The sequence below is a fragment of the Crocodylus siamensis genome, chromosome 8 (assembly GCF_052110815.1).
Source record: "Crocodylus siamensis isolate JL-2025a chromosome 8, ASM5211081v1, whole genome shotgun sequence".
Lineage (NCBI taxonomy): Eukaryota > Metazoa > Chordata > Crocodylia > Crocodylidae > Crocodylus > Crocodylus siamensis.
The window spans coordinates 23,126,093-23,247,988 of record NC_143402.1 but is presented as its reverse complement, the minus strand read 5'-3'; the positions used below and the strand labels follow the sequence as shown (position 1 = coordinate 23,247,988).

General features: G+C 45.9%; 1 protein-coding gene across 1 annotated transcript; it reads right to left on the bottom strand.

Moving 5' to 3' along the window:
- Positions 1–22,201: 22,201 nt before the first annotated feature.
- Positions 22,202–99,054, bottom strand: NALF2 (NALCN channel auxiliary factor 2). The gene is made up of 3 exons (XM_090060176.1): positions 98,284–99,054; positions 34,721–34,892; positions 22,202–33,138 (listed from the first exon to the last, which is right to left on the bottom strand). Exons 1-3 carry the CDS (start codon positions 99,052–99,054, stop codon positions 32,726–32,728), a joined length of 1,356 nt encoding a protein of 451 aa, XP_089916302.1. The 3' UTR covers positions 22,202–32,725.
- Positions 99,055–121,896: the final 22,842 nt, after the last annotated feature.

The window sequence follows — 121,896 nt, the reverse complement described above, 5'->3', positions numbered from 1 at the left end:
ATTGTGCTTCAGGAAAGGCCTTTGAAGGATGGGTGAGTAAGCTTCCCACACTGAAAAAGAAGGAAAGAGGAAGAACGAAAGCAACATATTTTAATTCCCCTGATTCCAGCTGACAGTTCCTTTGATTCCTGTGCTTGTTATTGCCACCAATATAATGGTAGCAATGTCAGAAGCTCATTGAGCTGAAAGCTTACTGAGTTGAAAGATGGGGAGCTGCTGTAATTGTTTAAGATGGAGGATATCTGACCCGAATTCTTTTGGAGTCAGTAAAAAATCTCTCAACATAACACAATCCACATTAGGAACATACCCAGCGTAAGTTGTTTTGAAAGTTTCTTGACAGATTAACAAGTCTCTTAGAAGGATGTTGTAAATTAGATATGAGGCTTTCCATTCTTCATTTATACTGGCAACAGCTGTATGACTTGTCAGTGCATTTTTAGATTTTTTAATTGTAATTTAAAAGCTTTTAGAATTCACTTATTTACTTATATATAGGTTGCATGGACCATGGCCTCAGATATGTTTATACAGCACTTAGAACAGTGTTCCCCACATTTTTGATACTAGGGACACACTTTTTTGGACTAAAATTGGTAGTACCCTTGGAAAAAACAAACCTTTTCAGGTATAAAACACAACATATTCTATACCCCTACCAGTGCTGAGATGTACTGCTAAAAAGCGATGCCAAGTATATCTTTCTTTAAACAAAATATTAGTCTCTATATCAGTGGTTCTCAACCTTTTTAGCCACAAGCCATAACTTTTTAAAAAATTTTGTAGCTTCCCAATTGAAAAATCACTTGAGATGAATCTAAATTCAGAGGAGACGTGGAGGGAGCCTTGAGAGTTAAAAAAATAAATAAATTGAAAATCCCTGGCTTAGTTTGTGTCGCTTAAGGGCAGGAAGGCAGGACCTCATCCTTCTCTACCCTGATCTTTCCGCTGTCTGACCCTTCCATACTCCTGGTCTGTACCTCATGGCCCAAAGGCAGCCCCCGCTGCTGAGGCTGTTCCTGTAGGGTCCCACACATCAGCTAGCACCCCTGTGACTGCTCCTGCCAGGCCCAGGAGCATGGGAGGAATACAGGGGACAAGCCAAGCTGCAAAGCATGGCTCTGTGCATCCACTCGCTTGCAGCAAAGTGCACTGTTGGGAGCTAGGGGAGAGGGCAGCACAGGAGCTGCCGGTCATGGGGAAGGCAGCAAGAGCAGCCAACTATAGGCACCACTAAGTAGCTGGAGCAGGCCCAGAGTGCTGGATAGGGGAATAGCATTTACCTCCTCCCACAGGTACAGGAGTGTGCTGCAGCACACCCTTTGGGAATCACTGTCTTAGAACAATGGGGCCTTGATTTTGATGGGGTGCTCTGGCACTGCCATAGTATGAATATTTACACATATAGTTTGACTTCTTTGTTGAAGTTGAGATGTATCATAATGCAGACGAATGAGGGAATTGAATTAAATTTTCACAGGCAGTTGTTAACAGATCCATCTATAAAAAAAAGTAGTTCCTTGATTTAGTTGTAGCCACAGTTTCCATGGGTGCACAAATAACATATAAGCATGTTACAAAAACTGTGTGTACTGAAACAGCCATATACTTTCATATTCACATATGTTGTTTCTTTCACTCTGGTTTCATCTAGGATCTTTCTACTGAAGCGTGGAATAACCTGGGATTCTTCTTGTGTACCTGAGATCATCAGGTCTCATTTTTGATCACTTTTTAATTTTGTTTCATCTTTGTGGATTCTCAATACAATTGTTCACTGTAAGACATCTCATTCACCCTCTCAAACATGTTTTCTTTCACCGCCCATTTCATTTTCCTCATCTGACTGACACCCTGGGTCACAAGACTTCCAAGTCATATATCCTTTCCTTGTAAAATTCTTACATGAGAGTCATTATGAATTATTATTCTCATTTATTAAAGGGTCAGCTGTAGGGCCCTTGGGAATATTTTACAGCTTGGGGAAAATCATTTCCATATAAAAGTTCCCCGGATAGGGCAGGTACAATGTCAGCCAAGGGTCTCACGCCCTAGAACTTAATTTCTTATTGTATCTAGGAATATGCTTAAAGAAATATGACAGAAAATGGCCATTAAAACAGAAGTCATGAAAAATAAACCAGCAGAAAAAACTATAGTACATTTATAGGCATAAACTTTTAAAATATTTTTCTTCCAAAGGAATGAGAAAGGAAAATAAAAAGCCAAAGGAATATTTCAGTACAGGGATTGCATGCCCTTCTCCAGAAAGAAATCAGGATTTGATGAATCTTCAGTTGGTTATTTCTACATGTGACTTCTGCTCACAAGCTGGGATTTAGCTTTTTTTGTATGGACAGGGTGTTGTTGTTGGTTTTCCTTTTTTTAAAAACAAACAAACAAACAAACAAACAAAAAGAAATGGAGGGCTGTAATTGGTTAGCCCAATTTGCTGTACTTTTTAATTAGAAAATATCTAGCAACAGACTTAGCCAAAGAATGTTAAGCCAAAACACAGCTTTTTCTAAAAAGGGTGAATGGGATATTGCTCTTAATACCATTTCACTTTTATTTTTATGTTATTTGGCAATAATTAAAAGCTAACATTAGGAATCTATTTAGTTCCTAAACTTTTATAGACTTATTGTCTTTATTTTCAACTGGATGACTCTTTCATTCCTCCCTCACTCAGAGACATGAGACTATGGTTAGAGGAGCTAGAGCCAACTGTTCTGTTAGTCATCATGGCTGAAATCCTGGTATTCTCCAACCATGTTACACAACTACTTCAGCACTAGTAGCATTGCAGCTGCTAACCCATTTACTCCTCACCCAAGGTCACACAGTGCAGGGTGTACAACTATGTGGAGGACAGTGGTGATCTGTGAGTTACTGCCAAGTGCCAGGAGTGTGGTCAGTGCTGTATCTAACAGAAAAAGATGTTAACACCTGCCTCCCAAGAGCTTACAGACTGAGAGATGTAAAGTTCAGCATGGATCTTGATTCCCCCTCCTTCCACTTGTATTACTAACTAAACTACTGCAGCTTTATAGCATTAGTAACCCACATATGGATAGAGACATGGTGAGAAGGGCTAAGTTAAATAAACAGATTGCATTTGTATGGAAGAAAAGTTGCAGGGTAGAGATACTTCTCTACTATGCTAATTGTCGATTTCTAAGGACTCAAGGGAATTTTACTCATATCCCATCTCCTTTCCAGATTAATTCCTGGCTGAAAGCTGAAAAGTCATAGAATGGACAGGACAGTCTTCTTTCCATGCCAGTTACTTAGCAGGAAAAAGCTTTCATACAGATCTACACAATAACTCCCAAACTACCAAGAGAGTTATTCTTTTCCCTTACGTTGACCTGCAGCATCTCAAAGGCCGTGTGCTAAAACCAACTGGCAGGTCTGCTATAGTGAAGGTTTAACTGTACTTTCTTTTTAAAGATTAACTATTCCAAGTGCTCTAAAATGTGTGTACTTACTCAGATTGCCTTGAAATTTTCTGTCTCTCAAGGGGCTTGGGTATGATTATTGATCCAATTTGAAATAATTTTTGAGTTAGGGATTCCAGAGTTACAGCTGGCTCTTATAATAATGGTTTTTTGCATGCACCTGGAACTCAAGCCATGTCTGTAATCATCCCCCAGCTGATTTAAGTCCTTTGTCATTTATCTCAGCTAATGCAGAACAGCCACTTGCTTTTTGGAAAAGCAACATGTTACTGACCTTACAATTTACATCTCTAGAATAGCACATACCAAAAACCATGAGCCAAACAGACTGAAATATACATGTGCAACAACACCGAGGCAAAAAGGTTTTTTGTTTTTGTTTTTTTAAACCTGCTGTGACAGTAATAGGGATGTATCCACATTATGTTTGACAGTGCTCAGAAACCCAGGCAAGAATGTAAGCCTCACCCACTCATCCCCACTCCAAGAACATCATATGTGAAAAAATGTTACATTCAGCACTACTGTCATGGAAGCAGCCACAAGCCATTTTTACGGAGTAGGAGCAAGTGGGCAGAGCTTGTTTTCCTGGCAGTGATCCCAAGTACTGTCCAACAGTGTAGTCACGTCCTGAATATCTTGAGGAAACATGTTGCGATGACCGCCGAATCTGTGCTACTCCTTTTCCCTATTAGTATGTCTACCAGCACAATGCAATCAGTAATGGACAGTGGCACCCAAGCTAGTTTGGGCAGAATAAGCAATATGACTGTGTCAGCCAGCTCACAATAATAATTAGCCTTTACAGAACACCATACTAATACAACTCTACTGCTTCCAGTACCTGGGAGCCTTGAATGATCGAGATCAGATATCTCTACAGATCCTTATTCTTGCCTGAAATCTGTGAATGATTAGCAGGCATATTGCTACCAAACACTCCCATCAGCTACTTTTATATTTTTGACAAATGTTTCCTGAACAGTATGCTAATTTAAAAGAGGTCTATTTTCTGAAGGGTAATATATTACATGTGCCTTACACAAATTGAAAATTATTGCTGAGCACGTTGTTATGTTTCCACCTGAGGAAGTATTATTGCAGGGCAGTGGTGCTGATCAATTGATTGACTACAGGACACATAAAGGAAAATTAGGATAATTAAATCATGTTTCCTGAAGAATAAGACCACATTTGCTTAAAGGGCAAGGATATCTGAAACACCTCCCCCAAAACAAGGAGTTCATACATTTTAGCTTCTGAGTTCTTTTCTCTCTTCTCTCAGATTCTAGTTAAACTTCCCACCTAACCTATTTGCTGAAAGCTCCCTACTACTGTCATTGCATTTTCCTCTTCTCCTTTTCAACTACCGCAGACCTTTCTGCACTAACATTGTCTCCTTTTTGCCAAAAATAGTTGCTGGGAGGAAGTCTTCCTCTTCAAATGGACTGTAACATACGCCCCTCCTCCATCCCCCCAACTTTGCTCAGCTACAACTTGCTGGTTCAGACGCACACAACATGTGGTTAGATGGCCTGAAAACAACTATACCGGTAGCTCTTACTTCATCCCAAATCCCTTTGTCACCTGAATACCACAGTAACAACAGCAACTCTCTTTGCAGGTCTGTTCTGAATCAGTCTGTACTTATGTCTGAAAACTGACGTTTTGATTCCTACCCGATAAAAATAGATCAAGCTTCAAATTGAATTTCTTTCCCTCCTTGTTTAGCCTTTCTTTTTGCAATTAGGTCTTACTGCCCTCCCTCTACCCACACTCAGGATTACTAGAGGCTGCTGGTTTGTCTTTTTGGGTATTTTCTCACTCAGCATCTCCTTCTCTAGCTCTTTGCCTGGCCTGCTCACTCCTTTCCATTTCCTCTGCTATTCTTACTCTCTCTCCTGGTTGTTCTTTTCACATGCTTTACCTGATTCCCTAATTAGTCCTCCCTCTACCAACCATCTCACAAGTTCCAGTTACTGCCATAGCACTTTGCCTAGAGCTCTCCAGCTCTCCCCAGCTGCCATGGACCATACTGGCAGAGCCACCCCACAAAGACCTCTCATTGTGCAAGGAAAATTCTTTCCACAGAGCCTGTTACACAAATCCCAGTCTCACTCACACACCCCAAACTACCCACCATCCAGTAAAGATACTAAGATATTGATATAATGAAGCCCATGTCTGGTCTCTGTCTCTAAGTATCAGACTTTGCAAGTGATTTTCATAGACATTTTCCTCCTCTAGACTCCATCTTGTCTCATCACAGGCCTTGATTTACAGTAATGTCAGGCAGCTGTACCTCTGCCAGTGCAACACCATTTGTTACACAAAATGTATTGAAATGATAGTAATTTGAAATGTATTGTATTTGTCAGATACCAAGTTACTTGAGGCAGATTCCCCCTCCTTGCCCCCATCACTGGCACCACTAATATGGATCTCCAGTCCAGCACCATATCAAGTGAAACCACAGCAAGTTCTTCAGCCCTTATTTAATTAAATGTGAAGCACTTGGCCAGAACCCTCTCACTTGCATATTAGAACACGAACACAGAATATGCAGGCAGGGGAGGCTCTGGAGCACAAACAATATAACCAGATCAAAGTTTGAGAAATTGGATGAGGGACTGGAATAAGAGGAACAGCCAAAACAGATTAGCATAAAGGAAGGAAGGGGAGTAGGACAAAAGTTAGTAGACAAAGTAGACACTGAAAAGGTTTGGTAAGAAGCAACAATGAAACCATGAAGTGGGCATAAACTAAAAAGAAAAGTTTAATAATGTTCAAGAGAATATGAAGAAAGAATTCAGTGATACGTGAGCTAGGCTGCAATGTTTCTGTAACACAGGGCCCAGAATATATAATATATTCTCTGCAACTGATTCACAGAGAACTTAAGTATGTTATGCCTTTCTGGTTAGATCTATGTTTGAAGACGTACGCCATTAGCTGTGGGAAAAGTAAAAAGATTGAATTGGGAGAGCCAAGTGAAAGTAGTAAAAACCTCCACGCTCTTGAGATGGAGTCCCATTTATCTGCAACTCAAAAGCTAAGCATCAATGCTCAGCAGTTCCATTTTTATTTATTTATTTTTTTTACACATCTTTTACTATGGGTAAAGGAAATAAATATTGATTGGGACCCAAAAATACCCCCCACCCCTCAATTACAACCTGCTTCTGCACAAAATAGTTTGAGGGTCTTACATCAAAGCACAAGTAACTGAAAAGAGGCTGGATTTCTCTCTTCATAATACTGGTATTTCTGAAGTTTAACTGACTGAGGCCTGAGTTGGCTGCACTTGGGGAATTTCCACATGGGGATCTTTTGTATCTGTATAAGCACAACTTTGGAGATCTGTATGCCCAAGGTCCAAGTGGCTATATGGAGATTATATAATGAGGGGAGGAAAATCTCATGGTTAGCTCCTAGGAACATCCTAGGAGCTGAGTGACAATTTTGCTTCTCACAAGGTTCAGAAGGTAATATCCCTCAGGGAATACATTTGTAAAACAGCAATTTCCTTTTTGGACCTTATGGAGGGTCAAAGTTAAATACGGATTTGATAAAACAAACCATTTGGGATATTGGCGAAGGGCTTTGGAAAGACACAGCAGCCCCTAGGCCTTGTGAGGAATGCTAAAAATTAAGCAAGCCATAACAGAGACTTTTTTCAAACAGCTAATGGATACAGAGCTAAGAGGACCTAGCTCATATATTTGTTTTCCTTCACCTATTCCAATACAGTTCTTCCAGCAAATGCTCTGTCGGCTCTGGATTTCTGGACCTGTGGAAAGCTCAATTTCTAGACTTGAGAAGCCAATGTAAACACCTGTGCTCTATCTTAAAAATGATTTAAAAACAGCAAACCACATTACTTTTGAAACAAGCGTTTCATTTATGAGTCTAAAACCCATACTTTTGGATGTGCTAACCAGATTCTCAGGATCATTTTGATAAAGTCAATGCTTTACTTTACAAAGATTTGAACATATTAAAACCTGACACTATTTTGGAGGACTGCTCATTCTCTGTTTTGTTGATCTACATTTTTTTTAGCACATGATGCTGATTTTTAATACTTCTAACATTCAGAACCTTTTGTTTCAAATGTGCACCCTTTCCCCACTTCAACTATTACTCTTACAACACCCATGGGTATGCTAATCCCTTTACAGTAGAAACTAAGTTTTTGTTTTGTTTTGGTTTTTTTTAACTAGGGTCTTTCTATAGTCTGGATGAAGAAGGCTCTTTCTTAGACTCCCTTCTCCTACCACAGCTAATATTAGTAGTAGTAACGGTCCTGGTATAGACAAAGTTTTGGTTTTTTAATTTCCATGCTGTCTAAATCTGCATAGAGCAGGTGTGCATGACAGCAGTAAAAAAATCAGATGATACTTCTGTCTTTTCCACACCAGACTCAAGTGGCTCTCCAAGGGAGGTAGCAACAGGAAATTTTACAGGAGAAAAAAACCTCCTGTTGATAGGCTTTTGGCCATCTACCTTACTAATATAGACAAGTAAGAGGATCTGCTTCTTCCTAAGCCTACTTAAAGTCTACTTGCAGTTTATACTGTAAGCTGAACCTTAAGCAGCTTTCAACATGAAATGGATTTTGGAAGGGAGCAGAGCTAACTGATCTTTGAGAGGGGCAAACACCAGGTGAAAGGTACAAATGGATTAATTAATTTTATATCCATCGCACCTATGTAAAGTTGTGTTCATGCTCAGAGGAACTGCAGATTACAAAATGGTCTGGTGGAATTTGTGGCACTTTATCCATGGGTCCAAAAGAGAGGGAGGGACTAAGTGACTTACTCAAGTGTACAGCATATCAATAGCAGTGCTGGGAACCTGGATGTTCCAAGTGAGCAACTTTACCACTGGACCAGCCTTCCTTCCTGCAGAGAGGTGACCCAGGGATTTGAGAGGCAGTAGTTGCAGTAATTGCTGGTGAGTGGAGAGCAGCAGGAGTAGGACTGACTGATTTTGGAGGAGAGAATAAATTGGGAAGAGAAATATTGAGTGAGGCAGAAGGAAAAGAGGAGAGTTTGCAACTGAGGGGGTAAGAGGGACTAAATGCAGAGGAACAATGAGTCAGGAGAGGGCGAACTGGTGTGAGTGGGAGCAGAAGAGAGAACAAGGCAAGGCAGAATGCAGGAAGATGCTGGACTGAATTTAGGAGAGTGACAGATTGACTAAAGAAAGTAAATAGGGCTTGGGATGATGCAGCTGTCCATTCATCTTGTCATTCTGCACAAAGAAAAAAATACAAGGGACCACGTAAGTGACGAGGGGAGTAGGGGGCAGGCAAGATGACTTGTCATTGCAGCATAATAAAATACAGCCTCCTTACTGCTAACTGAAATATAGCACTCTCTCTTACTGGTTTGAGGCTCTTCCTCCTTTTTTTTTTTGCAGACCAAGTTTACAGAACTGTGACAGCAAGATGAGAAAACATGATGTTGTTTACTAGGCAAGGCATTCCCTGGAAATAACAGGTGTGGGATGAGCTTTACAACCTTTGGTGGCCTTTTAACATTCCTTTCAAAGTGAGTTGTGTCTCTGGTGATACTTCATGCATTCTCTACACTCCTCTTAAAGGAAAGCTGCCCAAGGGGAGCTGATGGGGAGCTGCAGAATGAATCTTGGATGACAGTGAATGAGCGCACAGGATCCTGGGCTGAAACTGGAACATCTCCATATCATTTCCCTGATGCAACACCACCAAATACTCCTGCTGGTGAAGGACAGTAGGCCTCGCAGAGGGTGCAAGTTGTCACTTACCATACAATGGTCTCCTTAATGAGGATCGGATGTTTGCGGAGGATAGGAACAGGAAACTGGTCAGAAAGAGTTCATAGACAGGCTATGCTGCAAAAAAAGGAAAGCATTTGGAAGGCACAAGAAGAGCAGGAAGTTAGAAAGGAAGGGAGCAAGGAGCAGTGGGCTGGCTATAAATAGAGGTTTGTTGTTAAGCTATACAGCTGGGATGAAAATGAATAAGCTCTAGAGTACATCCAAATTTCCAGGCATGACTCCTCACTAAGGAGACAGGAAAAAAGCACTGCTATGATCCTTCCCACCTCACTGAGCAGTATTAGAACTTCCACTTCCTCTGTGATTAATTTAGTCTAGTCTCCCCTTCCCTATTTTAACATCAGGCCTCCACACTGGGACCACAGCACTGCTACTGCCCTTCTATTTATCTACGACCAGCTGTAAACATGTCATGATGTCATGGACATCATATCAACTGCAGTGACATGGTCATGAAGATCACACTCACCCTGTCAGGTACTGTTGAAAGGTTTGGGTGCTAGTACAGAATCATTTGTCCAAAAGCCTGGGAATCACAGCTCCAGTGCATACTACATTTGATCTAATTGGCAAAAGCTGCTTGTGCCTGCTAGCATGTCATTGGCTGTCATAATTAAAAACAGAATGAGTTTCAAGGTTTCAGATCATCTCATATCTTGCGGCTGAGTGACTGGCTGACCAGGTATGTTCATTTGATGCCCAACTGATGTAAACAATGCCTCCCCAGCTGCCTCTGCTGAGACTTTCCAGGGAACTCCTGAAGTCTTCACTTTTCATTAAGCTTGGCAGTATTTGGGAGGAATGATGGCTTTTTTATTGTTGTATATGACCTTCATTTTTATTTTTAAGCCAAAGAATAAAAGAAGTTCCACCTGCAAACAGATTTCCCTTCACAAGGTCTTTGCTACAGGTTTACAACACTGTAATTTTTTCAAGTCGATTAGAAGAGATTTTGGAAAGCTTTCAATAAAAAAAACACAGACAACTTTGAACTTCCTCAGTTACCAAAATGACCCCCCCCACACACAAACTAGCTGTCATGCAGCATCAAGTTCTTTTAAAGTGGAGGGCCCCCCAAAGTATGTCCTACAAATTGGAAAAGCCATGTAATTCAGACAGCTAAAGTCACTTAAGAGTGATCAAACACAGTTGTCCATATACACCAATGTTTGCTCTTATAAAGCAAGGGCTCTGTAAATGACACACAATACTTCATGATCTCTTAAATAAGGAAACTTAGGAGTCAAAACGGGAAAAGAGGACACTTCCAAGTTAGAACTGTGGCAAATAATGGCCCTTAATAATTTTTCCGTCTGAGTCCACTAAACCTTTGTCCATTTTCTGAGAGGACTTCACACTAAAATGTATGGTTTTGTACTAATCATAAAATCCTTGAAAGGCAACCAACACTTTTACTAGATGAAACAAACAGTGTCAGCCTTTTCACTAATATTTATAAATTCCTTTTTGAACATATGCACATAGCTTGGAAACATCAGGAAACATCCCTACTTGTCTCTCTGAATAGAAATTATGGTTTAAAATTGTATTTTGATAAAGATAAAGATGAGCGATGAGACCTATGAGCACTTGCCATCTCTTCTTAGAAAGCTTGAGTCAACATTTTCAAACTCAGATGCCAAGTTTAGACCCTTGATTTCATTTTTAGGTAGCTAATAATGATGTCCTGATGTTTCAGAGGCTCTGAATACTTACAACCATCAGTGGTAAGAAGGCTGCAGAGGCTCAGCATCTCTGAAAATCAGGTCATCACCTTGGGGGAGTAGGGAGGGACATGGGTAGGGGAGTGTGCATGCACACGTTTAGTTCCTAAACTTTAGGTAGATGACTTTGAAAATGATGGCTTTCTGTTCTCCAAAAACACAAGGAGAATTTAAAACTTTGTCTGTGACCTGTTACTCTTTTTAAAAAAAATGTTAGAGAATGTTAGAGTTCATATCCATATTGATTCAGATCTCCAACCTCATTCATCATCTCATCTTCCACAGAACCCTTCCATTTCTCTTCTAATGTTTTCAAAATTTCAGTTTTGGCTTGGTTAGTTTTATTGTTTTTTTCTAGCAACCCATTTACATTGATCTTTATGGCCAAAATATTTTGAGACTCTATTTCCGTTTTTATGAATTCACAAAATTAATTTACAGTTTAGAGTAGTAGCAAATTTAGAGCTATTCCAGTTTTTTCCCCCTTGTCTTCCAGCTGTGACAGCTATGGACCCACCTGCATACAGAAGTTGCATGAATATAATGTGGATCGTCTTTAAAATTAATTTCACAATTCACACTGAGATGCAATGAATCCAGTATATTCATTAATGATCTGGAAGATGGAATGTATTGCACCCTCAGCAAGTTCATGGATGACACTAAGATGGGAGCTGTGACAGATACACTGGAGGGTAGAGCTAGGATTCAGAGTGACTTAGACAAATTGGAAGATTGGGCCAAAATAAATCTCATGAGGTTCAACAAGGACATGTGCAAAGTCCTGCACTTAGAACAGAACAATCCCATGCACTGGTACAGGCTGGGGGCTGACTAGCTAAGCAGCAGCTCTGCAGAAAAGGACCTGCAGGTTACAGTGGGCAGTAAAATGGATATGAGTCAGCCTTGTGCTGTTGTTGCCAAGAAGGCTAACAGCATACTGGGCTGCATTAGTAGGAGTGTTGCCAGCAGATGAAGGGAAGTAATTATTCCACTATATTCTGCACTGGTGAGGCCACATCTGGAGTACTATGTCCAGTTTTGGGCCTCCCACTATAGAAAGGATGTGGACAGCGCCATACCTAGACTCCTGGTGGCCCTGGGTGAACTTTTAGTATCGGGCCCCCCTTTGCCAGAGATAATGATGATAATAATTTTAAAAATACTATTTTTGGGCCCCCTTTCTATCTGGGCCCCAGGCGTCTGCCTGGCTCACCCATGCCTGTGTCCAGCCCTGGATGTGGACAAGATAGAAGGAGTCCAGCAGAGAGCAATGAAAATGGTTAGGGGCCTGGAGTGCATGACTTATGACAAGAGGCTGAGAGAACTGGGTTTATGTAGTCTGCGGAAGAGAAGACTGAGGGGAGGATTTGATAGCAGCCTTCAACTATCTGAAGGGAGGTTCCAGAGGATGGAGCCGGACTGTTCTCAGCAGTGTGGCAGATCTCAGAACAAGGAGCAATGGTCTCAAGTTGCAGCAAGGGAGGTTTAGGTTGGATATTAGGACAAACGTTCTTGCTAGGAGGGTGGTGGAACATGTTACGTAGAGAGGTGGTAGAATCTCCATGCTTGTGGGGTTTCAACTCCTTACTGTTAGAATACCAGGACAGTGAAACAAGCTACCTGGGAAAGTTGTGGAATCTCCTTCTGCAGAGGTTTGCAAGAAGAGGCTGGATTGGCATTTGTCTAGGATTGTAAAGGAATTAGACTACTGGGTGTTAGACTACATGCCTCGAGGTCCCCTTTCAACTCTGCACTTCTCTATATGTCTAACTGCTTCAGTCAGTGCTGGCTGCTGCTGGGTCTCCAGCATTTTTTTTTTTTTTGCTTAGGCTGCACATCACTCACTTCTGGTACAATTGTCTTTAAAAAAAACCCAGCACACAGGTGGGAACTGGCAGAAGGTGAGGTCTGAAAACCTGAGACTGTTAACATTTTGCACCTGCACTGAGTGGGACATTAGCAGGCTTAGACAAAGTTAAGAAAACATCTTGATGCACAGGTACTTAATTGACAGAGGCTGGTGTTTCATAAGATGAGGATAATGTACATATATAACAGGGTTTTTATTGTTACAGCATGCAATCACAAGCAATTTATAGCCCATGAAAATACAAGTCCCAGCAAATATTTTGAGATTTGTGGGTCAAACTACATGGACAAGTTAATAAACTGCATGAACAAGTTAGATGCATACAGATAGGCTCCTGACAGTCTGTCAGCAAAATTCAGGGGTACAGAAAGTCACCTCAGGGCACTGAAGCCCAGCTCCTAACATTTTCCAGAGGTTCACTATTTCCCTGAGCAGCTGCTTTGAAAACTTTTGTGAGGAACACTACTGACACCCCATGGTCACTTGCAAGAATGGCAAATAGATGAACCTTAAATAAACGATCGGTTAAGTGTTGTCTTGGGAGTCATGTCCCAGCCAGGGTTCCTTGCTTTTATGTGTTCCTTCTGAATGACGGTCAACATTTATGACAGGACCAGCTCCTGCTTGTTCGTAGGATTCCTGATCTGGCAGAGATTTTGTAAACCAGGATGTCCAATAAATGAGATGACCGAGTTCTGAATTGACAAAGCAGAGCAATATAAAATGTGAGAGGGAAGCAAAACAATCAGATAACAGCGAGACATTCACTAATGATGTGTGTGCAGTGGGGGGGGAGGGAGAAAGGGGAAGTATCACCAAATAAAATCTTGCAATTTTATTTAGGGGCCTATTCATTCTGGTTTTGTTTGTTTGCTTTAAAGCCTCATATCCTGGATGCCCACGAGAATCTCAACTTCCATTAGAAAGAGTAAGTTTTTAATCCCCTGTGCATATATAGGAAAGCTTGAAAATGAGACTCAAGTTGACCCTAAGGACTCAGAAGTTCAGACAGTATATGAACACCACCACAAAATAGTATGGTTAAAAAAAAGGAGGGGGGAGGGGGAAAAAAAAGATCTTCTGGTTTTAATCCAATCTCTTTCAGGGCTCTCCTAGCAAGATGAATGGGCCCCTTTAGACTTGGATTTCAACCTTGATGGGTCATGTGAAAGGAGCTGGGTAGCTTTTAGTTGTATATTCAGCTCTTGCTCAGAATATGTCTGGAGAACTGACTCTCACTGCCTAACATGCAAGGTGGCTTACAGCTGCAATAGTACAAAATGGTATTGGCATTCCTTGAAGTACACTGGAACAGCTGCATAAGAAGGGCTCAGCGGGAGCAGATTCGGGTCAGCACTGGGAGAAAGAGAGCCAAGCGGCAAGCTAGCACAGACTCTGCTAGTGCTTGAGCCTGGTTCTTTTCAAGGCTATTAATTCCTCACCTCCTTGGACACCCAAATTCATCCTAAAACATAAACAGGCGTGTTTAACATTAAGAAGCTTTTTTCTTCAGCACAGCTATTTTTTATTATTTGAATTTTGAAAATGCGCAATAGCTCTAGCCATGATATGCAAGACAAAAACAGAACAAATAGACAGTCCCTGCCTGAAAGAACTTATCCTCTGAAGTACAGACAAAATGGTGCGGTGCTTATGCCACAGACCCTTTTCCTTCTGCGTGACCCTGCAATGGGGGGGACTGACTTTCTTCAGATTACTGATGTGTTCCCAGCTCCACAGGCTCAGTGCTCTTTTTAATCATCCAGCACTTCCAGCCTCTGCTGATCCAAGGAACAAAAGATCTAAGAGTCACTTGGATATTTAATTTGAGTGAATGTACTCAACAGAATCAATTTAGGCCTAGGGGTAATCTTCTTGGTAGCACTGATAGCAGCCTCTGAATCAAACGTAGAATGGAAGAGAGCTTAAGCGAAGATGGACAAGTTGTAAGAAACCTGTCATCTGGGTTTTGTACCTCTGTAGCAGTGGTAAAAAAACTCAGCATACTCCAGACCTGGAAGTTCTTCAACGAGAGCTTCCAACTCATCCCCAGCATCTACTCACTGAGGACTAAGGGTGCCAGAAAGAGGTGATGTCTGAGGCATAACTGTTAGACTACTTCCCTAGGAAGTGGGAGAGTCAGCTTCAGTTCTCTCCTCAGGCTGACAACAGCCCCCACTTCCTAGGCTAGGGTCAGGCATGGGCACTCTCCAGCCCCCTTGTTGAAGCTGTACTGCTGTTCAGAAAATAATTCAAGAGTTAGTGGGCCACAAAGGCCCAAGACTTATTGAGCTAGCCTGACTCTATAACCTAGCGGTTAGAGCACATAGTCCAGTCTTTGCAGCTAGGACTATTTCTATTTTTTACATTAGGTAGTCATTGGATAGAATACAGAAACTGTCCTGGAAGCAACGCCCCTTTCCTAAATGAGTGCCCTAACCACAAGCCTACAGACCCATATGTCCTCTTTCTGGCCCAGTGAATCCTGAATTCTTTATAAAACCCAACTTCAACAGAAGGAGGGAAGGAGTGGGGAGAGGTGAAGTACTTTCCAACTCCAAATAGTATATAACCTGTGGTTAGAGCACTTTCCTGGGAGGCAGAGATGGGTTTGAACCCCCTGTTACTAGATTTGCCCATCACTTTGGGGTGTGCTCATTTATTAGGGATACGTTTCTAGGGTCTTGGTAATTCTATCAAATTTGCTGCTTGTGTTATTTGTGTTTCTACACGGAGCTGTATGTCCCCCTTCTGAAAGCCCTCACCCCCAATGGAGCTATCTTGCAGGATGCAGTTTCAATGGGGCTGGGTTCCTCCAGTCACCAAATCAGTCAGACACACAAACACACACAGATTAATGTGACACACCTGACCTGGCTGGGTTGATCAGCATGGACAGGCTGACACCCTCATATGCCAAGAATCAGTTCATCAGAGCAACAATAAACTACAGTCAGACACAAGCACACAGTTAAACAGAATACCTCTGAATCCAGCTGGGTGTCCAGATGACACCCTCATGGGCCAGCATTCAGTTCATTAGGGCATGTCTGAGTCAAACTACGTCAATCAGCCTGTACAAGCTGATCCCCTTATTTGTTTCAAACTCAGCACATCCCAATCTTTAGCCTCTTGATGAGCAGACCCCACAGTATTTTTGGGCTTCACAGGGATCTTTAGCTTAGGTAAAAGAAGTGTTGCTGCAGAGCAAGTGGGGAAGGAGAAGTAGAGAAGGAAAAATATACCTGGTTACTACCAGTTTGACTATAAAAGTTATTTATTGCTAAGTATAAATATATAAGTATATAATGGTACTAGTAGGCATAGACATGCAAAGGAAAACAAACACAAACAATTACAATACTACCCTGGTTTCACTAAGTATTTGGGGAAACTTAGCTCAAGCTTAACTAATACAGTTCAGGTTCAGAAATCTATGCCTAGAGAGAAAAGTGAGCAAGCGAGAAGGCGCTGGGATCTCACCAGTCCAAGGCACTTGGGTTGCAATGCTGATAGGTAAAGTATTTAGCACAGTCCTTGAAGGGAGATGATCTATTTCTTCCAGCTTCTCGAGAACAACAGCGGATGGGGTCAGAGAGATTTCCCCTCTTGAAGTGCACACACACTTTGCTGGGGGTTTTTTGTTTGTTTTTGTTTGTTTGTTTGTTTGTTTTTTTAACAGATTTTTATACCCTCAGTTCAGCTTCTTCAAAGCACTCTCAATAGTGTAAATCATTGTCTTTTCTCTTGACAAGGGGTTATCTGGTTTGGAACATCTCAAAAAAACTGATTAATAATCAGGAAAACATAAGGTTAAGGAGTAACCAGACACTTAGGAGCCAGCTTGAAATTCCTAGCAGATATACTGATGGGATATCTCATGGTTTCTTTAGAAACAATAGATAGCTTGCAGCATCAGGGTTTTGGATTTTTTCTTGTTGTGAACAAGCCTTAGCTTAGCATGACTTTTCCAGATCTTACTATAGTCTTTTAACAGACTTAAGGCAATTATTGGAGTGTTCATAACCTTTGGTGGGGAGGACTTCCACCAGTCGTCCCGGGAAAAGTATGACAACACTTGTGGTCAGGGCTCCAGTGGGCTCGATGCTGTGATGAACCCCTTACCATTGTTCAAATGTTGTCCATACCTCCTCTGACTCAGTCTCTTTGCCTCAGCATCCCCTAACCTGGCAACCGAGTTTTAGCCAATCAGGTTTAAATAGGCCTCCCATAGCAGGACCAGGGAAGGTACGGCCCAAGATACCTATTAAACATTCCTTCTGCTTAGAGGGGTGTGTGTGTGTGTGTGGGGGGGGTCCTTTGTAAATCCAGATTAGAACTGGTCTGATAAATGCTGGGCTGGGTGTGTGTAAATGTGGGTTGATTAGCATTTGGAGCACAGATTCCCCATCATGCAATACTCCCTTGCTTCTCTGATCCCAGAATTCACCGCAGTCTTTGCTTCGGGCTTTCTGTTCTCCATCTTCCATGTAAATAAATGGTCATCTGGTTCCATCTTGGATTCAAATGAGACCTAAGGCAGTTGCTCCCTTATCTGGAGGGTGTTAGGTATGTCCCCCGCTGCATCTTAATCAGTTTTGTTTGTGGGGGCAGGAATTCTGTGCGAGTCAGACAGTCTGCACCCCATTTCAGGGTTCCCCAAGAACACGGAGCTGAGAGGTAACACCCCTTAGGTTGAGAAGAGAATTAAACTCAGGTCTTCCACTTTCTGAATGGATGCACTTTCCACTAGACTATGATGTGGTAGGTGGGTGCTAGCAGCCTCCTGGAAAACATCCTGACAAAAGGGAGTAGCTATAGGTGCAATGTGTGAGGTGCCTAATCCTTTCACTGTGCTTAGGTATACTTCAAAAACATCTCCCCTATCAAGCCACTCAGGGAACTCAGGTGGAGGAACTCCTGGATTCTGAATCTCAGCTGTGCTTAGGTGAGAGATAGGTGCCAATTTGCTTGCTCTAGAGCAGTTCTGGCATGCACAGAAGCAGAAGTGTAGATGCCTAAAAGACTTCAGATTCAATTAGGAGCTCCCTAATGAGTCTAGGTAGCAGCTGGAGGAAGGGGAGGGCAGAGGCATTAGATACCAGTGAGACAGATCTCAATTTTTTCTGCCTAAACCCTTCTTTGGGCACCCAAGTCCTTTACTTGATCTAGCCTTTCACACGCATTTATGTTAGTCTGTACGGCTAAGAATTCTCTCACTGAACAAAACAGGAGACCGAGAAGAAGCTCCTCTTTTCGGCTCACTGCTGATCTCACAGAAGAAGCTCAAGCTCAGATTGCCTTTATTGGAAACCATCTGGACCTTCCCTCTGCTCATATGCTTGGGTAACCTTTGATGGACTGGCCTGCAGGAAGACAGTTGTGATAATCTGTAGTAGGTCAAAAGTTCTTCTGGGGAAATGAGGCTTTTCAAGATGAAGTAAGAAACCTGTTCTGCGTGGACCCACATCTAATCCAGTAACACCTGGGCAAAATCTCACACATGCAAAAAGTAAAAGATTGGTTCTTTTCCTAAATCACTGAGTTATTTGAAACAGCTGGTGGCATCTCAAATGCAGAAATTGGTTTTTCTTTTTAAAAAACAGGCTCTCAAGCCCTACAATCAATTGCAAGTCATCCTAATTAATCCAAAATAAGAAGTTTGCCTTTACCAATGATTACCTTGCTGTTTAATTGGAAAGGAGAGTTGGCTGTATCTGGCTTCTGTGCTCCTGCTCAGCCCCAGCACTATAGAGGCTGAGCACCTAAGCTGAACATCTTCCCAGCAGGTTAGGTCAACTCCCAATCAAATTTCCCTCACAAATGAGCTCTGCCAAGAGCAGAGCAATTTCAGCTCCAGCTGGATCGGGTGGAGCTCCTTATATCATCTTGCCAAATTAACTGCTAATTACAATTTTTCATTTATGTCAATAGGATTTTCCAGGCTTGTTATAAAAATCAAAACCAAAGACATCAAGTAAGGCAAGACAAATTGATCTTAGAGGGGCAGGTCCCTCTGAGACCTCCTTATCTTCAGCAGGTCCCTCTCTCCTAGACATATTTTCAATACTAGCACCCACAGAAGAGTGTGCGCCCATTTCCAGACTCCTCTCTCCACAGAGGTGTAAAGAGCACCTCTCTTTATATTTATTTTCTACTATAGCCCTGATTCATTTACAACTGTTGTCTCTGGGGCAGAGAAAAGCTGCAGAAAAGCAAAACTGGGCTCTAGGGAAAGCTGAGCTTTGCATTGGAGATCTGTATAATTATTGCTATCAGGACCCATACATAGTGTGTGCCTGGGAGGATTTTATATTCAAGTGAGGCACTAAGCAGCGGAGCCATAACAATGCAGCTGAGTGCCCGGGGCAGCTGCAACAAGGGGCCAGTGGCAATTTCTGCTGCTACAGCAGCTGCACAATCATGCCGGTGGCACAGTAGCAGCTAGTTTTTTTCCATCCCCCAAGTTGGTGCCCAGAATGGCTGCCCTGGTCGTCCTGCCCTGCTTACACTATTACACAGGTATTGTAATTGGGTTAGGCAGGCTTACCTGACAAGATGAGCTTCCTGTCATGACAAGCAGCCCATTGCACAGAGCGATCTTGGTCCTTCTTACTGTCTTCTCTGCTTCTGACTGGATGACTCCAGGCTTAGAAGAAGCAGTTTTAGTTACGGTAGGGGCCGGGCTACAGCCTCAATGTTCTAAGCCTTGAGGTAGAGACCTAGGACCTCCAGTACTCTCTTGAGTCCCCACAGAGCTTTTTTGGATGTCCCAGCTGAGCTCCCATGACATTCATGGCCCTTTTTTGCAGATGTCTTGTTTTTCAGCTCTCTTCCTGCAGCAGGAAAGCCAGCTGTGCTTAAACTTTTCCAGTTAGACTAGCAGCAAAAGCAAGATGTCAGGAATCCTAATGTAAGCAGCTAGGGAAGGGAGAGTCATAACTTAGGTGAACTTGGAGAGGCAGACCTGCTATCTGGGCTCTCTCTCAAGGGGTGAGGGCTGCATCTTCCTTTCCCACACCCCTGGGCTTAGCTAGCCAGGAAGCATGTAAAATAAAGCCTTGACAATGCATACCAGTTTTCAGGGGGAAAAGAGTTCAGCTGCTGCAGGTGGGACAAGAGAGTGGAGTTGTTGGTGTGCCACAGAATTAGACCCAAGGGTCTAACAACCTTAGGATAATCCTTAGAGAACACTACTGCATGTCTCTTGTTCCCCGTTCTGCTAGTGCATTGCCTGAGCTTTCTGTCTCTAAGCAGCTTCTGAACTCTGCTCGATGCAAAGCCAATAACTTAACAAATGAACCGGTTGAGCTGTTCCAGTCTCAGACTCACTGGGACACCTTGCTCTTGAGTTACCGGCAGAGGGAAACCACAGACATCTTACCTGCGTGATGGTTTAGGATTCTACGTAGATCCCTTTGCACCCCTAGCCTCTGCATCTTGGAGAGGTGCACAGAAAGGCAACCAAACTGTTAATTTTAAACAAACCAGCTTCTTTCAAGGGACTGGTCATGTGATTTGCACAGCTGGTGGCTCCCTGGGGCCAAATAAAGATGCAAGTCAGATGCCAGCTCCTTGAGTAGGGAACCAGGCTGAACAACACTACCAGACTGGGAGTCCAGGGGAAGAACATGTGTGTGTAAGAAAACAGTTGGCAAGAATCCTGCAACAGCCCTGTAAATGGTTCAGAGTCACATTGTGACTGCAGAGCAGAATAGAGACTGGCTGAAGGACTGAATGTAGGACAGACAGGAAGAGGTGAAAGTGTCTGTTCAGGTTGGATGAGTGGGTGTTACTGTCTAACATGAGAGTCTGGGCGGGTGCTAACCAGCTTAGCATTAGCTGCAAGTGGATCTTCTGTTGTCACAGGAGACTGGGACATTAAAAATAAAAATTCACTTTCTCATTTAAAATATAAAAGGCTCAGTTTGCCAATGACATAAACAGTGTGTATGTTGATTAGAAAAATGGGTGAGCAGTATGTAGTGAGCCAGCTATTAATTTATCACTCACTGGAGGCGCAAATACATAATTGCGGCTGGATTAGTAGGTACAAGCAGCTTGGGCAACATCAGTTGACCCCCTCATCAAACATCTGGGACTAACTCTGGCCTTCCTTCAGTGAGCACTTTGCTTATGGGATTTCGGCCTTAGTAATTTCTTGCAAGAAATGTAAACCTTATAGGGGAAGGATTCCAGGGATCCCCTTGCCTGTGTGCAGTTTTGTAAAATCTTTGCTATTTGGTGAACTCTGATGCTTCGCACATAATTATGTATTTACATTTCTGAAGCATCCTCCTGGGCCAGGGACAAAAATCACCTTGGCAGGAATGATTTAGCTTTAATCATGGGGGGTGCGTGGGAGTTGAATATCATGAAAGGCCAAGAAATCCTTCACTTCTAACCATGGTAAACTCTTTCTATTGCCTACAGAATCAAGCCACATAAGCAGGTACTTGACATCTCAACACTGAACTCTCCTTTCATACATTTTACAGAATAAGCTGTACTCCATCTCCCTTGGCATTGCTTATGGTGTATCTGCATGCATCTTCATTCCACCAACTCCTTCCTCTCTTTCCTTCTTTCATCTGCACTATTTGTAGTTACTTCTTTCCTTTTTTTCTGCCCTTCTCTCCTTTTCATTCCCCTTCTACTTTCTTTTTCTGCTTTTTTCTCTCAAAACTGTTAACTTCAGCTCAGTGCGGGCATGGCCAAAGTGTGACCTTCGGAACTTTAATATTGGCCTCTACGTCCCAGCATGTAGCCCAAGCCTCATTGCAGGGACTTTTTGACCATTTGCAAATAATTGTATATTATATGCATCTGCCAGGCTCCTGACAGGTTACTTACCATGGTGGACCTACATTCCCTAGTGAAAGATGGATAACTTGTGTTTGCCCACAGTGGTCCTGAGGTAAAACCCACAGCAAAAAATATGAAGGAAAAAACATAAAAAGGAAGTAAAGTAAAAGGCTGTGAAAATAAACTTAATAGGAAGGGATTACTGAGCCTTCATACTTCCTGCTCCTTTTCTTCCTTTGATTTTAAATTCTGTAGGAAACCAAAAAAGGACAGATACAGCAAGTCCACAGGATCTAACAGGCAGGATGCATCACTTTCCCAAACCAATTATCTGAAGGACACTTGCCGTTCTCTGCTTTGGCTGGCAGGAAAGCTTCTACTACACATGCAGGGGTATGAAGCAGTGGGACACTTTAACAGGGTGAGGTACAATTCCAGCTGGTTGCTCTAGAATACAAGACACAAGGTGTAACCTAATAGTGCCAAAGAAAACAACAGAGAAAGGGAGAGGAAAGTTATCATCAATCTTAACATTTTATTTCTTTACTGGGTTAAACAAGGAGCGGAGAAAACCTCTGCCCCAAAATACAACAGAACTGAAAGCATTACAGGTACAGAGACTATTGAACACAGAGAGTAGTAGGATAATATTTTTAATACAACTGAATTATAGCATGGTTTTGTGGGGTTTTTTGTTTTTTTTTGTCAAACCATCTTGGAAAATAAATGTAATAGGAACTAGTGCAAAAAAGTTCTAAACATGAAGCACAGTGTATAAAATGGCATAAGAAAACTGTTCCTTCAAAGGACACAGTCACTTTCTTATGACAGAGGAGAGAAGAGAGAAACAGAGGTGGGGAGAGAGAAAGGAGGGGAAGGCAGAGGGAGAAGAAAGCTGGAAAGAAAGAGAAACTGGGCAGGGGGAATAGAAAGAATATTTTGATTTCAGCAGGATGGTTTTTTCACCTCGCCACCATGTACTGTAAAAGGACCTTTTGCAGGTCTGAGCTCAGTAACCACCAATACTTCACAAGCACTTGAGAAGGGTTCGGTCACAAACAGCCCTTTTCAAATACACACAACCCATCTCACCAGGGTTCACACAGTCCCCAGTGAGGCTCCCCTGCACCTCTACATACAGAGCTGTATTCTCTTCTCTGACAGATGTTTATCTGATATTTGTCCCTAGTCAACAGCAAAGGGTTGGCAGGAACACGTATGGTCTGTCACTGGCAGAAGCAGCATCTCCGTGCTTTGGATGGAAGAGTCAGGAGGACTGAAGAAGAAATACCTTTTTCCACCCCACCTCCTTGAAAACTTCTACTGAAAAGCATGGTTCCTGCACTTCCCATTTCTAAGGACCTAGCCTTGTGGTTTCCCCATTGGCACAATCTATTTGGCTTCTTCCCTGTTTAAACTCCCCTTAATATATGAAGGAATCTCTGGTTTTTAAAAGTCTGCTCATCAGTGTGCTATTTGAATGCATGGGGTGGCAAGGATGAGATTCATTTTACTTTGTAAAACAAAAGTAAGTTTCTTTACTAGAGTTTGTAGCCGCATTCAGCACAGGGTGAGGTTCTGGGGGACTGGCATCTTCTTGACAATGACAGCATTTTGCCTAGTTTCTCCAGTCAAGAACATGCAAAAACAATTCCCCAAGTGTGTTAATTTGGATTAAGTGACTGTAAAACAAGGGGGATCCGATAAGAGTCCTGAAATACAAAAAGGATTGTTACTAAGAAGATGGTGCTCAGTTGTTGTCTTTGTCTACCATGGACAGGACAAGCAATGGGAATAAACTGCAAGAAGGAAGATTTAGGTTAGCTATTAGGAAGAATGTTCCAACTCTGAAGATGGTTAAGTATTGGAACAGAGGACCTAGAGAGGTTGTGGAGTCCCCTTTGCTGGAAGTTTTTAAATGCAGGTTAGACAAATATTTGTTTGGGGTGCTGAAGCAGAGATATTCCTACCCTGAGCAGGGGTAGGACTAGAGCAGGGCTGTTCAACTAGTGGTTCATGGGCCACATGTGGCTGGCAAGGGATTAAGTTGTGGTCCTTGGACTCTTGCTCACCTGCTGCTCCCCCTATTGCTCTGGCTGCAACAGCAGCTGAGGACTCCAAACTCCTGCTTCCTCCTCTGGCTGCTGCTTCTTGCCCCTGCCCTGCCCCAGGTGGCAGGACAACGCAGCATGGTGTAGGGGGTGGAAGTGAGTCTAGGGCTATGTGGGCATGCAGTACAGTGGTTGGGGGTGGAAAATTGTGCACGAGTGGGATGGAGTGCTGTGCAGCAGCGAGGGTTTCCATATGGCCTGGGGGACTGTGGCTTGAACTATTGTAATCTGCAGGACATGCAGCCCCTGACCCCTTGGAAGCTGAACAGCCCTGGATGAGATGGACTCTTGAGGTTTTTTTTAGCTCTATGTTTTCTGATTCTATAATCACTGCAAAACCAGGAAACTTTCTAACTCAGTGTCAGCAAGAACCCCAGTAACTTGGATAGATGATTTTTTCTGTTAGAGCTGGGAGAAATTGCTCCTTGAACAGGCTGCCATTGCTCCTAAAGTTTGAAAAAACAAAATTTGTTAGAAGGAACACTTCCCATGAAAAATGTTCATTCCAACAAATCTCTCAAGTTGAAATGATATTTGAAAGGAATTTCAAAATGAGGATTTCAGTTTTCCGGTTGCAAACAACTTTCTGTTTTGTAATTTAGAATAATTATAATATTACTATCAAAAAAAAAATCAGTCAAAACAAAACATTCTGATCGACTGAAACCAAGATTGGATTTTCAGTTCATAACAAATTTTCAAGACTTTTATTTTTCCTCCTAAATCCAGATAGGAAAAAAAAACTCCAAAGCCTTACATTTTCAAAGACAAGAAAACCACTTGTTCCCCAGCTCTAGTTTTAATTAAATATTTAATATTTCAGATGTACATGAACGTTAACAGGCAAAAATCCTATGCAGACATTCAGCTCATCCTATGCCCAGGACTTGGGAGCAGTGCCACTATTGCACTGTGTTGAGATTTGAAGGGAGATCACTAGAAGATCTGTAGCTACATGTTCAGTTAGACAAAGAAGCTCTTTACAGGCTGTATTTAGTCAGGTGTCTGGGGAGGTCACTGAATTAAATGCGTCTTATGTCCTAAGGGAGCAACTGAAAGATCAACAGGTATTTGGCTCCTTAACTCAGGATGTACAGGATGAAGTTAGTTGGCATACCTAGGAAAAAGGCAGCAATGGGAATTTATAATGTGGCAGAAAAAGGGTCTTGGAGAAATACCATAATCTGAGTTTTTCCATGTGCAGCCCCTGCTGCCTTGTTTACTGAAAGCTGAGGAGAGACTTGTGCTTATTTGCAATTGTTTGGCTGACCCGCTGGGTTCCCTGCTCAGGAAGAGTAAGGATCATTTCCTTTGTTTCACATACAAAGAACCTTCAAAAATCCCAATGACATGCACACCCAGGTATTTTTGCTCTCCTCTAGGAGGGCCTTAGTGGCAACTGCCCTCAGTCAGTAAATTCTAAGGATGGTTTATAAAACATGTCCATGATCCCAGGAGGTGTGAGATGGAACAGGTTAGAAATCTAAACAAACTACAATTCAAAACATGTTTTAAAGGAATCAAGATGATTTACATTGCCCAAGGCCACCAGTTGTTTCCTTTTACTGCAGAGGGGAACCCTTTAAGTCTGGAGGAGGCCTTTTCCCTTAATCATTGCACCAGCATTTGTTTGACAACAGAGAGCTGCACTGTGTACTACTATGGGCAGATTCTGCACTATGCAAATCAGCATGTGGTTAGAAGGATAAATGTCTAGAAGTGACATGTGACATAGGGCCTACCCAAGGGAAAATCTAGCTAGAGATCCTGCAGGATTCCTCTCTAAAATGCAAAAGGAAATGTAGTATAATAAGCCTGAGACTCACCCACATCAAACCCTCAGGTTACAAAAGTTCAGTTCTTTTTCTTCAGTTGGCTCTGGGGTAAAAGGGTCAGTGATGGGCTTCCTCAGCTGTACACATCAGACTTCGGCTACTGCTTTCTGGCAGGAGCTGGCAGGACTTGGGTTGGAGCTGTAGGAATGGTGTAAAGCTTCTAAGATGTTTTTGTGAGAAATGAGAGTCAGCCTCAAGCCCATGGTCTTGCTCCTTCACCCACTCACAGCACTGTAAGTTCAGGTTACTGCACTGCAGTCAGTGCAGATGTATCAGAATAAAAGCAGTGTGAATGAATGGAGAATCAGGCCTGAAATGGGCAGCAACCACTCCTGTCTTACATCCTAGATCAGGCTCTTCCTCTGAAAGACTTGAGTAAGATCAGAATGATGATGCAGAGAATCATCCATGTAAGGTGAGGAGGTGCCATTTATCCACTTTCCATTTGTCAACTAGTGTCTCCTTTCACATTCAGATCCTCCCTTAGCATGGTAAAGACCCTCAGTAATTATCAAGATGTACCAAACAGGGGCAATGTCCAGGGAGCAAAAAGGACTTAATCATTAAGAGCTGCTAAGAACCTGCACCTCTGAAATACACAGTCAGGCAACACTCACCTGGAAGGAGTGGGACCCTAACATTCCTCCCATGAGATGCCAGTAATTGAAGGCTGTAAATCAGAACCATTTGAAAGGAAAATAATAATTTTAGCTTGTGTTAATTAGCTAGTGTTATCTTCCTACTGATATGCATTAGATTCCTTTTGGTAGGCTAAAAGATTGTAACGTTTTGGCCATGTGAAGGAGGTTGTCTTTCATAACCCCTATGGAATACAAATTCAATAGAGATTTATATTCTTGTTTTTAGATTACAGCAGAATGGCTCAGAAAGTCTACAAAAGGATCTTATTTCCTTTTATTTATTGCATAGATTTCCATACAATCCTTTTAAATTTCTGTAGAACTCTGTTGGTTTTACCCCTAATAAATTCTAATAAAGCTTTCCTTCCAGATACATATAGAGGGGTGGCAGCTAGGTGTCAGATTGTAATTTGTTACCATTCACTAAATTCTTCTGTGTCTTTGTAGAAATGTGTTAGAAAGCAAAACAAAAAAAGTCAGAAAACCTCCGAGTGACTGTTCTTGACAGAAATCATAATAGAATGTTCCCCAGTCAGTAAAAACAGCCACAATAATTTGACCTAAAATCACTAATCTCTAGTTCAACTGCAGCACAAGAAGACCAGGATGAGGAAAAGAAATGAGGGGTATTTCAAAATGAAAGGTGTCACTGTTGTGCCAGCAAGCAGTGGTGTAACTAGGGCTGGGTGACTGGGGAAACTGTCCCAGGTGCCAACTGGGGGGAGGGGGGTGGGCAGTGGGGTAGAGAGCAAAAAACCCTGCGTTGCTGGTGATCACACTCTGTCTGGAGAGCCCAGCTGTGTCACTAAGTTGCTGCCAATGAGGCACCATATTTATTAACTAGAAGCTCTGGAAAGTGATCAGTCCCATTAGCGAAGGGCTTTTTGAGGGTGCAGGGGACAAAGGGAGATGTTTTCTGGGTGTTGAGTGGCGATGACAGAGTTGTCGTGACATCTCCCACTGAAGCAGAGCAAAGACGCATTCAACAAAAACCACTTCAAGATGCTTTCCAAATGTTGCCAAGTTATTCAACATGGTCTGCTGTAGTTGTCAGACTTCAGACTCCTTCAGAATGATTTACCCAGAGCAGAGCCTGGACAGAGAGAAGTCTCCATGGGAACTTTCTGCTGGGGGCTGCAGTAGATTTGTATTTTCAGAGGAAAGAGGTTCAACTAGTGATTAATTCCCACTGGAGGACACAGCCTTTTTTGGGAAAGTGGAAGGAGAAGTTCCTTTCCTTATTTTTAGAGAAATTATGCAATTTGTACTTACTTTAAAGTACACACCACAAAAGAAATACCCATGTCAGGGAGAAAATAAGTAGCTTTCACCTCACACCTCTCTCAGCACCTTTCTCCCCATCCAGTCTGACCTACCATGCTCTTCTGCTGTTTCAGGCCTGAGTGTCTCCTAAGTAGAGCCTGGCAACCATGTCAAATTATGTGGTGGAGGCCATGCAGTATGAACAACTGTCCACTAAGCACTGTATATTCTTTAGCAAGGTAAAAACATCCTAGCTAAGAGCTCCTCACATTGACCCGGACAGACACTGCAGGGAAGAGAAAGCTCTTGGTACCAGGAGGTCAGCAAGATATTACTGCTGCGGAAACAGGTTCTCTCTCAGTGGAGAAGAGATTGTTTTGGTCACTGAAGGGGGAAAGTTGATTTTACACATAGATACCAGTGTTTGAAGTCTCTTTCTGGGGTAGAGAGTCCAAGACACTGGATCAAAACAGCCCCTTGGTTCTGCACTCATAGCAAAGGAAGTCCACTCCAGTGGACTTAGCAGTGTTGTAATCTGCTTACGGAAGTGACCCTGCCCTTGAAGTCCATGTTCAGTCCTACTGCGGGAGGATGTATATGAATGCATTCTGTAGAGTTCCATATGCTTGTCTTACAGACTCAATTCCAGGGCTATAGACAGCATTGTTATAATGAAAATGATGTAGGTAGGCTTTACTAGAGTAAGATTACAGTCTCCTCTCTAGACTTCTACTGAGAGGATGCCTCCATTCCCATTAGAGAGAAAATTAGCACAGACAAAGGTTTCTGATGATGGTAATACCAAAACAAAGAGAAAATGTTATCAGCCTGTTTTATAATGATGGAGTGTAATAAACATACCTTCCAGCTGCTCAATTCTGTCCTGAAAACAGCTCACACTGGTTTCATTTAACTAGACTGGCAAAGTTTTGAATACAGCATATATTGCCCTTACACCGCAGAATTTACTGATGACAAGCTAGACTTGTTAGATAGAAGAATGCATTCCAAAGTCTGTTCTCCCAATCACACTAAGTACAACGGACAGTCCTGACTCGTTATGCCAATAACGATTCTGCACCAGGCTTAAATCACACCATCCTTTATGCCAGGCACATGGGATGGCCTGGCCTGCATGTTGACTTAATAATAGGCTCTGACTTATGAATCTTACAGAAGGCTGTAAATTGGACAAATATTTGGAACCTATTATAATTCCACACCAGAACTATCCTATAAAGCGTCTTTATTTATCATGTAGTTACCTAGCATTCAGCTCACTAAAACTGCTCACCTACACATGGTAGTTTCATGTTCCTGCAATTTTGTCTTTCACTATAGTTAGGCCCGGATTTTCAAAAGAGCTTCACCCCAATCTGCTCCCACTGCTCTCAAATAACTTGCTGGGATGTAGTTAGTGACCCATCCACTCCAGACAAGCAGTTTACTACCACCTACCAAATAAGGAAGGAGTGTTTGTACATCCTGAAACCAAAAGAATGAGAAGGCTGACCACTCACATTGCAGTGTGCCCCCTGCCCCACTTCTCTGAAAAAGTGGGTTTCTCTGCAGGACTAGGCTCTGATTTAGACTGGGACAGAAATCAAAGCAGGAATCCTGGAGAATAGCATCCCATTCTGTTCTCACATGGGATGGCACTTCTCACCACAGCTTTGCCACCTTGAAGCTAGAAAGCACTCTCGTGTCAGGTATAGTGATATGTGGAAGGAATAGAGCAAATGACAAAAGGACAATGGTTAGGTTATGGGCATCCTGAAACAGGTACCTTTTTTGTCTTTGGGGAAGGGGTAAAGCTTATCCTCTGATACTTCATGAGGCAACTACATGTCCTGAAGTACAGAATCTATTCCAGCAAAGTCCTCCACAGCTTCCTTGTGCCCATCCCATGGCCACAAAACACTCCCTACTCTATTCTCAGTTGTAGAGCACTGAGCTTGGATCTAATAAAGGCCTGTCCCAAAAAATGCCGGCAGCCTCTATCAAGTTCTCTCTCTCCTCAACTTCAGGTTGGACCTTCAGGCTGTGATGGGCCATGTACCCCAAATAGGGGGGTCTGCAACTGGATCACATAATATACAGGACTGCACAAAAACTCACCTTGTGTCATTACATGGAATCCTGTTATCATATGGCATGTCTAAGATTCCCGAGTCTCATTTATCCTTATACCCTTTTCCACTGTTCTGGTAGGGCTGTGAGTGCTTCAGGTAGGCATAATTACTTCAACATGTATTCAGGTTCCTTTACCCTGCCTTTATGTAAAAAAGATTCAAGAAGATTGCTGTTTGCTTCTTCTTGCATGAAGAGACCCCTCATGCATAAAAAATATAATAAAAAAAAGAGGTCACTATGCTAAGTTACCAGTAACTGAACCATAGCCAGAATGCTGCTCTGTCTGCCCTGACAGAACTCAGAACAAACAAAGAGCAAGTTTGGTGGCTCAGAGCCAGGGCTGATATGCTGTACTGAACTACTCTGCCCTGTCCCATTTTATCATTAAAAAACTGCACTCATCCCATCCCTGCAGCAGGCACTGGGAATCTGGTAACTATCTGGTAAGAAAAGCCTACTTTCCTTAGACATGAATTAGAGTCTTTTGTCCTGAGACAGCAGTGTGCCTCTACTGCTTCCTGTGGCTGATCTGTCTGCCCTAGTTATTCATCACAGCAGCCATATAGCCTGGTTTCAAATACCAAAGCAAACAAAGATGTCCAGTGCAGACTTGCCAACTTGCTGCACATACTAATTCTCAGATCAGAGTACACCAATGTGCAAATACTTATATGTCATTGCAGATATCTAATCTAAGCCTGTCCTACCTACTGTGGATTCCAATGACAATCAAATCTGTTCTTCAGCCCCCTTCACCTGCCCAGAAAAGTAGTTATGTTAGCTTTATGACATAGTGCCTGATAACCACTGGGGAAACTGCGTTCACAGGTTGGATACTTTCAGGATTGGTAACATGTGAAAACTTATAATATTTGAAATCATGCAAGAAATCTGAGATTCAAGTCAAATAAGAGTCCAAATATTCAGCTGCTTTTTAGAGCCTCCTTGGTCTAGAAATGGGCTGGAAATGTCAGAAAAAATCAGGCCTTTCCATGCAATTTCTAGTATTTCCTTCTTCTAGCCAGATACGAAGTAGCTTTTCTCTCAGCATTTTGTTTATTTCTGCTTCAATCCAGCAGAACCCAGGACATACAAAAAGATTAGAAATCCTGAGTGTTAAGCATTTCTCTGACCCTCACAGAAGTCTGGGCTTGGCAGAAGATTCAATCTGATTCTGATTTTAGTTGGGTTGCTTCATCTGAAGGTTAAAATCCATTGGGCCACTAAACATGGTAAACTGTAGTATGGTACATGGTAGCTGAGTGGGATCTAGAACCAGTTGAAAGGCTTTAAACTTTTGCTTCTGCTGTAAATGAACCATTTTAGATATGTACTAAAACCTTCCAGGTCACTGCGACCTAGAGAGAAAGACAGCATGTAACTGAATACAGAATGATTTTCTGCTTCACATTGCCAGTGTTAAGTGGTGAGCTCCCCTTTCAGAGGGAGATTTGGTCTCATTCATGTTGGGCCCTGACCTTCTTTCAACCCTGATTCATTTATCTTTCTGTTTCCACCCAGGCCCCCACATATTCCTTCCTAATGTTATTCACTCTTGCATCAGCTTGTTACAGGAACACCACCATATAGCATGAAAAGAACCACTCTGGAGATGGGCCTTACTCTACTCTAGTTCAGGTCTAGGGCAAAACCCAGCAAATCTAAAGCAAACCTAGAGGAACTCCCAGCTAGGAAGGGACAAAGAATGGGGCTGCCCAATATCCCAAATCGCAACCCAGACTGAGTTGTGCTGACTGAGCAGGACTCCCAGAATTAGCTGCTCTAGGGTTATCTGTGGGTAGGAAGTGCTGGGCGCAGTCTCCCATACCTGTGCTTTTTTAGCAGATGATGCTCTGTGTGAGAGACCTATTCTCTACGGACTGGATTTCTCCAATCCCTGCCCCATATCATGTAGGAGTTTGTAAGAGGGAAACTTGTAAGAAAGCTGCTTCTGGACTTTTATCTAGTCATTACTAGCCTTGACCCCACTACAAATGAATGCAATCGCAGTGCCACCCACTGTGAACAGCTGCCCACTGGGACCTGACACAAGTCTCCATCAGCTTATGCACCAAACAGGTGGCCTGCGCTGCCCTCTTCAGGGTCAAACAAGAGAAAAAAAGCAGCAAAGTGCAACACTAGGAAGCCTGAGGATACTGTGTCCTGTTCCATACCATGCCCCATCCCTCCCCACCACCTCTGGCAACATCCACAGGGGACTTTCTTCATGCTCAGAATATTAGGGCAAGAGGGGGACAGGGTCAGGCACAGAAGGAGGGTTGACTGAGGTAAGAAAGCTAATTAGGTGAATCACGAATGGTGCACACAGTGCAGCGTAATCCACCTACAGCCCAGGAACTGAGCTTTAGCAATGGATCCTATCTGTAGGCAACAGAGTGAGCCTTACACACCAGGGCTGCCCAGACAGAGGAATGGCACATTAAGGACCCAAAACTGTCCCACAGAAAAAAGGTGGTCAGGAGGGGGGTGGTTGAGAATTAACTTGTATTTGTTTTGGGGTGAGATGCAAGTGTTTGGGGAGCTGTTACTGCATACATCACCCTAGAAGCTTTGGGAACAGAGGATAATGAACCTTAAAAGCTGAGGAGAAAAAGGAATCCTAGAGAAACCAGTTTCTTCTTTGCTTTGCACCAAAGTATCCAGTGGGTGGCTAAAGCCTGGGTGCCTCATGAAACACCTCTCAGGTGGCAGGGAGACTGCCAGCATTCCAAAGGGACTCTTCTCCCTTCCCTGTCCCTTTCCCCTTGCCATACCTCCTTTGCGCTAGCTCCCGGTGCCTCTACGAGGCAGGATGCACATCACTGACAGGCTGCTGCTAACCGAACCCTTCTCAAAGCTGAGTCCCGCAGCCCTGTGCGCATTAGAGCCTCTTCATCACGGGGATGCCCCGCGGCGTTCAGCTCTTGGGGGGTGGATGAGGGTGTGTGTGCGCATGTCACCCCCAATCCTGTGCCTCCCATTGGAGGAATAGCATGTGCCCCCCTTAGTGGGAAAAGATCCGGCATTCTTCTTGGAGGTCTCCTTTTCCCTCTGGGTCACTCATCTCTTGTTATGCTCTCATCCATGGCAGGCAGGGCCTCCAAACTCAGCCCCCTGCTGGCAGCCCCCCCACTGCTGTGCACGCTTGAGAAGGACACCATGGTGTGGAGAAGCATAAGGACCAGGACGCATAGTCTGATTTTGCTGTTGCTGAGGCGAGACCCTGCAGACACTGGCAGCAAAGATGGTGGGTGGGGTTGGTGGTACTGATGGTGGTGATGGTGGTAGAGGTGATAGTGATGCTGCTGCTGGTGATGAAGGTGGGGGTTGTGGCGGTGGTAATGGAGCGACTCTGACTCCGTGGATTTGGGGGATGTGTTGTAGTTGCTGTCTGGTGGGTGGTCACAGGAGTCCCATTGCACATCGCAGCACTTTGCTTCCTCATTGGATAATTGGTTCTCTAGCAACCCTGGCAAGACATAACAGCAAATGATGGGAATCAGTGAGGGTGTAGGGCAAATTAAAAGGTATATAGAAAGCAAAGCCCCAGGGTCTGCTAGAAAGTCCACCCAGAACAGTTCTGCTTTCACCCTAAGTAGGACCCTGTGCAACCTTCCTGTAGATTGGTTTCTCCTGGGACCAAGACCACAGACCATGTTCCCACACAGAAAAAAGCAGAGACCCAGGGCTGCTTCACCCCAGGACAAACAACCAAGTGTAGTGAAACTCTGGGGGACAACTGTGGGTACCCCAGGCTGCATATCAGGTCAGTCAGGCATGGAAAAACTGTCAGGAAAACTTAGTGCTGTTGGCAGGTTGTGGAATGGTGGACGAAAGATTTGCTCTACCCTACCGTTGCTCTTCCCTGTTGCATGGATGGATGAATAGAAGATTCCAGTCTCTGAGCACCTTCCACCAGGACTAAACAAATGTTAAAAAAGGAAATCCCATGACATCCTTTAATGTCAGTTAGCATCAATAACTCCATCAAACTTTAATCCCATTGCCTGACCAAATTACCCCTTGATGTACAGGAGGAGGTAGGATTTTTTTTTCATTTTTTGTCCTAAACTGCCATGCAGTATGGATGGATGGAGTATCTGAAGTGCAGAGTGAGGGGAGTGGGGCTGGCTGTCGACAAGCGCTCTCTGCCCCTGCTCTGCGCTGGAGCCAGCTGTTAGTGAGTGAACAGTCCTGTGTACTCTGCCTCTGCTCTCCCAGAGTGCCATCCCTGGAAGTGGGACAGTGAGACCTCCAGTCTCCCACTTCCATTGGGGGTGTGTGGAGACCCTCAGTCTCCCAGCTGTGGGGCTCCTGGTTCTCTGATGGGGGACATGAAGTCTCCTGGTTCTAGAAAGGGGCACTCCTGAAGAGTGGAGGTGGAGTACACAAAAAAGCACTTGTTGACAGTCTGCTCTGCTCTCCTTCTGACCTCTGCAGAAGGCGAGAGAGCAAGAATCTCCACCTTAGGATGCTGGAGGACTAAGCCCTCCCCTGACACACTCCACAGTACATGTGTATGCAACAGGAACTACTTCATTTTGAAGCACTTCCAAATAGTAGCTGTTTTCCCAGGCTTATTTTTGGAACACTTCTGCCATTTTCAGAGCACTTCAAAGGGGGTGTATGCCTATCTGCTTGTCCCCTGAAGTGTTTCAAAGGCATCTGAAGTGTATTAAATGTTACATCTGTCCACACCCATGTAAGACTAAAGTGTGGCTGCTAAACAGCAATATTTCATTCCAGAGATGGTTATATTTCAGTAGTGGGCAAAGTGCTTCCTATCTCCATATACTGGATCAAATCCTCAACTATTTATAAACATGTGAAGACTTCCAGATTTGGTTCATGGCTTGTAAAATACTATAGGATCCTTCTGGGCAGAACACTCTAGAAAAACTGAATGCACTATTCCAACATGAATTCAAAAGCTTCCCTTGTACCCCACATGGTTGCCTACCCATTTGTCTGTATTTTCTTTGTTTCCTATGAAGTATAGGTAAGAAGACACTATTTTGGGGATGCCTGTCCTGCTCCCATGTCCTTCTTACCCGTACAGATGAAGCCAGGCAACCCTCCATAGATCAGCTCATCATTGTCAGGTAACACAAAGGGGCACCTGGTCTGCACCTCCAGGCAGTATTGCTTGCATGGAATCCGGTGTTGGCACTGCTGTTGTGTCACATTGAAAAACTCGGAGCAGAGCCAGGCCTTGTAGACAGCCTAAGGGAAGACACCAGAAGAGGCAACATCACATCAGCAAAACATCTGAGCAGTCACTTGATAATCTTGTTGTTTTGTTTTTTTCAGTGAGGTGATAGAGAGATAAGACTATCTCTTAGCTTACTATTAAACCTCAAAAATGTTTCGTCAGTACTTCATGCTTATTTACTGAATTAACTGGTTCATTGAAAGCAAATTTGAAGGTGTTAGGGATTGTAGAATTCAACTGAGAACCTAAAAAAAAAAAAAAAAATCACAAAAGTAAAACAAATTACCATATACACAACTGTCCTCTACTGATGGATCCCAAGCCAACATAACAGGCCATAGTGACCCTGAAAAGGTTGGTGGGTGCAGAATTACACTTGCTACAGCCTGCAAAATGTATTACATTGTTCACATGTCCATTTTATGAACAAGGATTTGAAAGAATGGAGGACTGCAAAGTAGGCTGGAGTAGCTGTTGGAGATAATCCTACAATAAAACACTATGTTAACTTGGTACCCAGCTCTACAATAATGAACATGTAGCCTAGTGGTGGGCAGTACAACTAACCAGCATGGAAGGTGAGCTGTAATAAAACCAGGGTATGCAATCTAGCACTTATGAGCAACCTCACAACAAAGCAATACTTGATAATGTAATTGAAAGGCACATGTATTTGTGTAGATCTGAATACCTTCCCCAGTTCCAGATAAAGTTATCAGGAATTTTGATCCTCATACTTCATGGTAAAAAATAATCACTAACTGGATCAGGATTAAAACCCCTTGGTGGGGTTTTATACCTTTCTGTAAAGCATGTGAGTTTAGCTGCTGTCAGAGACTTGACACCAAGCTTTTTGGATATTTGGGGTCATTTACTTTGAGAATACCAATATATAGACAACTACTGGAAAAGCTGCACTAGCTCCACCCAGTTGGGAGATGTGGATACTACCAATCTTGCCTTATATTTTACTTTGAACTTTGTTAATGAGAGCTCCTGCACTGTTAGACCTGCCTCTGATTTCTCCTTTTCTGTCTCGGTATTAAATCTGCTTCAACTTCTGCAGCAGGGTTTGGCAACCTTTTCAGAGCACAGGCTGAAATAATTCAGCTTGGGTCAAGGTGGGACAATGCTTTCAACCTGGCCATGTTTGCTTCTCTCTGGCACCAAATTCCTGCCAACGTGGTTGCAATCCGACTACTGTTAAATGCCTCAAAATCCCCCAAATACCAAAACACTATTTAATTGCCCCACCACCAAAATGGTGCCAGTATCAGTAGTCACAAGAACAGTGCTATTTCGTGTGGTTCAAATGGACAGCTTTCATGCACAACACTGCATTCCACAAACATTTTCCTGGCAAGTAAGTAAACAGTGCTTTGCCTGTAAGTGTTCATGTTTTTTGCGCTCACCTGTAGTTGGTTACAGCTGTACTTTGCAAAATTCCCTGATTCAAAGGCTAGCTTGTAACTTAGATTGCGCTTGTGCCTGCCTCAAATGGTGTGTCATAAGCTCTGGCTTTAAAAATTTTTTCCAGGAGGAGTTGTTGCTGTCAACAAGCCTGAGAAGTATAACCAGGGCTTGCTTGCTCCAAGGAAGACTAAGCCATTCAGCAGTGAGGGAAAAGGAACAAAATCTTAAAAACTGGCCACGGGGGTGACCCTACCCACTATGAGAAAACAGAAAGATTTGTTAATATAGCTTTCCTCTTTGTGGAATGGAGGGAGGGCTGGTCTCCTTTCATCTGAACATCACTCTGTTTTCCCTTGCCCAGAGCTGTCAGTGATTTGGGCAGTCAGACACAGCCAGAGAGCAGCCTCCGGCAGGCCTTTCGGTTTCAGTTAAGGCTCCATTTCTGCCTGCCTCCTCACTCACTCTGCCCCATCCCTCTCTCTCAGGCATAAGCACCACAAGCAGAAAATTAGCAGAGTTTGTTCCTCACATTTTTGGAAACAGGCATCCTATGTTTTTCACAACGAACAGTTAATCTCCTATTTTAAAGAAATTCATAACAAGAAGAGAGCAAGAATACAGCATCTCTGAGACACTTCCAACGTACATTGTGGTACTGAGGCACCAGTTAAAAAATTAAGACTCAAGTGAGGGACCACATTCAACTTATTTGATGATGTCAAATCAAAAGGTTCTTATGGAGTTGGAGGGGAGCATAAATTCCTCTTTGTGGGTCCTTGGCCCCATAGCCCTGGCAGCTGGGGGGGTAGGGGGCTATGGGTGAGGGGCAAGGGGCACCAGCAAGGCTGGGGGCAGGGGGAAGAGGCATGAGCAGGTCCAGGGGGCTGTGAGGGAGGAGTAAGTATCTGTGTTCTTAAAAAAAACGCTCTTCTTTAATGGAATCAGCCAGTTAACAGAATCAAATCACCATTTCCCAAAGTGATTCCAAGAAGAGGAATCCACTGTATTTATACTAAGTGGAACAAGTACCTTAAGTGAGATTGAGAGCGGAGAACCAACTCTATGGGGTAGTCATTTGGACGGCACAAGAAGGTCAAGTCCATGTTGGTTTTACCACACAAACCAAAGCAACTCTGAGTTAGAGATGTCTGGAGATGGGCAGGCCAGGGAGTACCCCATTTTTGTGGAGTCCACCCCATTCTATAGTCCTGCTTTCTGGTTCTTAATGTCCTGTTGTCTAGGCAGAGCCTCAAAGAGATGGTCTAATTAATTTTAGTACAAAGCAGAAGCGTCTGCAGAAGGCACAAATGTCTTCAGTGGCAACCCAACATAGCTATATCCGAGTGAAATTCCTTGTCTTATCCTGTAGCGTGGGGAACATCTGCCTTATCATTTCTCCACAGCTTTCAGAGCCTGCGTGAGTGAGGCTTTGCAGAGCAGAGTGGAACAGTTACCGGCAGGCAAGCAGGCAGGCATGGTTAAACCTGGCCAAGAGCCATGGTAAGAAATCATGGCCCTGACAAGCTAGCTCAGAGGGACATTTCCTGCCTCTGCTAGTAGAAAGTGCTTCAATGACTGGCTGTTGAGTGACCCCAGGGTCAGCATTTACAATGTGTTGGAGGTTTCCCTGAGGAAAGATTGAGACTAGGCTCCTACCAACCTTCCACATTAGCACAGGCTGCAGCAGCAATAAGAGCTCCCACAGCAGCACACAAACTCTATTAGTTTGGAGCTCTGGGCTGTGCCAGAGGCTGCATTATCCCTTTTGTTGTGAATGAGCAAGAAGCAGCAACAGATATGTAATACAAAAGGGCACAAAAGTCCTACACATCCCAAACACAAAAGTTTTCCACATTATTGGGGCTGTTGAACTTGGTAGTTGAAGTGACTAATGATAGCCTAAATGCTTCACTATGGCAGAACAGACAGAATCACCGGCAGAAGTATACCCTTGAGTTTGTCTGAAAGTAACCATAAGTCCAGTCTATGTTGGACTTTACCTGCACCACTGCTACTGACAACACCCAAAAGGTCTGCTAAACTCATATGCCTGGTTTTACCTTTGTTCCCAAGCCCTGGTAGGATGTAATTTGGTATTTTAATTGATTTTCCTTTGGATAGGGAAAATTTGTACTGCAGGTGAGGATGAAGCACTAGCTGGGCAGCTCTGGAAGCAGTGTCTTTCCTTACAAACACAACATGAGTGGCAGCAAAGTGAGCATTAACACAAACATTTCCCTGATAATGTCTATTCCCTAAAGGGGACAGCTTGAGGACTGACAGGGAAACAATAGGGTGTTGCAGCTTGAGGAAGGACCGTTCACATGAATGGATGTACAGGAAGGCAGTCAGCAGGAGACACTATAGTAAGTGTGATTAGTTTTTCTATTGAGATAATCTCAATTTCCACCACTGGCAGCATGGATTAGCCATTTCTAGGGAAAATGAAAACATACACCATTCTGTTAGGTATGATATGAGGGGTTGGGTGAGAGAGACAGAGAGAACACGATTTTAAGTGCCACCTACTGCACTGTAGGGGTAAGAAGAAACTTTCCCTAGTTGCATTTTATCCTGTAATAATCTATTATGCAGACATTTATGCCTTCTTTTGCTTCATCTAGTTCTATCTCATCAAAGACGGAGTGCCAGGTTTGATCCACTGCTGCTCTGTTCAAGTTTGGCAATTCCTTTGGTCCTACATTATCCCTAAAGTGCTCTAAGGGTGCATGATGCTTTATAGAATGATTAAGTGGCAGGTCTCTGTCCCAAGGAGGCTGTTGTCTCAATTATAAAATATATATTAATAACAACTGAAAGACGGGACCGAACAAAAGGGTTCCAGTGCTGAAAAGCCAACAGTGAGATACACTGATAGTCACATAGACATGTTACCACCTCTCTCCTTAAAAATGGAGTGTAATTAAGTTTAGGGACAGTATCCAAAATGATGTCAACCAAAGAATACATGGAAAAACTGGGCATCTTGGGCATATGAGATAGCAACAGACTCTGGAGATGGATCATAAACTAAATCCTCAGACAATAAAAGAGCTTTCTCAGTGGAGCTTTTAAAAAATAAAATATCGTGTGCTGCTAAGAATCTAAATGCAATTTCACTACTCTGATGCTAAGGAAAAATGTTTTCCCCATTTTCTCCAGTAGAGGGCGCATTCATCCCACTGCATCTTGCTCCAGCAAGACTCTACTCGACTCTTTCAATTCTATTATTAAAGCAGGAGAAGAAGAAACAAACCCCAAAACATACAGATCAAAGTAGACAAGGAGGATGAAGGGCCATTAGTGTACACTATTGCTCAGCGGTCAGGGTTCAAATCCTGACTAGGTCGCAGGAAAAAAAAATCTGTCCCTGCCTTAGAGGAATTGTTTTCTATTACATTCCTACAGCATTTTTCAGCCATCCCAGAGTCTTTAATAATCAAGGAATGGAGCCTTAAGCATTACACACTGGGTGTCTTTCTAAAAATATCCTCTAATTCAACCCAAAGTTACTGAGTTAAATGCAGGAGTCATTGGATAGTCCCTATTTTGATGGAGGTCAGACTAAAATATCAAAGAAGTGCCTTTTGGTGTTAAATTAAATGATTTAAGATTTATATTTCTGGTATGTGACTCCAAAAATTAAAAAAAATATATAGGGAGACTTTCTCTCTCAGTTCTGTTCTTTATGTTTTTCCACTAACTACTATAAGGTATGATGGGTTTTATCCCTACTAAATGATATGGGTTTTTTTTTTTGTTAAGTGTGATAGTCTCATCTTAATCTTGTAAACTCTCTCTTGTGCAAGCTGACATGGGAAACCAGTAGTGTTCTTGCTTCATTAATCCATTTATTGCCATTAGAAGCTGCGTTACACCTACTGAAGAGGTGGGAGAGAAATTACGAGAGAGAGCCCATGGCTAGTAAAGGCTGCTTGATCTGATAGTGGAAGCAGATTTAACCTTTTTGCCTTGAACATGTCTTGAAGCAACAACTGGAAATAACAGACAGGTCTAGATGTTGATAAAAGCTCCAACTATATGACTCTAGCATTGTTGTTGCTTAGAAAGCTTTCTGTTTGTGTCTTCCTCAGCCTGTACTGTGTGTGTGCACGCGCATGTGTGAGTGTGTGCATGTGTGTGTGTGATACGCATGCGGCATCCATGAGCATGCATACTCATTAGAACCCAGCTGTTCCCTGTGCACAGAGCAGCACGTGACTCAAGAATATAGGAAATGTTTTGGTGGCTCAAAGTTGGGGGTGCAGGAAGTAGTGAATAGGTGAACAGTCATAGTATTACATTTGCTCACGTGAACTCTATCTAATAGTGCACCCACTGGCAAAAATCAGGATCTGCTTATGAATGATTCATGACCGGGAAAAAGGGGTTAAATTTGCAATGAATATCATTCACTGTGTTCACTATGACTAATCTGACTAGCTCTAGTACAAGGTGTCTCTCCCAACATAAGCAGAAACAGCTGCTGCAGGGCCTGAGAGTCACAGGCAGAAGGCCTATAATGCTAACCTCTGAGAGAGAGTACGGAGGCAGTAAACAGCTCAACAGTAAACAGCTCAACAGCAAGTCGAGGCTTTGTTGCATTGTTTCCCTTTGGGGCTCTACCATGCCCTCGTGCTGAAGACAGACAGACAGAAAAGCTGCATGCGGATTCTTAGGCAAATGAAACAACTGCTGCAACATAAATATTCCATCCACAAGGACCTAAGCAACCCAGTGGGCACCACCTGCAGCCCCAGAAACAGCAGCAAGGCCTTCTCATACACCTTTAAGAGAAGCACAGACCCTGTGGTGGCGAAACAACCCAGACAGGACATAGAGCCCTTCAAATCTCGATGGCCTACCCTATCATGGAGTCATAGAAAAGGTGGGCTGGAAGGGACCTCCAGAGGTCATCTAGTCCAACCCCCTGTCTGAAGCAGGATCATCTCTTTCCAAACGATTCTATACAATTGTCTAACCCAGTAGTGGCTGACCTTTTCAGTCTGCAGGCCAGATGAGAGGTCCCAGGTCCATCCGTGAATCAGAACTCATCCATGGCCCTGATCTGGTGGCTGGTGCTGGGCCAGCCTGGCTCTGATGCAACAGTTTAGGTATGGCCCATCCAGGAAAAATGCAATCCGATGAGAAGGACCTGGCTGGGGCCTGATGAAGCCACATGGGAATGGGGTCCTATCCCTCCATGCAGGGCACAGCCAGGGCTGATCCAGTCCCATGGAGCTTGGAAATTTGGCAGTGGGGGAGCAATGGCAGTGTTAATTGCCATTACTCCCACATTGCCAAATTTCCAGATCAGTGTGGAGACCCACAGACCAGATTATGTGGCTCTGCAGGCTGGATCAGGCCCAGCATTGAGCACCCCCCGGACTAACCTATTAGCAAAACTACAGAGTGAACCCAGATGCAACCACAAGACATAACACCCTAATCTGCCACGGGTAAAGCAGAGGGACCATGCTGGCCAACATCCTGCTGCTGCAAAAGTTAAAATAGTCTTGTGAGATTCAAGGATCCAAGATCCTAGGCATACACAGCCCTGAGCTAGGCCTGCTTCTGCCTATCATGCTGAAGGGTTTGACTGAGAAGGGAGAGATGAACAGGGCCATTTAGGCCATATCCAATTCAGCCCTCACAATCCGTGCAGGATTGTTCCCGACAAGTCTGTTTTCTAGGATTTTGTTTAGCCTAGTATTAAATGTCCTAAGCAATAAAACTTTCTCACCTTCCCCTGAGACTATTTCATAGCTGAGAACAGTATATCTTACTGTCTGGAGTCTCTCCCTGATATTTAACATATGTTTTCCTGTCCATAAGTTCATCTCCATAAATTACCACAAATCATTCTTCCTCTCGATGTTTACACATATCTAATATTTGTTGATGCTTTGTATGCCCCATTTAGTCATAACTTGGCAAAGTTATATTGATTTACTCCTTTCACCTTTCCCAGCCCTTTAATCATTCACGACTCTTTTCTGAACTTCCTTCAGTTGGTCACTTTCTATTATTAAAGCACCCTAACCACTGGCAGGAGCTGACAGGATGTAGAGACGGATGTATGCTAGCAAGGGCATAACACAGGTGAAGTCTATTTCCTCTGCACTACAGCTGAACTGGCCAGTTTTTGGTCACTTTGCTGTCACATCCAGGTTCTTTGCCAGACTTTGTCTCCCACTCTCCATTAGTGCTTGCTGTGTAAGTCCATATGAAATTGTCATCAGAATTGTGGCACCCAGTAACTTCCTACAAAGCAACCTTTTCTTTAACAGACGTTAATACCACAGAAATACACTAGACCCTGCTGGAGTTTTCTTCTGGGGTCAGCCGTATTGGTCTATGGCTATTTGATAGAAGGAGTCTTTCGGTTTGAGTTGATATCTTTTATTAGACCAATTTGGAGGTGGGTTGATGTTTCTAGAACCTCCAAGTTGGTCTAATAAAAGATATCAACTAGACCCTGCTGGGACAGGAATATTTATGGAAGCCCATCTGGTGCTGGTGGCTATAGAGTCTCCATATCCCACTTGTGTACAAAGACAGGAAAAAGCAGGATCTTAAAACTAAGTTCACCCTTACAAAACTCCAAGGGAGAAATCTATGGGAATCGGCACCCAAAGTAACCTTCCTCTATGAATCTTCTGGTTAGACTTCCTATCTGAAATGCAACTGAAGCCTCTTGATGACTAACACCTGTTCCTGTGACTCACAGAAACACAGCACCTGCAGTTTCAGAGTTTGGGGATAACAATACATCTAGAGCTTCCAGTAGGAACCAGAATCATTTCCTGGTTGTGGTAGCAGGTGAAGCAACCTGAATCTCATAGGAAGGAGACATTTCCTCTCAGAGAGAGCTGAGGCTCCTCTGGGCATTAGCTACTGGAGACATCTATTTGCTTTCTCCCCCTCTACTTTGGAGGTACAAAGAAGAGCTCTTTTCTTTCTTCAAAAGGCTTGTCTCGTGTGGAATGCTCCACACTCACAAATACAAATCAAATCTTAGCCAAATCATAACCTGCTAATGAATGGGTGCTTCTAGGGCTAACATCATAGGATACTTAATGCCGATGATCCCCCTGATGATGGAGAATCATAGCTCTCCTTTCTGTCTTTCAGTTCCCTGTGGCTATGAAGTACGTACTGTATAAACGCCATCACATTCCAAGGGCACTCCTCTCCCCTATGCTCTCTGAGTCTGATACTTTCTCACCTGCACGTATTTGAAGGAGGAGAACCCAGCTGTGACTTCTGTGGGTGTTTAGTTGGACATGCCTGGTGCAACATGTGATGAACATCTCCTGTTATTGGTCAAAAAATAAAGATGGCAAAGGGCCACTGGCTAAATACAGCTTGTGGCTTCCCCTCTCCTGAGCCAACATGACTGTCAGGCAGCCAGCTTTCTAGGACTAAAACACACAGGGAAACACCAGTGTTTTCCTACCAAACACTATATAGTCTGAAAAATATATCCCTACACCACAACATTATGTACAAGAAAAAAAAGCTGCAAAGATTATTTAAAGTAATGACTCTTGTGACTTCAGCTTTTCTATTGCTCTGGTTATCTCTGAACTTATATACTCCATAGAGACTGCCATCCTTTCACTATCAGGCAAGATGGGAAAGAAATTGGGACAGAAAGAAACTAATTCTCCAATGAAATCAGTGAGAAAGACACAGTTATGTATACTGATTTAACATTGTTGTTTTACATTTTCTTCAGGTAAGTGAAGCCAGGTTTTAACTAATATTTCTTTATTGTCATTGTCAGATAGTTTTCAAGAATACCAGGTACAGAGAAATAGCCTTCAACCCTGAGTAGTTGTGCACCTAAGATCTCTGCCCCCATTCCTTGCTTTAACAGCTCAGAAGTCTGCTTAGACTAGACAACTCCCTCAGAGCGTACACTGTCTTACTGCTGGGAAGAGGGAAAGACCACAAAGATGCATCATTTATTTGGGAGGAGGCAGGGTCAGGTTATCTATTTGCACTTGAATTTTCCAGACACTGTCTGGCAATAATATAAATTATGTTAAAATGAAACTAAGTTTCTCAGATTATCAATATCCATCTAGCTGTCTGCCTACTGGTTCAACAACACCTAAATCTGCATTCAGAGTCCAGGCCTACCTCGTCCTATTTGAATTTCTCTCATGACCTGCCTGTTAACAAAGAAATGGCAGCCCCCAGGAGATATGTTATAACTTTTATTTAGAGTAAATATCATACTAATGTCTTTTTAAAGCAATTTGATAATTTTTGATACAGCCCCAGTTGATGCTGATGCTTTGGAAATATTGGTGTTTTCCTTTAAACTACTCCAGTCAGATTCAGAGAGCACCGATCATGGGTTGGGATGGAAATACATCTTTGGGATTCATCCCAGCAAGCCCCTTTAGTACCTTAAAGAGGATGCAGAGCCTGGGATAAACTAGATGCCCACAGGGAGGATCATCTGTAATTAAGTTAACAAGCTGCTGTTTTCCCATTAAAACAGGAAGTGAGGCCTGGGAAATTTCCTCTGGGAAATCCTGATTGTGGCTAATCATCCGGGGGGGGAGGGGGGATGTTGGCCCAGCTGGAACAAAACCCTTCTCTTTAATTACAGATGGGGGCTCTGGTAATGGCTGCCATGGCAACCATGGGCCTCTCATCTGCTTATTGGGGAAATAGGATTTGCAAATTGAATCGGGAAGATACAAGGATTGGGCATATAATAGAAGGGACAGGTAGCCAGGGACATGGTAAAAGCTAATGGTGGGGTGGGAAATGAAGAAGCTTTCAATTAATCCCATTCAGTTCAGAAAAGTAAGATGCTGCTGCTTCCTCTTCCAATAACATAGTATGTAAATGGAAGCATTTATTTCACCAGTTTGAACTTCAGAATAAGAAGAACTGAGTTGCAAGTGACCCAAATCCACCAGCCAGCCATCAGGCGCTCCTCCAAAGTGTGGTCTATGCACTACAAATGCAAGCCATGGGGCGCATCTATAAGAGATGCCTTAGGCTAGGGGGAGACATTACACATAAACCCGTTTAAATGTTCAAAACTGGTTTAAACCTGTAACAGAATAGACGTTCAGTGCACATAAAGCAGTTTGAAAATGGCTGAAACCAGTTTAGGATAAACCTGGTTGAATGTAGAATCAGACTTAACTGATTTGTGTCAAACCAGTTTATGCAATATCTGTCCCAGACCCATGTTTTAAGATAAACCAGATTCCCCCAGCATCCCAGCATGCTCTCTGGGCTGGGAGGGGCTTTCCGCTCCACAGCAGGGCTGGCCCCTCCCCCCTGCTCCCTGGCTGGAGTTCCAGCAGAGACTGCAGGTACAGAGCATCTGCCTGGCTTCCCCCTGCTAAGCAGGAATTATTCCTTCCACCCCTCTGTTTTATGCAGACATTCAGCATTAGCTAGCAAACCACATGCTGACTATGGTCCCTGCTGTGGGAAAGGATAAAGGCAGACAGGCTTGTTGGAGCTAATCAACAGGTAGCTTAATGTCCTTTCTTGGTAAAGCTGTTTAAGAGCTCCATTAGTTAATGAAGAAAGGCTTTGTTTTCTTAATGGGTTGATAAACACTCAGTTAGGGGTAATAAACATTCCCTGCTGGGCTGCTTAGGAGGGGGAATAATAAGAACATCCTGCCAGGGCCTGGTCACGTCCCCTCAGCTCAGCCCTGTGGAAGAAGGGAGGGCTGCTCTAGTGCCCTCTGGCTTCTAGGTTGAGCCACTACAGGCATATGCCTGCATGTCTGGAATGAAAAGAGAATGTCTATCCACCTCCAAATTGATTCAGACTTTGCAGTTTACACTAACCTGCAAAGACTGAATCAGTTCAGTCCCAGGCTTTTTGAATGTCTGTCCCTAGCCCAAATGTGTTCTACTACGCATTAGTGATTAAGGGCACCATCATGGCAAAAAACGTGTTAATGTGCTAATGCACAGTAGAATTAGCACATGTACTATGTACTATGCAGCTACTGCACCTTTATCTAGTACTTTATTTAGAGGTACTAAACATAATGTGCAGTAGCAAAGGCACATTAATGATTGTGTAGACACACCCATAGTGTATTTACGATGATACAAATGGTGTTTTGAAACTTCCTGTTAGCAACATCCTATGGTGGGCTCCATGTCAGAGGCCATAAACTAGATACCAGTTGGCTGCCATTGGAATTATCAGACAGTGGGTGCATCTACACAAGATGTTTACCGTGGAATTGCTTAATTAGCTGTACAGTAAAATCTCAGTGTCTACACGTGTGACTCTACAAGGCTGCAGTAAACTAATTAACTCTGCCATAGGTTAGTACTTGTAAACACAAGTACTACCCTACAGCAGTGTAATTTAGTGTGCTGCAATACCCAAGGGTCCTTCAGCTCAGGGGCTGCCTGCTGGCTAGCCTTGCACTGGAGCACCCTCATGCCCTAGCCAGGTCCTCCACAGCGTGTCGGAGGAGTCCCGGTTGGCAGGCTGACCCTCTGGGCCACTCCGACCCAGCTCAACATGCTGTGGTGCTGGGCACACTGTGCCAGAGTTTATTGCATTGTCCTAATTGCACGTGTAGATGCACACTGTATGAGCTTCATCACAGGATATTGAAATAATGATGTCTTAATGATCAGCCCAGTATATTTACCAGTGTTGTATTATGTCTACTTTTATATATTCCCTTCTATGACTCAAAGGAAAAGCCACTGTTAGTGGAACATCACATCCCACAATACATCCTGGAGGGTCTCCTGCCTTGGCCTAGCTTTGCTTTACCATGACACAACACTAGGTATCATGGCTGGAGCCTCTGGTTTTGTATTCCATCCCTCAGCGTGTCTTTGTTTTTTTTTCCCCCTTCAGCTGTGCTCTCAACTGATTTCCTCACAAGCTCCAGCACTTGTTCCTGATCAATGTGCTGGGCAACTGCTGTACTTTGCACCCAAATTCCACTGTTGAGATTTTTGTTCCCATACTAATTTTCCATTTGCTGTCTTTTCCAAACACCTCCGTGTACTTGGGAATCTGGATGAATTCTTCCTTATGAATCCTTCTTGGCCCTGCATTCAGGCTTAGTTTCCTCTGTATTGTTAGAGATCTTGTTTACAGTGAATGTAAGTTTTCATGTGTACAGGTTTTCCTTGCCAACCACGGGGGTTAGGTTCCAGAAAGTTCCTGTAGCTGGCAAAACTGCAGTTAGTAAAACTAAAGGCTTATGGGAAAAATGCAGTTAGAGACTTGAATACTGTATAGTATAGTGTATAAAAATCATTTTTACTCACCTTTAATAGACGGGGTGGTCAATCGGGCATAGGCATACCCCTAAGGGTACTCAGACAGGTTATAGGGGGTACGCACCAGCGGGCAGGGATGGAGCACACCTAGGGCGCAGTGGCAGTGTCTCCCCTGCACATTCGCCTCTTACTTGGAGGAGGAGAGGCAGAGGGGGAAGGGAAGGGGAGAGGAAGGACGTGTTGGCTGGCTCCATGCAGCAGACCGCAGCACTTCCCTGCCCCCACCCATCTGAATGGCAGGGTGCAGATGTTTTGTGCCCCCCTCCGGTGATGCGCGATTGGCTGGTCAGCAGGCCATGGATGGGGCCCTGGCCAGGCTGGGTCATGGGACAATCCAAGCCCAGGGATAATGGGAGCTGTTCGCCCACACCCCTGGATGAGCTGCTGGGCTCAGACTGTCCCACGACTCAGCCTGGCCAGGGCTGCTTTTCCTTGCCACCCTGCTTCCCTCCCCTGTGATGGCAGGGAGCAGAGAAGCCATGTGGGGATCTCCTCACCCACCACTGCTCACCCCATGTTGCCCTGGCAATGTGCCTCCTGCACGCGGGGCTGCACTGAGGCCAGCAGCGTGGCGCTGTGTCCCTCAAACCAGCAGCAGGCACAGGAAGCATGTGGCCAGGGCAGCACAGGGTGCACAGTGGCAGGCGAGGAGATCGCTGTGTGGCTTCTCAGTTCCCTGCCATGCTGGGTCGTGGGGGAGGGAAGCAGGGTATCAGGGAACAGCGGCAAGTGGGCCTGCTATTCCCTGCCACTGAGGGTAGGGCAGCTCCCTGCCACCACCCGCAACTCTGGCAGGGCTGGGGGAGCAGGGACTGTGGCCAGGAGGAGAGGCACAAGCAGGGCCAGAGGGTTGCGTGGACTGATGCATGGCCATGAAAAACCATGGTTGGCAAAACTGTGGCTGGTGAGGGAAACCTGTACTGTATAAGAAATGGGGAAGAGAGCTCTTAACCTGTTCCTAAAGACTTCACAGGTAGCTCTTGTATAGCATCGCTCTTCCCCACAACTGCCCCTAGTTCCTCCTTCGGTTCTTTGAAGGCATAGTTCCTGGGACTTGCTCTTCCATCATGGCCTGAGATGAGCATCTGGAGTGGCTGCGCCTCATTAATCTCGGACGTAGGGAAATGAGCGCTGCTAATGAGATGCTTGGGCATCTCTCCAAGCCCTGGCACATCAGGATGCAGTGCAAGAGGAAACAGGATTACTAAGAGAGGAAGAAGAGTCCCCCTCCCCCCTTAATGGTGGAGAATTCAAGGGAATGGATAACATTATGTTGCTGTCCAGAAGGAATCACAAACACAAGCTACAAAGTCCAATTAGCACTGTATACAATTACAGCCGCCTGGAATTTTGACATTAACAACATTGAACTTTTTCACAGGGTTTGTTGATTGGCCTTGCTGTTTTAGCATCAATCTGTAACAGCTGCTTTTTTGGTGGCTCCTTTGATATTCTAGAGTTGCATCTTGGCTGTGTTATTCTGATCTTGGCTGTGTATTTGCCACATTCAGATTCTTTGGCTTAGAAAAATATATTGGGGGGGGGTTAATTTAGTTTTGTCAGATGCTGACAGTGCTGGAGACTATTGTGAAATGGAGAATTCCAGAGTGAGGGCAAGGGAGTGAACAACAGCAGCTTAAGTTTCCTCACACTGCCTCAGCAATGTGTCTTGAGCCTAAGGTTAAGGGGCTACCTCCAGAACAGAGAAGAGGTGTGGGGGTCTTTCAATCCTAGGCAGTCGACAATAAACTCTGCGCGTCACTGGGCTATGTGATGTGGACACTTGGACACTAACCATGGGGCTGACAAGCACTAGGCTTATCTCATACACACTACCAAATGACTTGGGGGAACGGATTTAATTCTGAACTTGCCTGGGCTGGATTCAGACAGGTGACCTAGCAGTTAAGGGCATCCTAATGTATCAGGCCTCCTGAGGCATTCAGACTTATCTGAATTTCCTAAAGTACACTTTCTTAAAGAGAAAATGTTTGGCGATAGCAGCACATTTGAAGGGGCATGGGAATGCCACATGCTATCCTTGTGCCTTGTCTGTCAGTGGGTGGTACCACAGTGAGACGTCGTCACCAGTGAATCCCTCCTTTCTGGAGCTCTTGTGCGTGAAAGTCCATGGTCTCAGTTGTGTGCTCAGGCAGAAGGGAAGTCCTCTGGCCCTTACTCCCACCTGGGCTTTCTGTTTTTTCAGTAACTTTATTTGTTCTCTGTGTGAGGGCAGAACGTATGTACCCAATGTGTATGCAGAGGAGGGGAGGCCCTTGAGCTTGTGTAGGAAGGGGAACTGTCAACCACACAGGGCAGAAACAATGCAGTGAAAGGACAGAGTCTTGCTCTGTGAGCATCCAGCAAAGAAACCCTGTTTTTCCCATGAGGGCAAAATGATGTCTGTGAGAGGGATTTGGGAAAATTTCCCAACTGGGAAGAGCATCTAAATTATGATCAATCTGTTTCCTCAGATTTGTCACACAGGGACTCGGATCTCTGTTAGGCTGATGTAATTCTAGTGACTTCAGTGACATCACTCTGGGTTTACCCTGGTGAACTACAATAGAGCTCAGACTCTAGCCCAAAGAGCAGTAGCCGCAGCCACAGTCTCTGTGATTTAATTCAGAATTTTGTGATAAACCTATTTCTTAACCCCCCAGCTGCCAGGATCAAGTGCTTACTTGAAAAATCTCAGTGTTCATAGCAATAGTAAGTTTCTGTCCCTCATGGTTATGGAATGAAGCTTGAAAAACGCAACCCAAGTGAACTCCAAAGGCTCAAAAATGACATGGGAGATGATACCAACCTAAGGCCAGATTATTTTTTACTGACTGGGGATCTAAGTGGACTTAGATGCCTAAGTGCAATTCTGTTCCATCCTGAGAATCCATTAAATGCATCTAGGTTTGTAAGACACCATCATCAGACCCTTAAGACTGAGTCAAAAAGAGCAGCATAGAGGAAGATAACCCACTTGTCTTTTGTATTAACTGGTTTTCAGGGACTAGATTGCATCTAGGTGCCTAAGTCCACTTATATACTTAACAGGTAGAATAGAATCTGGCCCCTGGTGCTCAGAACCAGACATTTGGCACAAGCACGATCAATCTGTGAGGATGCATCAAAGGCATAGAAAGTGAGCAGCAGCTATGGGAGGGCCCAGAACAGGACATTATGGTTATATCTCGGATCTACATCAGACACTGACTGAGTGAAGGTCTGCCACAGGGATGAGGCACTGTTGAACAGCCTGCAATAATCATTAATTCAATTATGTTTCAGTGGAAAAGCAAAGAACATTTTTAAACTATATATTCTGTAAATCTGTCAGATAGTTCAAAGGCTGAGGCACCAGACTGGCTGTACTGCACCCAATACAGCTCTGGAGGCAGGGACACAGAGACAGCTGTACATTTCCTTTGCCTTGGCCTGATTGTGGAGCTGCTGAGCACTACTCCAACACCTCGAAGCAAAACAGAACAGTCAGAGCTGCTGTCTCTTACTTTTGACTGCTAATGGCTCCACTCAGGTTTTCTTCACCCTGCCCTCCGCAGAGCTCTGTGCAGCGCTCCCTAAGTGCACTCACCCCACTCATCTTCTACTGCAGGAGACTCCTCAGGTCGCCAGCCAAGCTGGCTTTGAAGCTTCTGTATACTCTGAAAGCAGCATGCAGCAGCACTGGTAGGGATCCAAGTCCCTCTACTCTATCATGGGGCTACCCAGACTCTTATTTAAACGTTGATAGTTCTCAGTGGTGAGTTTCTGATGATGCCCAAGGATCAAGAAATGAGTGAAACCAAATCTTATACAACAGTTTTGTCTCCTCACTCACTCATTCAGTGTGATCCAGAGCTGCTCTGGGCTTGCATTAGCGGAAAGGCAAGACCAAGTCTGGTCTCCTCTTCAGAACAAATTCATCTTCCTACCCAGAATGTGCCTGAAAGACAACTCAAAAGCACAACTGGCTAGGAACAGCAGCTGGAGGTTTGGTGCTGCAGGGTGATGTCACTTTTTATTTTTGCAGCCAACATACATGTCAAGTAGCCATTTAAACACTTATTTCTGGTAGCAAAAAAAGGAGAGGACATCTCCCCCATCCCTCTCCTTCCTGCATCAGGGAACTCCTGCTCCTATACTGTGCCCTGGTACTGCTACTGGAGCCAAAGCCACTGTAGGGAAAGTTCAGGGTGGCATATATGTGTTTGTGTGGGGTGGGTGGGTGGGAAGGAACAGGCAGGTGAGCCCCTTCTCCCCTTAAGCAGCACCTAGGACCTGTACCCCATTTGCCCACCCACAGTGACACTACTGACGCATCTACAAGAGAGATGGCAGGACCCTAACTGTAGTTTATAGGGAATTGAAAGTATCCTCTTAGAAATAGCAAGAAGGACCCCTTAGTGGACCTCACTGTCTTTTGTTTCAGAAGCTCCCAGAACCCTTCCAGGACAGCAGCGTAGAGGCCTCCCATACTGCATACAGTTAGTTGTATAAACCCCACCAACAGTCCAGCTCCTTTCTTTTGCTCTTGTTCCTGAAGAGCAAACAGTGCAACCCCAATAACATCCACAACTGGACAAACAGAATTGCTGACAGCTCCCTGGGAAGCTCTGGTGCATCCTCAACCTGCACTGGCATGCATGTTTATGGGACCTCCACAGTGCCCTGTGCAAACAGTGCCTCTTCCAGCCAGTGTGAGCAACATACACTTCAGAGCCCAAGTGCGACTCCCATGGAGGTGAAGAAGGCAAACAGCCCATCTCTCAGTTCTCCTACAGGGTACAAGCAGGTGCCTCGGGAGAGGAGAGATGTGTGAGAACCCAGCAGCCTCTACCCAGAAGAGCAGAGACAGCTGCCAGCAAGAGCTGAGGTGCATTGGCGAATATGCAGGATGCCAAGGGCAGGGCAGGTGGGAATGCTGCAGGGCTGGCAGGTGGGGCACTGCCCATGAGCATACATAATGTCTGCCCCACTATATTTGTCTCTAACCAGTGCTAACTTCTGCCTGTGCTGCAGTGCGCAGAACTCACCCTCGCTCTTCGACCCACACAGAGCAGAGTCTCATCCTGGAGTGAGAGCTGTGTGCACAAGCACAGATTGGGGGCGGGGGGGGGCTGCTCTGCTCAGACCTTGTGCTCTATGCTGGGGGGTGAGGGGAGAGCTGCAGCTCCAGTGATCCATCAGTCTTATTCTATCTGATTATATTCTAGCCCACAGAGCCTGTTGGGCTCCTGGAGGCCCCTTTATCTCCCCCCTCCCCATTGTCACTCACACCACACATAATCTCCCACTTAGTCCAATGCAACATTTGCCATTGCAGCCTGGTTGCCATGGGAACCTGTGGATGTTGGTTTCCAGTGGTGAAGAGAGGGGGGCGGGGAGCAGAGAGGAAGAAGGAAGCAACAATTAGACCAGAAATCAACAAGGCAGAGCTTTGAGTGTTTTACCCAGGCAGGCAGTGTGCTGCGAAAAGAGGGACCTTTAAGAGGCAGCCCAAAGGCCTCTGTGTTGCTGCAGCTGCCGCGCTCCCTGCGCACCGTGGCTTTGCTAGGAGCTGCCTGGTTGAACAAACAAACAGCTTCCCACCCTCCCCTCAACTGCACAACACCCCGAAAGCAAAGAAACAGAAAAGCCCAATAACCTTGATGAGATTTGTTAACATGCCAGGCAGCGTGCGGGGGAAGGCTAGTCATGGACATTCCCACAGGACTTTCTTTGGGAATGAACAAGGCAAGAGGGAAGAGGAACACAAAACTCTCGGCCCTGGGGACAGTGACTGAGCTGCAGTGTGGGAGATATTTCTAGGGAATTATCCAGATGCCTTCCTACCTCAGCAAGTAGGACAGAGGCAGCGTGGGAGTGCAACCAGGCTGGATGGTAAATGGGAAACAGGGATTTGCCCAAGTAAATCAGTATTGCTGTTCCACCAGTTTCAGCCTCCTGTTGTTGGTACCAGACACTTCACCGGAAGGCGCAAGACACAAATCCCTACTACGCCTAGCTGACTGTATGGTGCTAAGTGAGGGCAGGGTCCAGACTTATTTCCAGACGCCTCTGGTGCTTCCTTTGCTAATCCTTCTCCTATGACTTCTTCTGCAGATCTGGGCCAGTTGCATTATGTGCAGTGGACCAGCTACAGCAGTTTTTGATGCCATATCAATGTTTCAGAATATGCTTTCTAGCTTGCAGGGAATATACTAAGTTTAATTATTAAACATTGTCTTGGGGCAGGCAGACTGTTCCTGCAACTGAGAATTACTTGCTCACTTAAATGCAGAAAAGCCTGTTTCTCTCTCATACATTTTGGAAAGCAAGGCACACACCTTGAAGCACAGCAATTCCACGGCTGTGGTCGCAACAGGCAGAAGGGCTCCTGCTCATAGAAGTAGCCAGCCTTTATCAAACCCAGCCCTGGCATTTTGCTTGATGACTTCTTGCAGCTGGAAATTCTACATAATCGACAGCAGGCGATGCTGGGGAATGCAGAATTTCAGGGTGTTTGTTCTACATTTCCTAGCTATTAATATCTTTGAATGACCACTTCTTTTTTTTGTGGGATAGCTGCTTAATATAAAACTCTTCTATCTTGCTGGGTGAACTTTGTGAAGAACCCAACGTTCATATCTGTGCAGTGATGTCAGAAACAGTTGAAACTGTGTGCGTTATGTTGTATCCCTTATCCCAACCCTGGATCATCTCTAACTAATTTCCTCTGGCCAGGGATACTTACTCTGTGCCTTTATAGTACCCAACACAATGCAGTCCTAATCCTGGTGAGGACCTCTGGGCATTATTATAGAACACATTAATAATTAGTGCCACATTGTTAGTGTTATTTATTTTTATTGTTATGGTTTGCACTGGGACTAACCAAGAATGAGGCTCCAATATGCAAGGTACTGTACAGATAAACCGAGTAAGAGACAGTCTTTTCCTCAAACAGCTCACAGTCTAAAAAGATCAGACAAGCTCAGGGTATGCAGAAGGAAGAGGATGCACAGGCAGTATGAATGGACTGAGGGGGGCAAACATTCTTTCCCTTCTTTTCTACATGTAGGTTTTTGTGAGGAGTATACTGTATTAGCTAAATAAAGGCATGATGAGACAGGGAAGAGGGGAAGAGAAGACAGAGGGGAGAAAAATACAGGAGCAGTGGGGGAGGCATGAAGCTGAGGTGAATAGACTGTGAGAGAGTGGCCTACAGCAAAATAGCCAACCAGTGCAGGGCACAGAATATCCATTCAGAAATGCAAAACACTTTCCAGGCATCCCTTTTGTCCTATGCTCCGTACTTAAGCGGTTGTTGTGTCAGCTTCACTGTCTAGAGGGTTCCTTTCTGCAGCCTCTTCTGCATGTGTGTGGGTATGAGGAAGTGGGTGTCACAGGGATGCTAGTGCTGCATATAAGAAGAACTTGTGGCGTAAACATCTTTGCCCAAGTGAAACAACAAATCCTAGCAATAACAACTGTAGTGATCTCCTGTAGGACTAAAACATAAGGGATGCTCACCTTGCTGCCTGTGTGGGACTTCCTTTGTGGATACCTGCAAGTTATCTATTCATCAATGCTAAATGTTAGCAGGTAGCTTGCAGTTTGGATTGAAGGACAAAGTACACAAATCTGGACATATGGACCTGCTGATTCTTGATGCCCACAAAATACAAACATTGGATTTAAAAAAAAAAAAAAAAAGCATCCTTATTGCTACCTCAGAACCCAACAGAAAACAATGGGCAAGCACCTATAGCAAAGTTACTTCAATCAGAACATCTATATAAAACCAGACTGCCCCCAGCACCTCCCCCAAAGGGGGAAAAACAGCACCATAGAATGGAAGGGGAGCAGGGAGCAGTTGTGGCCAGGCCCCTTTGTCTCAAACCCTAGCCAGGTTTGAGGGGATGATTACTGGTTGCCTTCACTTTTGTCTAAGGAAATGGGAAGTTATGAATTTTCCCCTCTGAAAAGAAACATCCTGAGAAATGCAGCTTGGGCATCACAAAGTTGTGGATTTGTTTTGACTAGAAAGAAGTGTGGGTGCAGCTCCTTGAGCTCTCACCTCTGGTGCCATCAACCAAGCAGACCTTGCAGTGGGACGTGTGTGGCTCTGGGCAGACCTGAGAGAAAAAAAGTTCTCTGCTGTTGAACACTCAGCACCCCATCATGCACACACATGCACCCACCCATTCCCACCACTCTGGTACTTCCCAGAGCTTTCTCTAGTCCTGGCCTCTTTGGCACTGCCACTTGCCCTCACCATCATGAAGGAGACCTCCCACCCTGGCTGTCATATCCAGTGAATACCAAAGCTAGACCTCCTTGTTCAGTTAGCAGAGCTTTGATCTGCTCTGTGCTGTGCCCAAGTTGCACCCCAGGCTCTGATATCCCTATTTGTAGTTTACCTCATGTTCTGCGCAAGTCAGAGTGCAGCGTGCACTGTTCTGAGCTAATGCAAGGCTCTGCCAGTCCCTGCCTCCTGTCCACAGGGGAAAAGCAGCCCTGCCAATTCCCAAAGCAAGGAAGAGATGTCACTATTACAAGTGCATTCATCTTGATAAATGTTTTGACCAATCAGCTGATATTTTAGGTAACACACAATAAGCGTCTGATTGAAATTAATTCACAAAGTGTATGTGGGAGCCTTTGTTTAACGTGTGCTGGGATTGTCTGTCACTCACTCCATTCTGGACTGAATTTCAGCACAGTTCCTGATTCCTGCTCTTCGCCCGTCATGAGCAATCTCTTTAATCCACTGTATTTCCCTGTCTCCCTCAGGATGGCTTACCACTTGCCATTAGGGGGCAGGATTCAGACACAGAGGGCTCCCCGGAGGCTGTGCACCTTCCCGTATCTTCACTCCAGGCCTTAGACCTGTAAACTGTGTGCGGGCCACATTCATCCCATTTAGTACTGCTTGGCCGCCTGCTCGTACAGACACAATACCTCTACTGAGACTTATCTTCCTTCAGCAATAAGTTCTGTTCTCCTTATTTCCACTTTCCCTGCACCTAGCATCTTTCACCCAGTTTAGGCTCAGTGCCTTCCAAGTCCCCTTTCCTCATTCTTCCTGGAACCAGCATCTCCCTCTTCTTTGCTTCTGGACCACCTGCAGGCTCTTTCAATAAATCACAGCAGCAGGTAAGAACTTGCAGGCCCTTCATCTGCACTGAAGGGGCTGCAAGACTGCACACTGCTGACCACACTGAAGGATTTTGCACCTAATCTTTCCCCTGGCTCATGGATTGATTGCTTTCTTTTCAAATCAGAATTTAACACCACAGTCAGAAACAGTCAGAAATGGGGAAACCCCTTGGAAAATAGTGGTAATTTTCCTGCAGCCTGAATGAATTCATATACTGGTTCTGAGTCTGCATTAAAACAACAACATTAATAATGAATAACCTGCTTGTGTATTTGAAATAAATTTAATTTTCTTTGATATCTACAGCAGAACACCAGGGACCGAGCTAAAGCTGTTTCATTTCTAAGGAAGGAGAAAGAGATCCTAGGTTTGTCAAAGCCACAATAATCTTCCCAAATTCTTACTCCTGTTCTAATGCCCAGCATAGTGGCCACTATTCTTCCAGGTGAGATGCATGGAAAAAAAACCCTCTTTTAGGAGAGGGACAGTTCAAACTGGAGTTACAAAATGACATAGTAGCAATACTTGAGTTGGTGAAGTTAGCTATTGCAATCATCACCAATCACCCCAATCTTTGGGCAACACAGGCTTGGCCAATTTTTAGGAAGCGAGGTAGGAAGGGCTAGTGCAAAGCAAAACAAAGCTTCCTTTGGCACAAGTCACCAGCAGGCAGGAAGGAAAGGTTAGGCTGCAGAGGTGGAAATAAACCAAAACCATTTCGAAGAATCCACTGAAACTGTTTTTGAGTGGGGAGGACTCCACAGAGGAGTCTGTAAAGATACAAATCCTAAGCAATAAGAATAGAAATCTACAAGGAGGGTTACACTGCCAGCCTCTGAGCAGGAAGAGATATTAAGTGCACAATGTTGAAAGAGATGAAAGAGGCAACAAAATCTAATAAACAATAATAATGGATGAAAGACCTCAACTACCCACATATAAACTGGTCAAATGTCTAATCAGGACAAGGTTCAGAGATTAAATTTTCCAACACTGTACACAACTGATTCTCAGAACAGCCAGTTCTAGAGCACAAAATGGTCCAGGCTTGATTCAGGTCCACATAACATACGGTTGGTTCAAGAAGTAACTCCAGTTAATCATTCAGCAACAACAACGCTTAAAACTAAACATCTTTGGGGAAGGAATAATACTAAAAACTAACTATCATGATGCTAAATTTTAGGAGAAGGGAATTCTCAGAAATTACAGAGCTAGGAAAAAAAGTCAGAGCTAAAGACTATTAGTCCTAGTATGGAGGCTACGTAAGCAATCAAACATATGAAGACACCTGAATGGACCATAGCAATGGAAAAGCCAGTATTGTTAGAGGGCAGATCCAAACGAGCATCCTTCAGAAACTATAAATCTGCCTCATTGGAAGTGATAGACTAATGCAAAACTGTGAGAGGTCAAATGTAAATGAAGATTACAAGGAATCTGAAGAGCAGTTAGCTAACGTGGACACACAACAATTTATTTGCTTTTAAGAATATCATTTGCATGAAGCCAGAAGACAATCAGTTGGTCTGCTGGAGCCAGGGGGCAATTAAGGAGGATAAGAATGTTGCTGAGAACCAAGTGATCATTTTTGCTTTAGTTGCACCAAGTAACAGCTGTTGAGAAAACAAAGTGATCCCTGATATTGTTCCAAGATTCTGCAGAGCTGCAAATGTTTCCCCATCATTAAAAAAAGTACCAGAGTGATCTTGGGAATTGCCAACCACTGAAACAAGTAAAACTGTTTACACAATAACTGAAGTGTTATAAACTATCCAGATGGACCTGACAGAGTCAAGACAGACCTTTTGTGCAGGAAAGTCAGGTCTCTCCAATCTGTTAGGATTGCTTGAAGTCCCCATTCTCATTAGCTATCACCAAGGCCAAAAGCTAAACAGGATTCAAAAGTGGATTAAAAATGTATAAGGATAATGAGGCTATCCAGTTATATTAGATAGGATTAAAAAAGGATATGAACTCTTGTGCCACAAGGCATAAATCAGCCATTAGCTGCCGGGACTTAGGAAGATGCTTTTTCTATGGTTACAGTGTCTTCCATCTTCCTCTCAAGGAGGTGGTCTTGGCCATGGCCAGATAGAGGACAGTGGTCTAGAAGGACCACTAGTTTAGTATGGCAATACCTGTGTTGCATAGAGTTTAAAGCAAAGCAATGAGAGGAGCAAGCTTTGGCATGCTCACGACCCAGGTGACATGTAAAGTTAGGGGTTGATCCCACAAATCCAGGAATACCTGCTGTGTACTCCTGAGGACTTCTCTTCCTTTCACCTCCCCCCTGACTCATAAGAACACTCTTGAGTGGTGAAGGTGCACCATGCCTCCCAGAATCAGGTCTCATGAATGGCAGGACCAATGCAATGCTGCTGGAGAGTTGCCACTGCTGGGTCCCCTCTGATCAGACATGAGCCCTCAGCATGTTTGCAAGTGGGAAATGACTACAGGTGTAGGCGAGTACTGAATGAATCACTGCTAGTAAGGACATGGGACTTGAGCTCAGCAATTTTTTTTTTTGTTTAATAAATTGGCTTAATAAAGAATTGTGCAAGCCCTCTAGGATTGCCCTGGCAGACTTCACGTTGTGCATCCCTGTGCTAGGCATTATTTACTGATATTTAAAAACTCAGCTTCACGGCCTCAAAGAGTAGATTCTGAGCAGACTTTTGTCCTGTGGCAGATCCTGGATTTTAGCTGAATGCAAACGAGCGAGGCAGCTTTTGAAATCCTTCCTCTTAACACACCGTATCATGGAGGAGGAGAGTGTCCCATCCTGACAGCACAGTCACTGGTCCTATACAATTACAGTTGACAGACAGATGGGACACTCTCTGTCACTTCGGTGTAGGGGCAGAGACAGCTGGGCACAGAGGGGTCTAGCAATGCTTGTTGCCATGCATGACTTATGTGTGGAAACACTGGAAACCAGAACTGTGAGGAGAACTGGTAACTTCCTAAACATTTGTGACACATGCAGATGTCGTAGCTCCTGGCAGCTTCAGCTGATGGAAACAACTGGTTCAGATCTGGCCCAGGTCAGAGCCAGAGCTGATTTGGAATATCTTTTTTTTTATTCTTTGAGGCACACAGCTTGGGAACATCCTATTCTCTGCCATGTACGTGGGGCTTCAACCCCCACCAATACTGCAGGCTGTGTGAGAATGAAAGGTCGGGAGGAATCCAGGATCCCTCTTCGTTGCCATGGTGACCAGCAGGAAGTGAGAGACATCCAGACCAGCATCTCCCTACTGAAGGCTGCAGACAAGTGCAGAGAAATGAGCTTCTCTGCAGAGTCTGAAGGGGGAAGCCCTGTTTGCGCTAGGAGAGCTCAGTGAGGAGCTGTTGCTGTTCCCTGTCCCCAGGCAGAGGGAGAAACTAGCTCAACAGAACCAGCAAAAGAGAATAGGAACAAATCAGATCTTTCCAGCTGCAGCGAGTGCAGCCCTCCCATCCCAATATGCTATGGTAGGGCCAAAGCACCCTACGGAGTTCCTCTAAATACACTATGAAGGGGGCAGGACATCCCAAGAGACACCCCCAGACCCTCTGCAACAGGTAAGGGTATCTACAAAGACATCCCTATCTGTGGCATGAACAGCACCATACAAGCATGTGGCTGGCAAGGGCAGAACATGCCCCCTAGCATCTAAGAGAGAGTGTAGGCAGGGCACCCACAGCCCTCAGACCTTGGCACGTCAGTCCACAAAGTCACCTCTGTGGAGTTGGGTCAAGGGTCTTGCTAACCTACTACTTTCACTCCACACCACCCAGTGACACTGCACATATTACAGGTTTCACTGGGTGCCAAGCTCACAAAGTTATTAGGCAAATCCAGACAGGCAAGTGAGAAATAGTTATGCACGAGAAAAATAACCAGCAACAGCCCAATTATTAGTGTGACTGAGGACAACAGGTTGTCTACATGGGAAAACAAGCATGCAGTAAACCAGAATTTAAATTTGCAGCAGTTTAACTTCATCCCCATATGGATACCTTCAGTGCTTCTGTGTAAATCAGCATACTCCAGGAAAGTAAGTTACTTCATATGCAGTTCTCACTATGCATCTACATAAGGAGTTAAGACTCCAAAGCCCTGCGTACACAGGTATGACTAAATAATGGGTGCACCTTTGCAAATGGATGGCCAAATTAAGGCCAAATTAAAGCCATGCAAAGAATAGATTTCTCGTGTTTCTTTGTGGGTGAACTAGGAAAAAAAAAAGGGTGCAAATCAAATTCTGCCCCCTCCCTCTTCCCCCAGTGAAATGAAAATACTGAAAATTTCCACACAGGCAGCCCAAACCAAAAATGTTTGGCAACAAAAGGAAATTTAATTTTAAATTTATTTAACCTATGTTATAATCGCAGGTTTAAAGAATATAGGACAATTTCAAAATAAAATCACCTTTTCAAAATAAAAAAAAAATAATCAAAATAGCTGATTTAAAAAACATTGCAAGATAAATATTTTGACATTTCCTTATTTCCCTGACACCCATTTTTAGACAGAAAAATACCTACAAGCATTAAATTACAAATGACTATATGACAAAGGAGCAAATTAAAGTATGGGTACATACAAAGCAGGAATGTCTTATTATTTTTACTGCAAATTTTTTTTGGATCCTAACAGCTATGAAGGGGGAAAAATGCAAGCTGCAAGTAAAATGCAAGTTCATACTAAGGCCTATTGTTTTATATAGATGCAAAATGTAGACATTTCCTGAGAAGGAAGAAAAATAAAAATACCTTGAAAAGTAAAGGATTGTGTCAAATGTCAAGCATAAGGGAAAACAACTACTAGGGTATTGTGGGAGGTCTATGAAGAGCAAAATATAGTAAGTGCAAGGATTCCCAATGACTTCAGGGAGAGGGATGTGGTTAGGAACATAGAAACCAGACTAGCTAAGCATCTTTTGGAAGGCCCAATATGGTACCTGTCTTTATAGGTGTCCTAAGGAGATGATGGAGAGATAACAGTGAACAGGATGCAACAGCTCTTAAATATGAGTTACCATCAATGCAGGAAATATGCCATGGGGAGAAAGAGAATGGTGAGAGTCAGCAAGGAAGTACATGGATCTAGAGGGCTGGGGATTAGGGAGCTTTTTGCACATGAAACTATCTGCCAAATTTGATCTGAGTTCATGGCCAGTTACCTTCCCTTTGAAACTACATTTTCAGCAAATTTACTGTTTGCCACAAGATTTTCACCCATCTTACATTTAAATAGATTTTCACAAAGAGCTACACTGGGATGCCTTACACTTGCTGCAGATCCGTGCACCAATTTAAGTGCCATATAAAAATAACCAAAGCAACAGGCCAACCAGCAGGCTGCAGACATAATACGTCTGCTTTTCTTTTCCTAAAACAGCTTGGTGTGTTCAGTGAGCACTTGGACTCAAAGGTGCTTGCAAGAGCTCTGCTTTATTTTGCATCCCATTTAAACAAGCTGGGCACAGTAAAAGGATGCTCACAATGCCCCATGTCAGGTTTGCCTGCATGGCCAAGCTGATTAGCCCAGACAGGATGCCTCGCTAATGCAGCCGCAGTGTTTCCAGTATCTGAGCCAGCTCATTCAGGCAGATCTCAGGACCTGCATGAAGCTACACTATGCTATGTAGCCACACTTCTAGATTCTCTCTCTGGGATGTTCAGCCATTAAAGGCACAGTCCTCAACACCACACTACCCAACCACCAGAAAAAAAAAAGAAACAGAAATAATAGTGGATTAATCTGTAACAAGCACCATATATGTAGGTGTAAATTAATTCACACACACCTTTAGTCAGTCCTCTTCACCGCCAAAAATGAAAAAAAGGTTTGGAACCCCTGAAAGATGAGGGCACCACCTCACAGAAGTAGGTGCACATATCAGTGTCTTCTGGACCTCACAGGAATAAGGATTCTACTTCCTGGCTCTCATTCAAACAAAAAAGTTCCCAAGGGAGCTCAGCACTAAAGAATTCAGCCTGGCTAGATGCCCACATCAGAGAGCAGCACTAGGGTGGGAGGAAGACATATGATGGTCCCAAAGACCAGTCCAGGCAGTTTAACGTGCTTAGAGAAGATGTGAGAGAATTTGACTAAATAATTCAAAATGGACACAAGTACTGTGCCACCACACAGCAGAGGACACAATCACTACTGTGGAAAACTGGCTAAGGAGCCTAACTGGAAAGTGCTAACAATATTACTACTCTTCAGTCCCAGAATCGGGAGTTAAAAGGTTATTACAGGGAAAGGGTAGAAACTCCAGTGCTCAGGATGATTCAATTAAACTGGACACATGAGTAAATACACAAGTGGGAACAATCTTGGCAGGCCTGTGGGCACTAACAAGTGTTTTCTATGTGCTAGGATTTACACAGAGATTTACATTTCCAGAGCACTGAGCAAACATTACTCAATTATTCTGATTAATGATAAATGGTAATCTATCCCATCCAAGGGGGGCATGATGTCCAGTGAGATGCCAGGGATGGATATCAGGTCGTTTTAACGACTTCGTTAATTATTTAGAAGAGAAGGTAAACAGCATGTTATTTGGTATTATCCGCAGATGTAATTAGCAAGGTGTTGTGAACATCAGGATGGACTAAGAAATAATATAAAAGGAACCCAGGGAGGTTAAACATATGGGCAAGAAATAAATGAGATTAGTCCTGAAGAAAACACAGCTAATGTGCCTGGTCAAAATTTACTGGACTAATCAGTATGTCTAAAATGTGTGCCATTTCCATGAGAATGAGACCAAAACCAGCACTTGGAACTTCACCTGGAAATTAACTGGCAGACAGTAAAACTCATAGACCAGGGGGATCATGTCTGTTCTGTGCTAGGTGGTGTCTAATAAGCAGCAATTTCCAAAGCTCTTAAGGTCCAGCTTCCTGCAGAGTGCAGTACAGTTTTCTAGCCTTAAGTTAACAATGGCCTGGCTAGCGGGGGTAAGGTACAAACTGGAAAGTGTGTGGTGTCTTTCCTCAGCGTAAATGACACACAGGATTTGTGTTAACTGCGGCTACCTGGAGATCCTGAAGTAGCTGCGGATCAAATAGGATCTTCAAACTGTGTTTATGAATTAAAAACCAAAAACTAAACTAAACAAACAAAAAACAAAACAAAACAAAACGCTCCCCAGCAAGAACAAGGACTCAATCAGGACACCAATCTAACACCTGCTCCTTTTTCCAGCTGCTTCCCTAGTTATACCTTTTATCCAGACTGAAGGCCAGATCCTATGTCATATATTGGACCTCTAAATCTCTACATACAATCCTACTCCATCCTGCTTAGGTCCCTGGAAAGCTGTTAGTGTTAACGTTTGTAACAGGCCCTCACTTCAGCTAGAAGTGTAGCAGAAAGCCCCTCTGTACATTTCCCTTCTGGACATGGATATAACAGATGCTCCTTCTTGCCTGCACTGCTTCTCCCCCCCCAAATTTTGTGCATTTCTTTTCCTTCTAAGTATTGGCAGAGACCTAGCACACTCATTGCATGGGTGTGGCATGACTCAGAGCCAGCCAGAAAGCTGAAGTGGCTTTCTGTAGGAGAAACCTAGAAATTACATCTACATATCAGTTAAGCTCAGTGTCACTAAAGAAAACAAAAGAACTATAATATCTACTGCAAAGACTGTAAATATATCCTGTGATAACCTAACTCACTGTCCCCAGTAGCTTTTGATCGTCACTACCTCACATTGCATTTTTATATATTTCTCACTATGCATTTTCATATTTCATCTGTTTCATCTTTACCATAGCATCTTGTATTTTATATTTTATACTTTTAAATTCTTAAGGAATGTACTCCCTGTAGAATGAAGTTACACCCTGGACCTTCATTAAAACTGCATTGAAGTTGTAATTGTAAAGTGATAAAATCTGTTGAGTGAATGCCAGTGAATGATGATCATCAGTAGACAATACCCTAAGCCAAGGGAATTCCATTTTAAGCTAATCAAGCTAAAGAACTGATTCCTGGAACTTGAGCACTCACCACATGGACTATTCCTGTAACCCATGACAATACAGACATTAAATCAGTAAGTGAACTCTGGAAACTTCAGGTACCAAGCAGGCAGAGACCCCCATCACTAACAGCTGTCAGGTACTACTCAAGACCCACGTGGGACAAGCAACCCCTGGACTAAGTAGCCAAGAAGATGTTGGGGGATTACAGAAAAGTCTGCCAGAAAGGGATAAAAGGGAGTAAAGCATGACCCTCAGTGGCGCCCTCTCATCCAGCACCTGACCTACACAAAGACAGAAGGACAAGCAGGCAACCAACCCCCTTCTGGAGAAGACATCACCTTGAAGGAAGCTGACCATCAACAGCAGACTCCAGGCACTTGGACAGGTAGATATACTGACACCAGTGCTCACAATCACTATAGCAGCCACTACACACTATACGACATGGTTTTGAATGAGTGAGTGCATGTGTGTGTGTGTGTGTGCGCGCGCGCGCGCTAAAGTGACCAGTACCACCCATAACTCAAAGTTTGCATTTATGATTTTATTGGTAACTTCATATCCCGTCCAATAAACTAGAATTTATTATAATCCCATGAGTTGGTCCTTTGTAACCAACAGAAGACAGTCATGAGAAGTGGTAAGGAGAAGGAGGCCTCACCTAGCTTTGGCATTAATAGCTTTTCAGGGACTGGAGTGAGGTGGAATAGCACGCGCTTGGCGCATTTACACATTCACATTTACTGCACAGTAGCCAAAATTACTGCACAGTAACCAGAAAGTATTGCTCAGTACGGGTGCACGTCTACATGTGTACACCCATATTGCACAGTAAATATGGTGACTTAGGCCAAATTTATGCCCAATTAGTTTTCACTCAGTACAGCACATGTAGATGCCTTACTGCACTGTAACCCTGTGTGTATGGAGTGAGTTGGGACTAACTTCAGTCCCAAGTTGGTCCACACACAGCATTAGGGGGTCAGTGGGCACAACCGTTGGAGGCCTCAAATGCCTCTACACGAATGCTCGAAGTATGGGGAAGAAGCAGGAGGAACTCGCCCTCCTCCTAGCTGTCACCAGCCCTGACATAGTAGGGATCACAGAAACGTGGTGGGACTCATCGCATGACTGGGCGGTGAGTGTCAAGGGCTACAGGCTATACAGGAAGGACAGGATAGGAAGGAAAGGTGGAGGAGTAGCACTCTACATCAAGGAGGAATATACTTCCTCGTTAATTAGCAAGGGGGTAGAGGGGGGGCACTCTGAGGTGCTCTGGGTTAGAGTAAAAGGCAGTCCAGGGGAGAGAGACTTAACGGTGGGAGTCTACTATAGACCTCCCAACCAGGGAGAAGAGCTCGACCAGGAATTCTTAGGTCAGCTTACAGAGGCAGTGAGAGCTAAGGATGTGGTCATCATGGGGGACCTGAACTTCCCAGACATCTGCTGGGAGGAGCAGTCAGCCAAGTCTGATCGCTCACGTCGGTTCTTAGCCAGAGTGCAGGACCTCCATCTAACCCAGGAGGTGCACAGTCCCACCAGGGGAGACGCCTTGTTGGACCTGGTGCTGGCCACGGGTGATGACCTGGTGAGGGGGCTGCGGGTGATGGGCCACCTGGGAGACAGTGATCATCGCTTGCTGGAATTCACCATCCAGCGTAAGGTGGCAAAGGGCTGCAGCAAGGCAACAGCCCTAGACTTTAGGGGGGCTGACTTCAACAAGCTAAGGAGGATCGTTGGGGAAGCGCTGAGGACCCAGAGGGGAAGGGAATCAGATGTCGAAGGTGAGTGGTTGCTCCTTAAGGAGATGATCCTCCATGCCCAAAGGGAGGTAATCCCAACAAGGGTCAAAGGGAGCAGGAGGGCACATAAACCCCCATGGCTCACTAAGAGCATCCGGGAATGCCTCCTTGCTAAAAGGGAGGCATATACCCAATGGAGAGATGGGGTCATCACCAAGAAGGACTATGTTACAGTCGCCCGAGGATGTAGGGGGGCAGTCAGGAGGGCCAAGGCAGAGTTGGAGATAGGACTAGCTTCCCGGATTAAGGACAATAAGAAGTCCTTCTTCAAATACATAGGGGGTAAAAAGAGGGTCCCGGGTAATGTGGGGCCCCTGCAGGACACGATGGGCAACTTAGTCATCACGCCAGATGACAAAGCTAACATATTTAACGATTTCTTTGCCTCTGTCTTCCTAAGTAGGGACCAGTTCAGCCACCTCCCTGCTGGGCCCCCCTCGGGCCCCGAGAGAGACACGCCTGGGCCAGGGGTTAGCGAGGAGTTAGTTAGGGTACTTCTGGAGAGGCTGGACGTGTTCAAGTCCGCTGGTCCGGATGATCTTCACCCTAGGGTTCTACAAGAACTGGCCGAGGTCATTGCGGGACCCCTGGCGCGGTTCTATGAGCACTCGTGGTGCTCTGGCGAGGTGCCGGAGGACTGGAAGAGGGCCAATGTGGTCCCTATCTTCAAAAAGGGAAAAAAACAGGACCCGGGAAATTACAGGCCAGTTAGTCTTACCTCAATCCCGGGTAAGCTCTTTGAAAAAATTATCCTGGCACACATCCAGGAGGGCCTTGCGGGGGAATGCATGCTCAGGGGCAACCAACATGGGTTCATCAGTGGCAGGTCTTGTCAGACCAACCTGGTGGCCTTTTACGATCAGGTCACCAAATCATTAGATGCAGGGGTTGCTGTGGATGTAGTCTTTTTGGACTTCCGGAAGGCTTTCGACACTGTCTCTCACCCTGTCCTCATCAAAAAGCTGGGAGACTGTGGTGTCGATGCCCACACGGTCAAATGGGTCGCCAACTGGTTGGAGGGCCGCACCCAGAGGGTGGTAGTGGATGGGTTCTTCTCGACCTGGAAGGACGTGGGCAGTGGGGTTCCGCAGGGCTCGGTCCTCGGGCCCGCACTGTTCAACATCTTCATCAGTGACTTGGATGACGGGGTAGAAAGCACCCTGTTCAAGTTCGCTGATGACACTAAGATGTGGGGGGATGTGGGTGCACTAGAAGGGTGCAATAGGCTACAAGCTGACCGTGACAGGTTGCAACGGTGGGCGGATGAGAATAGGATGGGGTTTAACACTGATAAGTGCAAGGTGTTGCACATGGGGAGGAAGAACCGGCACCACACTTACAGGTTGGGGAACTCCCCTCTTGCCAGCACGGAGACGGAAAAGGATCTTGGAGTCGTCATTGACTCCACGATGAACATGGGCCGGCAGTGTGGGGAGGCAGTCAAGAAGGCCAACCGTACCCTGTCATGCATCCACAGATGCATCTCGAGCAGGTCCAGGGAGGTGATCCTCCCCCTCTATGCGGCACTGGTCAGGCCGCAGCTGGAGTACTGCGTCCAGTTCTGGGCGCCACACTTCAAGAGGGACGTGGACGATATGGAAAGAGTTCAGAGGAGGGCCACTCGTATGATCAGGGGTCAGCAGGGCAGGCCTTATGAGGAGAGGCTACGGGACCTGAACCTGTTTAGCCTCCACAAGAGAAGGTTAAGGGGGGACCTTGTGGCCTGCTACAAACTGGTCAGGGGGGATCAGCAGGTATTGGGGGAGTCCCTGTTCCCCCGTGCGCTGCCAGGAGTGACCAGGAATAATGGTCACAAACTGGCGGAGGGTAAGTTTAGATTAGATATTAGGAGGCGCTACTTCACAGTCAGGGCGGCTAGGGCCTGGAACCAGCTTCCAGGGGAAGTGGTGCAGGCTCCTAGCCTGGGGATTTTTAAAAGGAAGTTAGATAAGCACCTTGCCGGGGTCATCTGACCCCGGTGCTCTTTCCTGCTAAGGCAGGGGGTCGGACTAGATGATCTACCTAGGTCCCTTCCGACTCTAGCTACTATGAAACTATGAAACTATTACTGTGCTGTAATGCCTGCATGTGTAGATGCCAGCCTAATCCCTGCTTACTGTGCAGTAAGTTACTGCACAGTAAATTTAGTGTGATGTAAATGCACGTGTAGATGCATGCACTTGGGTGTCCATTAGCTAGCTCTTCTCCAAGCTTCAGTCTCTACCAAACCAAACACTTGGTTAGTCACTCATTTGCACCGTCTGAGTTAGAAGTAATGGAAATAAAGTGGTGGACGCCTTTGGCATACTCAGACACCATAGAACATGATACCTAACTTGTCCAAGAGCCCAAGATACTGGAGCCTCGTGGAATTGTTTAGAAATACCTTCAGGGATTCCTCAGAAAAGACCAGAGACATTTAAGCTCAACTCATTCATGCTAGTGGCTGCAGACGTGTCAGTAACAGCTCATGCTCAATACGGAATGGAAAATAGCTGACATCTAAAATAATCAACACAGACACCTAAACCTACATTCACTGCCAGGGGGAGAAGATCAATGGAAGCTGCCAATGCAGTCTCTGTATTGTACCTATTGCCCAAAACTAAATTGACAAGGGTTAAAGAGGCTGGAGCAACTGCTGAAGATGCCTCAAACCACATCTCCCTGATAGCAGTCCCCTTAAAAGGAAGTTCTGAAACATTTCAATAGTTTATACAAAGTGGAATGGCTCCAACAAGAGGACCTATGACACCTCAATGCAGAACAGCTAATAGGCTGGTGACTGGGACCTCATGTGCGATGATGAGGGAGAGACTGAGGTTTAAGTTCCTGATGTGAATCAAGTACAGATGGACTTGGACATGCTTGGACTATAGGAGACCCAGGCTCAAGTCACCAGCCTACTGACAACTATGGAGATGGGTGAATCTCTTTTCTCAGAGGTCTCTGTCTGTCCCAGAACAAAGCAATTCTTTGAGAATTACAAATTGTCTGAAAACCTTGCAGTTACTGAAATCTTGAAAATGTTATGGGGCAGGAAAGAATTTTTAAGGGTGATATCTTTCATTGAACAACTGCATGGTTAGGATCCTTTCACACATTTCTTGGACCAATGCACCTATGACATCATGTCTATAACACCAAAACATGGAGCAGAAAAATAATTTCCTATCCAGCCCCATGCTATAATTTAGGGTGCAAGTTATAGTCATGTGCTCCAAAATCCTGCCATCTAAAGCAACCGAGCTTGTTTGTTCACCTAGGAATTGACTGACACCATGGAGGCAGACTGCTCAGCTTGTATTTTCACTGCCAAGTCATGTGAGAACTCCTTAGAGTGGGAAATTTGACTGACATCAGATACTGACACCCTGGATTAATGGTGATGCTCCTCCCCTACCCCCTTGTTTCTCACAGACACGCTGGAGCAGTTCCAGAAGCTCCTGATCAAGCTGGTTATAAGAAAGCAGCTTAGGAAGATGTTTGTTATCTATAAGATACCACAGTACCCCAATAGGATCAACACTGATGCAGAAAGGAAATTGCCCTCCTAAGGAACAAAACACCTGCCACCCTGGATCAGAGCAGTGCTCCATCCTTCTGCTCCAATACCCCTGCTCCAACAGTGGCTGGAGTCACATGCTTCAGAGGATCATGCAAGAAATCCCTTAATCAAAAATAATGGAACAATCTGACTAGAGAAAAAGTTTCTGCCTAATCTCACGGCGTTAGTGTCTGATTTATGCCATGAAGCACAAGTGTTTATCTCCTTTTAAAATGCATGTCCTAGCTAAAGATTATTTCTTCAAACAGCTCGTATTTTCTTAATCCTACCAACTTCTGAAGACTCTGATATTCAGAAGTTCTGAGGACCCCCATCCCATTGACCTCAGAATCATAGAATCAGTGAGTGGGAAGGGACCTAGACAGATCATCTAGTCCGACCCCCTGCCATGGGCAGGAAGGAGCACTGGGGGTGGCAGGGGTCATAAGACCCCAGCCAGGTGCCTATCCAGTCTCCTCTTGAAGATTTCCAGGGAATGAGAGCACCACCTCTCTGGGAAGCGTATTCCAGGCTCTGGCCACCCTTACCATGAAGTAGTTCTTCCTAATATCTAACCTAAACCTATCCTCCCTCAGCTTGTGGCCATTGTTCCTGGTGACTCCAAGGGGGGTCCTGGTGAACAGACTTTCCCCGAGTCCCTGCTGCTGGCCCCTGATAAGGTTGTAGGCAGCCACAAGATCCCCCCTCAGTCTCCTCTTGCGGAGACCGAAGAGATTCAGGTCCCTCAGCCTCTCTCTCCTCCTAGGGCTGGCCACGGAGGCCCTCAACCATACGAGTGGCCCTCCTTGTACAACGGGATGCTGTACAGCTGTTCATTTCCTTTGAAAAATCAGGACACTGGCCTCTGTGAAATCTTCCCCGAAGAAAATAACAATCCTTTCACTTTAAGTCCATGTCCAGAAATTGAATAGATAGAAGAAACACCAATAAGGTTATAGGAAAGTAGGCTGGAAGGGACAGCAGTGTAGGAACACAGCTGGACACCCAGGGCAACGTGAAAGCTACAACCTCCAGTTGCTGCAGCTATTGCAAACACATGGCTGCTGGCAGCAGCTATTTTTTTTGCCTCTAGACCCTCCTCAAGGCAGCAACCAGGGCAGTTTCCCCTATCATGCCCCTCCCCTCCCAGTTACACCACTAGGAAGGGACCTCATAAAGCCATCTAGTTCAGCCCCCTGCTCAATATAGGATCATCTCTGACTAAACCATCCCAGACAAGTGTCTGTCCCGACTACTCTTGAACATTTCCAGGGATGGAGATTCCACAACTTCTTTAGTAGCTAGTTCCAATGCTTGACCATCCTCATAGTCAGAGAGTTTCCCCAAATCTCCAATCTAAATTTCTTCTGCAGCAGTCTGAGGAAGTTGCTTCTAGTTCTGGTCCCCTATAACCACAGAGAAAAGCTTCTCTCTATCCTCTCTATAATTGCCCTTCAGGTATTTGAAGGCTGTTATCAATCCCTGCCTCAGTCTCCAGCCTCAACAATACTAAACAAAACAATTCTTTCACCCTTTCCTTATAAGTCACGTTTCCCAGGCCTCTAATCTTTAGCATATGATGAAAATGTACACTGCTGTAAAGTTTAATCAGTATGATCTGCTAGACGAATGTCTATGGTAGGGGTGTCAAAAAGCCCACAGAGCCCTATCATTATCTTGCCCTTAGTGCTGCCCCTGGGTTTTGTACTGGACCCACATGTGGCTGGTCTGGGGCATACGCTGCACTGAATGGGACAGCTTTGCCAGCAGTACTTTTGCAGCCGGTAGAGTCTGCCAAGCCAGACTGAAGGCCAGACAATGGTCCTTCAGACTGCATGATGATCAACACCCTTATCCCATTGAAAAAAAAAAAAAAGACGTACAGTCATTATAAAATTCTCAAATAAGCCTTTACACTCCCTTTTTCTCCCCCAAATGATAACACAGATAACAACTACCTCAGCTGTGAAAAAAGGACTGAAAATTGGCAACACATTTTGAGCTCCTCTGTAGCAGGAAACCTCAAAAATCTGGTGGAACAATAGAGAAGAATCATGTGTAGGTCACAACCCTGAAAGAAATATAATGGCTGGGAAACAAGTATCTGAAAGTCAACAAATCCACATGGTTTTGCCGGGGAGAAAAGACTAAGGCATAAATGGAAACAGATTTTATGAGAAGTGACACTATGCTATCAGCAACCATTGGCCTGGAAGCTGTCACTGAACTAATCTATCCAAGAATAAAAGGGGATGACACAACACCCGTCTTACCAGTATATTAGATGTCACTGAAGAAGGACTAATAAAAAAGAGATGTATTTTATGAATGAACATACAACAATCTTCCGAAGTATGATATCAACATTGTCCTGGTTGACTGCAATGCCAAGGAAAGGAAGATGTTTGGAAACCAATGACGGAGAATGAGAATCTCCATAAGGTAACAACAGAATGAGATTAATTGGCTTTACACATTTAAAGATGCAGTTGTGAAGAATACTACTTCCTCACAAGAACAGTCATGATATCTGGGTACTGGATTAACCATACAGCTGCTGATCCAGGTATAAGACAGACTGCAACCCAGATGTTATCTTGTAATAGCAATAGTAAGAGGGTGGGGGGGAGGGAGAATGGGAGGATGGGTGAGGGGGGAGGACTTGCCATGATACAGAAATAAATGGAACAGATGAGCTGCAGACCTAGCACAGAATCTTTGAGGAATCCAGAATATAAAGGCAGAAATATTACTTAGTATTTAAAAACAAGTTTGGGGGGGGGTGAAGTATACAAGATGCTAATACTAAGTGAGAGACCTTCAGAGCAAAGAGAGCTACAGAAAAGACTATAGAAACAACTCCAAATATAGAAAAAAAAGGGATGCTTTGATGGAAATTGTAGAAAGGTAACTGAGGATGGATGTGTTTGATGTGCAGCAAGCAGCATTTGCCTTCAGAATCAGTCTCACAGAGGAATATGAGAAAACCAAAAAAGGCCAAAAAACTGGTAAGCAACACAGAAGAAAATATTTACATGGCTTAAGGGAGAAGATGGGATAGAATAGGAGGACTAATAATGTGACAGTATTATACCAGGGTATCAACACATGGAGGAAAGGATATCAACCGTGAAAAAGTCTGATTGAAAACAAAAATGGAAAACTCTTAGATACAAAGAGTGTAATTATGGAAGGGTGGAGGGAGTAGTTTAATAAGCTCCTTAATGATGAGCTGGATAAAAGTGAACCACAAACAGCCATTTTCCAGACACCTGAACTGTTTGTGGAAGAACCAATTTTTGAAGAAATTCAAGAGGCAATTAGAACACTCAGAAACAACAAAGTGCCAGGTGTTGATAATGCTCCTGCTGAATTATTAAAAACAAGAAGGGAGAAGCTAACTCAAAAACTTTATAAACTAGTTTTGCTGGTTTGGTGGTTTGAAAAATATCCAGAGAAATGGAACGAGGGAGATGGTCAAATGCCCAGTTTTGAAAAAGTGACAAAATGCAATGCAAGAGATACTGTGGTGTCTCCCTACAACCTTTGACATCCTATTTTGCATATTTTCCATGGGTTTATTCCTTTCACAGAGTGTAAGTCTGAGTTCCAGAAAGACAAGTTCATTGGATCAAATATTTTCCATTTACCAACTCTTGGAGAAAAAAATGGGGATATGATAAAATCTATGCAAACTATACATACTTAGAAAGGTTACAATAATATATCAGAAGATAGCCACTGGCCTGCAATGACAGAATTTGGAATCCCTGAAAAAGTCACAAGTTTCTTGCAAAAAATCTCACAGTGGAATGAATGTAAATGGGTCATACCACCTCCACCTTTGGGGCTATACTGATGATTTGGCTACTGTAGGAGACGGTGTAAAAGATGGCCGGAGATTTGAAGGAAGCCACAAGAAAAATGGGATTGAAAAATCAATGAGGACAAAATCTTAGGTTTAAGATTGTCCAAGATCTTGCCATCAGCTTATGTAGCAGTTGATAACCACAGATGTCAATATATTGAACAGCTTAACTAGGTGGAACAATTAATTACTTATTATAATTTGATGAAGTAGGAAAATAAAATGTGCGTGCGGAGCCGAAATATTCATTCTCTCTGCAGAGAATTTTTAGCTCCACACAACTACTGAGAAAGATCAAGTTCCAGAAAGACCAAGGTACAGCCTATTGTTTTATATCTATGTTTGCTAAGAAGGCAGAAATACTTCTAAACACTTTTTTAAAGTACTGTGATTAATCAGGGAGTTAGTAAGGCAGAGTGATGGGCAGGAGAAGAATTAATAGGGAACTGGAGGAGGTTTATGAACCGGCAGTGTGACCAAGGCAGCAGCCTTGGCAAGAAAAGGGGAGGGTAATGGTAGCTGCTAGTGCAGCTACCTGGTTGTGCCAGTGGCACAGTGGTAGCCGAAAGTGACTGCTGCCCTGGGCATCCAGCTGTCTTGTTACACCTCTGCTATGAAAATATAAGAATAGCGCATGTAGTTACAGCCCCAGTGACTTCAAAGTACAGGACATGTAGTTAGGATGATAGAAAATAGGCCGGCTAAGCATCTTGTGGAAGACTCTAGCTACAATGTTTGGCCTTCTGGCTGACCAAGGAGAAGATGGAGCATATCAGTGTGCAAGACCCAAGAGCCCTTACTATGAAGAACAGCACTGAGAAAAATCTGTGCGTGTCAGAAAGAGGAGGGATAAATAGTAAGAGTGGCCAAGGACCTCTAGAGAGCCGGGAGAATGGCCAGAAAGGATATTTATTTCCAGCCTCACAGGGAGAAGCTACCAATATTGGTTCTCTATCCTTTTTTCCCTTTTGGCTTCTCACAATAAATCCCCTGCTCATTACTGAACACTTTCCAAGAGCATATGAAATTTAGCTGGTTAAGATACTACCACCTCTGAGCCAACTTCAGCAAAATAATCCTCTACAGAAGCAAGCCTTTGTCTTCTGAGCTGCAGAGAACAAGAAACACCTGGAAATGTGCATTCTCCAACCAAGAAAAAATAAACAACTCAAAACAAAAAAAACCCCAGTACTGTACTGCTTTTCTGGTTTACACTCTTGTTTACATTTATGTCGAAGAAAGTTCATTATAAACATACAGTGCTTCTCCATTATGAACATACAGTGCTTCAGACTATCTGACTTTCTAGGGGTAGCTGGCCACTAGGGAATGTGTCTGAAAGTCCTGTAAAACTTCCCCACCTAAAGAGGCAGGCCACGTTTGATATCTAGCATGAGCTGGGAAATGGAGACTTCCAGTCAATAGCATGCATACCCATTGTTCTCCCATCCCTAACCTCCTGAGATCTCAAAACATTGGGCTAAATCTCTGCTTGTGTAAAATGACACCATTCCATTCACTTCAATGGAACTGCACCAATGAATACCAGCGGATAACCTGGCTTTAAAAGTGGCTTTTCCAAGACTTCCCACTTCTTGACAGTATGACTTTTTCCTTAATAGCCATGGTGGAAACAACTTTAATGGCTGCTACATCCGTTTCTAACTCATTATGTGCATTACTCACCATGTCCGCTGGATTAAAGTGCCAGAACCTTCCAATTTAGTAATTTGTGGAGCAAAATAGTCTATTTCTGACTGCAGTTGCTGTGCCAGAGCTGCCATGGTAGACAGTATCATTGCTTTAAAAGTAAAGTTTTGGTGTGACTGACAGCCCAGGAAGCAGGACTGTCTTGCAGAGCGCATATGTGTGGCCATCACAGCCCAGGTTACAGTTCTGCCTCTTGTTCCACAAGAGTGTGGTCCTAACCAGCACCCTTGGAAGCCCTCCCCCACCACTGATATCTGAGCCCTGCAGAGCCATGCACAGAAAGGTGCTGCTCGTTGAGAAAAAGTCCATCTTTTCCCTCTGTCACTTGATAATCTAGCATGGTTAAGACCATCTCCAAGGTGTTGGCTTTGCCATCCCAACTACAAAGGGCTGCCCTTTTGCCCTGTGCAAGGCCAGCTGGACCAGCAGTTTCCTCATCATTAGAATTCAGGACAGAGGTGCAGCATTCTCCCCACAGGTAGGTCTTGCACCTCCATATCATGGAGCATATGTGATTATTTGGAGGCAACAGGTCTGTGCACAGACATGCAGAAAAGTATGTTTAATAAGCAGATATGAGGCAACATTCACATTATTTAAATGCTCCATACACATTCCATGTTTCTTTCATCTCTTCCTACTGTATAGGTCTGTACTGCCAATTTGTTTCCCTCCCAACCCATTTGCTACTGTAATGGTGCACTTCAGAAAGCACCGAGTGCTCCAGTGGTAACTGCAGGTTGGATTCATCCCCAGCATGAACTGGATCCTTTGCATGGGCCAGTTTGAGAGGAACTAATCCCTCGTGTCCCCACTACAAGCACACTGGCAAAGGGGGAACTTGTGCTGTTCCTGCTTTCCCATTCTCCCTCCCCTTACCAGAAGCTTTGCAGATGCTGTTACGCAGGAATGTGATGTCAGCTAAGATGCCAGATATCTGAGTCTCTTACTCTTTTAGGACTTAACACAGCAGGGAACATTTCAGTGACTCCATTTTTCCTTCCCTGTGCAGCCTTCCTGCTAGAGGAGGCAGGGGGATATGTATCTCGTTCATACAGTGATCTTTTTACTATAAAAATGGTCAGATGATAACATATCCCAGCTGCTTTTTCAATAGTAACACTTGTCACTTGAAGATCTTTGAGCCATGGGATGGAGTATTACCCCCTACAGCGTTTCCCACGCTTCTTTCCGATACATCTCCTGCATGTTGGTTTAGAGCCAGGCACACGTGAATGATGACACCCACACAGGAGGAATAGGAAGGAAAAGCAGAACAGAGGAGAAAGTGGCAGAGCAGGGGAATGCTACCAGATTCCTTCTACAGTGACTTCATTGTAGGTTAACATATGCCTGTTGGGTTGGCTGAGCATAGCATGGAACAACTCGCTGCATCTAGCCTGTCAAGCATGTGTGGGCCTTTCACTGGCTGAGCTCTGTTGCTGGCATGTCAGTCACGCTTTGGACTATGCATATTCCTGGCAGCTGGACAGGGGTCTAGGGCTATAGCCAGTGTAGATGAGGAAATATTTCTTGCCCAACCAGCCTGTGTCTCATTCACAGATTTGCTGTCCCTGAGTCACTGCCCTTCAAATGACAGCTGAGTTTAGCTCTCTCTGTGCAGCACTGGGCATGAGTTGCATTTTAATGGCCTCTGAGTGACAGCAAGGATAGCCAGTGGCAGACTGAGCTAGATCCTCACCCACCTGCCTCTCTGGGCCTAGCTGCACATCCCTGATGCCACAGCCAATCAACAAAGTCCAAATGGTGAGGAACACTATGTAGAAAGCCATGTACTGAGATAAGCCAACTGTTTCAGGAGAGAAAAAGCTTGTGGACCATTTCTAGAGCCAGGCCTGAGCATCTGAATAAGTGATTTCCCTCTTCTGCTTCTGGGCAAGACCTGAAAATAGATGTGCTGAAATGCTGGAGGTTGCTCTTGTGCCACTTCTCTCCAAGAGCAAGAGTGGAGCTAGGTTGGGGGAGTCTCAGCAGCAACATTTTCTTTCAAGTCTCTTGTGTTGACATCCATGCCCAAAAGACTGAGATAATTCTGTAAACTTCAGTAAACTAAACCAAATGGAACCTTTTGAGGTTCAGCCCTTGTTAACAGGAAACCCCGCACAGATGCAGGATCTAACAGTTTTTGATGAGATTAGAATGCAGTGGCAGTAAACATGAGGGACCTTTGCTAGGCCAAGACTGGAAATGGATCTTGACAGCTAATCTGGGAAACACTGGGCTAAATCCTCTTTAACAGCTAAGAATTTCCTTGTGCTGGAGGGAAATTTATTGCCCCACCACACCCAGCTGCAGCAAGCAGCTGGGAGGTGAAGCAGTGAATAGCATTGTCAAGGAACAAGCGGGGCACAAAGAGGACCCTCAGCCCCCACCAGTTGCACTGGGTGTAACTTTAGGGAAGCTGACATCCCAGCCCCACACCTCAGCAATCACTTTATCTTGTTGCATATGGATTCATTGCAGCTCCCATGGGTACATGCAAACTCAGACGTGTTCAGTCTCCTGAAAGAATGTAAAACCATCCTTCTGTACCCTTTAGGCCAGCGATTCTCAAACTGTGTGTCATAACTCCAAATGGGATCACAACATCAGTGGATGGGGTTGTGGGGGTAGGGGGCTGTGGGTTAGGAGTGAGGGACCACGCTGAGGAAATGAGGCCATAAATGGGGTCATGTTGAGGAACAGTTTGGGAAGCACTGCTTTAGGTCGTGTAAGACCTCCTGCCCACCACTATACCCCCCCACAGGTCTCCTCTTCCCTTCTGAAGGGGCAGAAAACTGTTTCCTGTACTGACAGGCCAAGCAACTCCACCTGGTCATTTATGGGCCCTGTAGGAGGCTCCCACATACTAGTGGAGATGGCCCCTCCGTTGTAGGCAGTTATGGACTCTGCAAGGCCACTCACTCTGGGAGCAATTAATGTTAACAGGATTATCTTTTGTCCATGCGGACAGCATATACTACCAGCTGCTATGCACAGAATTTATACCCAGACTTCATACCCAGACTTCCTTACTCTGCCACTTTGAAAAAACCAGGCATGCAGGCCCCTCACCACTATCTGAGCACATCTGTCTTATCACACTGCCATGCACCAAGCCCCCGGTCTCTGCTGTGTGTTCTGTCCCTACTACTGCATTTGCCCACAAGTCCAACAACTCTTACATGCAGACCCCCTCACAAACTCCTCCTCTGCTTTTACACTCTGCTATGCCAGTAAGGTTAATTATTCATCAGCCCCCCCCTCCCCCCATCTGCTAAGAAGCTCCCATAGCCATAGATCAGGTTATAGACAGGTGGCTTCTTCTCCAAAGGGTTTGGAACAGTTATGAAGCAGACCCAGAGGGCTGCAGCAGGAGTGACTCTGTTCAGGGTCAGGCTGGCCAATTGTTGCTGCTTGAGGCAGGGGCATTCCATGCAGATGCTATAACTACGACAGTGAACCCCATCCTGCTGGCTTCATCACTCCCACCCTGGCTTAGAAAAAAGGGAAAGGAATACAAACAGGCCAAATCCCTGTCCAGTCAAAATGTTCTGTGTGTGAAAGGTTATACTTCCTCTGCTACCTCTGCTATATTAGGCTGGCTTCCCACATTTAAGTCTTTGCCAAGTGGAGAGGGACCTAGAAGGACAAGTGGCCTAGATAATTCAGTGATGGGCATGTGAGAAATAAGGATGCTCTGAAACACTCAATTTCGGGACTCTGATGAGATTAACACTACACACCTAAATGATAAAGTCTGCATGGGTCTCAGACTGTGGTGGCTGTACACTAATGCAAAATATATAGCTGATAGCACTGTATCACCCCAGTGAGGGGGAATGTGGCACGTGAGCTAGCAAGATGCAGAGGCAACAGGGACAGGAAAGGAGGAAGACCAAGTTCTGGAGGTGGTGAGCTGAGGGCAGCCATGGATGTTTCTGGCAGCAGGGTAGCCAGCATGGGAGTCACTTTGCTATATCACTGTAAACTCAGCATAATGTGTCACAGTGTTGACGAACTGAGTTTATTGACTCCTCCAAGCTGCCTATAACCCGACAGGACCATTGCACATTGGATGCTTTCCAAAATAACTCATTATCCACTAAAATAATGCACCGTGACTCTTACGCTGGAGCTGTGCCTGCTTCTCCAGGGAATCTGTTCCATCCCTCACTGGTGAATTCAGTTCAGCAGTAGCTCCGGTCTTACCTTTAAATGTAGCTGCAGGTTGTAAACACTGATGCAATAAATAAGAGATTCCCTTCCAAATAACTAACAGTCTCTGATTTGAACCCCATTAAAATTTCACTGGGAGGGGTCTTAGAGGTCCAATGTTATCCACAAATAAACTTCTCTACCTTATGCACATGTAACATACCCATGTGTACGTACCATGGTGATGGACATGCATAGACAGATCAGAGACAGAAACCTGTATTAAAGGTTGAGAGTTCACTGTAGCAGGGGCAACTCCTCTACTTCACTTCTATTGGAGAAACTGGGGTCCAGAGAATTCAGAAAAACCTGCTGCACAGTACTGGGGGACTCAACAGAGCACTACTGTCACATCAGTTTAAGCACATTTTACTTGACAGCACTGGCCCAAAGAGCTGCACGTTGTGGTGCCTGCCACCCTCATCAGAATGGAAGGGTGGAACATGGGCAAATCACACTGGGCCTGGTGACTCTGCAGGCTGACATGGTAAATATGGAGGCAACTGTAGTTCACTCATTTTATGTAACCTTGAGCTGGCTCTAGGATTGTTGGCCTGTTTTTAATGGACTCACCTTAGCTGAAAAGTCTGAAGTTCCCTTTGTTTAAAATAAAATGTAAAGACATTCAAATTCTACCCTGGCATTCCCCAAGAGCACAGATCAGGATGAAGCCTTGCTTTGCCAAGCAGTGTAAATGGAAATTGTCCCAAAAATATAGATTTATTTTTTTAAACAAGTCTTCAATGTCCACCTCATGGATCAGCAACAATTATCCAATGAGTAAAAGTGCTATTTAACTAAAGGTCAAACTCTCTGGAGATTAACCCCTGTTTGGAAGCCTTACACTATGCGAATTTCATCATTTTAATTTCAGTGAGAGCATGGCAGTTGGGGAATTTGAAGCCTTCCCTCTGAGGCATCGTGAGCCTAGATAAAGCATCTTTAGACAGGTGTTAGAGACCTGAGGTCTGGCCAGGGTGGAGTGGTGTCACTGCCCCAGCTGAGGAAAAGGCAAAAAGCAAATGCTTGGAGACCAAGTTTCTCCTGGTACAAACTGGCTTTGCTTCACTGAAGTCAGGCCTACATCAATTTAGGTGCCACCAATGACCCTGGTTTAAGGCGGTTCAGGTCTCTGTTACTGAATATAGGTGGCTCAGGTACCCTGGTACAGATGGACTCTTTATATTACAGGAAGAACAGAGATGGGACTGTTACAGTTTTAAGCCTTAATGATCCAAGGTGCGAGTAGCACAAGGAAGGAATTAAAGAAAATATCTAAGTTTTTTCTGTGGACAGCATCCCTCCCTTTAATCCTTGATTGCACCAGCAAGCAGACAACAATACTGAGCCACCACAGCTCATCAGTTGTGTATGACTGCTGTCTAAACTCTCAGTGGTTAAATGCTTGACAGGATAGTCATGCAGCATAGAGGATGTTTTCCTTAGTACATGGACCTGAGTGAGACCCTATCCTTTTCCACAGATTTATGTAGCCACCAGGAGAACCGCAGCAGCAGTTCATTTCTATCCAGAAAGCATCAACATAAACTTGGTCTTAGAGAGTTAGCTGAGAGCTTCCCCAAAGGCACTGCCCACCAGACAGTCCACTGCTGGGATGAGTAAGTCATCACACCAGAGCAGAGACCCACTAAGCTCAAATACCATGTAGGACCAGAGCCCCCACACATGGATTTCCATTCTGTTTTGTAATTTAAATCACCAGGCTTTGTGTTTACTGGAGACAAATAACCTACTCTTATTTACAAGTAGACAAATGGGACCCGATTACCTGCCAATTTAGGTTGTGTTGCAGCCCAACAATAACATATACATGGGTGAGAAACCCTAGACTTTTATTAGTGTAATCCAACTCCTACTGGAAATCATGAAAGATCCCCACTATCTTCCATGGGTTTTAGTTTAGGCCCTTGGTTTGAGTCCTTGGGGATTCATGCCCTGGGCTGGCAGAAGCTGCAAGCATTGCTCAGGGTAACATGTCCAGCACCTCTGGAAATGTGAGCATGTAGCACTTACAGGGGGAAGGAAAGGAGACAGGGCCTCATGTCCCTCTCTAGTTTCCCTCCCCGGTTGGCATGCACCGGAGAACTGAGATAAACAGGGAGCCATCAATAGCAAGAGACACTACAATGCAGGAAGCAGAGAGACAAGCCTGCAGATATTTCCCATGCACTGTCTAACAAGCTGCCATGTCAAATGAAACTACCAACTTGCCCAGCTAATTCATGCAGCAGAAACAGCTGGAATTGTCACTAGAAACCATTTAATTCTAAAGCTAGGAGGATGGCTTGCCACTTTGAACAACAGGTCTGCAGCACATCCCCTCTCTAGAACCACAGATGGGACTTTCATCAGGCTACAGTGCGGCCCTTCGTATCGGATATGTTGGATCATTTGAACAAGGCCTTACAAACCAAGGGCCTGCCTACTTTGCATTAGCTAGTAAGGGTTCAGATGCACTTTTCAGCAGAGAAGTGGAGGTGTTGCTGTCTGCTGTATTCATGGATGCTACCATCCACCTCAGAAGAGACTGCATGTTGGCAGTACTAACAAGCCTAACTATTCAAATATCTTCAGTCAGGCCCCAAACATTGAGAAGACTGTACAAAAGACCATGAGATAGTAAAAGAAAAAGACTGTCATTTTTGAGCTCCCCTTACCGCCCCCCCTTTTAATAGCTGGGTAACAATTATAGAACTGGCACCTCCCATAAGTGCCTCATGCTTTAGAGGATGTAGGTCTCTTCAGGAGCTCTCAATGGAGAACACAACTGAGACCAAGGCCTTGCTGTGCTAGGCCCCATACAACCTTATATTATCCCTGCTCAAAGAATTTACGGTTTGTTGCAAAGCACAGTGGCAAGTTTGTACAGTAGTAGAAGCATGACTAGCAATCCATCGAATCGCCTTCAGGTACTTCCACACTTCCCTGAGATAGGCACAACTTTTGATCTCCAGATTGCATTCAAACAACTGACTGATCACCTTGGGCACATGAAACTGAAAGGGTCAAATGCTCTGTCAGGCATCATCCACCCAACCCCTTTTAAGATGGATCTTGATCATTTATAAAAATAAGTGGGATTTTTACCCCCAATTAAATCTCTGTGGCTTATTAGCAACTCCCTGAGGCATCCTGTCCCCCAGTAGTTACTTAGGTTACAGCTCTGAGGATAAGGCAGGCTCCTGGGAAGATGAGTTTGTATCAATCAAGTTCTGACCTTTTTGGAGATTTCAGAGGCAGGGTCTCCCACTCTCTGGGCACACAGGCAAAATACACTGCTTTCAGCCTCTGCTCCTGTTTTAAAAAGGACAGCTCCCAGTAGCCAAGCACAAAAATGCAGCAGCAAAACAGGATTTCCAAACTTCTTTCTAACTATCCTCATCTAAAGCCTCAAACAATTTCAGCAATTACTCCAGGTCCTGACATTAACAAACACATATGCTTCACCCCACAGAGGCCGTAGGCAGAGCTGGTCAGGGTATCTCAACAGAAAATGCTTATCCAACAGAACAGAATGAACTTACGGGAGTGTGCTGATTCCATCAGAATATTTTCCTGGTTTCCCATCAGCTCAGCCATATGCTTTCCTGCTTCCCTCGACTCCCTAGCAACCCCCTGCTGAGAAGCCGGGGGGCTTGGTTTTCTTGGCCTTCCAAGCCCCTTGGAAACCTGCTAGGCAGGCTTCCAAGTGCCCTGCCTAGCAGGTTCCCATGGCTAGCAGGTTCCCAGGGCTACCTGCTTCACAAACTTCCAGAACCATGGATAAACAAGGAATTTGGACCAGAAACTTTTCAGTTCTTCTGATGTAGAAAATTTTTAGAAGACGTAAATGCCTTTCCTATCTAAGGTAGAATGAGAAATATGTAGAAATGCAAAATTATCCGTGGGATGGAAATTCTAGGCATTTTAGGCATAAATCCATTTAAGCCTTCAAGCCCATAGCACAGAGCCCTCTGATATCAGTGACAGGAATGACTGGAGGCAGAAGGAAAGAAAACAAGCTGTGATCTTCACTGTGGTCCAGCTTATACTTCACCAGTACAAGTCTTTGAGACAGCAATGGAAAGTCAGGCAGCAGGATCTCTAGTTTCTTTTCTTGGCTCTGGGGGGGCACAGTGTGGGCTGGTTGCTAAAGCCAAATCTAATAAAAGCTTCTGTTCACATAATCTGTGCGGACTGAACTGCTGCCCTCTGGATTCAAGAAGCATGATCCCCTAGCACTTACGTTACAGAAACTGGCATGCTAGTATATGGAGCATAGCAGCCTCACAACCCTATGCAAGTGGTCCACTCTCTCAAGGATGACACAGAGCCAAACTGTGTTAGCATGAGTTGTCAGAGTAAGCAATCTGGGTTATTCCTTCCCAAAGACTGCGAATGTGTGGCTCTGTAGATTGATGACCCGGGTTTTATTCCCAGCTCTGCCTGAAGTGGCACAGTGGAGGCTCTCAACAGTCTGATCTATAAAATGAATGATTGATGGTTACCTCTAAGGTAGGTGAAGGTTCGATTAAAACTGTGCACTGGGAGGGGCCTGGCAATGTTAGCACCACTCAGCTGAGCTGCCAGGATAGAATGGCTGGCTGCCTTGCTCAGGCTCAGTACATCACCCTGTAAGCTACCAGGCACATGTGGGCGTCTGCTTTCCCTCCCTTCTTTCTCCATGACAAGCGTCAAGGCAGACGCTTACTGAATAGTCACAACAGCTTCTCCAGAAGAAGCCAAAAATCACAGTGCTCAGGATAAAAAGCTCACCAGAGTCAGCAGCACTGTTTCAGCCTACTTTATGTATGCAGCTGCAAAGCACTTTCAAGTTCTCCAGGATGGGAAGCAGAAGTAAATCATCTGACAGGGCTCAAGCAGTAACCATGCCCACCTAGTAAGGGCCTGCTAGCCCTCCCAATCCACCCCAGGGCAATGTTAGAAATAAAATAGGTTTTATTGTGAAAATAACAGTTTTTTGCATCCATTTTGTTATTATAAAGCAAAACTACATGATTCATTTCTAGCTTTGAGGTTTTTCGAATATAGCAAATGACCTTTACTCTTTGCTTTAAAGGTCTGAAGATGAGTTTCACACAAGGCACACAACTATCACTGCATTAGAGGATATGATTTCAGTACAGCACAAACATAACTGCAGATTTCTTTTGCTCAAGTTCTTTATGTGACTTAATCGCATCACTGCAGAGTGATGACCTCTGTCTATATAGAAATTGTGTTTGATGCATTTTTGTGTTCAGTGAGGTTTACACATATGGTTCTGGTCAAGCTTGGCAATTTACGTATTTAGTCCATTGTTTACTCTGGAATTTTTTCTTACCTCATGAAATGCAAGTAAAATGTCATGTTGCCACCAACAAAAAAAGTAACGGTTTTGTTTTTTAAAATACAGTCTTTCAGGGCAACTTTTGGGACTACTTTATATGGAGGGTTCGTAATCTCAGTGATATATTACAAGACAGAATGTTAAAGTCTGAAATAACTTTAGACAGTGGCTGATCAATAAACTACTCTTGGTGATGGGCAGGTTGTGACAAACTGACAGAAGGCACGAAATCTAAAGGCAACACAGATGCACTTTTGATTGCTGGTGCCAGAAAGGCCTGGCCTTTCAACACAAATATTGATGAGAACAACAAATTGTTATTTATGGAAGCCTAAACAAAATGAACTAAAAATATAACGTGATTTAAGCAAGCACCAGGGACCAGCAGGATGAACTGAGGTCAGTGCATAGACCTAACCTTTGGGTTTCTTGCCTTGTATTTGCCTCACGCTGTTAGCCTTGAACACTGCATTAGTAGCTTTTTTTTTTGGATAGCACTTAAAGAAAACTCTCCCCGACTAGCAGCAAAAGCTGGCAGGATAGACTATGACACACAAGAATGTCATGTTCAGATGTAGGCGATCTGAAGCGGGTATTTACTTGCTAGACTGCGGCAGCTCTTCCTAAACATCTACTCCCCGAGTGCGTAGTTGCTGTTCTTATGAAAAGCAGTTACGGCACATGCTGTTTTTCAAAGCTAAATGTCTCAGCCATTTTACAACATGCTTCACATTTTTGGAAGCAACTGGGTCACACGAGCTGCTTGCTGTCTTCTACTGAAGCAAACTTGGTTTGTAGCATGAAACTATAGGTCCCTGGAAAGCAATCCTTTCACCTTCCGAGACCCAGTGAGGACTGCAGACATAAGAGATGCACCAGGGACCAAAAACATTTGTTTGCCTAGGGGCAAATATAGAAGAAAAAAAAAAAAAAGCCTGGACTTTGAAGGTGTTCAGATAGCTCACTAGCTTGTGTGGAAGCCAGAAAAGCATCTGTGACTTGAGTGCAGAGGCCAGCACACATGCAGTGTGTGGAAATGGAAAACTGCTGCCATACAGGGAGTGGGCAAGAGGTGGATATGCCCTGCTTCCACCTGTAAGCGGGGTGGAAACTGGCAGGAGGAGGAATAACTGAAATCCAGCCAGTCTGAGCTGGAGAGGTTTAGACTTGAACCTCATTGCTCCTTTCATCAGGGCACTTGGGTGACAAGCTTTCAGTACACACAATGTATAAATTGCACCCCCAGCATAGGCAGGGGCTGTGTACTCCAATGCACAGAACACCATATTATGACACAGGAGAGAGGAGCTTGTTTCCAGCTCCATCACCGGCCTACTGCATGACCCTGGGGAAATCACATCATCTCTGTGCCTTAATTCCCTTTTTACAGTAAGAAGCCAAGACTGACCCTCCCATGTCAGATGCTTTGAGGTCTATGGATAAGAAGAGCTAAGCCATTATTACTAACCATATCCATGGCAATCCCAAAACTACATGGACCTGCAAAACTGTGCCAAGAAAGCACTGCTCCTCAATGAAATAAGGGAAACTGGGGTCTTTTATCAGTTGTTAGTGACCATGGCTCCTATCCCAACAGTCATATGACTCAATGTTAACCAAAGGGACAGCAATCTTAAACCCTGAACCCTTTTCTAATCCTCAGAGAGCTGTGTACAAAAATGATAGAAGTCACAGTTGGAAGAGACCCATAGATCACAGCAAGGCAACCTCATAGATGTGGCATTTTGCACCCCCCCCCCCGCCCCAATCAAAGGAGCCAGGATTTTGCCCTGGGCATTAATGTTCAGTCTGGTATATTCTGATGTCCTGTTTTAAGTCACAGATAAATTACCCTTCCTTTGGGGATTATCTCCTGCTGGAGTGTTTTACCAGTAGGCAGCAAAACCTCCCCCTTGTTAATTCTTTGGTGTTCCTTTTAGCTGCATCTGTTCTGCCCCACAAAAAACAGTCCCTCCCCCTTCTTGGGGTTGACCTTTCAGATACCAACTGGTTACCTGGGTCCCTGCCATAGCCCTCCCTGTACAGGGAGCAGGAGCTTTCAACATTTCTGCATAATCTCACTGGTGGATCCTGCTGAACCCATTTTTCACCAAATCAATCTTCCCTCTCCCTTCCATGCTGTATCATCCTATACATGCATTGCTCCTACCACAATTCTTCTACCCCTCACTGAACATTTTCAGTCATAGCTCAATGTTTATAGAGGGGGAAGGAAGATGAAACACTGGCCAAATTTATGGCATCCCACTATTTGCTAGGCTATGTGCCATTATAACATGACTCTCAGTTGTTTCTACCTCAACTCTCTTATTGGCTTCTTACTGCAGGCGATTCCACAGAGCTCTCTTCCCAAGTCCTATTCTTCACAGAAACCTTCATGTTCTGAGGCAAAAGCTGGCCTTAACATTTTGGGGCTGACTTACTACACTTTTCTGCTTTCCGACCGAAAGCAGAACGCTGGAGCCCAGGACCTGCAGCTGTCAACACTGAAAGCAACATTCAGTGGACAATTCTCCACACAGAGCAGGGTTTTGGAAGCCACTGGGGCAACTCCCACAGGAAAAGTGTTAAAGATGGAGAAAGTAACTTAATGGTGGGATCCAGAGTAACTCATGGTATTAACATAACCTAGTGCTCAGAGCCCATCCCTGCCAGACTGCCAGAGATGCAAAGGAGTGTAAACAAATCCAATACAATTCACTAATCTAAAAGCCATGCATCTCTTCGGCTTTAGTCCCTTCCTTTACCACTTCATTCCCTGTCTCTCCTTCCTTTCTGACTCATTTTGTCCATCTCCAGATTGTTGTCTTGTGTCTCATTTCTATACTGAGTTTAGTTAGCTTTATTCCTTCTTTCTCTGAGCAGCAGCATCTTTCTCCTCTTCCCACCTTGTTTTTGCCCCACTCTGTCGCTCATTCCCATGGTACCTTCTCACTTCTACTTTGTTCCTTTACTGCTGTTTTCAGTCTTCGCTGCTTCCTATTGTTGCTCACTTCTGCATTCTATTCTCTCTTCAAGGTCCTCCACCGTGGACTCAGACATATTACAAATATGAATTTCTTATTTATTTGCCTAGTGCCAGCCATGTTCTTGATACCATACAATACACAAGAGCAGAGACAGTCCCTAACCTGCCAAGCTTGCAGTTTGATAGACAGAGGCACAAAGGAGACGGGGAGCACTGGGAAATCCAGACGTGAATAACTGAGAGGTTTTAATTCTGATGAATATGGGTAAATCACACCACCCTAAAGAGGCATATACCACTAAAATCTGAGCCCTGCCCGGGCCTGGGTACCTGATGGTCCCTTTAACATGCTGTCTGGGGTGGCTTGCCACCCACTCCAACTCAGCATGGAGCAGACTGCACCAATCTTCCTACATGCTCCCATCCTGTACTTCCCCAGTCTCCTGCACTCTCATCTGCTCCTCTCTCAGATCTGAAGACCCATGTCTTCTGCAACACCTACATTTTCTCCCAAACCCAAAAAATTAGAAAAGAAAAGAATTTAGGATTTTCAAAAGTGATCTAAAGGAAACTATATTTTCTGCAATCCTCCAAGAGCATTTGGCACCAATCTGTCTCCTCCAATGGAAGGTCTCTATGGCAGCAAATGTCTTGCAGGGAGCCGAGCACACTGCTGAAGTGTTAACAAAGACATGAACAATAACAAAGAGCAAAGTTTTAGAAACATACAGCTTCTGACCAAACTTATTAACATCTGGTCCAGAGAACCTATGTAAGGGTAGAGCTTTGCCTTTGCTCATTGTAGCAGCCTACAGAGCTTATATTTGGGGTTCTCCTAGGGCACCACCAACCAGCAGCACCATACTCCAGTGGTTCCTTCACACGTTGCCTTCCTAAATCAGTGTTGTAGAGGAGGGGAGTTTGGTTATCCTAGTCCCCACTAGGGAACACCCCGACTAGAGGCAATAAGCAGCAGCTGAACTTGGGCTAGTAATGAGAGGAAGAGACAGGGAACATGCTGTGGGATCATGAGCTGCCCATTATAGGGGTGGAGGGGGGCAGAGTTCAGTGTTCTGTTGCTGGTCAGAGTTCACAGGCTGATCAGCTGCAAGGGATCACAGCCCAAGACTGATGGCTTAGGTTGTTTCTGGTTGAACAAGAATAATAAAATGGGCAGCCCAAAGACCATTCTATTGTTTAGCCCAGGGTGCCTGTGAAGTCTCTGGCCAGCTGCTGCCGGTCTAGGCTGATCACTGTCCTTGGGTTGTGCGGTTTACATCACACTACGTCCATTACAAACGTATGCTTCGTCAGAAGGTTGGACAGGTGACATCTGGACAAGAGAAAAACCAGTTCAATAGAAACCATGGACATTTTGTCAAAATGTCTCTTCAGTATGAAACCTTACTCCCTGCCCTCAAATGAAGAAGCATTTACAGATCAAAAAGCCTGAGGCAGATTATGAAGAGTATGTCATTCATTACCACAATGGCACCCTGTCCCATGACCAAGGCTCCCAATTATACACATCACCCACCTGCGTGTGCACACTCCCAACATGGAAATACACCAGAAAGGCCTCTCTGGGGTCAATCCCTGAGGTCGCTTTCACATGTGCTGGAGATAGGGGTCTTGAGAGTGACTCTGGAATGGCTGTAGAGTATCCACAGAGCTGTGTTCCTGGGTCCTGAGCATGAGGGGCACATGGGTGAAGTACACTTGAAAGCTTTAGTGACGGGACACACTCCTAGCTACCACCGTAAGGGTATGCCCTAAGTGACTTGGTGAATGCTGAAGAGGTATTCAGTAGCAGCAGTGACACAAATGCAAGACATACCTTTCAGTCCTGTGCTCTGTTTCAGCTTGGCATGCTATTGTATGCGACTGAGCTGTCCAGCTGAGGCCACTGGTCAAACTGGGCACTCAGAGGACTGTCTCCTGCAGCCACGAGGGAGCTTGTGTTAGCCCTAAACCTATCTGTGGTTTCTGTTCCCAACAGCCCTGAAATCACAATCTTGGTTTCTGGCTGAGTTGGAATGACAGACCCTGCACCACAGAGGTATATTTGTATTGCTTTCAGTTTCCAAGTTTTTCTGAAGACAAGGAGCCTTGACGACATCTTTGGCTTTCAAATTAAAACTAAGATTGACCTTGCCAGCTACAGAACTCTAAAATCACAAGGGGACATGTTTTCAGGACCTGTTAGTTCCTACCTAGGGCATCTTTGGATGGTTTTGCCCATGTGCTTTACCATGTTCTTATCCAATGTGAATTTTAGCTGCCACCTGGCTGTTCAGCTTAACAATGCATTTGAGTCCATCAGGAACTCGCATTAGTCTCTGTTCTTTCACTAAACATCAGTGTCCAAAAGGAATCCTTTTATCTGAGTGCCCTGTCCCCATCTCTGATGGTTAAGAAGAAAATAGAGCTTGGAAGTAAATCACTGTAGACTTTAGCTTTGCAAACAGAATGTAGCTTCCTCAGCACATTCTAGTTTTTCTTAATAAACTGTTTAGTGTCATCAGCAAATGCCACCAATTCTCTGTTCAACTCCTCCTCTAGCTCACTGACATATTAACTAATATACCAACTGTAGGGTTCCCTGCTGTTAACATCTCTCTGCTCCAAGAAGAAACCAGCTACAATAGCATTGTTTCCCACACACAATCAGTTCCAAGTCCACAAGATGACTTTGTCCCATTGTTATTTATTTTCCCTTACACTCTTTTAGGGGGATTTTGTGTTTAGAGTTAGCACATTAGACAAAGCCCTCTGTAGCAGCTATTTTTAGGGAGAAATAACATAATTACAGTGCTTATACCTTTAAGAAAACAAACCTTCAATTTTGTAGTGGCTAAGTTAGAGAGCATTTTTTTGCTTCATTGGAGAAAGGAGCCCAAACAACAAGCAGACCTACAAATGTTAAAAGGACCTTTGGCTCAGGGCTGGCTCAAAACTACAAGGACTGTTCCAGCCACTGACCTGCCTTTATATTATGGCCTCATTCTCACAGCACTGAACCTTCACTTTTTGAGCTAGTACTAACTGAATAAGGAGAAACCTAAATTTCACTCTGCTGCTACTCCGAAGTACATGACAGCAAAGAAAGGAGCCCTTATCTTTGGTTGGGCCCTTAGATGTCTCAGTGACACAAGAAGTGATGTGCCAGCACTCAGGTGGCTAGTGGGTATTTGTGAAAATGTTCCCAAAAGTTCCATGAACCACAGCATTAATGAGGATTTTCATGTTAATCTGTATCAGAGTATGCAAATTCATTATTTGTTCTTCTGCTCAAGACGTTTCATTCCTCCAGTCAAGAAGAGGGGTAATGCCACACATGGGCTCAACTTTGGAGAGCTGTCATTTGCTAGGCAGAACAAATAGCCTATAATCAAAGTAAATACTTTGTAAAATTTCTCATACATATGTTTTGTTCATGCCATGTGGCTAGTATTTAGGCCCAGCTTCTTTGTGGGTATAAACTAGCGTAGATCCATTGACTTAAGTGGAGCAAAATATATTTACATCAGCTGAGAATATAATGCACGTGGCAGTAGTGCCCAGGGCTCTTGTTATTCTGAGTGCTATACATTCCTGGAAAGAGACCATCCCTGACTCAAGGATCTCACGGTCCAAAACCACAGTCTTGCAAAGATGCATGCAATTGCTCACACACCGTGAAGAGTCCCCTTTGGCCAGGATTTTCAAAGGCAGCAAAGTTCAGTGGAATCTGGGTGTTTAACTCCCTACGCTCTTCTGAAAAAAACTTCATCCATTGGCTTCAACAGACCTGCTCCATGCATGAAGTTTAGCATGCACATGAGCCTTGCAGCAGCAGGGCCTAAGCAGCATACAACAGGCAGAGGGGAATGACCAAATGGATACAACTGAAGCAGGCAATTCAATTTTTTTCTCTTATAAACAGAAAAGCAAGACCCAGTTCTCTCCTGTTGCCACCTACAGCAGGCATCAGTAACTGGCTTGTAGGCACTATAGTAGAGGGGGAATGTCAATCTGGACTTTTAACTCATTTTCCCCAAATGAGTTAAAAGTTGTTTCAGCTGCTACTCCTAGCACTACATTCCCTTGCCATTTACAGTATTGTCATTTTACAATTGCACTTTCTTTCTTTACATTCCCTTGGTGCTGTATGAAAGACCCACGTGAACCCAGCACACAGGCACAACCATGAAACCAACTCTGCAGAAAGTACTGCTAAATGCAAAAAGGAAATGAACAGTAAAATACAGAAATGCATCTTCCTGCTTTAATGCCTCCTAGCTATGGGGATCTTTGGTGTTAGTTGTAACAGTAATAAGTAAAATATTTTCAGAGGGTAATTTAAAGCGAATGGTGCCCCTCTAGGAGTAACAAAAATGTTTGCAGAAATTAGGATTAGTCTATGAATTATTCCCAAACAGAAAAAAGGCTAATGCACTATGAATGTTATTGCAATGATTAATCTAAGCAGCTGTATTCCTTATACATCGAATGAACCATGCTATACAGTTTCCATCTTTGTGACTCCCACTGTGATTTTATTTCTTAATCATTGCTTGGCTTTTATATTCCTGGCTCCTTGGGGCACAGTCTGTGTTGTAAGGTGTCAACACATCAGTGCATAGCCAATGTTTTAGAACAGCAGACAGCAAGGACTCAACCTACCCTATTACACCAGCTGCAAGAGCAGTCAAGAGTCTCCGGGCTTCCCTTCCCTCCTCTGGCTCCCACATTCCGCACCCACATCAGGGGCCAGCGCGGCATGGCATGGGGCACTTAAGGTGAAGCCAAGATTATGCAGTGCATAGTGCAGCAGCATGGGGGGAGGGGAAGGTGAGAGGGGGCCCACACAGGTCCATGCTGCAGTGGTGTTTGTGGGGGACAATGTCCATGCAGGGTGAAGCCCAGGGGCCCAAATCCCCAACGATACAGTCTTCAGGATGTGTGGCCCCTGGTCACTTCAGAAGTTGGACAGCCCTGCTTTAAAACCTTACACTACCTATACTGCTTCCTGCAACCCTGGGCTTTCCTGACCTAGCTCAGCTCAGTTTGTGCAACCAGATCAGATAACAGCCAAATGTTTGAAGCTGATTTGCTAAGAAGCTTTGGCTCAACTTGTATGTCCTTGCTTCTTGTCAAACAAACCAGCAAGCAACTAAACATGTGCTATTCAATCCGCTCATCTCTTCCTGGGCCCAGTAGGGCTAGTGAATCTGGGCTGAGGGAAGCAAGTAGAGGAGACACAGATGACAGTAAACCTGCTACAGTGGGACTCTATTGGCTGACAGTCTACACTAAGAAGAGAGCCTTGTGCATCTCCTTTGTCTTGGGAGCACTTGCTCACTCCGGCTGAATCGCGCCATGGTTCTGGATTCCATTCACCCAAGAATGATACAACTATAAGGGATGATCTACCTCCTCTGCCACCCATGGGGCATTTGGAGGTCACTGACCTACCTGATTTGGTGCAGTGAGGAGGGTTCCATTGGCACCAAGGCGTGTTCCTGGGAGGACTCTTCTTCTCCCTCTTTGATGCTGTTTTTGTGATCAGACAAGAAAAAAAATGCCCCATTTCTGTTTGCTCCTGCTACTTCCTTTCCCTCCCACTCCCCCTAGAGCTTTTTCTCAATCCCACTGCCTGTGCAAGCCTCATGTCCTCAGTCTTCTGATTGAAGTGAAACAGTCAGATTTTCCAAAATTCACCAGCAATCACACACTCTCATGGAGCAGTGGTCTGCAAATTTCACCATATCATCTGTAGGCTTTGCTTAAGACCAGAGTTGTTTTAGTAAAAAACAGATCACTTGTTCTGAAGGTGCAAGTAGGCAGGGGTTATTCCCCAGATCTAATAAAAACTTCAAAAGTCACTGGGGTTCTCCCCCCGCCCAGCCTTCACCCCAGGAGCTCTACTTATGATATTTATTGAACTGCATTGTTCCTCCTGGAAGAAAAGAAGTTACTACAGTAGTAGGATACCTGCTTCTGCAGATGGATTGGTCTCTGGGTAATTATGTACAAGTAGAGCTGGGACTGCATTGTCTTCTAGGCTTATGTTTTGCAACATTTATTATGAAAGGTAGAAAGGCTTTAATTAGAGGAAGAGTCAAATGATTTAGTGCTGAATAGCTTCCTGGCTCAGGAAGAGCAAACAAGGTGTGGAGCTTTTCACCAGTCCCAAAGCAACCTCAACAGCATTGCTTTTACATTTGTTTTTTAAGTAGTCATTTTGTGAAATGAGTTGCAGGTCTCAGTCCAGTACCTCATAAGGAGGTATCCAAGGCTCAAGAGTACCACAACAACTAGAATCAACTGGCCTTTCTTTAAGAGTCCGAGTCACCCTCACAGCCCTAAATATCATCTTCTTCCTGATCAAACTGAAGGACATTGGTAAGGGGCACTATGTGGAAGAAGTTTATATCCTTGCTGCCTGCACCATATCTGTTCTATAGAGACATCCCAGTCAGTGCAGAACATTTCACTAGCATTCAAACAAACACTAGAACAATAGTTAACACAAAGACATTTCACTCTCAGGGGGAGGTGTTTTCTCTAGGGTTCATTACTTGCTCCCTGCTTCAATCTCCTCAGCTCTAGTACAATTATATCATTCTCTTCAGAGTCTACCAACTCTGTCAGAGGAGCAAGTCTCAAAATTCCCCTTACCCCACAGTGGAGAATACTATCTCATCTACAGCAAAAGAAGGGGAGTTACAATCATTTGCAGAAAGCGTTTTCCCCTGGTGACAAAAAGGCTGTCTTAGAAAAACCAAATGTTCCCCCTTATTTATACACTCACCCAGGTTAGAAAATAGATTTTAATAAAGAAACCCACCCCCACCACCAAATGGGACTTGTATTATGTGAAACTCCACATTCTTCCTGGCCAGGGAACTTTCACAAAGCATTTATGTAGAAACCATGCATTTGCTTATCTGATATCACTACATTATCTTCAATTCCTGTATTTTTTGCTGTTTTCTTCATCTATAAGAGCCCTTTGATATTGCTTAAATACAGATATTCTTTGAGCAGCATACAGCCAGTAGCAGCATCTTTAATACACAATATTATCCAGTATTTGAATAGGGCTTTACAGATCCAGGTTTCTTTATACACATAACCAGCCTGATTTTCAGCCATGATGTACCGTAACCTGTCACAGCTAGAGTCAATGAAAGCTGCAGGTGCCCAGCACCTTGAAAATCAGGCCATAACTCTCTAATCACCACAACAACTGACATATGCCTTAGCCTCATTTTACAAATGGGGAACAGACACACAGAAGGCAAGGTCAAAATTCTCAAATCTGAGTGCCTAAAGTAAGGCACCTAAATACATATTTAAGCCTCTTGAATAAGTGGCCTGATTTTCTGGAGACACTGAAATCCATAGGAGCTGCAGGTGCTCAGTGCCTCTGAAAAGCAGGTGCCTACGTAGGGTGCTAAATATGAAATGAGGGACCCAAGATGGGAGACTTTGGCCTCAGTCACCTGTTGAAGGCCACCCAGGCCAAAAGCCAGGTCTCCCAAACAGAGCACCATCAGGTACTCTGCCCATGAGTTAAGGCTACCTTTCAAATGTACCTGATTAAACTTGACGTAATTTACTGATGCAAAGATGCACATTAACACACAGCAATCTCATAAACTATTTGATATATTTATTGGTGTCTCTACCTCAGCACCTACATTTTAAAAGACATTTCTTACATGTTACTTTCTTAAGTTCTTCTGCCCCATGTACTATGGTAAAAATATGTATTAAATAGGACCCTGCTTCTAAGCGCTTAGCTTTCAGGGCTGTCACTTTTCCTTCTAAACTCCAAATACACCATTCCCCCCACCCATTTTTGTAGAAAGTCCAGTTCCACAAAGCATGTGGTAAGTTCAGTAGGGATGTGTATGTTTAACTGAGGTCTAAATCATATGCAACATTCCCTCTCTACCATGCTCCCCCTCATATACATCCCCTGCATTTTGGTTCCTTGTGCCTCTGAATTCTATACAAACTTCCCCCACTGCAATTACACACACAAAGCATCTAACTGGCCTTCTGAACTGAAGGAGCCCAGAAAATTGTAAAATTATGCACACAGGAAATACACACATTCACCACTCTCTGCTTTGCAGCACTTGTATTTTACTGAGTCAACCCTACCAACAATGCCAGCTCATCCACTCACTGCTCCCACAAGCACCTCCGTGCTCCCCCCCACCACAGAAGGCCGACCTGTATGCATGGAACACACATTGGATTAATCTGTAAAGCTACTGATCTTTCCCCTCTTTCAGTCCACCTTTTTGTGAGGCCTGGTGGAAATGAGTAGGGTGATGCCCAGTAGAGATTGTTGGTGTCTGCTTTATTTGTTTGTTCTAAATGACTCTGAACTTGTGAGTGGTGACTGGTTAATCTATGCCAGTGCGGGCCAACGGGTTTGGCAGACATGCCGCAAATTAGCCCTGCACTTTCCCCGAGTGCCACCCCGATGCCCTTCCTCTGCCGGATCTATTGCTCTGCCTTCTACCCCATCTGCCACTGAGTTGCCTGTCACCTTCCTGATCTGCCACATAGAGGCTGCTTGTACCACTTGTGGCTTTCATGCTACAGTTTAGCCACTCCTAGTCTATGCAACTGTATGTCCCCATCACTGGTAGCTTTTTCTCCTGTTTGCTCCATCTGCCAGTTTTTTATCACTTCAGAAAGATGTCACCTCAACAACTCTGTGCCCAGCTCTGGATGCATGTGCTAGCTCAGAATATGCTCAGATGGAAGAGCACTGCTAAAGGAGTTGTCAGTACTATTACTGTAGCACTAAGTTTTTCTTTGCGCTCTCCCAGGAAAGTGCGGAGAAAGAGTAACCCTGTTAATTTTTTAATTCGGCCTCATTGCCTCCCTGAGGTGACGTGGAAACACCCCCTTTGTTGTAATGTACAGAACACTATCTCAGCCCCAAGACACAAAGGGCAAGTTTGTAATTAGCAAGACAATTACACTTCCTGGACATAATATCCAGAGGAAGGTGGCACAGGTAGAGTCCAGGAGAGCTCAGCTTAGTCACCTAATTGCTCTCGAACATGTTAATGTTCAGAGCCAGGACACTGGGGATTAACCCCATGTGTCACTGCCATGAGAAGTGATAGCAAAGCTTGGGGTAACGGGAAGAGGAATACATTAAAAATCAAAGGAGGATGCTGGGCTGGGAGGTGTGATCCAACTGGTGTGAGGGGAAAGCACGTCTTCTCAATCCATCCATAAGGAATGGATTCCTCTCCACAGCTGGTACAGCACTGAACAAGTGGCTGAGTGCATTGTGGGGATCTTGCCTTCCTACAAACCACTGGGCAGTCAGGCCCAGCTAGAGACAGGCAAAGGAGTTGGCTGGCCTCCGGCTCCAGGGGAGCACCTCCTAGGTAGGCACATGCTTTGGGCGGCTGTTTCCCACTGGGCCAGACTTAGACCGTAAGTCACACACAGGTCCTGGCAGTCGTCGCCTAGGGTAAGGTTTGCAAGTGCCTGCTCTCCTCTAGTGCTCAGCACCCACCAGCACTGCACCCTGCCCCACTCTGCTACCCCTCATTGGGGGGCAGCAAGCCAGCAACTGTGGGAAAGAGGATCTGGGGGTGCTGTACCTCCATGGAGGGAGGGGAGGAAACACATGCAGGCAACAGCCTGGGGTGCATACTGCACCCAGGGGCTAGTACCACCTGAACCAGCCTGGGGATGATGCCCTGCTTCTGTCCGTGGGGCAAGGCAGGGGGCAAATGGTTCAACTTATGGGGGCATAGCATCCTGAGCATATTGCTTGGGCCAGCCTCAGGGCCAAATTAGGGCCCTGTTACACCACATCGCAGCACCTGCTTCTCTCCTGTTGCTGAGAGTCCTGCCAATGCAACCCCCTCCAAGCAGGACACCAGCACAGCATCCCCCAGCATCCCAATCGCTACAGCCAAGAGCAAGCCCAAGAGCCAGGACCTGGGAGCCAGGGCTCACACCCAGGTGCCACGCGCTTCCGAACTCTTTCTGCAGTGTGGTGTGGCAGGTGCTTGCCCCCCCGGGGGCCCTTACCTTGCAGTCTCTTAGACAGGATCGCACAGAATACTCCTCCGCCTGCAAGTATTTCTCCAGCAAGAGGTCAAACTCCTCGTATTTTTCCTGAGCGTGTTGGTCCAGCCTCTGATACGCCTGCACGCAGCTGCTACACGCCTCCCCGTCCAGGGCCCCGGCCGCAGCAGCCACAAAATCCACCATCAGGTTGTCCAAACTGCAATCCAAGCTGTCCGGGCCGGCCATGCCCAGCAGCAGGTCCCAGATCGTGTAAGTATCACAAAAGGAGAGGTTGAAGTTCCTAAAATAAGCCTGTAAGAAGTTCCTTTTGGAGGAGGAGGAGGAGGAGGAGGGAGGGGGCCTGAAAGGGGCGGCAGGGAAAGAGCCCAAGAGTCGTTGCAAAGAATTCAGGGTGGCGCAAGCCGAGTCCAGGTCGAGGCGGCCCCGGGCACCAGTGCAATGGGGGACGGGCGCAGCCCATTTGGTCAGGTTGCTGAGGAGCAGCTCGCAGCGGCCCTCCTGCGCCTGCCGGGCCCCGGGCAGCAGGAGCGGGGCCCCGGCCGCGGCCACCCGCATGAGGCTCCTCTCCTTGGCCCGCAGCTTGGCGCCGGCACAGAGCCACAGATGGTCAGCCAGGAGCACGGTGAAGAAGAGGAGGGAGGCGAGGGACATTCGCCATTTCTGGGCCCGCTCGGAGTCGGCGCAGGGCTTGTCGTGGTGCCGGGGCGCGCAGCACACCCTCACCGCCGCGTCAGCGTCTGCTCGTGGATACATCCAAGCGCCCCGGATCATATTTCGGGGCCGGGGCGCGGCCGCGGTCTCCGGGGGGCGGCTCCCCGCGCTCGAGGCTGCCCCCAGCAATGTCACCTGCCTCCCCCGGCGCGGCGCGGCATGCTGCGGGCTGGCCGCGGCCGGGCAGCGCCGTCCCCGCCTCGCCCGCCGCCGCCGCCGGGGCTGCTAGGTGCCGGCTCCGACCACGGCAGCATGGCGCGGCGGGAGCAGCGGGCGGCGCAGGCTCCCGGGTTGGGCAGCCCGCGCCCCCCGGCGCCGCCTCACGCGGCTTTCCTCTTCCTCTTGTGCGGCGCCCCGCTCTGCCCGCCCCGCAGCGGCCTCCGGGCGCGCCGGCGCCGGCTCGCCATGCCTCCCCGCGCCCGGCACGGCCCGGCCCCGCTCCGGCCGCCTCAAGCTGTCGCCATCTTCGGCTGCGCGCAGGAACACCTTGAGGAGCGGCCGGGGAGAGGTGGGGGGGAGGCCCTGCGCCTGCGCCTGCGCGCTGCTCCCGCGCCCGGCCGCCGCGCGGGGCATCCCCGGTGCTGACGGACAGCTCCCGCGGGCGCCCGGTGCCCGGCGCCCGCGCCGCGTCCCCGCCTCCCCGCCCCGGCCGGGCCTCGCCCCTCCTCTGCGCCTCCGGCACCGGCTGGGCTCCGCCAGGCGTCACGGGAGCAGGGTGCTGGAGGCGGCCCCCACGGGAAGGAGTCAGGAGCTCGTGGAAGAAGCGCCCTCCCACCCCCGCCGTGGCCCGTTTTAAGGCCCTTGGGAGCAGAGCTGTGCCCGCAGCGTGACTGAGATGAACCGAGGAACCAGCTTCGTGCCCCTCACCCTGGGGATGCCCGGGGCCGGGGAAAGAAGAGGCAGGGGGTGAAGCGCTCCTGTTTGCGGGACGTTCATGCAACTGGGTCCCACCATGAGCTGGGCCGAACCGCGCTTGTCATCTCATCCCACCCAGCCGACGACCCTGGGTCATAGAAACACGTCACCTTGCAAAGGAAGGTGCAGGCTTGGAACAGGCCCCGGGCGGCGCCTTCCTGGCAGGTGTCACGAGCAGGGTGAATAAATGGACTTTTCTGCGCTCCTGGGATTCAGGGCTGTGCCCGCTATATTTACTTGGTAGCCTGGGCATTTTGTCCTCCAGCCTTTGCTATAGCCATGTCAGATTGCCAATAGTACGTGGGGAAAGAGGACACTGAATGAGTATGGGATCGGGACCCAGAAGACCTGTGTGACTTGGGCTGAGCCACTCCAGGCCTGCATCCCCACTCTCATCCTTTGTCTTGTCCACCAGGACTGTAAGCTCTTTGGAGGAGAGACTCCTTCTTATTATGTATTTGCACAGTGCATGATAGGATCTTGGTCTTGGCTGGGTCACCTAGGTGCTATCTTTATAAGAACAATACATCTGCCCATTGCATTCAGCCTTTGGGGATCACAGCTTCCCAGCCCCCATCACATAAATATGGGGCTTACATTCACTCTCCCCAGGCACAGTGCTCAACTCAGGTTTTAAACTCAGCCATGTGCCCCAGGACTCTGATGGCAGCTGCAGGAATACAGTCATTGGTTTCTGCAGTTTGACCCGTTAAGGCATGTGCTACTGCCTTTGAAGTCCAGTAATGCAAATTCATATTCTCTGTAAAACTTCCTAACTGTTGAGCAGAGAGAACAAGGAAATAAGTGGCCTAGAAAGGTTGTGTATCCTTCTTAACTGGTGGCTGGATAGATATGTGTCTGGGATAATGCAGGAACGACTCCTGCATCTGTGCAGGGGGTTGGACTAGATTGGGGTGTTAACGCCTTTGCTGCTGGCAGCTAGTGAAAAGGGCCAAATCACTCGTGCTGTATGTCTGACACCTCTGGACTAGATGATCTTTTAAGTCCCTTCCACCTGCAGGTGAGATGCTGTTCCTCAGTCAGTCTCTAGGGGGGGCTACGGATCTTGCAACCTGAGCCCTCTTCCCTCTCAAGAAGACCTGGAGGGCAGGGGAAGAAGGTAACCTTTATCACATTGATTAGGGAGGGTGGAAGGCTGCCCCAGGAGAGGGACTCATTTTCATCCAGCAGCTTGTGAGCCTTAAATCTAGCTAAAGTAACCTAAAAATAAATTGAACTGATAAGGAGGAGGAAAGGTCAAGTGTGAAGTAAGAAATCACCCTGGTTTTATTTGGTGTTTTTAAATAGACAACTCCTTTGAGCAGGCAGATAGCCAAATTTGTAGGCAGCAATGTTTGGGGTCTGGGGTATATAAATATCTCTTGCTGAGATCATAATGATAGCTCTGCCTCTGCTACCATACAGCTGAGCCAAAAATAAAGGTTTATTAATTATGAAGGCCAGTGTGGCTTTGCTGTCAGCACACTCTATAGCTTTGCTCTGCTCAAGTCCAGGAAGTTATGGGGGGAGGGGTGGGGGAATTTGGTGATTGTCCAGGAGTGATTTTACAGCTGAAAAGAGCACATGGTGAACAGCACTGAAAGTGGGAAGCAGAAGTTCAATACCTAAGTGGACACTTAAGTGCCCTGAGTAGCAGAGGAAAGGCAGTGCAGCACACAGAGCACTGGGAAGGATTACTGCTCTCACTTACTCAGGGGCATGCCAGCCTCCTGTCTACCACAGCTCCCTGTTTACAGTTGTTCCTTTCCCCGGTGGTTTAGGCGAATCTTTTTCTCCCCATCTTTCCCTTCTCAGCATTAAAGCAGTTCTTTCATGACTGGAAGGCAAGTGACTTCTGCCAACGTGGTTTCTTTTGGAGCAACTTTGTTACATGAACACCCATCACCCCTGAGTGGGTATCCCATGGGTGTTCCTTAAAAAAATTATTCCATGATGTCTGCACATGATTATATGAAACTTCAGTGTCTTGAAGCAGAGGTTAGGTGGATAAGAAGCATCCAGCTTTTAAGGAAAGGTGAGCTCAAAAAATTTAAAATGCACTAAGTGCAGTTACTTTGTAAACACATAGAATCTTTTGATCCAGTCTGTCCATTTTTACTATGAAATATTTTCTGACTCCTGAAATGTGCACACATTGGGCACAGACTCCAAATTAGCAGGAAACAAATCCTAAACACCTTGATCAGTAAACAGCCTAAACTTGAAGGTTGTAGGTAGCATAAAAAAAGAGACTCAGACTGGCTCTGTACTTCTTTGCTTTGCTTTGGATTAGAAGACCATCTATGATTTTGAGTCAGTTTCACTTGAATATATTGGGAGATCATAGTATCATGGCCCAAAGGAAACAATTGCCTAGTTTTTACCTTATTTTACATGATGGGCACTAGAAAAGGCACCTTCCATTTGTGTGTGTCCTGGAGGCAATTGTCGAAACGGACAGGTCCAAACCTTGTCAAAGGGAGTGGTTTTGGTGGCTACATCAGGAACAAAGGAGATAATTTACACCCAGGTGAAGGTTCATGATTGCTGGGGCTAGGACTCTTCTGTTAGGGGATGCTCTCCCTGAGATCAAAAGGATTTCAGATCTCACCCTCAGAAGAAGCAGAGTAACCCCGTCTCTGGACAGCAGAGAGAGAGAGAGAGAGAGAGAGAGAGAGAGAGACCCATTTCTGGTGGCTGCTTTCTTATTAGAAGCTCAGTTACCGTGGTGATAAGCATGATATAGATTCCCAGTCAGAAATAACACACACTTGGGATCCTTCAATAAGAGCAGAACTGAGTACACTTGCAATGGAGACAAGGGTTACTATATGATATTTATGTCCCCCATTACTGGGGCTGGCTGGAAATGGTCATTTCACAGTGTGGGAATTGTTGGGAGAACAGTAGCAGCAGCACTTTTGCTGTACCTTTGACATAACCCCTACACTGGGGAGGGCTGAAAGAGAGGATAGTCAGCTCCAGGCTAGCCAAGGATTTCCCTACACTAGGGAAATCCTCAGCTGCCTATTTAGGGCACTTTATATCTCCACTGTGCTGCTGGAGTGCAAACAAGTCTTAGCACAAGCCCTTGGAATAGGTTAAGTTTTACTTGTAGTGGAAATGGGAGAAATAAGAGTGCTAGCCACCACTTCACTCAGCACACAGGGCTACAGGGGGCCAACTGAGGTACAACAGAAGACACTCAAAGCTATGCGGGATACCCCAGCTTTGCTTCTTCCCTCTTGTGTATATTTATAATCACTCTACTAACCTCCAGGGATACTACTGTGGGATGCCAGCTGCATGCTAGTCACAGCATGTGTGTGCTCGTGCCTACACTAACTGGAGGCTGTAACAAAACCAACCCAAAACCAAGACACTTAAAATGATGTCATTAGCTGAACACACCCCAGTGATTTAAGCCTTCTTGTGCACAACATAAGCCATAACAAGCCTCTTTCAAAATGGGTGTTTTCTGGTGCTTGGAGCACATGACTTGTCAGGAAACCTGCGTTCTAATTTGAGAGCTGAATTTTGGTTGCAGCATCGACATGGACTCCCTGTGGCTGGTCAAGTCTCCTTCCCTCTGTGGCCCAAGTTTCTCCTTCCTGCCTAGATCAGTGAGAAGCAGTTGAGACCTGTGGAGAGAGAACATTAAAGAACTAATATTATTTTACTTCCCATGGAACTTTATAGAACGATGTACATACCAAAAACATCCAGCTGCTTGTCAGGTGTGCTCTCCTGGAATATTTTTGGACTATCTGTCAGCATTTATGGGGCCAAAGAAGATCAGAATACTTAAGACTTGGTAATTAGTCACTCCAGTGGCTCTGCATTACAGATCCCTTTAGTGATGCCTGGATGTTGTTTCCAAAAGGATCAATTAACTGTCCCTCTGGGAACAGTCTCTGCAAGCAAAGACCTCTATGCTGTAGTCTTGCAGGAGCCGTGTGTCTTGGTTTAGTTTTCACACTTCCTCTCCCCTGGTCTCCCGCTGAATCTCCATCTATTTCATCTCAGTCACCTTCATTTCTTAAACTGGCTGCCAGTTAATCTGCTGAGGCCAATTTCCCAAATCAATTTTTAAGCTCTGCTTTTTAGGCTCTGTCAGGAGAGTCCTGTTTTGCCTTTTCTCTGCCATTGACTTCTGCTCTGCTTTCATCCACAATAGCTCTGGGGGGCCTGGTAACCACTGGAGTTTTCTCCCTTGTGTGATAAGCAGTGTATGTGAGTAAAGTATTTTGCCTGCCACCTGATTCCCTCAGTAGACACTGTCTGAAAAACCCAGTGGGTGATATAAGGGTTGTGGGCATGGGATATGCCACCTCATCCAGTTCCTTTGGTGAATATACATCACACGCATCACCTTTATCTCTGGTGTCAGGGAAATAAACGTGTTGCCCATCAGGTCCTGCTGACATGCTCCTAACCTAGAAGTGGGCTAGCAAGGCCATACACATATCTCCCTCTATGGCTGCTTTGGAGAGCTCAGTCTCCAGGGTGCTCCAGAGTGCCTGTTGAGTACAAACCCAGAGCAGCCTCACCAGCACACTTCTGGGTTTGGAGCAGTGCAGTGGGAGTGAGTGCACTGAGCATGCTGGAAACAGTCCCAGAAGCAGCATGCTTCTACCCTGGTGTAGACATGCCCTTCCTGCCCAAGTACCACTTAGGTGCCTAGTAGGTAGCACAAGGTCTGCTCCTTTATGTTTTTCTAGGAACCTGCTGAAAACATGGACTTTCTGTCTGAAAGATTTACTTTAGGACAAGGAAAAAACAGCTACAAGAATGAACCAAAGCAAATTCTCAGGAGAGGGTGTGTGTGTGTGTGCGCACGCATGCTGCCTCTCTAACAGGCTACAGTGACTTGGAAAACATTCTGCTATCCCTCTGCACAAGTGCTTAGCATTGTAAATGTACAGAACTCTAAAACAAAGGCATCACAGCCTTTACTGCATCTAAAGCCCTGAATACAGAAGATTATTCACAGTACTTATCCCATGCTGCCTTGTTCACTACACATTTGTGTTCTAGACACAGGCCCAAGCCATACTGGGTCTAAACTTTCCCACAACTCCCCAGGGTACAGAGCTAGGCTTCTGGCTGAGAATTCACTTCTACTGTCATTCCCCTTTGGCTCCACTGCCGCCAAGCTGTAGTGAAGATGAGGCCAGTGCAAATACTGTGTGGCTGACCTGGTGTGAGGAATAGATTTGCTTCCTGGGCGTTGTGCTATTTTCACTAGGGACTTTATCGGAAGAACATTACCCATTCTTCCATTCACAGCCCTTTCATTAAAAAAAATGCTGGTTTACACATGTTTCTTAATGGGCAAATTGATTCATTTGCTCTGCCCTCCCTGGTGCTCTCTCCTTTTACTGCTGCTGCAGCTATTCAGGAAGCAATCTGGTTTATTAACATTTCTATTACTCCAAGCAGAGAAACCTGGGCTGGCAGAGAAAGCCATAGCTGTTCATCATGGAAGCCCATGTTCTAGTCCTGACTTTGTCTGAAGCCTCAAAATTGGATCTACAGAGATTTGAGGATCCTGGCCTTTCCATCAGTGCCAGACTCTGATCACTGCCAGTGGGGATTCTATGGAGGAAATCAATGAGGGAGTTGCTGTCAGGGTGATGACAGCATTTTCTCCCAATGTGCTGCATCTACATGACAAGGGGTGGCCTGGTGGCTTTTTCTGTGGAACTGTGGATGATGTGTTTTCAGATGGTGCTGAGACACTGTACCAAGGAGTACCTTACAAACAAATACAATCACAAACAAGAGGGCAGGGGCCACAGAGAGGGAATGAGGAGGGACATTGAGAGGATGCACAGATGAATAACGAGTATAGCACAGGTCCCTAGTTCAGTGCCAGGCAACCTCAGTAATGACCCAGACCATTCTTGAGATGGCTCTTCAGCAGCCTGGATGTGGAGTTTGAGAGCTGTGTGTGATTTCTCTTGGGGAGGAGATGTCTATAAAAGTATTACAGTCAAGAAAGTGCCTGAATCATGGGTAGGTAGAAGGCAGGAATCATGCAGAGCATCCCTTCATTCTAGACTAATGGTACCTCTCTACTATGGGGATGAGATGCTCTGGAAACACACTGACAGGCTGACCATCAAGGAATGCCAGAGGCAGCAGTGCCCAGGTAGGTGACGGTCTTTGTTCTCACAGGGATTCCCAGATCAGTGCTTGCTCCATGGCACCCTGGTCAATGCATCACTCCTCAGGGATGCTTTGCTTGGCAGAACTGGATTGGGGTTACACGGAAGTGAAGTACTATTGACATTTCACGAAGGGGCATGTGGAGCTCTGGGTTAGAGGCCCTGAACCCAGCCCCTGATTATCAAATGTATATTTCAACAGACCAGTAACCTCCCATTTGCTTGTGGAATCAGAGCTGCCATGTTGCAGGATTGGTTTCCAGGGATAAAACAGCCCCAACACAAGGCTGTGACACTAGCATGGCAACAGGGCAAACTTCTGCTGTGACTGAATCTTATACCTGCCCACAAAGGCTTCAGGTGGCTTACAGAAGAGAGCAAAGTAACTTACAAAAAAAAACCAAAAGAGAAAACACTAAATATCTTATGCAAGCCAAGGAATATAATCACAACCTGTAGAGCAACACCATCCCTAAACAATATCCTAGCTTAGCCCTCAGGATCCTGGTGCACTGCCACCCAGAAAAGCCTGGACAGGGAGAAGCCTCCATGGAAGTACGCCAGCCCAATAAAGTGCCAAGTTCTGGGGCTGATCCCATACAGGGGATGTTTCTGCTGCTCTGTGCTAAGCTGATGGAACTCACAGCAGTGGGAATGGGGTGATTCCTGCTTGTGAGGGAAGTTCTCCCCACTCAAAAAGCCAGGGTGGGGTTGACACCTCACACCGGTGTGAGCACCTTGCTGTTCACTGCTAAGCCCTAGAACTTTGTTTCCTCTCCATCACCTGCTTTGACCTCAGTCTATGTTATGGCCTGGACAGCACATGTTTCTTGTTGCTGGCACAGCAGACAATACTTGGCAGCAGCCTGTGCAGTTAAAGCTGGCAAAACCAAGCACTTGAAAGGTGTAGAAAGGTTTAAATTCAGAATGATGATTTATTGCACTGACTCAGTGGAATGGGAGCACTAAGCACATTAAAAGCCTTGACTGTAATGCAGAGAAACTTTTAATTTATATGGTTAGTATCACTGGAGAAGAGATACAGGCTGACTGACCAGTCTGGCTCCTGACATGCAAGGGTACCAAGGGGAGCTGAACTCCCTGCTCTGGGAATGGGCTTCAGAAAAAAGGCTCCTTAAAGAGTGCTTCTGTTCTGACAAGTGGTCCCTGCTTCCCCTCCAGTTTATCAGAGTCAAGGCAGGAGGAATGCACTGCTTTGCATTCTTGTTTGCTCTGGAAGGCCAGTGCAGTGAAAGTGGGTGCGGGAGAGCCAGATTTTTTTCTGGCTCACACAGTGTGGATGCTAGCCAAGTTCTAATGGCAGTTCCACCCATGTAAACCCCTGGGCCAGCTTCTCTGCTGGAAATCAGCCAAGCTCTGCTGACATATATGGAGCTGTGCTGATTTATACCAGCAGAGATCTAGCCCAGGCTCCCTCAGTTACACCTGTGCACCCCCAGTGAAGGCTCTGGCGTTGTGTGGGGCAGCCTTGGGCAAACCTGGACTCAGGATTTCTGGCAGGTTGAAAAGTATTTCTCTCATGTTGTTACTAGTAAAATGAACCCATTTGCTCTGGAAACAAGTACAGCACAATAAACTGGGCACCTCACCACACGGTGGCACAAAGCCACTTTTCAGGGGGGAACAGTATAAGGCAGACAAAACCCTGCACACTCAAACATGAGGAGGAGGAAGCTTGGAGCCCTCCCAGCCAACCTAGCCCCTCTGACTCACAACAGCCCAGGGGGTTGGTCTTTCCCAGCAGACTGGGTAGGAAACCAGTGCGGTAGAGAACATAAAGAGAGGGCTCTTGTAGTGGGAGCTTCTTTCCACTGTGCAAACATCCACCCTCCACTCCTCTCTGGAGACCCAGCAGCTCAGGATCACTTGTCCCAGTACATATGACAATTTCCCCCTGGACCAGCCTTTTAGGATTTTACCTTAAAAATCATATCATTTATGTAAAAAACAAGCTGATGACCAGCACCCTCAGAAAAGGTGGGAGAGGGGGTGAAAAGTGAGAAGAACTTATCATGAGGCTTTAAGGCCTTCAAAAGTAGCTCCTTTCATTGCCAAAGTGACTGTGGCAGGATTTCTCTGAGACATCTCTTGCAATGGGGAGCAGTCTGGGCTGACTGCCTTCTTTTGGCCCTGCAGCTCTGCCAGGGAGATACAGAGGACCATTTTGCATCCTGAACACCTGCCTCCTTGCAGGGCTCTGTGAGTATGTAGTGATGCATAGTGATCACCAGGTTCAATAAGCACAACCATACACAAATGAGAAGAATTAATAATAACCTTTATTTGTGAAGCTGTAGACAAACCTCTGCAATCTCTTGGTTTCTCTGACTAGCTACTTAACTGAGGGACCATTTCCCAATTACAAATGTTCTCAGTCTCCTTAGTTAGGGGTATCTTTAAATTACAACTTCTATCACTACAGAGTGTGTGTGTGTGTGCGCGCACGTGTGTCTTCTCTGCCTCCTCCCCCCATTGTGTTCTGCAACTGGTTGTGCAGCTGCTCATGATCCCTCTCTGATTGATTCTTATCTCACTGCAGACACCCTTGTCAAATGGCAGTCTCTCTTATCATCAAGGCTGTTGATCCACTGTCTGGATAGAACAGAGGAGGACATAGGCCCTTGTCTGGCCCTCCACAGGGCAAGAGGGAGGGAAAAGCTGGTCCCCTCGGGCTCTGCGGCCCCCGCACTGGGCGCCTCAGAGACGGCCGCCCAGACGGAGCCCATGGTTCCGGGCTCCACACAGACGGAGCCCCTGGCTCTTCGCTGCGGGGGCTGCCCATCCCTTTTTCAGGCTCTGGGGCCCGGGAGCACGGCCACCTCCCCTTGCGGGGTCTGCTCCCTCCTGGGGTCTCTGGCGCGCCAGCTGGAGGAGCTCCAGGCCACAGTCCAGAGACTGCGTGCCATCAGGGACTGCGAGCAGGAGACTGACTCCTACTGCCAGGCCCTTCTCCCCCGGGAGCCGCAGGGGAGAGCTCCGTCTCCCTCCGCGACTAAGGAGGACTCTGGGACCTCCCGCTCTGCCCAGTCAGGGGCATGGACCGAGGTGGTCAAGGGCCCCAAGGCCCGCCGCACCAAGGCCCCTGCCCCGCCAGAGCTTAGCAACAGGTTCGCACCTCTTGCAGCCCCAGCCCCAGCTCCCGCGGGCAACCCAGGCTCGACCGCAGCTACTGGCCCCGCTCTCCCCAAGTCAAAGCGAAAGGTGTTTGTTGTGGGAGACTCCATCCTGCGGGGCACTGAGGGGGCAATCTGCTGCCCTGACCCCTTAGCCCGGGAAGTCTGCTGCTTCCCGGGGGCCCGCATCCGAGACATTGCGGAGAGGATCCCGCAGCTCCTCCGGCCCACAGACCACTACCCCATGCTCCTGATTCATGTGGGCACCAATGACACGGCTCGGAGCACCCCAGCCAGGTCATGAGGCGCTACAGGGAGTTGGGAGCGGGGCTTAGAGGTCTGGGAGCTCAGGTGGTGTTTTCGTCGATCCTCCCAGTCTCGGGCTGTGGGCTGAGGAGGGAGAGGAGGATCCATGCGGTGAACCAAAGACTGCGGCGCTGGTGTTATCGGGAAGGCTTTGGCTTCCATGACCACAGCCCGCTCTTTGGAGAGAGAGGCAGCGAGCTGCTGGGAAGAGATGGCCTCCACCACTCTCCCCTGGGGAGGAGGCTCTTCTCAGCCAGGCTGGCTGACCTGCTCCACCGGGCTTTAAACTAAGCCCGCTGGGGGATGGGGGGACTACTGCCCCTGCTGGCCCGCTGAACGGCCCTTGCAAAGCCAGCGGACCAAGGCACTTAAAGGGGCACTTAAGGGAGCCCACCCCTGCCCCAGCCCTGGTACAATCTGTGGGCAAGGCAAGAGCCCCCAAGGGCACACTTGCCTGCCTGTACACTAATGCCAGGAGCCTGGGCAACAAGCAGGACGAGCTCGTCCTCCTGCTCAGTGCAAAGAAATATGATGTCATTGGGATAACGGAGACCTGGTGGGACTCCACCCATGACTGGACCACGGGGATAGAGGGCTATACCCTGTACAGGAGGGATCGTGTTGAAAAAAGGGGCGGGGGTGTAGCTCTGTATGTGAAGGAAAGCTACATGTCCCTGCAAGCTGATGTTGGTGACCGGCATGGACAGCTAGAGACCCTCTGGGTAAAAATTCGTGGGGAATTCGGCACAGGGGACACAACGGTGGGAGTCTACTACAGACCTCCCACTCAAAGTCCCGAGCTTGACCAGGAGTTCACCCAGGAACTGACTGAGGCCGCTTGCTCCAGGACCTTGGTTGTCATGGGTGACTTCAATTACCCGGACATCTCGTGGGAAGATCACTCAGCTAAATCTGAGCGGGCGCAAAGCTTTCTCTCATGCGTGGATGACCTCTACCTGACTCAAGAAGTCTATGGGCCAACGAGAGGCAAAGCGCTGCTTGACCTGGTACTGGCTACGGGGGACGACCTAATCGGCGACCTAGTGATTGATGGGAAGTTGGGTGACAGCGACCACGAGCTGATCACCTTCACCATCTGCCGTAAAGCTGGCAAGTCAGTCAGCAACACAGAAGTCCTTGCCTTCAGAAAAGCCGACTTTGACAAGCTCAAGAGGCTAGTCAGTCAGGCCCTCAGGGACCATGACCCCAGGGAGTTGGGAGTTCAAGAAGAGTGGTTGCTTCTCAAGGAAGCGATCCTCAGTGCACAAGCTAAATCTATTCCAACACGGAGGAAAGGCAGCAAGAAGGCACAGCAGCCCCCCTGGCTCTCCAGAGACCTAGCGGACCTACTGTGGCTAAAAAGGAAAGCCTACAAAGGATGGAGGATGGGATTCACCTCCAAGGAGGATTACTCCGCGCTGGTCCGGTCCTGCAGGGAGCAAACCAGGAAAGCCAAGGCTGCAACTGAACTCCAACTAGCTTCAGGCATCAAGGACAACAAAAAGTCCTTTTTCAGATATGTGGGGAGCCGGAGGAAAAGCAAGGGCAATGTTGGACCCCTGCTAAACCAGATGGGGCAACTGACAACTGACGCCCAGGAAAAAGCCAACCTATTAAATAGGTACTTTGCGTCAGTCTTTCATCAGTCACACAGGATGCCCATGCCTGCTATGGGACAGGGAGATCTGGGTGAGGGGGATCCCCTACCCTCCATCAATGCTGACCTCGTGAAGGAACACCTTGAGAAGCTGGATACCTTCAAGTCAGCTGGCCCTGACAACCTGCACCCCAGGGTACTCAAGGAGCTGGCGAACGTCATAGCCCAGCCCCTGGCACGGATCTTTGAAAACTCCTGGCGCTCTGGTGTAGTGCCCGAAGACTGGAAGAAGGCCAATGTGGTGCCGATCTTCAAAAAAGGGAGGAGAGTGGATCCGGCTAACTACAGGCCCATTAGCCTGACTTCTATCCTGGGGAAGATCTTAGAAAAGTTTATTAAGGAGGCCATCCTTGATGGACTGGCCCAGGCTAACATCCTAAGGGACAGCCAGCACGGGTTTGTTGCGGGTAGGTCTTGTTTGACCAATCTCATTTCCTTCTATGACCAGGTGACCTATCACCTGGACAAGGGAGAAGAGATTGATGTCATATATCTTGACTTCAAAAAAGCTTTTGATCTGGTATCCCATGATCACCTCTGGCCGGTTGTGGCTTTGGCTCCACCACGATCCGCTGTCTGGGAAATTGGCTTCATGGTCAGACCCAGAGGGTTGTGATTGATGGCAGTCACTCATCATGGTGTCCTGTGACCAGTGGGGTCCCTCAAGGCTCTGTCCTGGGACCCATACTGTTCAACATCTTCATTAACGATGTGGACATTGGAGTCAGGAGTGGACTGGCCAAGTTCGCCGATGACACCAAGCTTTGGGGCAAAGCATCCACGCCAGAAGATAGGCGGGTGATCCAGGCTGACCTGGACAAGCTCAGCAAATGGGCAGACGAGAACCTCATGGTGTTTAACACCAAAAAATGCAAGGTTCTCCACCTTGGGAGGAAAAACCTGCAGCACCCTTATAGGCTTGGCAGTGCTACATTGGTTAGCACTACAGAAGAAAAAGACTTGGGGGTCATCATTGACCACAAGATGAACATGAGCCTCCAATGCGATGCTGCGGCTAGTAAAGCGACCAAAATGCTGGCGTGCATCCATAGATGCTTCTCGAGCAAATCCCGGGACGTCATTCTCCCCTTGTACTCGGCCTTAGTGAGGCCGCAGCTGGAGTACTGCGTCCAGTTTTGGGCCCCACAGTTCAAAAAGGATGTGGAGAAGCTTGAGAGAGTCCAGAGGAGAGCCACGCGCATGATCAGAGGTCAGGAAAACAGAACTTACGATGACAGGCTGAGAGCCATGGGACTCTTTAGCCTGGAAAAGCGCAGGCTCAGGGGTGATCTGATGGCCACCTACAAGTTTATCAGGGGTGACCACCAGGATGTGGGGGAACATCTGTTCACCAGAGCGCCCCATGGGATGACGAGGTCGAACGGTCACAAACTCCTGCAAGACCGTTTCAGGCTGGACATAAGGAAGAATTTCTTTACTGTCCGAGCCCCCAAGGTCTGGAACAGTCTGCCAGCGGAGGTGGTTCAAGCGCCTACATTGAACACCTTCAAGAGTAAATTGGATGCTTATCTTGCTGGGATCCTATGACCCCAGCTGACTTCCTGGCCTTTGGGCAGGGGGCTGGACTCGATGATCTCCCGAGGTCCCTTCCAGCCCTAATGTCTATGAAATCTATGAAGACTAGCACAGAACAACTGTAGTGGTGTGCAAACATAATGAAATTGGGCTGGGAAGTTGCATCTGTGGGTAGCAGTGAGGAAACACACATCCTCAGTTTTACACAGTCACAGGCATAGAGGGGGCAGCATCCTGTACAGGCAATTCTCTTGTATTCATGGCAGGGCTGATTTTCAAATGCTAGCACCTTAATAAATCATTTGAATCCCCTTCTGGACCCACATCAAGACTCAGGTAGGAGCCAGCAGCACTTCTCTTGGAAGTTGGTTCCAGATCCTAGCCGCCCTGACAGTGAAGTGGCACCTCCTGATATCTAGCCTAAATCTACCCTCTACCAGCTTGTAAGCGTTATCCCTGGTCACTCTTGGCAGTGCTCGGGGGAACAGGGACTTCCCCAATGCCTGCTGATCCCCCCTGACTAGTTTGTAACAGGCCACTAGATCCCCCCTCAGCCTTCTCTTCTGAAGGCTGAACAGGTTCAGGTCCCGTAGCCTCTCCTCATTAGGCCTGCCCTGCTGCCCCCTGATTTTCTTCTGGTGGAGCTAGACAAAAAGACAAATGTTTAGGATCATCTCACACCAGCAGATAACCACTGCATGGTAAACCAGGATCTTAGTTTCCATTTGCAGATCTCAGTCGGTAAAGACATGGCAAAGCAGCTTACTGAAGAATATGCTGGCACAGTGAATCATATGTTCAATTTTTACATCAAGACTGACTGGGAGAGGTGGCTGCCAAGGTATGGGAAATACTCAATGTTTTTCAGGGGTTCTCCACCAATGGTAATTTGTGGGGGAAGGGAGACAGCTTGTGCTGGGGCAGGCTTATGGAGCACCTTGGTCTTCCCAATATTGAGAGAGTCCCAGGCTATGATAGGCACTTGAAAAAAAGGTCAGAGGTGGACTGCAGATTGGTCTCAGTGTGTACAAGGATAACACAGTCATCAGCGTACTGAAAATTGGTCATGCCAGTCTTGGTAACTTTTGTTTTGCCGTGAAGGTGCTGCAGGTTGAAAAGCTGACCATTCATTCGATACTCAACCTCAATTCTAGGAGGAAGCTGGTTACATATGAGACTCAAAATTATGCCAAGATAGATGGAGAAAAGGGTTGGGGTGATGATGCAGCCCTGCTTAACACCAATATGGATGGTAAATGGGCCTGTCTCTGATCCATTGAAAAGGACCATGGCAGTCATCCCATCATGGAGTGCCCTGAGGATGCTGAAGAACTTCAGTGGACAATGAAACCTAGCCAGCATCTTCCATAAGGCTTCACAATTGATGGAGTCAAAGGCCTTGATTAGGTCAATAAATGCCATAAACACCTTCTGGTGTTGCTTTCTATACTTCTCCTGGATTTGTCATGCAACAAAAATCATGTTGGTGGTACCCCATGACGGTCTAAAGCCACACTGAGATTCTGGAAGGAAATCTTCAGCAAGGGGGAGGAGGCAATTCAGAAGGATATGAGTAAGAATCTTCCTGGCAACAGAGAGGAAGGCAATGCTTTGGTAGTTCCCATGCACTGACTTTCTTGAAGATGGTCACAATGCTGGCATTCAGTCAGGTGGAGCTTCCTCATTAACCCGTATTTTGATGAGAAGTTGGTGAAGTTTTTGCACTAGCGCTGATCCACCAGCTTTGATGACCTCTGAGGGAATGCCATCTGGTTCTGGTTCCTTATTGTTCTTGGTCTGAGTGATGGCACACCAGATTTCCTTGAAGAATAGGGGATCGGCAAGAGATTCTATTAGTGGGTGTTGAGGGATGGACTCAATGGTGGCAGCTGAGACCTCAGATTCATGGCTGAGTAGAATCTTGACGTGCTTCTGCCAGCATTGTTTGATGCATACACTACCTGTGAGAAGACTGGAGCTGTCCTGTGATTGCAAGGGGGTTGGGCCAGTGGAATGTGGCTTGTAGATGGCTTTTATTGCTTGAAAGAAGCACTGTGTTGATCAGTGAAACTCTGGATCTCCATGTCCTTCGCTTGCCACCACTAGTTCTTGATGTTCTGTAGCCTCCTCTGAACTACTGTTTTAAGCTGGTGGTAAGCCTCTCAATTTTTGCTGGTTGGAAGGTTAATTTTGCCAGCTGCAGAATAAGGTTTTTTTCTGATGGATAGGTTTTCTTCTGATGGATAGGTGTTATTCTCATCAAACCTGTCTTGGGAGTATCCAGTTGATTCAGCCCAGGCCTTCTGAATAACATTCTTAAGTTCTTCCCAGTGTGCCTGGATGTCCTTAATATCATCAGATAGGTCAGGGAACTTCTCAGTAAGGCATTGCTGAAGACCCTCATACTTAGCTTGGTCCTGGAGTACCTTGACGTTAAATCTCTTTTGCATTCCTTTCGGTTGTTTGTGGTAGTGTGGTGCAAGCTGCATGTGATTGCTCTGACTAAATGCATCCAACAGTCATTTGCACCTCTCAGGACTTGGGTAATACAGACATCAGTATGATCATGGGCTCTGACAATAATATAGTCAAGAAGGTGCCAGTGATTGGAGCGTGGGTGTTTCCAAGTGGTCTTATAGTTATCACTCTATCTAAAGACAGTATTCATGATGAGCAAGTCATGCTCTACACATTTGCTGAGAAGAAGGATACCATTGGAATAGACTTTCCCCACCCCCTCCTTCCCAGTGGTACCACTCCAGAGTTTGGAGTGTTGCTCATCTCTTGTGTTGAAGTTACCCATAAGGATGAGCTTGTCCTCCTTGGCAGTGGCAGTCAGGACTGTGTCAAGAGTACAGTAGAACTGTTCCTTGTTGACTTCTTCATTGTCAAGTATGAGGCCATATGCATTGATGACTGTTGCATAATAGTTGTTACTGAGCTTGAGGTGGAGAGTAGGGCTGTGCAAAGCTTCGGGTGCTTATTTGATTCAGAGGAGATTCGGCCTGAATCTCTGAAGCCGAATCGAGTCAGGAGATCGGTCAAAAGGTCTGAATCGATTCAAACGTATCTGAATCTTTGGAAAAGATTCACAGGGCTTTGATGATTCAGGCAGTCCCCCCTGGCTGCAGCACGGAGCTGTGGCCGACTTCGAGCTGGTACTAGGGTTGGGGGGGGAAGGCTGGGGGAGAGGACCATGGGGGGATCCCTGCCAAGCCCCACCCCCTGCCTGCCCCCTGGTCCCCCCTGCTGCCCCCCAGCCCCCTGACCCCTGCCTGCCCCTCCAACCCCCTGATCCCCGCCCACACCTCTAGCCCCCCAAGAGTGCCCCACCCGCCACGACTCCTAGCATTTTAAAAAAAGACCTGGTACTCACTGGGTGCTGCCAGATGGGGGGTGGTCCCTACTGCCTACCCACTGCCCCACACTGCATGGGGAGCTCTGCATGAGCCCCCCGACCCCTCACTTTCTCCCCCAGCCCATCCACAGGTGCCCCACCTGGGCCAGCTCTGGCTCTTTAAGGAAAAAAAACCCAAGGAAAGTCCTGCACTCACCACTCCTGCAGCAGCCTAGGGGCTTCAGGGGGCTCATGCAGAACCCCCCAGATGGCAGGGGGGGCAGTGGGGATCACTCCCTGCCAGCAGGAGCAATGAGTCCGGGTGTTTTCATTTTTTTTTCTTAAAGCGCTGGAGGCGTGCTGGGCGGGGCAGCCATGGGGTGGGGGGGCGCTGGGACAGCGGAGGGTGGAGTCAGGGGTCTAATGCAGAGCCCCCCCATGCAGCATGGGGTAGTGGGGGGCAGCAGGCATTGCCCCCTCTCCCCCCGCCTGGCAGCACTTGCTGAGTTGAGGCTTTTTTTTAACAAGTGCCAGGAGCTGGGGCAGGCAGGGCAGCCATTGCTGGGCTGTGTGGGAAGGGCCTGGCTGAATCAGATTCAGCTGAATTAATTTGGGACAGTGATTCAAATCACTGTCCCCTGAATCAGCCAAATCTGAATCTGAAGCGAATACTAGCCGCTTTCCACAGGCCTGGTGGAGCCATAAGGTGTTCGTTAATGCCCGCGGGGAGTTCTGAAAGCTGACTAACAACCTTGTTCTTGATGGCAAAGCCAACCTCATGAATGCTCCTCTCTTTAGGTAACTTTCCTTTCCAAAAAGAGGTGTAGCCACCTCCTTCTTTCAGTTGGCCTTCATCTGCCCAGCAGGTCTCATTTAGGGCAGCAATATTGGTGGCATATCCTGCCAGTTCTCTGGCTGCTCTGGTGGTTCTTCCAGGACACTCGCTGTCTGGGGAGCCCTCGAGAGCGCGGACATTCCACGAGCGAATTTCCGTACTTTATTTTGGTTTTAGCCGCAGGTAGAGTGATCCCACTGGATGCAGCAGTCCAGCCAGGAGGGTTTGAGAGAGCCTATGTTTAGGGCACCTTTCCTAACCCCTTCCCCAGTCAGGGTGAACAGAGGGAATCCTAAAGAGGACTGCTCAGTCATAGCTGCAGCTGCCGAATTGTACTTCTGTCCTGGTAAGTACAAAATGACAGTCACACGACTGCTACCTACATGAAGATTTGTGACTAGGGACTCCCAGAGATCACTGTTCCTGTTCCTACCACCACTCATCCATTGCCACAGGACTTGGTTTGTGGGAGATGTTAACATCCCTGACAGAGGCCTGTGCATGACATGTTTTAACATGGGGAAGTCAGCGCACAAGTGACAACTACACATACTTGACAAGAAGGAGCCCTGAACCCAGTGGCAAGGATGTCCAAGACAACTGGAGACCTCCATCCCGCTGCAGGCCTTGTCTGTCTTCACAGCCACAGAGAACCAGGTGGTCCTTAAGTATGCCTGTTCCGCCATTGGGGTCTTCAGGGGTTTGGACCATGCTTAGACTGGGACCTTGCCTCAAACCTGTTCACCAAGGGAGACCCTACCAGGAGTACAAAACTCCAGATAACACAGCCCTGGGGGTCACTGGAACACACAAGCGTCTCCACCACAACATGGTTACAGCCCAAGGAGAGGAAAGCTTCCAAAAAGCTCGCTCCTAAAAGGCAGAGCCTTGCTGATGGCTGAGGTCAGAACACACCTGACCTCTACCTAAGCTCCAGGGGAATGTCACGTTCTTTGGAAGGAGCAGATCAGATGGAGGAAAAAGGAACAGGTGAGGGTGTATGTCTAAAATCATGTCTTGGTGGGGCTGGAAAAAACGGGGGGGGGGGGGCACATGGATATGGAATTTATTTTTGCCCTGCATGGATATAGAATTTTTGTTTTGAAATGATATTTCAAGATAAAGTTTGCCTGAATTTAAGACTTAATGAAAAACATTTTTTTTTTAAATCCTGAATGGGAGGGAAATATATAGTTCAAACAAGACATTTTGGCTAATCCAAAGCACATTTTTCTGTTTTGGGGTTTGTTTCTTTCATTTTGTTGAGAAAAAAACAAGCCTTTTCATCTTGGGCTGACCTGAAAATATTTACTTTCATGTTTTGGTTTGGCTAGCAGACCAACAACGCCATTATTCACCTAGCTCCCCTCACTGCTCTTTGCTGGTTTTCCTGTTCCTTTCTCACACAGACACCTGCAGCTGCAACCAATCCATGCCCTTGCTTTTGCAATCAGTCTCCAGGGAAACCCCTTAGGCTACATAGCATAGCTTCTACCCGAGCTTTAACTTGCTGACCTGTTCCTCGGGTGAAAGCTTCTGTTGTTCAGCTGTTATAAAAAGGGGGCAAGGATTTCTTGGGGTGATATACTTTCTTGGACTAACTGTATAGTTGGGCTAGAGTTAGACAAGCTTTTGAATGTCTCACATTTGAAAGCTTGTCTAACTATCCCAGCTGTGCAGCTTGTCCAGTAAAAGATGTCACCCACAAAAATCCTTGGCTCTTGCATCATTTCTGGACCATCACGGCTACAACATCACTCTAACACTACTAAACAAAGGAAATGCTCTGTCATTCAGTCTAAAGGGCATGCACTGACTTTTACTGGTCTGGGAGAGAGAGCCAACATTAATACCTTCCAATATAGCCATACTGTGCTCCTCACTGGGCTATCTGAATGGCCAGAGGTCCCTGAACCCTTGAACTCTCACTTTTTCTTTTGCATTTGCTGGCACTCCCTGTCATCTCTGTAGTTTCACATCATTTTGCAATGGTGACCTCTGATATTTGTAGCACTTGCCTTAGGGTTTGGATCTGATTTCTGTAGATGTTGGACTGACATTCCCAAGTCTTCCTCTTCGGAGCGCTCTGCTATGGCATCAGGGAGTTGGTTACAACATGGCTGTCTTGTGATAGAGCTGGGACCAGCTGTTAACAGGAATCCAGGACTAGGCTGATGTCTTTAACAGGAGCTGGGGACATGCCCCATCTAGAACACAGAGTGTTACAGCTGGTGTCAACGGGGCTCCCAATCTGGTTGCAGACTGGGTGCGGGAAAGGGGAGAGCAGGGAGGAGCCCCTAGGATCCCGACTGAAGCAGGGTAAGAGCCTTCTTGACTGCCCTCCAGCAGAGCAAGGCAGAAACGCTCATGCTATGAGTGACAGGAGGAGCCTGCCCACATGGTGGGAGGAGGACACTGGCTGAGTGAGGCCCTACAAGCTTTTGTCACCCCAGACCTGAGCTGTGCTGGGTTCAGGAGCAGGGTGTGGCTAAGCTGTCTGGGGCTTTGCTTACTGCCTGTTATCTGGCTGGTTTCCTGTTATCTCTCCCTCTCCCTTTATTGTATTATTGATGAGGGAGGCTTTCATTTCAATTTCTGTTTTATATTTGCATGAGAAAAGCTGGTTCTCCTCTCTGCTCCCACCCCCATAGATAACTTCATTTCTTTGATGGGAGTCAATGTGCCTGATGCCTAGCAGCATACTTCAAGGATTTCCTTCAGCAAAGGCTTCTAATCACTGTTGATTAAGGAGAAGGATTTCCCCTCCCCAGCCTGCAACAGCTTTTTTGCTTTGATTTCAGGTCAAACCTGGGATGTGACCAAGCAATTTGCCTTGGCACCTCTCCATGGAGATTACCAGGGCTGGGCTGGGCTCTGCCTGCTGCTCCTGGGACACCCTCAGAGGGGGAAGGAGACCACCGACAGGGGCAACACTATGTCCTAGGGAAATGAAGGACACTATCATTGTCCCAGTCCCAACTGTTCTGCTTTTCTGTCACAACCAGAGGCAATCTGGGCATAGTTTAGGGAGCTGTTATTAAAAGGCCTTGGGAATCTTACTTAAACGGGGTGCAATGAAGGTGGATGGAACACAGTCAATCACAGATTGCACCTAAGCAGGGTGACCTGAAAGGACCATGTTCATGAGGCTTATGTCTCCTGCTGTAGGGGCAGAGAGAAGGGTTTCTTCCTACAGGTCCTCCTGCCCAGAAGGCTGGAGTGGGGAGGGGGGCAGCAACGTCCTCACCCACCCCAAAAAGGGATTTTTGCTTTGCTTCATCTCTGCTGAGTCCTACTATATCCCAGCACTGTGGGGGAGGCAAGGACTGCCATCTGTGCATCCCAGCTCCACCACTGACTGACTGTGTGACCTGGGCAAGCCACTTCCCATCTCTTCTTGGTGATAAAAATAATGACCTGCCTCCTGGAGGGGAAGAGGGGAAAAAAGAGGCCTCTGGCATTCATCTTATAGAGCTCTAGGATGGAGGGACATTAGTTTTTCCCAAGCCGGGCAGCAAACAGCCAGCTAGTGCCTGGCCTGTTCACTCCCTGGTCTCCAAGTCCTGCTTTCAAGCCCCCACCTTGCTTTGTTCTGTGGTTTCCAGGGGTTTCTCCCCGGACCCTGCCTCCTTGCAGACCTATCACCCCAACTTGGCTGAGGAAGACTTGGCGCCTGTTTCTCCAGGCTCAGTCAGGCTAGAGACCTCTGCAGAGCCCCACAAGGCCACCTTACCCGAGCACAGACTCTCTCAGCTCAGTTACAGGCCTGGCCTCTATGCTATTATGGGCTTTAACTTTGTGGGACCTGGGGATCCCTCTGTGAGGCTGCTCCTCCTCCAGGCAGCATATGAATTTTCCTTCTCTCCTTGTCTGCCTGGTATCAGGGGACTTTGCTATGAGCTAATGGGCCTTCCTCGATACTGCTAGCTGATGCACCATGCTGCTTCCAGCTGTGAGTGCTCAGAGGGGAGGGAGGGGACAAGGGAACAAGTTTTATATCCTACAAAAGCAGATGTTGCTAATCAAGCCTTTGAGCTCTATGCCAAGCTATGCCATAGAAGCCCTGCCCAGGTTTCAGAATGGCTGCCAGGTCTCTGGCTTTGAAGATCTGGTGGGGCAAGGGGCTGCTGCGGGGGAGGGAAGGGGGGGGAACCACACGTGCATATTCAATTTGGCATTTGGGACTGCAGCTAAATTGGCAGAACCAACATCCTCCTCTCTGTTTGCACCAGCAGGCCGGCGGGGGGGGGGGGGGGGCTGTGAATTTTTCTCCTCTGTGTCAGGGGAGCATTGGCAAGAGACTGATTTGTACATCCTGAACTTAGTCACTGTACAGGATGAAGGTTACAAGCAAGTCGGTGCCACCATGTGACATAGTGTCATGGTCTTGGACTCTAGTGACTATTACTTTTTAATGTTCTTCTACAACCAAATGCTTATCAGCCCTAGCACCAGTCACTCCTAGCCACCCCAGATCACTACAGCCAGTAGCCAAAACTCAACACTGGAGATGTTGGGAATGGAGATCAGGGGACACAAGCCACACCTTCCAGCTGATCAGAAGTGTATTCTGTATTTCCCTAGACATTGGCCAGCAGCTGCTGTCCCTGGCCTCCCCAGCTTTCCACACAGTCACTTCTCCATCTGAAAACAGTTCCTCCTGCAGCGGCCTGTCAGTGCATAGCACCTGGTTGTTCCCAAGAAAGAGAATCATTGTCTGTCTTGGCTTTGGGAAGAAAGGCTCTATTTCTCCCTGGGGTCTGCCCCCAGGGGAAGGTCTGCTGTTTGCCTTGGTCACTGCAGAAGGTTGCCACATGCTTTCTGTTGGAATCAAGCACCCTTTTGAATTGGAGCTGGACTCACTGTTACGTCGTCTTTTCATAGTGATACTCTTGTAGTGCTCCTTTCTTGCTGGCCTGCAGGTTGGGCAGGGTCTGTTGCCATTAGTTTGAGAAGCTTCTTAGGTGTTGGACTCAAGGATTTTCTTCTTTTTTCCACCAGGCTCTGGACCA

Excerpts from the sequence above, each read along its gene's own strand:
- NALF2 (XM_090060176.1), bottom strand. The coding sequence starts at position 99,054 with ATGATCCGGGGCGCTTGGATGTATCCACGAGCAGACGCTGACGCGGCG. Across the intron at positions 34,893-98,283 it reads CCTGTCTAAGAGACTGCAAG|GCTGTCTACAAGGCCTGGCT; the intron begins GTAAGGGCCCCC and ends GTCTTCCCTTAG. Across the intron at positions 33,139-34,720 it reads GCCTGGCTTCATCTGTACGG|GGTTGCTAGAGAACCAATTA; the intron begins GTAAGAAGGACA and ends ATGTCTTGCCAG.